The sequence below is a fragment of the Anoplopoma fimbria genome, chromosome 17 (assembly GCF_027596085.1).
Source record: "Anoplopoma fimbria isolate UVic2021 breed Golden Eagle Sablefish chromosome 17, Afim_UVic_2022, whole genome shotgun sequence".
NCBI lineage: Eukaryota > Metazoa > Chordata > Actinopteri > Perciformes > Anoplopomatidae > Anoplopoma > Anoplopoma fimbria.
Window position 1 is genome coordinate 19,588,244 of NC_072465.1, and position 112,055 is coordinate 19,700,298.

At 40.0% G+C, this 112,055-nt stretch overlaps 9 protein-coding genes and 1 long non-coding RNA gene across 19 annotated transcripts; 4 read left to right on the forward strand and 6 right to left on the reverse strand.

The window, feature by feature from the left end:
• Positions 1-10,239: 10,239 nt before the first annotated feature.
• On the forward strand, positions 10,240-23,606 carry LOC129106406 (mitogen-activated protein kinase kinase kinase 12-like). The gene is made up of 13 exons (XM_054617797.1): positions 10,240-10,732; positions 13,589-13,772; positions 13,881-14,072; positions 14,543-14,701; positions 16,938-17,096; positions 17,309-17,417; positions 19,195-19,304; positions 19,477-19,593; positions 20,269-20,406; positions 21,096-21,807; positions 22,730-22,797; positions 23,064-23,364; positions 23,520-23,606. Exons 1-13 carry the CDS (start codon positions 10,240-10,242, stop codon positions 23,604-23,606), a joined length of 2,829 nt encoding a protein of 942 aa, XP_054473772.1.
• Positions 23,607-25,876: 2,270 nt separating this feature from the next.
• On the reverse strand, positions 25,877-38,134 carry LOC129106408 (poly(rC)-binding protein 2-like). 2 transcript variants are annotated; one of them, XM_054617801.1, is made up of 14 exons: positions 37,908-38,134; positions 37,032-37,067; positions 36,361-36,483; positions 35,257-35,280; positions 35,121-35,153; positions 34,832-34,948; positions 34,600-34,731; positions 34,309-34,437; positions 32,724-32,798; positions 32,038-32,079; positions 30,794-30,866; positions 29,903-29,955; positions 29,476-29,645; positions 25,877-27,145 (listed from the first exon to the last, which is right to left on the reverse strand). In XM_054617801.1, the coding sequence occupies exons 2-14, from the start codon at positions 37,041-37,043 to the stop codon at positions 27,109-27,111; spliced, it is 1,020 nt and encodes a 339-aa protein (XP_054473776.1). In that variant the 5' UTR covers positions 37,044-37,067; positions 37,908-38,134; the 3' UTR covers positions 25,877-27,108. The 2 variants fall into 2 exon arrangements, with proteins under 2 accessions (XP_054473776.1, XP_054473775.1); XM_054617800.1 differs by having other exon boundaries at positions 30,794-30,893.
• Positions 38,135-38,857: 723 nt separating this feature from the next.
• prr13 (proline rich 13) lies at positions 38,858-42,441 on the reverse strand. The gene is made up of 4 exons (XM_054617802.1): positions 41,964-42,441; positions 40,974-41,011; positions 40,374-40,879; positions 38,858-39,698 (listed from the first exon to the last, which is right to left on the reverse strand). Exons 2-4 carry the CDS (start codon positions 40,987-40,989, stop codon positions 39,651-39,653), a joined length of 570 nt encoding a protein of 189 aa, XP_054473777.1. The 5' UTR covers positions 40,990-41,011; positions 41,964-42,441; the 3' UTR covers positions 38,858-39,650.
• Positions 42,442-43,054: 613 nt separating this feature from the next.
• On the reverse strand, positions 43,055-48,345 carry LOC129106407 (anti-Muellerian hormone type-2 receptor-like). Of its 2 annotated transcripts, none has more exons than XM_054617799.1 (11): positions 48,240-48,345; positions 47,584-47,775; positions 47,140-47,304; positions 46,621-46,731; positions 45,884-45,987; positions 45,563-45,784; positions 44,785-44,899; positions 44,209-44,366; positions 43,912-44,068; positions 43,434-43,570; positions 43,055-43,278 (listed from the first exon to the last, which is right to left on the reverse strand). In XM_054617799.1, the coding sequence occupies exons 1-11, from the start codon at positions 48,274-48,276 to the stop codon at positions 43,162-43,164; spliced, it is 1,515 nt and encodes a 504-aa protein (XP_054473774.1). In that variant the 5' UTR covers positions 48,277-48,345; the 3' UTR covers positions 43,055-43,161. The 2 variants fall into 2 exon arrangements, with proteins under 2 accessions (XP_054473774.1, XP_054473773.1); XM_054617798.1 differs by having other exon boundaries at positions 47,675-47,775; positions 48,240-48,322.
• Positions 44,959-46,731, forward strand: LOC129106411 (uncharacterized). The gene is made up of 3 exons (XR_008531835.1): positions 44,959-45,097; positions 45,709-45,823; positions 46,634-46,731. It is a non-coding gene; the product is annotated as an uncharacterized LOC129106411 (long non-coding RNA).
• A 1,328-nt stretch (positions 48,346-49,673) lies between the features above and the next one.
• On the forward strand, positions 49,674-54,620 carry LOC129106448 (cell division cycle-associated protein 7-like). The gene is made up of 9 exons (XM_054617854.1): positions 49,674-49,773; positions 49,845-49,985; positions 50,270-50,641; positions 51,034-51,129; positions 51,385-51,534; positions 51,891-52,034; positions 52,250-52,399; positions 53,296-53,432; positions 53,563-54,620. The coding sequence occupies exons 1-9, from the start codon at positions 49,771-49,773 to the stop codon at positions 53,606-53,608; spliced, it is 1,239 nt and encodes a 412-aa protein (XP_054473829.1). The 5' UTR covers positions 49,674-49,770; the 3' UTR covers positions 53,609-54,620.
• A 57-nt stretch (positions 54,621-54,677) lies between these two features.
• sp1 (sp1 transcription factor) lies at positions 54,678-61,747 on the reverse strand. The gene is made up of 6 exons (XM_054617843.1): positions 61,671-61,747; positions 61,015-61,088; positions 58,664-60,053; positions 57,411-57,552; positions 56,413-56,603; positions 54,678-55,853 (listed from the first exon to the last, which is right to left on the reverse strand). Exons 1-6 carry the CDS (start codon positions 61,675-61,677, stop codon positions 55,552-55,554), a joined length of 2,106 nt encoding a protein of 701 aa, XP_054473818.1. The 5' UTR covers positions 61,678-61,747; the 3' UTR covers positions 54,678-55,551.
• Positions 61,748-65,416: 3,669 nt separating this feature from the next.
• tespa1 (thymocyte expressed, positive selection associated 1) lies at positions 65,417-74,300 on the forward strand. Of its 2 annotated transcripts, none has more exons than XR_008531836.1 (12): positions 65,417-65,668; positions 66,606-66,793; positions 67,180-67,222; positions 68,146-68,174; positions 68,668-68,721; positions 69,544-69,583; positions 70,119-70,166; positions 70,356-70,451; positions 70,847-71,055; positions 71,183-72,227; positions 73,184-73,271; positions 74,202-74,289. XR_008531836.1 is itself a non-coding variant. In XM_054617844.1 (12 exons), the coding sequence occupies exons 2-12, from the start codon at positions 66,649-66,651 to the stop codon at positions 74,291-74,293; spliced, it is 1,971 nt and encodes a 656-aa protein (XP_054473819.1). In that variant the 5' UTR covers positions 65,417-65,668; positions 66,606-66,648; the 3' UTR covers positions 74,294-74,300. The 2 variants fall into 2 exon arrangements, 1 of the variants encoding a protein (XP_054473819.1); XM_054617844.1 differs by having other exon boundaries at positions 71,183-72,309; positions 74,202-74,300.
• Positions 74,301-76,172: 1,872 nt separating this feature from the next.
• On the reverse strand, positions 76,173-81,636 carry tarbp2 (TAR (HIV) RNA binding protein 2). Of its 6 annotated transcripts, XM_054617852.1 has the most exons (9): positions 80,650-80,683; positions 80,117-80,149; positions 79,908-79,955; positions 79,216-79,554; positions 78,974-79,043; positions 78,756-78,873; positions 78,166-78,317; positions 77,681-77,876; positions 76,173-76,354 (listed from the first exon to the last, which is right to left on the reverse strand). In XM_054617852.1, the coding sequence occupies exons 4-9, from the start codon at positions 79,542-79,544 to the stop codon at positions 76,197-76,199; spliced, it is 1,023 nt and encodes a 340-aa protein (XP_054473827.1). In that variant the 5' UTR covers positions 79,545-79,554; positions 79,908-79,955; positions 80,117-80,149; positions 80,650-80,683; the 3' UTR covers positions 76,173-76,196. The 6 variants fall into 6 exon arrangements, with proteins under 6 accessions (XP_054473827.1, XP_054473826.1, XP_054473825.1 ...); XM_054617851.1 differs by lacking the exons at positions 80,117-80,149; positions 80,650-80,683 and adding an exon at positions 81,435-81,636; XM_054617850.1 differs by lacking the exon at positions 80,117-80,149 and having other exon boundaries at positions 80,650-80,886.
• A 7,469-nt stretch (positions 81,637-89,105) lies between these two features.
• sp7 (Sp7 transcription factor) lies at positions 89,106-92,101 on the reverse strand. Of its 2 annotated transcripts, none has more exons than XM_054617847.1 (2): positions 92,081-92,101; positions 89,106-90,458 (listed from the first exon to the last, which is right to left on the reverse strand). In XM_054617847.1, the coding sequence occupies exons 1-2, from the start codon at positions 92,099-92,101 to the stop codon at positions 89,106-89,108; spliced, it is 1,374 nt and encodes a 457-aa protein (XP_054473822.1). The 2 variants fall into 2 exon arrangements, with proteins under 2 accessions (XP_054473822.1, XP_054473821.1); XM_054617846.1 differs by having other exon boundaries at positions 92,066-92,101.
• Positions 92,102-112,055: the final 19,954 nt, after the last annotated feature.

The following is a 112,055-nucleotide window of genomic DNA, read 5'->3' on the forward strand; positions in this document are numbered from 1 at the left end:
CGTTGACATCTGTTTATTTCAGTTTAATTAAATCGATAAACATTGATTATTTGAGTGAGGCTTCCATTTACCTCAGAGGGTTAGGTTGTCGGGTTTCTCTTGAAAAGACGGTCCAGTTGTTTCAGTTACAGTTTCTCATGCTGAAAAAACAAAAACGTTTATAGAATGAATGTTTGAATCATGAAATAAATCAATGGAGATACTATCACTTTATTGCAGAGTGTGTTCTAAAACGGTTAATTTAGGTCAGAATAAAGATAACGTTTTTTTATTAGTTTCATAATAATTACATTGTAAGATTAAAAACTTACTAAAAACAAACTAAAGTTAAACATTTTATTCAAACCTCCCACTACTTTCAACATCTCATTATTCCCATTCATAGTAACCGGTTAAATGAGTAAATATATCAGTTTTTGCACTTGCCATTAGGCCCTTATAGCCCTGATCAGCACCATGGACAGCGCTCTCCATGAAACAACAGGCTAAGCTCGCCTGGTGATGATGCACTATGGATGTTTTTTGACGTTGGCTACTTGTTTTTTAGACGTCAATAGTCTTTTTACACATGTCATATATAACTTATTCTAAATGCTCTATCACTTCCATCACAGTATTGTAACAAAAGATAATTGACTTCTTTCCTACAGATGAATTAATTACTCCTAATACATGTAATATGTGATCCAGTCAAGAGGTTAATTAGCATAACTTTTTATAATTGGTGACTGGTATTCCTCCAGAGTACAAATTTAGGGAAACAGTGCCACTATCTCTTATTATTTTGAATATATTAGGCAAATGAGAAAAACATCATCTCATTTTTAACAAGAGATGTGTGTTGACAGAACATTACTGGAAATCTACAGCTGCATACACGGTCAAAGACAGAAAAAAAAGTCAAAAACAGACTTAGAATTTAACATCAATAAAAGAAAAGAAAACATTGACTCAAGATCATGATTGCATGGTATGGAGTACAAACAAAATATACAATAGAATCATAACAGAATGATGGCAATATGCAGGAATGAAGTGCAATTTAAGATTACCTAAACAAAGGTAGAACTTTCTTCAAGAAGGCCCCTAATTTACAAATAACTTTTAATTTATCTGACTCATAACAAAATTAATTTAAATATAGATGGACTCTGATAAGTCTTCAGTCGTGTAAAAAATCCTTCAAATAAAATTATCTGAGAAGAAATAATCATATTTTGGTTGGACTGCTCAAAATAATCAGGAGTTATATAGGATTTCATTTGGTTTTTTTCCTTGATGGGTTTGGTACTGTAGCTGCCCCTTTTCCCAAAAATGATATGAGTCATGGTCACAGGCAAACTGAAACAAACAAGACTGAAGATAATGTTGATCCTGACCAGCCAGCACTGTATCAGACAGCTAGCCAGCGTGACCCCCCAGCCCATTGGCTCGTCTCAAACCATGAGATCCAGCTGTGGGTGGTGACCGAGAACACGTCACACTGCCTGTGATCTTCCCTGCTGCTTCCAGTTCTATATGCAGCGATGATGGGAAATGAGCCTGCCCTGGCTTTCCTTAAAAGGAAGAGCAAAGCAGCGCTCAATCAAAAAGTCAATTATTTGCTACGGGGCAAGTGTACGTCACATTCCCCTGAGTTATAACACTGCAGGGGTTGCTTTGAACCGCAGAGGGTATCTTGTCTCGATTGTGAATGTAAAATAGTAAACTGGAAAACAAAAATAGGACAATATATTTCTTTGCGAGGAAACATACAGTATAAAAAAAGTTAAATATATTTTCAAATAATGTTCAAAGCTTCTCATTACTTGTGCTCATTGCTTTTTTTCACCACTGGACATTAATAATGTAAATTATGACACAAATAGAGAAATATTATGTCTTTTTTTATAAAAGTTAAATCAGTTGACATAACCAAGTCTCCCCTAAATAAAGAAAAATGTGTATAGAAACGAGATGATTTAAATTTGTACGCTTCCAAATGACGTTCACAAAATGACATTAATGATTTATGACCATAAAATGAACAAAATGTCTCCTCCTCTGTTCACTTCATCACTTAAGATTCATTTTCATTGCCTTTACATGTTATATCCAGGTATTAGATTAAATACATGATGCATGCATCACATGAATTAAGAGAATCCATAAACATAATTAGTGATTTTACACATTTTGGTTGTCTTATTCTCACCGCTGTTGTAATTAATCGCCTCTTATCAACCCTGAGGCATCACAATTTTTCTTTTAAGGATTCACATTTGTGCGTTTGAGAAAATATCTTGTTAGTGCTTCTGCTTTCTTGTCCCTGAGAGAAAAAGTTCATTATCACGGACTACTTCCTCACAACAGATCTAATGAGAAACAAACTGATCTCCCTGCGGCCAAAAGGAAAGACCCTCAAAACAACAGCCTAAAAAATGGTCTGCATAATTATTAACACTTTCCCAGAAACAGCTGGTGATCCTCTACACTCAAGGGCATTTGGGAAGTGTAGTTAATCCAATGATAATCTTGAGCATGGTTTACACATATTATCGCTTTAATTGCTACGTTTGCCGTGCAATTATGCCGTCACCAATTACATGGCTATAGTTTACTGGTCTGTCTAAGCATTTGGTTCCCTCTAATAGATGCCCTTTATCAACGCATGCAAGTGAAGCCATCAAGGCGAACACTAATGGATCTATCATTGACATAATGAATTAATTATATGTTAAAGTAGAGTGGTGCAGGATAATGCTGGGCGATGCTGTACAGTAGTCGATATGTAGTGTAGAAAAATGGGAGATTCTAACATAAGGGAAGAGACGGTAGGTGATGTAGCCAATGAAGGTGTGTGTGAGTCTGTGTGTGTGTGTGTGTGTGTGTGTGTGTGTGTGAATGTGTGTGTCCAAATGTGGGTCCATCCATTAGAATGCACAGTGCGTCCTCCAGTGTGAGTCACCCCCTCCCCCTCCCCTCCCCTCCCCTCCCCTTCCCCTCCCATCCACCCACCTCACACCACCAGCAGCATCTAACTGCAGTCACCGCCTAATATGACGCCTCTTACTTCACATCGGCCAACTGAGAATTCTGTTTCTACGGCAACACGCTCCAGACCCCTCCTCCGGCTCCACCCTCCTCCGCTCCTCCGCTCCTCCACCCCCGCTTCCCGGCACAACCCACGTGACTGTCAGGAAGGCTTCTCCAACCTCCCCTTTATTGTTATTAACCCTCTCCTGACCGGGCCGCTGCCAGAGGCTCTCCACAGCAGGCTGCCTGGCTGGCTGCTCGCCTCTCAGAGGTTTCAAAGGGAAATCAGATGCATCGCTAATCTCCTTGGAAGATCAAAGCAGCGCTTGATCTAAATGTTGGATTTGCATATTTTAGTGAACGCCGGAATGAGTCAATATGGTTCTTCGGTTGTCTCCGACACATCTTGTAACAGTGAAAAAGACATTGGCAAGCTTCAATAGTCAAGGTTTTCAGATTGACAATGGATCAGATGACTACTTGTTTGTGAAAAGGTTTTGTTCGTAGTGATAAACCAACAACTCCGATGATGTAAAACTCTGACAGTTTTATATCGACCTCCAGCTCTTTTTTTTGTCGAAAAAAATGTACCAGTTTGGTTGACTTTCACAGCTCTCCTCAATGTCATTTTTAGCGGCAGCAGGCAGTTGCTTTCAATGGAAACGCTCTAAAAACCCATTGTACCCATTTTATCTTATTATCAAACAGTGGGACAGACACATTTAGTGACTAATTGATGAACATAGTGGAGCATTTAGCAGAGCCAGATATTTACCTCAGGAGTTGGTGGAGACTAACTTTACGTTTACGCAGAACCATCTGAGATGCCATCATTAGAAACTGTTTTGAAAAGGGCAGTTACTTTTGAAAAATATCTTGCAGATGATTGGATAATCAAACTCTTGCCAAAGCGAAAACATATTTTCCATCGAGAAAAGCCTTCAGTGCCGTTCTTTGCTTTTCTTTCAATGAGGAAATATTCTCCAGTTCTGATATAACTGATTCAGGCTGGCCGGACCCAAACACATTACTTGACATGTGTGATCTGTGATCCTGCGATTCTTGTGTGATTTTTTTTTTTTACACATTGCGAGATTCCAGCTGCCTTGCAATTCAGGTGGCGACCAAAACAGAGCTAAAATGGGAGTGAATATTGGTTTTAGATTAATCAGATTAATGCTAATATTATGCCATGTTTACCAAATCTTGTGGTCGTTGATGTTCTCCGTAGCAACTTAAAAGCTGATGTTCACATTGTTTTGTTATTGTAAATTTAAAATGTTACCACTTATCCAATGTTTTTTTAGGCAGATTTCTATCATGACGACATCTTTCCGCTCCTGAGTATGTGGTGCTGTAATGCAGACAAGGTCGAAGGATTAATAGCCTCAAACATCCTCGATAGAATTTTTGAAACGGAAAAAAGAACCTTGGCGTCCGACAGTGATCTCACCTAAATATTGCTTCATTGGCTCAACTGTTTCCTCAGCATCCTGTTTGGAGATATGTTGTTTGTGTATGTGTGTGTGTGTGTGTGTGTGTGTGTGTGTGTGTGTGTGTGTGTGTGTGTGTGTGTGTGTGTGTGTGTGTGTGTGCACGCGCCTGAACACATGCATGTGTGTGAATGGACAAACTTTATGAATGAAAGCTCTTCCTCATGAGCTGCAGACAGGAGGTGAGATCATCTTGTTGAAATGGAGAATCCCCCACCCACCAACCCCCTTTACCCTCCCACCAATACTGGTTGGCGCCAATCTTAATGAATCCCATCAGTGGGCGAAAACACAAAGTAAAGGCAACCTGATTGATGACAGTACTGTCCAATATCAGCTTCCCCCAACAGACAGGAAGGGATCACTCCATTGTGTATGTTCACACAGACATACGTAAGCACACATAAATATAAAAACACACTTCTGCTGCCTTCATTCATCAGAAATCAGAAAACATGTTTCCGGTATTCTGCTGTTAGTTTACAGTCAATATGTTGTCGGAGCAGAGAGCCAATTATATTTGCTCCTTTTGTTCATGTTCCCTGTACGACCAGAGTTGAGTGGATTTGATGATTGGCCACCTATTCAGCAGTGTGTGAGAGAAAGTGACAATGACTAACACGAGGGGCTCTCGATGAGGATCCATAAATAGGCCCTCCACCGAGCCAGAAGCTGCCCTCCCCCTCTTTCCCTTCACCCAACCTCTCACACACACACACACACACACACCTCTACCTTCCCCCTTAACTGACAATCTGTGACCATTTGGAACCGGGCCTTTTACAACCTACTGTCCACTCACATTCAAAGGCTTGTGTACATACATGCACACACATGGCGTTCCCCTTGACATCCTTCAATGCAGGCTTCTGTTAATTCCCTCCTACAGATTATGAGGCATGTTGCCAAACAATGCAGCATTTTACATCAGCCATTTGGTTGGATACCACAGAACGTTGTACGGTCATTCCTTCAGTAGTCCGATTGAAGCTCTGCAGTTTTAATTGTGAACACTTTTTCTTTGATGGTCTTTGCACGTATGCAGCAGGATATGTAACGAGACGGGAGAACGCACGTAGCTCTTTCTGAATCCACTGTGCAGTCTTTGAAAATAAATGGGAGTCCCACTGAATGAATATATATATATATTTTTTTTTTCAACTGTCACTTTGTAGATTTGAGGTTTTTATCTGATAGGGACTGATACCCTGCAGCGTACATTCTGTTCTCGTTTCTGCTGGAGTTACCACAACAGAAGCAGAAGCTGTGTTGGTGGACATCAGAGGCAGCAGCACAGACCCTCAGAGGACCGAACCTCCCTGACGAGGAGCCGTCCTGCAACGACGAGCACTGATAAATAAATCATGAAGAAAGTTTTAAGAAAAAAGGAAAATAGAACAGAGGATGTGCTGCTCCATTCAGACCGCCTTAAGATAGAATTCTAGATACGGATGGCATAAAATAGCAAGAATGATTAAAGCAGATTTTGGCCCACTCTATTTCATGTGATATTAAAATCAACGTTAAACATTTATAAACCACAGTATGGGCGAGAGTCATCAAGTCTGCTGTCAAATTCTTTTTTAGGAATGCAACAACTCTCTGACAGTTTCCCGCTGAGATGGTTGTTAGAATATGTTGTAAGGAACATTTAATCCATTTCATAAAACAGGCCCATTATTATTTTGCCTTGTTCTTTGTTTCACCTTGTTGGGTATGAAATTGTAGAGTGATGAAAAAAACACAAAGTACTCATAAAATCTTATTTTCATTTGGCAAGGCATCATGTGAAGGCAGAAGGCAGAGAGTGACTCAAAGATGATAAAATAAAAACAGAACCAAACAGTTTTCCTAACTGTAATTTCAGTGGAGGTGTCAAACTCAGCCAGTCCAGTTATTGTTTTTTTCATCAGGATTTCATAAAGATCTGCAGAGAGAAGAAGAGGGTGAGGCTTTTAATACTTGTGTATTGTGCAGGTTTGTTAGTCTCACATGGTCGGTCAGGGTTATGCGCTAGCCAGGGTTTCCCCCCCGCCGTCTGCAAGTAACACGATGAGGTCATCGTTAGGGTTTAAGCCCAACACGAGCTTAATCTGGGAGATAAGGGCTGGATTTGGATTTAGCACTCAAAAAGGGTCACGTAGCTACAACTATTTAGACTGGCACAATAAGTACACAGCTCAGACATGGAATCCCCAACTGTTCCACAAACACATCTTCCTCTGTGTCTGCCAAATAGTTTGACTCTTGGAAGATTCTCCTGTGTTTACAGTGATTTCATGATCTCCCAGTTGGCCTGTACAGTTACACTGGCATCCATTCAAGCAGGATTTCTCTGATTTAATGTGTGAGCTGTGTGATTTGGGAAAAGTGAGTAAGTCCCATTTTCTTATGTACTGTACAAATGGGTGTTCAGTTTTGATGTGTTTAAGGTCACAATTTGTGACCTACAGCCCCTGAAAAGAAGGCAACAATTGTTTATTTACATACATAAAGGTCTTAAAATCTAATTGTGATTTTACTTTTTGTAGGCACGTTTTGTATGAAAATATACAGTTCAAACAGCATTCTGAATCTGGTTATTTGACTTTGTCGAGTCATGTAAGCCTGTGCGCGCATAGTTTTATAAATGCCACAATATTAAAGACTTCCATCTATTCCTATACGATGGCCGGAATGCCAGGCCTAGGAAATAACATCTTGATTAATGAGGAACCCTTGAAGAGGAGACCATTGTGGTATTTTCAAACACGAAATGAGATTTGAGATGACAGTTGTTTAAATGAGTGCGATATTTTATTTCATTCAGGTTAATTAAAGTCGCTGAGGGAAAACAAACCACGCCTGGGGAAAGTCCCATTTAGGGCCTATGTGCTGTCCCGCTCTCCTTATCGCAGAGAAATGGGTCAGTAGAGATTGGAGGAGATAATAATAAAATGTCCCCTCTGTGGCAGACTGGGTTGTGCTCACAGATTATGCACCAATTACACTTAATACAGACGGCGTTAATAGGGTTTGAAGGGATTTACACGGCTCTGTCCAGTCAAATGCAGCATGCTTTGGAGATGACATCATTTTGATCACCTCACACACCGGCTGATCCCCTACCTCCCTGCCTAAGAGTAGCCTCTCTCGCTCGCCATCCCGTTTACCTGCCTCTGTCCCGTCCTGTCTCACCGGACTGAGCGCGTCACAGCCCATTCGTCCTCTGATTGGAGGACACCGACGCCGCATCCCTCCCATCCTCATCCTCCTCCTCTCTCCTCCACGGTCGTGTTTACGAGTATAGGTGAGATATAGGCCGTTAAATTCCTGAGTGTGCGCACATCGCATCCTCTCAGAGGGGAATGGAAAAGAAGAAGGAGGAGGAGGAGGAGGAGGAGGTGTAAGAGCAGGAAAAACAAGTGAACCAAGGGAGCGTATCGTTGTGGCTGTGTTTACTGCTCGCTGGGGGAAACGCAGGAGAAGACGCAGACTTCCAGTCATCCAGGGCGGAGAAACCTCGGTGGATACGGAGAGAGGAGGAGGAGGAGGAGGAGGAGGAGTAGTGAGCGTGGATGCTGATTATACCGACAAACCCAGAAAGGGAGAATTATCAGGCGGTTGTTATTAGAAAATCCTAAACTACAGAGTGGAATAAGCTTTTGCAAGCCAGCAGCGATGGACTTCAGCTGTCGGCATTGAGGTAGGAAACGTTGCTTTTTATTCAAGAGATCGCACGCAGCTAATTTTTTTTTTTTTATCCATAAAAGGCGCACAATCATTGCTTCTATTATTCAAATATAAACTGCAGTAGTGTGTTTGACTGCAACGTGAGTGTTGTCAGTGATGCTCCACTGATGCATCGGGGATCTCAGCCGCAGCAGCAGCAGCAGGAGGTGAGAGGAGACGCAAGAAACCCCTCCGACACATCCACGACGCGCCGGCCTGTAACCGAGCGTACAGCCTGCCTCTGCAGCTGATACCTCGAAATAAATCAAGTGTGAGCCGGAGCAGGACTATTAGCAGCCAGAATCAGTCGGATGTGAATGATTATTCCTGATTTCAGACACCAGATGTGTCTCAGTGGTTTGGTTTCTCTCTGCGCAGAAGATCAGAATGACTTTGAGCTTCATGGTTCTGGTTTGTTTGATGCGTCCTTCAGGCTCTGTCTTATTTTTGGACTAGCTACATGATTTCTCCCTCCATATTTTATGAATAATGGATGGGCATATACAGCTATAGGTCGTGGTATGCGGGCTGATAGATAATACATTACATTTAAGGCACATTACTTGTCATAGTAAGGTAGACGACATAATAGTCTTAGAGCATGTTAATACATTTAGGCTTAGTCATTTGACTCAAATTGACGTAGAATATGTACAGATACCTGAAGTGCCCCTCATAATGACTATAACATGCAAACTGATCCAGCTGCATGTTTGGTATTTTATGGAAGATAACACATTTGTTTTGTGTCATGTGCCGTGCAACAACACGACGATGCTGGGATATTGATTTGTATCATTATTTTACAAAGCAGGTGAAACCAGTCACCTCTTAGTCGTGATAACAGAGAGAGCAGAGGAGGACTGGATCAATTAAAAAGGCCTCTGACAAGAAATCATGCGTTTTCATTCTCCGCCGAGCGTGAATATGCTCTTCTCCTTGGAGAAATGACAAGCTTTGAAGAGGATTGCAGTATTCTCTCGTTATTATACAGCCATCATTTGATCTCTTCCATTCTAATACACCAGTGATGTTGCTCCAGTAGGATGTAAATAACCAGCTGTGGCACCATTCTGCCTACATTGGTTATTGTTATTCATGAACATGAACCATAAACCGAAGCAAGTCAATACTACGTATGTAATATTTCTGTAAGGACAAGATGTAAGATGTAAGGACATTACTTAATTGAGGTACTGCGATGCTGTGGCACCTACGTAAGGTTGCCAAGTTAGCCTTAGAGAGATGGTCTGAGATTATTTGCTGCAGTACTTCAATATGGGTAATCCTGAACTCAGGCTTTCTGTGATTTATGGTCCAGACAGGCCTCTCGTTTGTCCTTTGTCCACACGTCCTGAATCATGTTTCACATTCTAGTATTGATTTCATATCTTCAGATATCAGACATCATGACTCATAAGTTAATGTCATTGCTCTCATCACTAAGCACATGCAGTGCCGACCTCTGTACTCTCATATTCATTTACCTATTCAAATTGCAAGAAACACATTGTTTCTGAGGTTTGGGGAATGCCAGAAATGACCATTTTTTTCTTTTTTTTAATAATATTACTCTTCTATGCTGACCATGAAAAATGTGGCCCCTTGAACAGTCCTTAAAGAGCCTTTTCATAGAAATCTGCAAAGCACTGGGTGAAGCTATGAATGTGCAGTTCTTGGATATTGATCACAGCTTTAGGGAGGTGTGCCCTCTTGTCATCCTGCATTTGCTGATAGTTCAAACAGAAGATTCACTCCACTGAGTTACTCTGACACTGACAATAACTTATAGCTCAAGGTCCTACTTATAGGAGGCCTTAATAATTACCTTCCAGAGGTGACACTCTCCTACAAACTCAATATTCAGCTGAATCAGCCTACGTTGCTCCCAGAGGATGAGAGAATACTTCTAACTTTGATTTGATTTATAACAATTTCCTCTTTTTCTCTCTTTCTCTCACTTTGTTTTGTCCTGTCAAGGCTCCCAGTTCTCTAGATTCTCTGATGACCAAAGGCCCCCATGGCGCTTATTCATGAATCACGTGCCCCCTCACCTTCTCTTTCCGGCTTCAACTCTCCACTCTCTGATCCTCCATCCTTCCGCCGCCTCGATGCCGAAACACCCTGCACCCCCGAAATGGACCTTACCCCGACCCAGTGTGTCCTTCGCAACGTCCTCTCCATAGACACCGGCGGTGCTGTGGAGCCCGGGGGTGGAGGAGGAGGAGGAGGAGATGGGCAGACGGCTGCACACAACCAGACACCTGGCGAGGAACAACAGGAGCACTTTGCCAACAGTATCCTGAAGCTCCATGAGCATGATGGGAGCTCAGGAAGGACGGAGGGAGAGGGGCAGGAGATGGACGGCAACGCGGTCAGGAGCCAAGCGGGTGTCGCCAGGCTACAGTGCCAGTCTACCGGAGGGTTTCTGGAGGGGTTGTTTGGGTGTCTGCGGCCTGTCTGGACTATGATTGGCAAAGCTTACTCCACAGAGCACAAACACGGCCTGGACGGTAAGTCTAGCAGTCAGATCCATTTCAAAAGGAAACACACAAACACATCTACACACACTTGGTTATAGCTTTCCAATAAGCCATCCAATAACCAACTCCCATTTAATTGCAGTGTGAAGCTCTGATATGCTAATCAAATTATCTTATCCTCCAGTTTAATTACATTAAACAGTTGGTAGAAAAATGACTGCCACAAAGGCCACGTTGTAAACAAACACTTTCCTTGACGTGAAAGAGCTGCAGCCAGAGAGAGACTCTATCAAAGCTGCAAAGAGCTTATTTTCCCCTCATATTTTCCTCCCCGATCCCTTTGCCTGCTTGAGCCCACCGCACCTTCTCCCCAGTAACACCCCCTCAATGAAACTAGCTCCCTGTGACGCTGTGTTGTTTATGTCTGTAGCCACTACAATAGCGCAGAACTCCCCCGGGACTCCTCTGCCAAATCTGCTCCATGAATTATGCATGGCCACGCTCCGACCCTGCGCCTCTCATCTCTATTAACGCAAACCTGACACACACGCATATGGGAGCCCAAGGATGGCTGCACACACACATAAACACGTCCACAAATAAAAAACACCTAATATCTAGCACTGACACAAACACATAAAGTAAGATAAGAAACAAACTTGATAGAATAAATACAGCATTGCACATCAGAGCTTGAAGATGGCAGATTTTATATGTCTCCTTGTCTTTATGGCCTTCTGATTTTTTATCACCCGTTTGACTTCCACATCTCCCCTCCGCTCCCCTCCTCCTTCCATCTCTCATTGTCTCCCTTCCTCTCCTTTTCATCCTGTGCTGTTATCACTCCCGGCCCATCTGCACCTCGCTGCTCCCCTCCTCCGTGCAGCATCACAGGGAGTCACACACACTGACGAGAGCAAAAACGGATATTGTAAGAGTGACATAAATAGGGGCACTGGCTCTGGATGTCTATCTACCATATCACAATGCTCCATTCTTAAGATTTGATTGGAAGGCACAATATGGCACAAAAGAAAGCAGGGAAAATTGTCTGTCCTTTATTGATTGTGAAGGACTATGGGGTGCTTGGTGATGCTCTCGATTTCCTCAATTCTTCAGATCAAACAAAGCAGACCTGGCAATATTCTGGCGTGTCAGATGTGGCCTTATGTCTTTACTGTGGGACATTTGAGGGGCTCATTAGCGACAGTGTCCTCAATCTATCAGGAGATCATTAATCATTCATAACGTCCTTATTAATATGATAAATGTGTCTAAATCTTCTTCCAGCGAGTTAAGAACAGCAGCAGAGCAGGCTGTATATTTTCCTCTCTATTAATAATCTGTCTTCCGCCACATGGACCCCTGCCGACCCGAGGGGAATCCCCCTCCCTTCTTGTCTCTTTGCACACACACAAACAGATCTACCACTACTACTACCATCATCCCCCTCCACCTCCCTATTCAACGTACATCCACATTAGGCTCTTAAATCCCCCCCACCCTCTCTTCCTGAGCATTGGACCCCTGTTTCACGTCAGCCCCACAATGGCACTAAGCAGGATTTAGGAGGCTGAGGGAGAATTACCCACAGGAGATTAGAGCTCCCCGTCTATCTGCCTGCACACCCTGAGTCTTAGGTTAAGGTGGGGTTCAACCACCGAAAAAGATTTCAACTTGGGCTATGCGTTGACTGTAAGGGCCAGGGTTTATTGCAGGATTAACTGTTACAGGTCCAACCCATATTTGTAAAATAGCACAGTCTGTTGTGGTGATGTACAGTAAACCTGCTGCTATAACCTTTCAGGGTTTTTGGTATAAAGTGTCTTTTTCTGTCTTGATTTATTGAAAAAAGCATGATTTAAGCTTCAGCTTAGTTTGAGTTTTTAATACAGATTTTGAACGTAACACCTGAACACTAAACATCTGATTTTGTTTTATTTGTGTAACATTTAACCATGTTGACATATTAAAAGAATAGTTCAACATATACAGCAATAAGCTTATTTGCCTACTTGCTGAGAGTGAGATGAAAGGTTGATACCACCTCTCTCCCGTGTCTGTACGGTAAATATGAAGCTAATGCTAAGGGCCAGTTAGCTTAGCACAAAGACTGGAAACAAGGGGAAACTGCTAGCCTTGCTGTCTCTAAAGTTAAAATAAATGTGCCTACCAGCACCTCTAAAGCTCACAGGTTAACACTTTATTTCAACCAAAGTGTAAAAATGAAACCTCATGGTTTAGTGGATTTATGTGCTGCTCTATTTCTTGTTGTTACTAGGCAACCAGTGGAGAATTCAGACAGTTACTTCACTCATAACGTGTCACTTTTTTGCAGATCAAACCATGAAAATATAACATGTTGTTTAATGAGCTTTAGAGGCTTGCACCTTGCACACAGCCGGGTTAGCTGTGTCCTCCTGTTTACAGTCTTTATGCTAAGCTATGCTAGGCTAAAATTAGCTAAGAAAGCATATAAGCTTATTTTCTAAAATGTCAAGCTATTTCTTTGAAGTATCAAGAAACTGACATTAAACCAAGTTAAACACTTAACTGGACCATGGGTGACACATCAGTAATAAAGCAATATGAATCTTCACAACATCAAATCAAAAAAAATATATATATATATATATATATATATATATATATATATATGTATTGCTACAGTATATTGCTCATCCAAGGTGCAGTGATTAATCATTTTCTGGTGTTTGGTTATGTTATGAAACATCAGCCTCACTTAAGAATATGAGTTTGCCTGCCAACATAACCTGTAATCAGTACAGGTTAAGATATAAATCTGCTCTGTATCCATAGATGACCTGTTACTACACCGATAAACTCACCATCTACTTTGCCTCCATCTTTTTTCTCCGACCTCAGAGGCGTGGGAGATCCCATTCGAGGAGATATCTGACCTGCAGTGGGTGGGCAGCGGAGCGCAGGGCGCCGTCTTTCTGGGCAAACTGTATGGACAGGAAGTGGCCGTTAAGAAAGTGCGGAACATCAAAGAGACAGACATCAAGCACCTGCGCAAGCTCAAACACCCAAACATCATCACTTTCAAGTTAGTAGGAATGATCAGTTGGCTTATTAGATCACAAAAGTTTTCCATTCACTCCTGGCATTGTTACAACTCTAATATGTTCTGTCTTGATATCTCTACACTCCACAGAGGTATTTGTACCCAGGCTCCATGTTACTGTATCATCATGGAGTACTGTGCCCAGGGACAGCTGTATGAGGTGCTGAGAGCAGGCAGGAAGATCCATCCGTCCCTACTCATGGACTGGGCCATGGGCATCGCTGGGGGCATGAACTATCTTCACCTCCACAAGATCATCCACAGAGACCTCAAGTCACCAAAGTGAGTTTTGTAGACCTGGTGAAAATGTATTGTGTGGTTAACGCTCTGTAATCCAAATTTAAATGATAATGTTAAAGCAAAGAAGTCACTAAATAGTTACAACTAAAGCTTAGCTCCAATTTATTTAGACCCCTGTAGAGATTTAATTATCCAGAAGAAAAAAAATTCTCCTTCCTCCTCTTAATCATCTCATAAAACCATCAGATTTATCTTTTGGCCTTCAGATTGGAAACCACCACTGGGAACAAAGATACATTTATCGATCAAATTTTAAATTGTAATTGGTCACATTTCTAACTCTGCAAGGGCTTAACTGCCACAGAGTTTCATGTTACTGACTGACCCAATTGTTTTTTTATGGGTTTACGTTTAATAAACATTTTGTTTACAGCCAAATTAACTTTAAGCTGTTTTTGTGTTTGTACACTGATAAACTCAAATATAAATGTGTGTCCACTCTTTCATTCCAGCATGCTGATCACTTACGATGACGCAGTAAAGATTTCTGATTTTGGCACGTCCAAGGAGCTCAGTGACAAGAGCACCAAGATGTCCTTTGCCGGTACGGTGGCCTGGATGGCTCCTGAAGTCATACGCAACGAACCCGTCTCAGAGAAAGTGGATATTTGGTAGGTGTCACAACCCTTTTACACTGTCCTTTTGCACTGGTGAACCTCTGCAATTTCCCCTTATGATTTGTCTTATCTGTCATTGAATCAACATAAAATCTCATTAGTTACAGTCTACTACAGTATGGAGCGCAGGATCCTATTTCCAGAAAATCTATTGAGCATTATGTACAATATCTCATTACATGAAATTCTATAGGGCCTCGGCCATATCTGATGGGTTGCCCTGTGTTAGGCCCCGATCTCCCCCAATACATTCTCCCCTCTCTCTCCCATCCTACATCCCTCCATCACTCTTCCTCTCCATCCTGAAAGGAACGCTGGCTAATTTAATAATTGATTTGCCAGATGCTGCAGTGCTCAGGAGAGGCTGGAATAACCTTCCAAGCCTGCGGATGGTTTGGCCCAGGGCCAACAGTGCATTAGCAGAGAAGTGAAAATGGGATTAAAAAGCTTTTCATGTGGAAAGAAAGCAAAGCTTGGGTGTATACCATGCATTTTTGTCAAAATGTATGTAAACTACGTTGTAGTTCATACCACAAAAAGAGTGAGTCAGAGAAGCATTTAGTGAAGTATTGTGTTGTGTTGACATACTTTAACAGCTGGTACAACACATGTTCCTGTCTGATCTTTTTCTAAGGACTATACTAAGTAAAAGCTATAATTTAACATATACAATTAACCAAACAAAATGTAACCTTTCTTAACTTTACCTTGAATCTATTTTAACAGTATTTGCTACTGCAAGGGCAATTTCCTACAGCGGCCCATCATAAGGTGAACAAATTAACTCACAATAAATAGGAGAAGAAAGAATAAATACTGTTAATCACAAGGCTTAAAAGAAACAATAAAAAGCTGTTAGCTTAAAACTGTATGTGGAAATGGTGATACATCAATATAGGTATAAAACAATCATAAACCAACATAAGAAAATGTTACCTACTGTAACACCAGGGCTTAGGCAGACAACATGGAGCCTATTAATTGACTGGCTTCAGTGTGATGCTGCACTATATTATATACAAATAATGTAAAGCAGCAATAATGTGTTTTACTTGGTTATTAAGCTGCTGGATTCAATTATCAAACAAGATTTGAATTTGGTTAAAAACAACCACAACAAAGTGGTGATTTCCATTTCTCTGTCTTTAAATGAAAATTGCTGCAACAGACGTGCACTGCATCACTTTTATTTGTAATGGCATATTTTTAAATTTTCTTTAGCCACTTTAAGTTAAATGTCACTGAATTGTATTGCCTAATGATATTATGATGTATAGAAATAAACCAATAGCATCAGTATCTCTTCTTATGCATTATATCACAAATCAAAAACAAGTAGATGGAGAGACTCTAAAAAAAAAAAACATGTAAACACATCATCAAACACCTCCTCAATGCTGTGTACGATGCTATTGGCGCCTTGGATACTGTACATGGTCACCATGGCAACCCTGGGAGTCACCAACTAACAACAGACTTTCCTTAGTTACCTTCCCCATGGGCCTGCTCGTCTGCTCTCTCTTACCACACAGAGATGGAGCTCATCAATGAAACACTGAACTGTGGTCAAATTGCATTGTGTATCCTCCGTGTATATAGGATATATATATATATCGTGTTAATGAATGCTGAACAACTATACTCGTAATAGCCAAAATAATGAACAGTATGATGTGGATTCGCTTATGTACATGTAGGTTATATATATATCCTAAAATAGGATATATATATATATATATATCCTAAAACAGGATATATATATATATATATATATCCTAAAATAGGATATATATATATAACCCTATATATCCTAAAATAGGATATATATATATAACCCTATATATCCTAAAATAGGATATATATATATATATAACCCTATATATCCTAAAATAGGATATATATATCTATATATATATATAGATATATATATATATATATATATTCATTAATTGTTCAGCATTCATTACCACGATTCTAACAAAATAAATTTGTTTGCAGTGATATCATTTTTCATACCAAACTGATTAAACCTTGATAATAAGCTACCAAAGAATTAGCATCAAAGGCTTTTTTTACAGTGATAAAGTATCCATCAGATATAAATCAGATAAATCTCAAGATTTTTTTCAGCAAAGTTAAAAGTGTGATATTTAGTCACGCTCCGTTTCATCAGTTCACTTCACATCGTTATCAATGTGTGTGAAAGTAAATACTCTACATCTCTCTGCAGGTCGTTCGGTGTTGTGCTGTGGGAGATGCTGACAGGAGAGGTGCCCTATAAAGATGTGGACTCCTCCGCTATCATCTGGGGGGTGGGCAACAACAGTCTGCATCTGCCTGTACCTGATAGCTGCCCCGAGAGCTTCAAACTGCTCCTGAGGCAATGCTGGTGAGTGGATGGAAGGAAGAAGAATGATATTGAGGCAGCAGCAGGAAGATAATGGAATGAAGTTTGAAGCTTTAGGAAGGCTGAGAGACGTAAAAATAGCTTTTAAAAAGAAACTTTACCCAGAGGGAGCTAAAATAATAAGAGAGAAAAGGTCATTTTTTTTCAATGTTTCTTGCATTTCTGACAACATTATTTATTTAAATTGTGCACAGGAACTGCAAGCCAAGAAACAGGCCTTCCTTCAGACAGATTCTCCTGCATCTTGACATCGCCTCAGCAGATATATTATCGACTCCACAAGAAACCTACTTTCAGACCCAGGTAAGTTTACTTTATCTCTGCCAACAGTCAAGCTTTGAAATTCAAATGACAAGTACAACTTGATTTAATGACACGTTTCGACTATGTGTTTAGACATTACATAGAAAGTAGACAGAGAGGGGTAATCAAGACCAACAGCACTTAATTCTCAATCTTGTTCAGACACTTTATATGTGTAATTAAGGGAAGACATATCTGAGTCTCCCATCTCAAATTAATGTAAATAAATAGACAGATGAGGTACGCGTGAGCTCTATATGTCTCCTAATAGAAAACCTCCTGTCAACAGCAGCCAGTCTGCTGCAGCAACTACAAGCAGTGCAGCTGCACTGGGGGCCCCAAACCCCTCAGGACCCCCAAGTAATAATACCTGTCCTTTCAATCTCAGCATATTATTGTTGGTTCCTTGGGCTTTGTTCCTTGTCACACATTTCAGCCTCCCATCATATCCAAGCGCGATGGTGAAGGTCTATGTGATGGAGAGGGTGTGTCTGTGAAAGGGTGGGGGATGGGATGGCCAATGACAAATATGTTAGACCACTGCGAACCCAAACAGATGAAGGACAGGAGGCAGAAAAGTATAATTATGTGGAAGATGTGTCTTTACTCAGCCATGCAGAACCGCAGATCCATTTATAACTCAAGCATGTATAATCGTAAGACACACTCATGCACACAAACACACAAAATGAGTACGATTGAATTTCCTCCTCGCAGCAACCCACTGCCCCCTCCTTCTTTTATGTCTCATGATGCAAAATACAAACCTCTTTCACTCTCTCCACTTATCCTTGATCCTTTATTTCTCCCCGTTCCCCTTCCCCCGCTGCAACCCTCCCCAGTTTCTCTCCTCTCCGCCCCATAATGGATTTTTCTTGTGACGTTAGAAAGAAGTATTTGCTGCTGGAGTGTATTGATCGCTTTAATGGTAGGGCGCAGGGAGTAAAGAGGAAGAGGAGAAAGAGGGGACTGGAGATATGGTAGAGCGCGCACAAGAGTCCATTAGCTTAATAAGAAGAGCATCACTCATGCGCAGGCAGAAATACACACACATGATGCACGCACATGCATGTACGTGCACACACTCATATATCAGGCTTCCTTTGTCCTTTGATATGACAGGTATCAGATAACAGCTGTCACGCTCCACTGTGTGCAAGAAGATGCTCACGCTGCATCTTTTTTTTGTGTTTGTGTCAAGGCGGTTCATGTTCAGTTTTGCTCTCTGTGGATTGATCATCGTCTGACAGCTTAATGGGTTTTGTTTCAATGATAAAAGTAAATCCTTAATCGCTCTGGAAATTAAGAGCTTTTTTACCAGATCAAGGTGCAATGAAGTTTATTCTCATTATTGATATAGCCTGTTGTAAATATTTTTACTCAAATGAAGTTGAGTCATACTTTATTATCCCAACTGAAAACACAGGAAGGGCAGCATTTGCAAAGTGTACAAATCATAATAATAAAACACAGAATTTAGAAACAGGTGCTTAGAAAGTGTTTTATATTGGAAAGAACAAGCTGCCAAAATATAAAATTCAGAATATATGATGGAACAGGTACCTGCTTGGTCTCCTGTTGTATCTCCTGCTACAGAGATAGTAATTACTACTACACCACTGGGAGTAGAAACATCGACCGTAGTATTGGAAGTAGTAGTAATTTTAGAAGATGAAGAAGACACTACAATGATTCTTGCACCCAAATGGTGAAACATTCAGTTACTGTAACTCGTTAATACCTGCTCTGATGCATTTGTTTTATGTGTGTTCACCAGGTGGAGTGGAGGGATGAGGTGAGGCTACACTTTGAGCAGATCAAGTCCGAGGGGACGTGTATTCACAGGCTGGACGAGGAGCTGATCAAAAGACGCAGAGAAGAACTCAGGTTAGCACAGAAACGGTTACACGGACACACAAAGAGGATGAACTTCCTGAAATACAGATGTGGAGATATATGTATACCACGAAAAAGATATAAGGATAAGCTAACCATTGAAAAACCCATACAATTAGATAAATGTATTTAAGTCCTTCTCCCCATTTATCTCTCCACACAGACATGCACTGGACATCCGGGAGCACTACGAGAGGAAACTGGAGAGAGCCAACAATCTCTACATGGAGCTCAATGCCATCATGCTGCAGCTGGAGATCAAAGAGAAAGAACTGCACAAGTATGAAAACTGCCATTGATTGACAGTACCAATAAATAAAGAAATCACCCCCTTTTGAAGTTTTCATGTTTTATGACATTGAATCAAAGGGAATCCAATGTGGCTTTTGGTGTTGATTAACAGAAAAAGACCCTTTAATGTCAAAGTAAAAACAAGTCTCTAAGATGTACTGTAAATTAAATGGAAAAATGTAATACTTGTATACATAAGTCAATGTTTAGTTGATGCACCTTTGGCAGCATAAACAGCTTTGAGACTGCGTGGATAGGTCTCTAATCAGCTTTGCACATCTGGATATTTTCTGCCCAGAGGTCTGTCAAGTTGCATTGAGAATGTGAGTGAAAAGCAAAGTCCTGCCAAATTTATTGTTAAAAAATAAAGTAGACTAGGGCGGTATACTTTAGTCATTTTTTTAAACGTATTGCACTGTAACGGTTTGAAAACTAGGGTTGTATTAATTCAAAATACTTTAAACCAATAGCTTTATCCATCAGCAGTGGTTAAGCAGTGTGTTTGAAATGAAAGAGCATGTGAAAGGTCATCCGGAGTACAAAGTGAAGGGCCATTACGCGCAGTCACACAGGACCATTGCATGTAACAAAGTGCTCTTTTATTCCATGCTAAGTATTCACTGAGATCCATTAAACAAGTATTGGCCTTGTGTTTTAACATCAGGAGGGAGCAGTCACTGGACAAGAAGTACCCGGGCTGCTTCAAGCACCAAAGCTCCAGACAGTCGGCCTCCTCCAACTCGATGGAGAAGCTCATGAAGAAACGCAACGTACCTCAGAAGCTTCCTTCACACAGCAAGAGGTGGGACAGCGAGGAGTTATTTAAGTTTGCAGCATTTATTTGCGGCTGGTTTGATCAAGTTTCTCTTGAATATTATGTGAACACCAACGCCATGTTAAAGGATACTATCTGGTGATATTATATATTTTTTTAATGTCTACAAATGAGACCAAAACCAACAATTAATGTAATTAAATCCTGCTAACAATTACTGCCAGTCTTAGTTGATTATTGCTAATCCTTTGTGCCATGTTAACCTCCATTGTTATCCGGAAACTATTAAAAACCCCACTGTTGAACAGGGTGACATGCACACTAGTGCACCAAATCCACCGTTATAAATAGTCCTCGAAATACACTATTTACTCCTGTTTGAGTAATGTTTGCTAAAGTTCCCAGTAATTTTAAGAAAAGTATTTAGCCTTTTTGAACACTGAATGTAAATATTTATGACCCCCATTTGAAGACTTACACCTTGAAAAGGAACTAATGGTCGTGGGACCCCAAACAGGATACAAGAGTTGGACAGTATTCATTCAGGGTATTTGTGAACAATAGCAAAAATGTAGAATATTTCCAGCCTTATCCTTCAATATGTATGGGGAAGAATGCACAAGATAAACTTGCACCTAATAAGCAATTATTAGGTGCATTTAAAAGATTATTCTTTCCCGTTCTATTTTTATTAATTATGTCTCTGTCCTTTCCAGGCCAGACTTGCTAAAGTCAGAGGTCATCCTCCCCAAACTGGACTCTTCCATGACCCAGGTAACAATCCCCAACAAGGGCTCTACCTCCCCTGGCCGCTCTCGCCGAGGAAAACCCCGCTACAGGAAGGCCGGTAAAGGCAGCAGTGGGGACTTGGCTCAGCTTAAAGCCACTCTCTCCTCTTCATTAGCCATGGTCAACGCCACCTCATCTGTTCCCAGCAGCAAGCAGCACTTAGACCCAAGTGCAGCCCTCAGAGGCCTGCAGCACGATCTGCTGCTCAAGAAGATGTACTCCTCGAGCCCCGATCTCATTTCCACCACCTTGGAGGCCGAAGGCCGGAGAAAGGGGCAGGTCATGCCGGGTCTGGACAGAGCGGGCAGCCAGAGCGCTTCAGCAGGGCTGGGGGAGAGCAGAGGGACTGGAGGACCCGAGGAGGGGCCAGATGTGAATGTAGGGCCAGATGACCTGGCCGAAACACCTCCACGCAGTGACACGCCCAGTGAGGACGCAGCCTCTATCCCGTTCTCCAGTAGCCCCGACTCACCGTGTGGCAGAGGGGCCGCTGCAGGGAGGGCGTCTGTGCTGGGAAACCCCCGTGTTTCCCACGAGGGCGAGGAGAAGGAGGACGGGGTGGTGATCACACGCTCACCCAGAAGTCAACGCCTCACTCCTGCAGCACTCCTCTACAGGGCAGCTGTCACACGCAGTCAGGTGAGGTCCTTCAACAGCATTGTTTAGTCTAGTTAGACAAAGCATTGTCTAATCGTGGCCCAGTTTCACAAAATCATTTTCACATCTGCTTTATAAGGGTGCAAAGATTAATTAGCATTGAGAGGCTTTAGGGAATAACAACCATTTTGATTTAATTTGTTGCCAGTTAAGCAACACATTTGTCCTGCCTTTATCACTGTATCTGTCTTGAGTCAAACCAAGGTGTTTTTATTTACAATTATAACTGTCTAGGCCAAGGGTATTCGATTAAAATTCAACGAGGTCCAATTAGAGAGAATTTCCTAATGCAAAGGTTTGGAGCATCACAATCATGTCTAACTTGCGCTATAGGCATTCACGAATCTGCATCTGTAGAGGTGTCAAAGATTTGGAAAAAATGCTGTCATGCTTTTAGGATTGTATTGCTTTGCTGTAATAATGACACTTATGAAGTCCAGATAGTCAAAACCTTTTCGAGTCTAATCTGTTGAATATAATAATATAATATCCTCATTTTTTTTATAGATGCCATGCTACAAAAAATGATAACACACAGAAACCACAGTGTGGTGGAAAGACCATATTCAAGTGGTTAGTTAATGCCACCTGTGCATTTGTCAGTAATTAAAGTTGCAACTTCAACTTCCTGTTTAACATGCGTTAGCTGGGGGTATTTGTATGTTCCACAAGCTAGAAAAGTGATGAATATGTATAATTATCAAAAAGCATTGAGGATTCAGTCATCCCAAAATCTCAGTCACTTTGGCTTTCTCAAAGGGACACCGTGAACAGTTTGTACCCAGGTCGTCATCAGTGTCATATATTACCAGACGGCTCAGGGGTCTTGGCAGGAATGAGGGTGAGTAATGTGCAATGAGACGTGGAATCACTTGGGTTTCATACATGCTAATTTCCTCTGCAGAGACGTGGAGTGTCATCAGAGGAAGAGGAAGGAGAGGTGGACAGTGAGGTGGAGTTGCCAAGGAGACGGTAAGAGTTGTTGAATACTTAAATAGAATTATTGAAGGTTTACTCTATTTATATTTCCCTCTGTACATCCACACAGTGTTTGTGAATACTAGCCACAGATTATGCAAGTGTGATCCTTATGTTCAGCCACAATGTAACACCAAATGTAGCCGAAGAGACACAAACGTTGGCGTTAGCTTTCACTTTTTAACTTTAACTTTACATGACTTTGTAACCTGTAAAGTACTTAATGTATCTGTTCTCTTTCCTGTTGCATTCCCACTCAGGCGTCCCGTGAGCATGAGCAAGTGCCAGTCCCTGTCCAACTTCAGCTCAGAGAACTTGTCGGTGTCGGACGGCGAGGAGGGAAACACCACTGACCACTCCCACAGCGGCACACCGGACGTGGTCAGCACCAACACCGACGAGCGCCTCGACGACAAGAGCGACGACCTTCTGTCTCAGGGCTCCGAGATTCCCGCTGACCCGTCTGACTCGACCCAGCTGGGCTCCGACGGGTTGTCCGAGAAGGAAGCTATTCTTCGACAAGTCAAGACACAGCTCGCAAGTAACGATCATAATTATGAGGTAGGCTGAACAGAGAGAAGCAAAGGAGAATGCATAATATAGACTGATATATAACAGAGACTAAAACGCAGATAACAGGTTAGAATCTGCTGTACTTAACATTGGAGTCTGTTGCTGCTCTAACTCAGATAATTCATGTGTTTCCTTCACACCAGGGCCTGTATGATGACTCGGACTGTGACAGTGCAGAGCTGGACCATTCAGGCAGTGCAGAGCCCAGCCAACCTCCAGCCAACTGGTGAAAACCTGACACCTCAACCCACTCAAACTCCTGCAGATCTGGCCTGTGAATGCCTCGTTTACTCTAACAGACCTCCATACACAGAGTCATGATCAGGGACATTTCAGGGAGGCAGGAAGTGAAGGTGTTTCTCCGTCAACACGAGCAGGAAGACCAAACAAACCCTTGGTGAGTGTTCTCAAAAACATGATAGTCTGGGGGGAATAAAAAAAACAGAAAATTCCGTTTCATTTGAGATAAACTGGTCACAGCGATGTGAAACTGAATTGGGGCACTAGTCTAGCTGACAGAGCAGCAGCGTTTATAGCAACTGGCCCAAGATCAGATTTGCAAAAACACCTCAACAACCGAGGCCTCAGTCAAAGAAGCCATCCACACGACTATCTATTAACGTCTCTTTTCATCTTCCATGTCGATTTGTGTTTTTTATCTCCATCATGAAAATGTGTACGTTATTTCACATCATGTCATATGAGAACATGATTTTAAGATCGTATCAGGGTGTCATTATATTCTAATGTTTCTATTGTCAACATCACTGGGACACCTGCTGATGTTGCTGCTTGCACTTAATTTATGAAATGTACTGATTTCCGTCGTGATCATCGTGTCATATTGCATTTCCTCTCAAAACGTTATGCACTGACTAATTCATTGTTATTTTACTGTGAATTCATGGACATTCTAAAAAAAACAAAAAACATGTTTACATTTATCATTTGTATTGTTTACATTTTTTATTTATTTTTGTGTCATGGATTATGTTTCCATTTTCTACTCCTGTGTTTTAATATCTATGTAAATATGTGATGTTGTAAAATGAACAAATTTTTAAAATGTGAGATTGTATAATTTAAAGGTGCTGATGTTTCTAATTAGGGGGGTTTCTCTATTTGAACCTCAAAAAGCTCATGGTAGTAGAATGTACTGTAGCTGCTGTTCATGTCCGAGCATCAAATCACAGATAAAAGAGGAACGTGAACAAAGAAAAAGCAATATGTCTGCTCCTGTCATGTCACGGGTCAAATGAACCACAGCTGAGTTCTATTAGGACAGATGGGCTTTTTTTTTTTTATTAGTATTGCAGTGGGGACTGTATTAAAACGCAATACTAGTTAAAAAAAACCATTTTTGAACATCTAGGGGTGTATATAGCATCAGAAAAGCATGCTTGTGATAAAGTATGGATGGCTTATTGGTCACTAGAATTTTAGATCCATCCACTGAAAAAAAAACAACAAAGACTGCAGACTTAATGACTGAAGGCAAATGGATGACAGGGACACAAAACACCAAAATATATCGCAGAACAACTGCAAAATATCACATTACTTTTTTTTTGTTCTGCTTTCACTTAGGTCTGACTTTGCCAGACGTTTGCAATGTACCAGCACAGTAGAGATGATTTGAGTTTTTCATAATTTTTCGGACACTTAATGTTAAGTTAGCTCATCTGTGGGAGAAAATGAAAGAAATTAGCTTTAGCTTAATCAGTCATGCTAAAAAATATTGAACCCAATTTAGAAGTTTTTCCAGTCCACTCACAAAAAAAAGATGTGCCTATAAATGAGGCCTGTGATATCATGATTTGGCCACTTTGATTTAATGCCTCCAGCCCCCAACATTGCAGATTAATTTAGACGATGCTTTACAAGCCCATAATATGGTTCGTTTTACAGAAAGGTCACTCTGACATTGCCCGACTCCTCACCAGCTGAAATGTTGGCCAACCTATGGTAATTATTTCATTAATGTGCAAAGGCCCCTTCATAAGACAGTGTGATACATAAAACTGTGTATGTACTTGTGTCCCTTGACAAGCCTTCTCGTCTGCATGTGGTTCAATCTGACTGCACAACAGCAAACTGCATCCTGTCCCACTAATTTATGTCTGATCAAGTTCCACTCAATAAGCTACAAATGGCAGCTTTGTTTTTATTTTTTATCTGGTGATACATTTTAAACTTTAAATTTGTAAAACATTTTTAAACAGATTGTGCCCCCAAGATTTAAAGCTAGGAATCCTCCTGCAGGATTGAATGTTGCCAAAATGCAAAACTACTGCCCTCTAGTGTCTCGATTGGGGAGGTACTTGTGTTTTCGATGATGCTGATTGATAAAACCCTGTATGAACCGAAACGTTTGCTTTTTATATTATTGTAACTGTACAATAAATATATATAAGAAACAATTTAAAATAAAATAAAACCTATAAAATCTCCACCTGTGTGTTCAGTATACTTTAGCTGGTGACAAAATCCTCAAGACAAGTTGTGGTTTGAGCATTTCACATCTTTATTTCAGTTTATTTATTTTTTTAAACAATGTTGTGGCACCCAGGTCTACAGTCTCAAAATGTGCACAAAAGTTTTTCTTTCCTGCAAATAAAAAATAAAATAATTTTCCGAGCAAAGCAAAGAGCAGGAAACTAGTGTTAACTCACAACCCTTTCTTTTTTTAGTCTAGTTCCAGAGCTTCAATCATTTCAGTTCTCAGCCTCAATACATCTAATAGACAGATCACTCAGTTTCCAGGAGTTGATCCCCCTTTGGTAGTTTAAAAAAAAATATTTCCTCCTTTTAAAACAAATATTCCAACATTTTTTTTGTATATATCAGTCTTTACAAAAAAAGCGAGGAGAACCCTCTGCTTCCGATTCCTAGAGCCAAGCCCAGATCCCCAAAAAACCTCCCATCCCAGCAAAATATCAACACATGATCTCAGGACTAGGAGAGGGGAAAAACAGGAATGACATGTAGAGAAGGGGAAAAGTGAAATGCGTAGTGGTACACATTTGAAATTATCTGGATAAATTCAATCATGAGTGTTAAAACATTTGTCGTTATAACCAAATATTCCCAGTGACAGTGCGTTGTACAGCTACGGTTTCTCAGTGGCACGAGTGTAATCAATGTTACAAGCACTTCAAATTGAAAAGGTCACAAAGGGGGAGAATGATGTGTATATTTAAAGCAAGTGAGTATGGACATAAAATAGACGGGCTGGCTTTGTGGAACTGGGTGAGAAAAGGGGAGGCGTGTATATATAAACACAGAATAAAAGTCACTCTATTCTTATTTTTGATAATTTTTTATTTTTCCTTTTTTGTCTTTTCCTTTTTAAAGAAAAAAAATGACTGTACAGAACTAAATCTATATGCCTATTCAGAGTTTTCAAACTCTACTCCTCTGTGATGGTAAAGAAAGAAAAAAGGGAAGATAGAGGGGAACCATTGAACAAAAAAAAAAGAAAAAAGTAAATCATTAAAACCTCCAACTTGACTCGAAAAAGGGAATTAAAACCTAATTGTTTGCTTATTTTGACTAAAACCAAAACAAAAGAAATAAATAATGAACTCAGCAGATCAAATCAGTGGGGGTTGACATGATTTCAAATGAGGAAGAGGCAGCATTATATATAAACTCTTAAGTTGGATAGTTGCATTGACTGCTTTATGGTGGCCGATGATATAAAAGTGAGATTTAGTGCAGATGCAGTGTCTATCAGTTGGCTGCCAGTCCTGTGGCCTCAGAGGAAAGCCTGGAGAGACAGAGAGAGAGACACCCGGAGACCAGGGAGGGAGAGAGAATAAGGCATGCAATCAGACAGGCAAGATAAATGTAATTTACAGTACATTACATTATTAGAATAAAATGCTAGATAAGGTTCATCAATACATTGATTTAAGGAAATGTATGTTCCGATATAAAAAGATAATTACTTCTGCTTTGCTGCTCCTCTTTTCAACAGCTGTTAAGAGTCAGGTCTCAAACTGATACTTCATGGTTTTGTGATTTAATGAAGTTGTTTTAAAGTTCAACATCTTGAGAAACATGCTTTCTTGGCAAGAATTAAGTTTCATAGCAACCAGTTAGGTTTGCATAAATAACTGGAAACAGGTAGCTTCACTCTGTCCAAAGACAATAGAATTGGACTAACGGCAACTCTAAAGCGATTGCACACAAAAAAAAGTGTGAAAAAATAAAAATAAAAATCTGCAACTTCCTGAAGTCTCATCTTCTCTGTAAAGTTGCCAGGCAACCAGCAGAGACTCCAGGAAATTGATGCTTCTGGCCAAGAAATACTCTGACACATGACCCAAGTAAAACAAATGTGTTTTTTATTCTATTACTAGTCTTTTGAGGTGCCATTACCTTTGGACAGAGCCAGGATACTTGTTTCCAGTCTTTGTGTCAAGCTAAACAAACCGGCTGCTGTCCTTAGCTACATATTTAGCATATTCCTTTGAAACTAAGCTAAACTGGTTGGATGTTTTTAGTATTTTTCACATTAACAAACTCATCTAATTAAAGGGTGGTTTGTCGCCGTTGATACCTGAGGGCAGATTTACGTGGAATTGAAACTACAATCGCTTCTTATATAAGCAAACATAAAATAAAACCATCATGATACATATACTCTCCAATATAAACAACAATAGTCACTTAAAATTCACTACAAGAAATCTATTCCCATTAATAATCAATAATAATCAATATGACATCTTAAAGAGAGCCGCTACCTGAGCAGAGCTTACACAAAGAGAGAAATGCTTCAGTAAAATCTGTGAATGAATTCACTGTCCATGCTAGGTTCAAAGTCATTTAAAAATATAATGCACTCAACATGTCATATCCTTAAGAGACAGGCCAAATCAAGCTACAGATGTATATTTTATAAATATGGCAGCAGCCATCCGTCTGGCTGTTTAACACTGTGCATTTGTTTTCTGTAGTAAGCGTGGCGAGGCACAGCCAGATACAAAAGCAAGTGCAGGTACAGACAACAGAGCATTGTCAGCACTTTAGTAGAAGATGACTTATGTTTCCTTCATTAGTAAGGGGAAAGCCTTCGCCTTTTAGACTTGGAGCTCAGCTCTGGGGCGATTTTGGGCTCAGCGGGTATTGGGTGTGTGGGGTTACTGGCCCCGCTGACAACATGGAGGGCCAGGAGAGGGAGGGGCTTGAGACTGAGGAGACTTGACACACAGGCAGGAGAGCTGGGGAGCAGGGAATCAGTGGAAGAGGAGGAGGAAGAGGAGGGAGGAGGGGGCCCTGGAGCCAACAAGGACAGAGGGATGGAGGCTGAGGGGGGCACCACACAGGAGGAAGAGGAGGAGGAGGAGGAAGAGATAGCAGCAGAGGAGGTGGTGGTAGTAGTAGTAGTGGTGGTAGTAGTAGTAGTAGAGGTGGAGGGAGAGCACAGGCTGGTCTGTTCAGGGTTCAAGGAGGAGGAGGGAGGAGGTTTAGAGGACTCTACACTGTAGAAAGAGAGACAAGGAGAGAGGGACAACACAGTCGGGATGGTTCACAGGGCAGGCTGGTGAGCAATGGGTGGGAGTGGGAGGAGGGGGGGGGGGGGGGAGGTGTGTGGGGGGGGGATCACTCAGGGATGTGATCAAAACAAGAAAAAAGCTTCATTAGAAACAAATGTGTCAATCCGGAGGAAAAAAAAAAAGCATTAAAAAGATAAATAAAAATAAAAATCACATCTCCAGTGATGGATCGATGTGAAGCCAAGTGAAAGGTAGAATAAAGGATAAAGCAGACTGAGTGAGAGCTAGCAACACCAAAGTGATGATCAACAGTAGCCAAAAAATACCATAAACCAAATCATTTTGAACACAACTCCGAAAAAAAGTCAATGCAGCAGGTAGGCCAGTATATATATATATATATTTGCATATGATATTGGGTACATTAACTATTTTATACTTTAATGGATTACTGTAGTATTATGGCAGAAGAAATCTGATTAGCTAGGCCAAATAAACTTTTTTTTAAATGTATAGGCTACATTTTAAACAAACTGCCTGTGACTGAATGAATCTCCCGTTGAGAGCTGACAGTGTATAGAACCGATTATCTCACCTGGCGTTGATGAGGTACTCAGCCAGACTGATGCTGGCAGGCGAGCCGGTGATGGTGACCTGGCGGTCAGTCGATCCATCCACTGGATTTGCAATCTTGATCTGGGCGCCTGACATTTGCCTGATCTCGTTGATCTTGGCTCCCTGACGGCCAATGATGCATCCAATAAGCTGTAGTGGAGAAGAGCAGGAAAGTTAAGTGATCGGAATGATTGATAGACCCCCCCATTACACAAAGAGCACAGGACTTTAGTAAAGTTAGCAACTCGGAGGTAAAATGCTTAAATAAAGCTTATTAATATAGCATTTCTTTTTTTGGGGGTTTTAATCCCAGTCAAACAGCATAGTTACCATAGATACAGCAGGAAAACATTGACCTAACTTAAACCGTAACAGTGATTAAAAAAAGAACAACGTGAAGCACTTACATCGTTTGGAATGGTCATCTCATGGGAACTGGTTTGAGCAGAAGCATCTATCCCTGAAAAAAGAATTATAGCCAACAATGAATAAATAACCAAGAACTTGAATAAAAGGAACATCAAATGTCATTAGGAACTAATTCAAAAGGACCAATTCCATATGCATCACCTCGCTAGTGATGGTGTAGTTTATGGCATTTGTGTAATAGATTACATGTATTAAATGTCAATGAAAAGTATGAGGAACACCTTTAACTACATTCGTCTGTTTAAGTTCATTCTGATTTCACTGGCCTGACACCCATTAACAAGTTGGTGTCTTTTAACATGTTTTCCTTATTTGCTCAGCGCTCCATTGACTCAATGAGCTTTGGCGCCGCATTTCGAAGCGCTGTCCATTTAAAAAAGGTGCTGAAATTTGAATGTTTCGTGTTGATAAAGTCATTGTTAAGGCTGCTTCAATTGATCAGCCACTGATCGCGATAAGAAGAGTTTTGCTCGCCTGCTCTTTAAATTTGCCAGGAGCAACACAGTTGGACACAAACGCCCCAAAAATACATGTGATGCATTTCTTGAGAGCAGTTTGATGTAAGAACTATTTTTTTCAACTATAGTTTCTACATCAAATTGCTCACAGGTCTGTATCATCTTGAGTAACAGGGTCATGATTTCTGAAAAGGGACATTTCTGTTGAGCTTTTCAAATGTCAATTTTTTGTAGTTTAATTTTGGGTTGAACTGTCCCTTTAATTTATTAAGAGTCAAATCTGAGTTTTCTTTGAATGTGCTTGAGGAACCAAAACAACATAATTATTTTTCTTGCGTCCTATACATTTTGGGGCCGACAAGTTGACAACATGTTGCATTGAAAGCCCGTGGGCCTTGTTGTGCTGCATACCAGTGAATCCCTGGTTGCTTGGTGCAATGGGGAAGGGGCTCTGCTGCATGGCCAGCTGGTGAAGCTTGGTGAGCTGTGGAGAGATAGCAGCAGAGGAAGACTGTGAGAGTGACAGAGAGGGCAGGGAGAGAAATGGAGGAAATGGAAAAACACAGGAAGAGGGAAAAACAGAACAAAACAGATCACAGTCAGTACAGACAGCTACACAAAGAACATCCGCAACAAACAAAAAACATTGAATTTCTCTTATTCTTTCGCAAAATTCTACTCAGGTGTTTGAAAATCGTGTTTTTATGACTTGTCTATGTGGGGTACCCCAAAGGTATTCCTCCAAAGTGCAGGCTGCATCTCTTGGTAATGCTTTCTGGAAGTCTTCAGGGTCAGGGCAAAGTCACAATACACAAGGGAGGGGGCTCTCAATATGGAGGTGATTTCCTAATCATCACTGAGTCAAGACCCAAACATGAACTGAGAAAATCTAAATTTAGTGTCGAACTTTACTAGTCATCACCACTATAGCTGGGAGGGTTGAGCTAAGGAAGAGGTGACAGGTTTCTGTGCAAAGATTCTGGTTTTAATTAACAAAAACTGCTGTCGGCAGTGACATACTGATTACATAAACATAATCAACCTCAACTATATTTATGTTATCTTGTTTTACATTAAAAACTCATCAAAAATCATCTGACTGGTACAGCTTTGTTCTGTTGCCAATATTCAGTGGCATGTATGACTTATAATATGGAGTCTATCACATCCAATGCTCCTCATAGAACATCTAAAGCTCATTAAAAGAGAGACAAGTTGGCAGAGCACAATGTAATAATGAAGGGTTAATGACGGGGGGGACAACGTATTTATCTGGGACAGACTAATGAACGAGACACGATAAACAAGACAGAACAATTAAGTAAAACACAGAAAAAAAGTGAGCAGCAGGGACAGATTATTATTCATGGAACAGTGGAGAATCTGGACAAACACAAACAACAAATGTCGGTTTAATTAACAACTGACTGCCAGTCAAATGACGAACATGAAGTACTAACAGTGCTGCCCTCTAAATGACAAAATAGGATAATAGAAGGTCAAAAATGAAATAATGGGCAAGTTTAGCTACAGTTATAGGCTGTAAAATGAGGCGTGTGTGGGTGGGAGGGAGGGCGTTTGCACATTTTGGAAAAGGACAGTTGTAATTATGGGTGGGAGTGATGGGGGTCATATCAAATTTCTACTGCACTTACATCTGGCTGTGGAATCGCGTGCTGTCCTTGTACAGCATATGCCTGAAACAAATGAAAACAAAGCTTTCATAGGCTTCACATCTGATTTGCGTCAAGTTACCTCTCCAGCTGTCCTAAATCTCTTGAAGACTGAACACATCAAAGCCTATTCTGAACTAACGATAGTAATACTTTTTAAAAAGTTAAAAAATATCAACACATATGTGTTGTCCAAAGTCCCCACATTTCTGTGAAAAGAGAAGTCTTTAGAGACATTATAGTGGAATTAAGGAAACAAAACAAAAAAGGCATTCAGTAAGATTAAAGACCTTGTCATGTTAGGCCAACAAACACCAGAAAGATGTTGGTTCAAACCAACAATACTGAGAAATAGGCCTCCACACTAACAATTAAACAAACAAAGAGACGGTCCTAAAACAAACTCCCTCTGGGGAAAATGTTTTATGGTCATCATACTACTAAGCTGTCTCTTTAAACTTGAAACTGTTTTCCAAACTTAAATTCCTTCCACAGTAACTCATAACTATTGCGGTCTTGCCAAATCATATACATGATTCAAAACTGCAATTATCATTCAAGATGTTTCTTACTTTGAGTGAAATATATTCTGATCTTTTCATCTTTTCATCTCACACTGATATAAGCCAAAATGACAGAAAACTAAAAACAACTTGTGTTGTATGTACCTGTCCGCCTGCGAAGATGACGGGGGATCCTGAGGGCTTGGGTCGGTAGGGGATAGTGACCCCCTTAGGGGGAGACTGTAGAGGAGACAAAGAAGGTGGATGTTATTACATTCATACCCATGTTATCATTTAATTGTAGCAAAATCTACTGTGGAAGTTTTAAAAATTACAAATGTAGTACACCACTGCTTGTATGAACAACAATTATACTTAATAGGCATATAAGCATGAGTACAAACTTTAAACAGCCCTAGCTCTACACTAGGAATGTCTTGATTTAGTTTTGTTGTTTTAATCCTAACCAAACCAAAACCACAACACTTTGAGTGTCTGCCAATATGGAATTTTAATATGATGTTTATATTTTGCTATGGGATACAGCGGCATTTCGCTTTTAAAAAACATTTGTTTTTGTCACATTTTTGCCTTTATCGGTGGGAAGGAGAGTGTAGTGGCAGACTGCAAACTGGGAGAGAGAGTGGGAAGGGTATTACATGCAACAAAGGTCCCACAGTTGTAATCAAACTGGGGACGTTATAGTTTCTTGGCATGCGCAGTAAAAATGAGGCTATCATGGTGCTGCAGATTTTGCTAACTTCACCCTAAGACACGACAATCAAAAATTGGAATTTAAATGAAAATTTGTTCAGAGACCATTTTTTCCTTCCCAGTACCTAAACATGCGTATGTGCTAATAAAGAGCACTGTTTTGCTTTATAAACCAAAAAGTTAAACAGGTCAAAATGTCCCTTCTAATATCTATTTTACGTTGTTGTAAAAACCTCTCCTTTAAATAACTATATATTCCAGTTTCTTACCAGATTGTTAATGTGAAAAGACAACATTTGAACTCATCATGATATACCTTTATCCAATATTCCTTTTTACTGAATAGAGCATAATGTTACTCAATGCCACCTCTGTACGTTAGCGGTTAGATCAATTATTTAGTTAAGGCGCACTCAGCTGCCCTCCGGGTACTAACGTTAACTAGCTCTCCCTCTGCTGAATTCAACACGCATTTGTTTTTCACAATGTAGCATTATCAAGGAAAAAATAGGGTGCACAAGTGTTTAACCACAGATGTGTAGTCTAGTTGTAACATGTGCTGTAACAATCGGGCATGGATCAACATAAGTCTTTATTGTACCTGTGTAGTGCAAGTGAAGAGTAAATTAAAATCATACGATAGTGATATTTGGTTTATGCATAGACTCGCATACTCCCCGATACAACCTATTAGGCTGCATTGGAGGCATTTCCAACACTGGTATCAATGCAACTAAAAAATGCGTGAAGCTATTTAAATACATTTGCCAACACATTAGCTTTGGATTTTGAATATAAAGCCAATTACAGTATAGTCATCCTTCAAAAGGTTACAATAATAATATTATGAATATTGCCCTGTGGTGATTTTACAATAATTGTACAGTTTTAATCCCGTGGATCAGCTCGAGACATCTCTGGTCCAAAGTCAATGCGCAGCAGCCAAAAACCCAGTGATCACACAATTTCACATCATTAATTTAAAGGCCAACAGCTGCCACTGCATTTGCTTCAAAGCTTTCATGAGACTACTTACCTCAAGCATGACCACACAGATCTGCTTCACACACTCAATTATCGACTGGGGGGTACCAGCAATGGTGATTGCTCGCTCTGTGGAGTTGGGGAGCATGTCTCCTGCCACTTGAACCTGAGCACCAGTTGACTGGAACACACAAATGGAGTAAAATGAGATGAAAATGCAAGACCTGCTGTGCATCAGTGTTTGATGTACTAAATTCCAAAGGTAGAAACGGGAACAGACAGCTAATGCTGAAAGGATTCGGGCTTGCATGGTTTTGTATTTAATGCTCTTCTCTATGCATACTTCTCTAATTTCCTTGATCTTGCAGCCACCTTTCCCGATGAGAGAGCCGCACTGGCTGGCAGGCACCACAATGCGTAGGGTCACCGGGGGCTTGCTGGTTGCTGTGCTGTTTGTCATTGAGCTGCTTATGTCCTGGAAAAAAATTACATGAAGACAAAGGTTAATCTAGTTTGTGTTTGGGCTGGTTGCTGCTGACCAGTGAAATCATAAATCAGCATATATTGTGACCTACCTCTTCCAGCTTTTCAATGATCATGGAGAATGCTTTAAAGATGGCAGTCGTTGGACCTGCCAAAGTAATGATCCTCTCCGGGCAATTGCCCTCAGAGATGTTGATGCGAGCCCCGCTCTACAGACAGAGAGAAAAGAATTAAAAGAAGAAATTTGGAAGAAGTTCCCACAGTACAGACAAATCTGTGGCCTCTTATAATAAAAAGAAAAGCAGGACTCTTAGCAATTGCAACATTGTATTGGTTTGTACTTTACAATAACTAGAATAAGGAAATAAGAAAAAACCTCACCTCTTCTCTCATCTTCTTCACAGATTCACCTTTCTATAAGCAGAGAATCAAAGTCAGACTCATAATCACTTAAAAACATAGATCTTCAAATAATCATAGACAATCAAAATACAAGTTATATTCAAAAGCAGCTTACCTTTCCAATTATACTTCCGACTTCCTGAAAAAGGAAAAGAGAACGTTTCATTAGGCTCATTAATCATCTTTTTCCATTAGTCATTGTTTACTGCTTGAGTTGGACACCTCTAAACTCTCTAGCTACAGCTTGTGTAGTTTATAAGGTAATAAAAAAATCTTCAATAAATAAAGCTTTATGGTTTCTGCAACACTTGCAAGAACAGCTGTCACTGTAAACACAAACAGCCTTAATAATCAACTGACTGGATCTCTAGCACAGGCAGTTTTCATTTCTGTCTGAATCACACAGACTCAAGATGCTGTTGTTGACCACGGTGAGATCCAGCATGCAGTCAGCTCACAGTATATGTAGGCTGCTAATGCCTAGTTAGTTCTGGGGGCATTATTTTAGATGCTACGAGCTAGAAGAGCTTTGAGAGGATCATTGTTTGGCTGCACCACAGTGTGGTGTATGAAATGACATGTCAGAGTCAGTTTTTGAACAGCCACTTTTTGCCACTTGGCATCTCAGCATTTGAAACAACAACAACAACAACAACAACAACAACAACAACAACAACAACAACAACAACAACAACAGGCCAATGCAGGACTGAAAGACGCAACAAGTGTGTGGCTACGCTGGTGTAAAAAGTCAGATGTATTTGTGACAACAGCAAATGCAATGTAATGCCTCCTGGTCTTACAGTGTTAGTGTCCAATGTTAATAAGATAATTTAATATTTAAAAGGTGCTCTGTGATCATGCAGAGTGGGACGCAGGGGAGGGTGATGAGTTTAACTCTGCTCACAGTAAAATAGCACCATCATTATTTTTTTAAATAACTAAATAATAGCAAAGAGGACCGTATTCAAGAGAAGTAAGTCCAACTATTTTTGCGATGACGAGGCAAACAAGGTCTATGTAAAAGCACAAACAGAGTAACATGCCAAAACACCACTCCACTTTTCTTTGACATTCAGGATCCCATCACCAAGTCAATACCCTTAGTCATCATACCAATGTCCCTGTCCTTTACACATCCCAGAGGAGCTTCATTTCCATGAATATAATGTCATAGACGTTTAGATTGCCGACACATGCAGCTTATGGGTGACCTCACCTTGCCGTGCATGAGCAGCCTAATGGTAAGGGTGACATTGAGCCCTCCTTCAATCACACCGGAGTCCATAACTGCAACCTGGTCGTCCGTACAGTATTGGGGTCTTTGGTCACCGAGATGGCTCTAAAAGGACATAGCAGAAATGAAATTATGTACCAAGATGATGATATGTTGCTGAATTGCAATGCAGTTAAGAAAATAAAAAACACATAACATGGATGCAGATAAGGGTTAACAAAAGTAAGACATGTGGTGTGCTTCTTATTGAATGTAAACGAGTGATGTGGTCAAGAAAGTGGTAAATACTAAATGTCTCTCTTTTAAATAAAGTTACTGCAATAATCCCACCCACAGTGAGTTAGTAGTACACTACATAGTATTTACATTCTAGCACTGGCCAATGCACAAATATCTGACCTATTAAGTTGTCTTAATGGTTATGCATTGCATGTTGATCTGAGAGACGTCTGTCTTTAGCATACTAGATATTACTTTACGGCCACATATTTATACGTCAGCATACATAAAGTATATTAAGGCCCATTTACATAGCTTAACAATGACCTTATTGTTTCCTAAAACATTCAGTTAAATCACACCAGACCATGTAACATACTTTGACTAAATGTGTAGTGTTGAAGGAGAAATGTGCAAATATATGATGGTCGTACCTGGTTTTCCATTAGACAAATGTATCCTTAATGAACCTATTCAAAAGGGGAATACAACAGATCTGTGTCACAGCTCATGCTAACGTTATTGCTTATGAATCCTGATGCGTACTATGATGAATCCTAACAAACATAAACAGCTTAGGACTTACTTTCACTGTGCCAACTACACGCTGCTAGATTGGAGCATTTATTGACAATACAACACCTGAGTGCTGCTCCAACCCAAGTTATCTGACTCCAAACTAGTAAAGCAGCATGAACCGAGCTCCATGCTAACTGGGACACACATTGCATGCATTTATCAACACATGAACGGACTACTACCCCCCCAAATTATTGGACTTATATTTCCTTAAATGCATCAATATGCATGTCCACTATGTAAAGAGGACACTCAAAAGCTTTCTTCACACGTGTCGGCTATTTAAAAGTAAGTCCATTAACTCTTCTTGTAAGTCGGTTAGCCGTGTAGCATGCTGGCTGCTAAATGAATGGAGCATGCGTGCCGCTACTTAGCTAAGCTAGCTAGTTAGCTTAACTAGCCCACGTTATTAGCAGCGGGACAAATATCGACAGCTTTCGTGGCATTGGAGGCGTGTGCTGGTTTGATAAAGTGCACGCGTTTACAAACACACAGTCGTTTAATTAAAGCAGTATTTAACTCAAACTTCAGTGAGGTTAGCTAAACTAAGCTAGCCGACTCATAGGGGACGCGGAGACTGCGTGCTCATCACCGTGCGGCCTGTTAGCATGCTAGCTGTAGCCGCTAGCTGTTAGCTGCTAGCTGCTAGCCGCTAGGCGCGATTTCTCTCCGCTACTTCTAATCATAACAAACAATATAAGAAAAACACCAGATATGAGAATGAAACTTACCTGATAAATGTGCTGGTAGGAGGCCGGGGGGAGGGTTGGGGTTGTAAGGGTAGAAGGGGAGAGGTTTGGGAGGGTAGAAACCCGGGGGAGAGTTTAGAAAGGACTCGGGGAAGAGGGAAGAGTGATGTGAGATCGAGCTCCACTCCTTTGCACAAAGACAACAAGATGATGACCTCTGAACTTTCGCCTTTCACCCCCCACACAACCCCCCCATCCTGAGGTTTGGTTTGGTCCCACAAGATGCCCTAAAAAAATAAAAGTTATAGTAGCACTTTTTATTTATTATGCAACAAACATAAAAGTGAAATGAAATAATTGTATTAAATAGAAGTTTTTGCGCAAATTATATCAACATTGCTACATTGGTTTAGACTGTCACAGCAGAGAGCATTGTTGTTGGAAATAATGGAGGTCCCACGTGTTTTATGTGCTTTAAAAAAAATATTAGCAAATAGGTGAATGATTAACAAATGTTTCTAGCATGTTTATGTTTAACAATACTTATTTATAGGCACTCTGGTGGGTGTGAATTGTATTGCAACTCCTTTTTAACTTCAATAATGTACCATCCTGGCAACAACAAATTGTTAATCTTTTTATTTAAATATATTTATTAAACGGGTTTACTAGAAATTTAAACTGTCACAGCAGAGATCCTTGTAGTTGAAAATAATGGAGGTCCCACGTGTTTTATATGCATTCAAAACATAATTATCAAATAGGTGAATGCTTTTCTAGCATGTTCATATTTAAAAATACTTATTTATAGGCTCTCTGGTGGGCGTGAATTGTATTGCAACTCCTTTTTAACTTCAAAAATGTACCATCCTGGCAACAACAAATTGTGTTAATCTTTTTATTTAAATATATTTATCAAACAGGTTTACTAGAAATTTAAACTGTCACAACAGAGATCCTTGTTGTTGAAAATAATGGAGGTCCCACGTGTTTTATGTGCTTTAAAAAAATAATTATCAAATAGGTGAATGATTAACAAATGTTTCTAGCATGTTCATGTTTAACAATACTTATTTATAGGCACTCTGGTGGGTGTGAATTGTATTGCAACTCCTTTTTAACTTCAAAAATGTACCATCCTGGCAACAACAAATTGTGTTAATCTTTTTATTTAAATACATTTATTAAACAGGTCACTAGAAGACCCTTTATATACATTTAATAACAATTAATGCAGATCAAAGCAATGTAGAACAATGCATTCAACATTCATGTGTAGCAATGAACCCATATTAGCATTCAAAACGTGTTTTACATGCATTCAACATTCATGTGTAGCAATATTATATATTAGCTTAAATAAAGACAATCCATATCATTTTCCACCTCAAGGTTAAATTTCTAAGAAAAGAGAAAAAAAGCAATTACACATATTTTCTTTAACTAAATCACAATGTTAGATTTTCATATTAAAATTATTTCAATATTTGCACACTAATGTACCTGTAGTGGAACCTTTTACAAAAACACCCAAAACTGGAGACATGATGGAATGCAAACACAGCAAAATGCTGTGGAAAAGTTCACAGCAACAGCTTATGCATTAGTTTATAGTAAAACCCATGCAAAATATGATTAAACCTTTTTTTGTACCTTTATTTAATATTTTTTTCAATTTGTATGTCATTTTTAAAGTGATAGGTATGACTTTAGTGTGTTTATTTTTGATAGTAAGGTTGCACTTTTTTAATGCAACATTTCTGTAAAAGCCTGGTGGACTCAGTCTTAATCACTGCTGCTGCTGCTGCTGCTGCTGCTACTGCTGCTGGAGGACTGTGAAGAAAAAGAGAAAGATCATATATTTTATATATTCATATTTAAATATGGTTTGAAACACAAACAGCAATTGTTTAATTTCATTTAAACTGCATTTTATAAATGCAAAATAAAGAAAGAAGCATTTTGAAGATGTCACCCTTGGCAGAGGGAACTTGTGATGGGCATTTTAAAGTATTTTCGAACATTTTATAGACTAAACAACTAATTGAATATTCAACAAACTATTACACGGATTAATCAACAATAAAATGAATCCACAAATGTTGTAGAGAAAATATAGCTTTACTTTCCATAATTATAATTGAGTGTTTTGCCTCTGCTCATACAAGCCAACAACATGTCTCATAATTCAATTTAGTAACTGGTTAATATTTGTATTGATGTGCCGTGGCAATCCTAACAATAATATATATAAATATATATATATATATATCCCTCTTCAAGTAGAAGGTTAACCATATCTCTTGCTGCACTTTGCACTTGAGTTGTGACTGCATTTCTGTGGTTCTGGTGTTTGCAACACTGACTGACATGAAGTTGGAGGCCTGGAGCTGAGGGGCGTAGGCAGGTTAAAGTTTCATATTGTTATCTAGTATTGGCATAAAAAAAACTTTACCCACAGGAGGAGCCATTTAAGAAAATGTGGGGTATCTTTAAACCTTATCTCACCTTTCCGTGTTTGTGCCCCTTATGTGCTTTCTTCATCTTCTTCACCTTTTTCATCTTTTTGTGGGCGTTATGTCCGCCCACTCCCATTCCCATTCCCATTCCCATTCCAGCCAATCCTCCGGCACATGCTCCACCCATGGGATTTAACCCTCCATGATGATGATGATCTTTGTGGCCTTTGTGGCCTTTGTGGTGACCCCCTTTTGGAGAGTGCGGGTATGGACCTGGGTGAGCACCTGCAGGAGGGACTAGTGGATATCCACCCGGGGCCATAGGATAAGGATGAAGACCCGGGGCACCATGAGGCATACCCCCTGGGGGTACATTTGGGTATTGTCCAGCTGGGTACTGTCCAGCTGGGTACTGCCCAGCTGGGTATTGCCCAGCTGGGTATTGCCCTGGATTCTGAGGTGGGGGGAAGTATCCTGATGCAGGTGCGACAGGATATGCAGGGTTGTAGGCAGGAGGGAAGGCAGGGTTTGGTGGGCCCACTGGAGGCTGAGGACCTGATATAGATAAAAACACACATTATTTTTTAGAACATCAACAGACTTAAGACAAAATTTTGAAATGCTTGTTATGTATCATATGATATCCCACCTTGATTTGGCCACATGGTTGTGATTGAAGTCAAACTCCTGAAGAAACAGTGAGGAAGTTAATGCAGTGAATATTTGATTAAGAAAAATTGCACTTCATGCAAAAAGCAACTATTTATTACGAGTGTAACTTCACAGTATCGTATCATATAATTTAGTATGTGGGTGTTGATTCAATCCAAATCAAACAGGTCATGTTCTATACCAAAGAATATAGTTTCTGACCTGAGATAACATATTTTGTACATCCCCTATATGGTTGTTATATCTGCTATCCATGCTGAATAAAAATGTTAAAAAGAAACTCAAATATTTAAATCAGTTTTCAAGACTTTCCAATACCTTTTGTCAACATGGCTGTACATATTCTGTACTTTATCTTACAGTATCAACCGCCAAGAAGAAACCCTTAAATTGCTTGTTTTGTCCCATTTTTTTTTTCAAAACTCTAAAGACTCTAAAAACTCACAATATAAAATGTAGTAAAGCAGCAAATCTTGCCTCAAACAACAGGTCGATTATCAACATAAATAATATTATATCAATCAGCTGATGAATTGACAGGCTAACTGTTTCAACTTTTCTATTTTGCCATCCGTTTTAGATTAGCATATTATATATATACAAAACAAACGCAGTCAATAAAACAGTCACGCAATGAACGTTAAATTACCTTAATGGAAGTTGAGCTTAGTTTTAAAACTTTATTACAAAGATTAAAATAAAAATACGTATGCAACAAAATATACCCCATGTAAATATTATGTAGTTATTTTCAAAAACATTACATTATGCAACTATTACAACTCATACCGTGTAAACCATAATGTGGTCTAATGACTCAACAACAACTTTCTTCACTTAACTCTAAATCACAGGTGTGACTTGACGGAAATGACAAATGTCTAAATGATCTGATCGCTGTTGTTTCTGGTTGTTTTATTCTGCACATGATATTTATAATCAAAAACAGTCAATGGCATATGTTTACCTTGGAAACTTTCTTGAGGTCCTTTTTTCTCAGTTTTCTCAGGACTTCTGTGTTCCCTGTTTGTCTTCCGCATTGAGCTGCACGGAGACATGCAAGAAGAAGCCACGCCCGTTGTTAAAGGCTACGCACCTTATTTACGTCATGGCAAAAGTCCAGCAAGCTCTGAAAAAAAAAACTTGATCCACGGGTTTCAGTGGTACATAACATGAATGATTATGGTGTCCTCCCAACCGTTGTGAATGATTTATTTCACAGTGAGCAGCCAAGTGGGGTTGGGCCATGACACACAAACGCCTGACTTGAAATGACAAATAAATCCATGACATCATGGATCAAAACAAATGTGACTTAAACATGTATCTAAATAGCTCTACCTGAGGCGCACTTACACAATTAAAACAATCCACGAGCAACATGTTTTTACAAATACCAACAGATTTTTGACAACAGATATTTTGACAGGTAAAGGTAGGAAAAACACAGATGCACATTAATAACAATAATGAAGGCAATGTTCGCTTTAGATGTGTACGATTCAGGGTTCGAGGTAAAAGCAGATAGTAGGAAATGAATAATTGTTTCTAATAGCACCAATGGTTCTGTTCCATTCAAGTATCCCATGACAGAGTGACAGTGAGGCATATTTATTGTGCTTTTTCTACTTTGCTATGTCAAAAATGTTTGCAGAAGGCCTAATCACTGGTGTACTTAAATGTAACAGAGCCATCATTTACAGTATAAGCTCCACCTGTGATTTTTCTGCTATGACAAGTCAAAAAGTCTGGTTTTCTACTTTAAGTGTAAGTAGTAATCATAAGTATCTTTATCTTTTTAATTATTATCTTAATACAACACCATAATCATGTATTTTAGTTACATAACATAGAGGCAAACAAAATAACCTATTGCTGAGAGTACAGGAATAACATTTCTTTTTTTGTTCTTTTTAAAAAACACTAATTCCCATTATACCATTATGGACATGCTAATTATCTTAATTTTGTAAGGAACTAATAGAAGGTAAGAGTAATGGGAACATGTCCAAGTCAAGAATATGAATAAGAGGAAGACATTCTTTAATACAAGGCTACTTTAAAATGTATGAAAATATACTGAGAAGCTTAACAGTTGTGACACAAAGAGAACAGTGCAAATGCTTGATATGTAAATTACAAGTCAAAAATAGAAGAAAAAAAAGTCATGAAGAGTAACAAGACTGAAGACACACTAATCTGTCCACAACACACTGAGCAGTCAGTCGAGCATCCGCATCACAGTCCCAACAATCTGTCAGGAGCTCCTGCAGCACAGATCCCTGAAAGTTGAGATGTGAGAATTGAGTCAACACATTGACAAACTTAACCCAATATCATGAACGTTTTCATTAGCTATCCAGTACGTTTATCTTCATTGCTACCTAGCCAATAAAAAAAAACTATGTTCATCTAAGAAGCACCTGTGTAAGAATACCTGTGGTAGCAGTTCCCAGTGTTTAGGTATGGAGGGTCTCTTGTCCAAGTGAAACACATACTGGATGAGGCTGTCCCGTGTTGCATTGGCTCCCAGCTCAGATTCATAAGGCAACAGATGCTGCGGAGCAACACCACCTGCAGATGGAGACATTTGCATGAATTTGAATATCCATACAGTAGCACGACAAAGGTGAAGTGTATCCAAACAAAGCAGATAGATAAAGTTGATTAACTAGATAATCCTCAAAGGCAAGTTAAGGCAAAACTTGTGACACTCTGACAATATTGATTGATGCAACATTTAAACGTTTTGATAAATCAATATGATGTGTGGCATTCTTCAGCTGAAAAATAAATCTAATTTATCCCTCTCTCTAAAAGTACAATGAGTACAATTTTAAGGGTGGAGACAATTGGACTCCCATCTCAATTACTGATAGATTTTCAAGATTATCTGATCAAGGGAGTTCAAATACCTCCAAATAAATCAGTGCAACGCATCCAGATCTCCCACAGCAGCAGTCCCAGAGCATAGATGTCGCCCTGCATGAGACACCAGCTGCTGCTCAGGTTTACGGAGCCTTCCAGGATCTCAGGGGGCATGTAGCGCAGCGTGCCCAACTGAGCATGACCCTGCAGATGGATGATAATGTGAATTGGTTGTTTCTGCATGTTGTCATTTTCTTCTTGGAGACCACCAAGATGACCGTTCATATTTTTTGTGATTTCACTGTACTGTGAATTAAGAATAAAAAACTCCGCCTAAATCTCACCTCCGTGTTTGTTGTGTGGCTCTGCCAGCTGCAGTGTCCTGAACAAGAACGCAGGATGGTTGAGCATCCAAAATCACACAGGACACAGGTGCCATCTGCTCTCACAAGCACGTTGGAGCTGCTGAAATCTCTGTGGGCCACAGGAGGTTTATGCTCATCTGCAAGAGAAGACACACGTGAGTAATAATAAGATGATTCTGTTTTGATGGATATTTAATTGCAGTGGACTTTAAAGATCAAGAAAGATTCACACTTCATAAATGAACCCTGTTTAACTGCTGCTTCATGTGTATGATTATAGATCCATGTAACACGTGAGCTGTTTTTATGCAGCCGTATGCTTTTTTTTTTTAAATAAATAAAAAAATCACTGTAAAAGTACTCCTATAAAAGTATTCAAATTTTTTAAACAAAAACTGTTTAATAAAATCATCAATTGTTAAACATGTTTGATATTTTAGCGTATGTGCACATAAACCCACATGACAGTACAGAGATATTTTTCTACATTGGTGAACCACAACATGCACACACACACACAACCACATTTCTTCACAGCAATATTCCGGCCAATACCATGTTTGTGAACGTCAGAGTGCAGATAGGAGAGTCCCTGCGATAAAGACTGGCACAACTTCAGTGACAACATCCAGTTGGTGGTGTGTTTACACAGATAGGAGTGGAGAGAACCCTGAAATCAAAGGGACACCAGCTATTCAAGTCAAAGAACATGAACAGTTAAGCGTTTGCTTTTGGCCACATTGGCTTGTGTAAAATAAAGATATGAGTGTGATTATGTATCCGCCTCATCTCACATTTTAGGTTGATATGACAAACTTAAGCAACATTATTGTTGATTTGACGCTGTGTTTGTATCCACCTGATGAATGTAAGTCCAATATTCACTCATTACTTTTGGACTCTACCAACTTCTGAGGGAAATATCTGGTTCTTTAGCTAGTTAATGTGCTCCACTATTTTCACCAGCTAGTCACTAACTGTGTCTGTCTGCTGTTTGAATCTGAGCAGGTAGTGTACACTGGGTTTGTTAGAGCTTTTTAACTGAAAACAACTGCCTCCTGAGGAGAGCTGCAGATTCAGGTGATAAGTCTTCAAAGGTTCATCAATACGACCGACCACTTTCACATTGTCATTTAATTGTTATTATAAAAATGTTGATTATAGCCATTTTAAGGATTCAGCAGTGGTTCCATTTTAATAATTCAGTTGCTTATATGAATTAAATCCGTATGCCTTTTTTGTTGCTTCCTGGCCCTGAATAACCTTTGATCTCTGAGAAAATGTTGAAATGCACATTTAATTTTGAAATTCAAATGACTGGTTTGCCACTCACACATTCAGCGTATTGCAGGACAATGAGCAAACTGCCTCCATCCGGTTTACTCCCAGAGCCCAGGAATTGGACAATCCCAGCGTGATTCATCAATGGTAGCTCATAGACCTCCTTCTCTGCAGTAAAGTTATGTTTCCAACCTACAGGGAAAACTTTCACTGCCACAATGGATCCCTTGTATTTCCCCTGCCAAACAGTTGCAAAATACCCACGGCCCACAATCTGAAGAGGTAGAAGATTCCGGTAAATCAACGGGACATGGTAAGATATATCACCTAAATGAATGATTTTGAACCCTGCCCCTGACTATAATCGGCTTACCTGCTGTAGTTCAATGTCGGCAATGTCAATCTCAGAGGTTTTTGTTGTTTGGCAGGAACACAGTCGTGAGACACTGTAATCATCAAGGGAGGGTGTATTATCCTCTAAAATAACAAAAGTTGACAGGTATTGCAATTAATACACACTCATTGAGGGTAATCTGACAATAAAGCCACTATTAGTTTTAAACTAGCCCAACTGAATAGCCACAGAAATCTGATTGAAGAGTAAAACAAAGGACAGAGGTAAAAGGGAGTGTTATAGCAGAGATAAACACCAAGGTCAGACAATCAGAGAGAATGAAACAGTTACAAGGTCAAACAAAGACATCATGAGAACCAAATGTGACTTTAGAGAATGTGGAAATGTGGCTGAAGAATGTTTTACTCTAATCTTCTGAGAAGCAGAGGGGGTTTTGACACAGAAACAACACTTTTTACCTTTATGCAAAATTCTAAGCCACAGAAAGTGATAATTCGGGGAACTGTATTCTTGAATCCATTTCCCCATAACAAGCAGGAATGTCTGAGCGTTTATAAAAGATGTTTATCTAAACCTGAGGGGTAAAGATAATAAACTCCTCTTGTGTGTGCGCGTTTAGACAATATCTGCAAATATCAATAGGTTTAACCCCCACTTTCTGCCACTGTGTTTAGTAAATCGAATCAACACATTATTAGGAACTACAACACATTTTTTCATTTCTATCTTGATGTTGAAACCAAAAAGTATCTTACTTCTCTTTTTTAGTAGGCGTCTCCATTGGGCGGCAATGATCAGCAGGAGGCAGAGGACGAGCAAAGTCAGAATTAATGCAGCAGCTTTCATGTTTTTATCTAAAAAGAAAACTGAAGGAAAACATTTTTTATGTTATCTGTGAATACTAATTACACCACTTTTGAGTCAATTGATTGTATTTAAAACTTTACATGTTTCATTATTAAGTGAATTAAGCAAAATGAAAAAATGATAAAAACGTATTTAACAGATATTAACTGAAGAAAGGCTAAGCGATCTTCCAAGTGTCAAATTTCTAATGAAAGGGTAGTAGAGGATAGTTTATGGTGGTGGCGTAGATGTTGGTGAAGGTGAATGGGGAGTAAAAAAAATGATGTCTTTCGAAAACAATTATAATATTTGATGTAATGAAAATAAAGCAATACGTCACTCTGTCATGATGTCAGGATATTATTTGATCACTATGTTGGTTGCATGTGATATTCAACGATTAGTTAGAAATCTTATCATGGTCATACCTACAAAATAAGAGTATGTGGGTCGTGGCTCTTCCAACTCTGGGATCCAAGTGATGTTGCTATTGCAGAAGTCTGTGTTGCACACACACACAAGGAGGCGACCGTTGAAGCGTGTTTGTGCCCTGCAGGTCGCATCTGGGCAATACTTTTCAGCAATATCACAAGCTGCAACAGAAAATTCAGTAACTCAATAGATACATGAGAACCAAACTAAGCCTGTAGACTAGTATACATAACAGCAAATAACTAGTCAACATCAGTCTGAGGTTTCATGATATTGTTTTGGTTTGAGGCTTAAAGTTGATTAGATTTTAAATCATTTCATAAACTTTTGAGAGCAGAAATGTGCATTATTCTTATAATGTTACAGAACAGGATCCAGAACATGCAGACTAGTCCAGAGGTTCTGGTCCAGATATCTTGCGTTTTGACATGGTTTCTTACCGAGAACGTCAACCTCTGGCCGGCCATCAATGATTATAAAATAGCCCACGCAGCATTGGGTGTTCTCACAGAGCTGCACCGACCCACTCACATTGCCAGCGGTTGTGTAGTTGTTGTTCTGAGGAGTCACTTGGAATGTACACCGTCTCTTCTGAGGAAAAGACTGGTCGGAGATGCATACAAAGATGCATGCTGGCAGGAGGAAGAAACACAAATAGCTGCTGATTAAATCATCCGTTCTCCTCAAGTGTTTCCCTGATGGTAGTTGATATGATCCACTAAAGAGACATTTTTCCCCGGAACATTTTATCAGCACTGTAGTTACAAGGCATACAGGGAGTGCTTATTGACATATGCAGCATTAAGATTAGGCAAAAACAAGACTCAAAGGTGGTAAACATTCATAAATACATCTCCCTGCTTGATTCAAATCTGGTTTTCTCAGAGGATTAGCACTGTGTCTAATTGAGGGAGATACTAAAAAAATGAATTTCTTAATTTTATAAGATGATCATTGTATTACTAGGGTTAGGAGTTAGAGCAGGCACGTCAATTATTCACTTGGAAAACAAACCAAAAGACAGAAACACAGACACATGCAGATTAGGAGTTTGAAAGAAGGGAGAGGTTGTTTTTTGTAATGCCAGTTTACTCACCCACACCCAAAATCAGCCACCATTGTTGCAGGACCATGGTCACTCTGAGCCAGGACCGGCCAAGCAGGACGGGAGTATTTATCAGTTCTTGGAATGTGAGAGGAGTTTCCCACGTTTCCCAGCATCACTCCCACTGCCACACACCTGCATGTACAACATACAGTGCCTGCCATACAATGGTCTGTGGGAATACAGGACAATTGTCAACATGATCATCTGCCAATCTTAAGGAATTTCATCTGCTCTCTCCAGTGGGGGTGTTGTCCTTGAGCCGCCTCAGTTATGTAGGGCCACAGGTAAACTCAAAAAAGCAAAGACGATTTATACAAATCCACAGGGGCCACAGAAAGAGGCACTCTAACTCAGTAACAACATCAAGTGAGTGTGTCGTTTTTTCTGTGTTATTTTTCTATGGCCCCTAAAAATATAAGGGGCGTGTTATAAAGTTGAATAGAACTGAATAGCTTAAATATTATGAAGATAATATTAGCAATACTCATTGTGTGTAAAAAAAAAAAAGATGAGATTTTATGAAAAAATATTGAATTCAGATACAAAAACAGATATTACTTTTTCAATCAAAGTAATTGTCAAAATGTGTGGTCAGGTCAATCTTTCTTAGGTATAATACTTTGATTCACCTACTTGCAAAACTGATGACATTGCAGCTTGGATACCCCTGTGAATCAATGTGTAGGGAAGAGATGTAAAGACAAGATTTTCCACTACAGGAGCAATGTTTAAGAGCATTGCTGAACATGCCTAACTTTTCCTCTTTCAGCAGCCTCGGAAAACATAACGTTAAATAATGAATTAACTTAACTGACTATTTACTTCCGAAATAATAATTTCCAAGAAACGATAAGTAACTTTGTAAACTAGATTTTGTAAAACAGTCAACATGCAGGTTGCTCTATAATTATTCTGTCTGTATATATAATGTGTTTTTTTTAGTTATTGTGGATTTTTTTTTTTTTACTTATTTAAAATACTTGTTTGTTTTTTTACTATGTACCTTGTTTGCACTATATCTATGCTGCTGTTATCCTGTAAAGTACTAATAAAGGATTATCTTATTTTATGGTAGCTAAAGTAATACTGTTTTGTTGGTATGCCTTATCCCACTTAAGCATGCTTGACCATTTTTGTTGTTGTTGTTAAATGCTAAATGTTCCTGCCTGTGTTAAGTGTTTTTAACCATGCAAAAAAAAAAATTGTATACTAAATGGTTTACTAAAACTTTGCTTCCTGGGTCAATTTGGAATCTGAACATGTTGCCTGTGGCTGGAGGGCGCCATCCTAACAAACTAGGCTTATAGCTAAAAATGAAGCTGGAAGGGCTGCATGTTTTGGTAACCAGTTAACCCCTTGAGGGCGGAGTTAATACACAGCATTGTTACAGGCTCGCTCTGTGCATTCGCGCTGCCCTGAACTACAAAACAAGCACATCGAATATACAATCAGATTAATTGGATAGGGAACGTCCCAGCTAAACCTCAGAAGCTAGTTGATCCCTGTCATCCAGAATACAATGGTAAAAGAACTTAACATTACTTAATTACATGATTATTTTTAAGCTAAGCTTGTTGTTATGTCTCTCTGCAGGCCGGGGTTTTAGGAATGAACGCCATCACAACCAAGCCAACTTTAGCAGATGTTTTTGTGGAGGACTCTGAAAATGAGGGATCATTTTATGGCTTTTCTGACAGTGAGATCAACGACCACTGCCTTAAGGTGAGCAATTTGGTTTGAGATCCTGGATTGGATTGGAAAAATAAACATAACCCTACGTATTGGATCTGGAAAAGGCCCTTGGTTTTGTTGTTTTATGATATAATGCTGTCAAAAATCAGGAATATTGCACTGTACTTGAATGCAGCTGTCTTGTGCTTTTTATATTCTGCTATAACAAGAAGTTTTGACAAACAAATACATTTTACTGTACCTGTAAACTAAGGTTTAAGATATGTATCACTTGCCAAATGAGAACTCATCTTCTTGTGTTTATCAGAATTCAAATTTATGAAGATGAAGATGAAGATGAGGCCCAGCCTGACCTTTCTCCCAAGGAGCAGAAAGCAACATCTAAGCCATCTTTTAGTGCCAAAACATTCAGGCTGAGGGTGGCTCTCCGCTCTACTCTCTCGACCCAGCAGTCCACTGATGATGAAGATGATGAGGAGGAGGAGGAGAAGGAAGAAAAGAGGATAAATAAGAGAGTGGTGAAGTGGGCAGGAAAGACCAGTCAGGCAAAGAAGAAGAGGCGTGTTAAATTTGAAGATGAAGAGACAGCGGTGGCTCGGCCATCTCCTTCCAAAGAGTGTGGATCCGATTCAGCAGAAGATGTACCTGCTTCTTTCCTGACCAAGAGAGAACAGAACATCAAGGCCAACAAAGCAATGGTAACCCAGAAACACAGAACCATATACAGTATTGTACTGTTTGGAAACTGACAGGCTGATGTAACAATGTATTTAAAGCTGCGGTTCCCAAACCAGGGCCTGAGAATAACAAAAATATAAAGTTCACACTCACTTTGTATTCATTGCATGTTACCCCAAAGAGAGAGCTGCTATTATTATTATTATAATCTTTTTTGTATATAGTAGAAAAAATGGCATTTCACAATGAGGGGTGTTGGCGCAGAAAACATGACTTGACTTAAGATTGTGATATAGTGTAATGCAAAAATACTTTTGGTTTCAAGTGCTGAAAAAGTTTCCCTGCTAGACTGACTAGATCTGTCTGTCATTTGCCACATCTCTAATCCTTTTTATCCTCCCTGTTTTAACAGTTGGCTCAGCTAATGGCAGACCTGCAGAAAATGCCAGGAGGGGCAGGGATTCTGAAAAAACAGGCAGGCAAACAGAAGACAAAAGACAGAAATTCTGTGAGTAGAGAATGATTAAAGTCTCTCACACACTAGTGAGTTGTTGCAGTTGTTAATATTTAATATGAGGAATGGTGGACAGAAATGAAGATTCCCCATATTTAGCTAAAAAGTCTAGAGACGTAACCGAATGAGACAACATATTCAGCCAGCTGCCATCCTCTTGTCTACATTCACAATTCAGTTGAGCTCTGACTAATATTATTTCTAAATAGGCTAATGTAATAATGTGATTTTATCCAACATCGCCTGCAGCGTCCACCTCGCTCTGGTGCAGCCGGAGGAGAGACCAGGAAGAACCCAGAACGGGCTTCTCGCAGACAAACGCGCTCAATGGGGGGAAGTGACGATCCCTCAGCCCCTAAGGAGGAAGACCTGGAGCTCAGCCTGGAGGAACTGCTGGAGGTCGTCATTTAATAAGGAACAGTTGAAATTGTTTAGAAATGCATTTTTTCATAGCACTGTATAACATGCAGTAATATTGTGGGTTTGTGCAAAACTACTTTCTGGCTGTTTTATTACCTCAGGAACCCTATTCAAGCATTTACTAAATCTGAGTGAGATAAATGATGACAGTTCAAACTGGAGTCTTTTTAAATTCTTGTGTGTTTTTTAACCTCTATTTTCTAAATCCGTTTTATGTTTCTTATATGTGCTGTATAATGGTTAGAGGTGACCATGTATTCGTCTTTGTTTAGCTCTGTGTTCAGCTAACATAATCTCTATCTTTTTCACTATAATCAATCATCTTTGTGCTCCAGGTACGCAGATCCCCACAGCGCCGGGGCGCCCCACGGCCCAAGCAGTGCAAACCGCATTGTATCCGTCCTGTGGAGGACATCACAGAGGACGAGATTCAGCTGGTCGCAGACAACATGACGGAAAAGGTCTATAACAGAGTCACGGTGAGTTCCCAGCTGGACTTTGACCTACAGCTCTATTTTCAGTGAGGTATATTAGAATGATGCAATATACTGAAAGATTAGTGCCAACAACTGGTCACTACCAGGTGGCAATCTCTCCATTACTGAAGCGAATAGATTGTGGTCAACCTCTGTAAAAACAGATTATGAAATGATATTGTGGTTACTGTTGTTGAGGTTTTTTTTGTATTTTTTAGGGCTCCACTTGTCATCAGTGCCGTCAGAAAACGGTCGACACTAAGACGTGCTGCCGCAGTGAGGACTGTCGCGGGATCCAGGGCCAGTTCTGTGGACCGTGTTTGAGGAACAGATATGGAGAGGAGGTCAAGAAGGCGCTACTTGATCCGGTCAGACTGCTGACACACCAGCACACACTCTACACCTGTGTAGATGCACAAATGTTAATTTTGCCAACATGGTTTCAGTATTTACTGGCAGTAAGTGTTCAGGGATGGAGAAAGATTTGATATAACAGAGATGTATAGAGAGATTTAAGAGAGGGTTTAACAACTTGTTTCAAAATGTCTGCCATCAGTTCCTTGATTGATCAGATAGATCAAGTCCAAATTGACAGTACTATTTCACATTGACATTTGATTTGAAGGTTTGATCGTATAGGTCACAAGTCTGTATTTTACATTCAGGCCTAGAAATGCATTTACTGTGATTTCATGTATTTTCATCAGTAGAAGCATAACTTGTTCATGCTTTCCATCCAATTCTTCAGCTTTCATTGGTTGCATGATTAACATGGCAAAACTTTTGCACACTATTTTTATTTGTCTTTTTTGCTGAGCTGCAGTAATGGTAGAGTTTCTACCTGGGATTAATAAAGTACTCTGTTGAAACTGAGCTTACACTTCGGTAACTGGTGCACAATGTGAGCCTGACAACTTCTTTTGACTTTTTGAGTTCTCTGTTGTTCAGACAGTGTTTCTTATTTGGACATTTTTTTTGTTAGTGAAGGTCACCGCCAACTTGCGTGCCCCGTGGTAGCTCAACTCTTCAATAAGTGGCAAGACAAACAGTGATCTTTCGAACAAGACTTTTCAATAGATCGAGTTAAACACAGCCTTTGTCTCTCTGTGCTGTTTATATTTGCATTTTTGGCTAAGCAGCCCTCCTGGAATTAATCTAAAAGTAGTTTTACAATTATTTTTTGCTTATGTTCTATGTTTATGTACTTTTGTCTTTCTCTTATTCCAGTCATTTCAGTGTTTGAATCTTTTGGTTATCTCCTCAGGAGTGGAAGTGTCCTCCCTGTCGTGGTATTTGCAACTGCAGCTTCTGCCGCCAGCGTGATGGCCGCTGCCCGACTGGCATCCTGTTCCCTCTGGCTCAGTACCACGGCTTCTCTGACGTCCACTCCTACCTCAGCAGGTGGGGAACTACATCGCCTGATTTAATTAGATAAATTGGTGTTCTCATATGCTGCTAATCCACCTTTATGAGTGAATGTAAGTGTTTGAACTAACAGAACATCTGCAATGTCTTATTTCTCTCCTTACAGCCTCCGTAAAAAACTGAAGAGTGAGGACAACGACGTAGAGATGTGATATTAACATATGGTGGTGCAATTGTTCAAGTTGGTTTTATTTCCCCCTATAAGTTTTGAGTTGTTTTAAAACCTCGTAAAACATCCACAACCTGTGGTTTTAAATGAATAAAGTTTATTTTTTTTAATCATCTGATTGTTTGAGACACAAGTTTGCAAAGAAGCGACCAGTATATTCAGAATTTTAATCCAGCTGTTGGCATTTGCAGTAGTTGTATACACACACAATATAAAATCCCTTATTTAAAACGGGGCAAAAAAAATAAGAGCACTTGTTGTCTGATGAACTTAGTCTATAGAGTTTCAAAGGAGAGCTTTTAAACATACATTTCTGTCATACAAGTTACAAATATCTTTCAAATAAAGCAGAATTCTGGAGCCATGAAACAATGTCAACAGTGGTGAGAAGCATCTTTCAGAAAGAAAAAAACAAAAACCATTGACGATACATTTAGCAACTTATTTATTTGGACAACAAAGGGATGTGTGTCCGGTGCCTGCCTCGAGCTGGATCGTTTCCAGTTAGAACTTTAACATATGCATTACACAAGTAAAAATTAATAGAAAGTTTATGGACCAAAGAAAGACTTCCTAGTTTTGCTTATAAAATGAGTATGAACCTTTGGTTTTGAGCTTGCATATTTATGCTTTCATAACATTATTACAAAATACTTCTCTGACCCGATTTAACTGAAAGGAAAAAAAAAAAAAAAAAAAAAAGATTTCCACCAAAAGAAAACGGAAACTGACATAACTGCAAGGCAAAGATGATAAGTATACCACAGGAAAGAAAGTACTGGGAAGATCTGGACTGTATAGAACACATTATTCTATGACAGAAAGGCTCTTAAATTTAAACATTTAAATCTACATATATATATAGATATATATATATATATAAAAGTAATAACATAAGATTAAGATTGATTGTGCATGAGAGGTTCATACAACTTAAAGGCGATCTCTTGCAATCATGTAAGATGATCCTGCCTAAGCTAAGAATTTCTGTAGCCTTTACATTACCAAAAAAATATATATATACATAAAAAAAAAAAAAAAAAAAAAAAATCAAAATGTTTTGCTATGATAAACCTATCAAAGCATGATGGCTTGAATGTGTGTACCTACTCAAGAGGTTAAAGAGTTATTCTCAGGATTTCAGTGCCCTGACACACCGTCGTCCTCACACTGATTAGTGCTTTTGGCTCTGACCTGGTCGTGACCTTTTGTATTCCAGCCCTCCTCTCAAACGCTTCACCCTAAAACACTTTCATATTATTCCTATGATACTGGGGTTGTTAAATAGAAACGTGAGAAACAATACAAATTTTTTTTTTTTTCCAACAGAAGATTGTTATACCTCTAGTTTTAGGGGTTAAATTAGCATTAAGGGCCAGTTATCCTGAGGGGCAAGGCTGATACAGCAGCCCAGTCTAGGAGGGCCGGTAATACCTGAGGTGAAGAGGGACACGGAGCAAACAGCCTTGGAAAACAAGGGTGAGAGTTTGACTTAGTAGTGTCATCTCATTTTCTAAAGAAGCTTGAAGACAGGATATTACTAGCTACCAATTCAGCATCAAGGGTGCCGGTCTGTGGGTGTGTTATTGCAATCCCACTATCGGGTAAGATAGAGTGTTTGAGTGGGACAGATGTTGTTGTAGTGCCATTTCCATTCAGGGGAAATTAGATTTCATGATGGTGTCTCTAGTCTAACAATTTCCTCCAACTCTGACCCGTCAATACCACAGATATCTAAATACAAGATGGAGATCCATGTTCCTGCCTCAGTTCTCAAATTCGATAGTGTCCGTTGTGTTGCGTCTGCGAGCGTCCCTCCTGTCCGTTTGAGAGGTTCTGTGTCTGCGGTCAGGCATGCCCTTTTTAACCCCAAATGTCCTAAAGCGACATCCACCAAAGCCAGTCTTCTCGCTCCTCCACCCGTCCTTAGTAGCTGTTGCCGTTCATTTGCTGAAGGTCCACTTGCATCATGTTGATCCCGCTGCTGGCTAACCGAGCTATGCTCTCTGCAGATAAGGTTTCCATGGTGACAATGGTGTGCTGGTCGCCGGCCGACACTGCTCCTGTGCCGACTTTTGTTCCTGCTGAAGGGGAGGCCGCGTCGGTTGAGACCGCGGTGCTGCTGGTGGCGACTACTTTCTTGTTCAGGTGGGTTTTGATGTGCTTGGAGAGGTGATCGCTACGCATGAAGCGTTTAGGACACTCACAACAAGCAAACCTTTTTTCACCTGAAAAGGAGGGAGAAATAAAAAAAAAAAAATCAATATAGAAACAGCTGCACCTGGCATTTGATAATATTTATGAAGGATTAATACACTAGAATACATTTTTTTTATATTTCCGGGGGTAAATCAGTGATCATATGCAAGATCCAAGTGGATAAGTAATCCTAAAGCGGAAAAGACGCTGACAATGATCAATCATTTGGCCTATAAAATGTCAGAACATAGCAGTTTCCTGAAGCCCTGAACATATTCAAACCCAAAGATATTTATTTAAATATGATTAAAGACAAAACAAAAGCATCAAAGTTTTAACACCCCCAAAAAATTGCCTATCGAGATAGTTGCCAAATTGCCGATTAAGTTTCTGGTGATTAATAACTTAATTCTGTTGCAAAAAATTGCTTTCCGGGAAAACCGAGTTGCCGAGAAAAACATATGTTGACGTCTACACAGGCTTAACCTTTACCATTTCTACATCAAAGAAGCATGTCTTTGGACTTTGATGTTTTGCAGTCGTGTGAGATTTAATGTCCTCATAATGTCAAATAAACTAAATCCTCACCTGTGTGCGTCCTCTTATGGCGCTGAAGCTCATCTGAACGGGTAAATCGCTTGCCACAGAAAGACCAGCCGCAGACGAAGGGTCGTTCTCCTGTGTGCCAACGCAAGTGGGCCCTCAGGTGGGATGTCTTGCCGTAGATCTTCCCACAGCCGGAGATGTGACAAATGTGCTGCTTCTTTTTAGTTGGATCCCTGTTTGATGCAAAATAAACGTGAATCGGAGTCAGAAGGCTACTGCTTTTTACTTAGAGGGTAAATGGAATGAGCTGTAATAGAAATGTGTTTCTCTCTGATACTTCTAAGAAAAACAATGGTTTATTACAACTTTTGTAGTCGGGACAACAAAACAGATCTCGGTGGCAGCTACACTTCCAAGGCCAACTCAATAGATATTCCTAGTTGTTTTTTTTCTTTGTTTTCATATTACTATCCTGTTTGTCCTGTATCCCAGTATTATCAGCTGCCTTTCTGTCCTCCTAATCATATCCCTGCCAGTCATACACTAGCTTCCAAGCCACCCCTGCTTTCCATGCCTGTCCCTCATTCCCCCCCTCACCCCAGGCCCCGGACTACATTATCTATTCCTCCCCGCTTTGACCGGATTCCCATCCATCAGCCTCTGGTACAATAAAAACTGTCTTCCTACCACCATCACCCTAAGTCAGTGTCCTGCTTTGGTTCATAACAACATGCATAAATTCAATTATGTTTATTACCATTGTTAAATTTAAATGTGGACTACATTACATTGAAAGGTGTTTCTAATTGGTTGTCCTTCCTATTTACATACATGAGGGGGGCAGAATATAACACATACCTAAATATAATGCAATCCAGTACAAGAAATCGCTGACTAAATTAAAACTTTATATTTTTATACAAAAAAAACTCAACAAAAACTGGACATTTTAGGTATCATAACAATAGACTTTACAGCAGGCAGTTGTATTGGATTGCATTAGACTGTACATGTGTATTTAAAGTGGTTGAATGACATACCGTCCCTCTCCATCCTTGCAGAATGGGCAGGTACAGGCTTCCCTGCGGTTACGTCGTCCTTGAGGTGGTGGGCTTATATCCCCATCATCCATAGCGGTGCTATCATCCAAACTTTCTCCACCTGTCTGTAACCCCTGTTCTCCTGTAGTGATGGAAAAGAAAATACTCATGTGAGATCATTTATAACAAGGGTTTAAGACTTTTGGTTTATACAAACTGCATTAATCAAGTTCAGAACAAACCAACTATCTCATCATAAAGTTTTTCTTTTTTGTAAAAAAAAATCCTAGCAGTGTAAGTCTCAGTAAAACGTGCCATTTGAATATGACTAGTATTATAAGTAACTTGAGAATAAACAGTAAATGACAGACAGCCTGAGCCCTTCAGGCTTTAACCACTGTACTAAAGTAAATGTTTGAAATGTCAGTGCAGACACTGATGTGAAATCAAACTCCACCTTTTAGTGTGAAGCTGACGGGGATAATTTCATAATAAAGATAATAGAGCAAATCACATGCACTAAAAACAGACCCAATCATTCCTCAAAAACATCATAAATGTAGACCAGCAATCATATGAAGACAATGTGAGGGGCCAATAACCAAACCAGAGAAGGGTACAGACATGATAACGGTTACTACAAGATGGGAGGGGTCAAGTTACACCCCTACTAGGTCACGGAAGTTGCGGTCAACCCATGACTACTGTACTGTAATGTGTGACACCACAGAATTTCTTTCAAGAACACAAACACTTGCAGTGCAGTGAAGCAAAGAGCTTGGGGAAACCACTGGGCCGGCTGAACTGGTTAAACCAGTATAGTGCACACACAAAAGAGATAAAATCCTGAGATACAAGATACTTTGCATTTCAGTCTTGGGGGGAGGGCAATGTCAATAAGCAAGTCAACCTAATTTTCTTATTTACTCAGCCCAACTGCCAGTAAGTATTAAAGGTGAACCATTATTGTGTATTAGAATAGTTGGCTGTTATTTTGATTACATCTGAAATAAATGTGAAGAAAAGAAATGGCAAAGTCAAAATGACATAAAGACCAATTCAATTAAGAAACATGTATACAGTCCTGCAAGAAGATTGCATTATTGAGAACAAAGTCCTTCTGAAAACTGTTTAATATACTATTTGTTTATATAGGACACTTTTTCAATATATAAATGCAAAAGTAGGCAAATAGTTTTTTTGTATTTTACACCGATCATCATTTCTTCCTAGAAAACAGGCTACTGACTGACCTGCTGTGCTAGCGATGGTGATGGGAACAGTCTGCAGCTGGTGCATCTGCAGCCCAGCGCCTCCGAGCGCGTTGAGATTTATGGTCTGGATGCCTGGGATCTGCACTGTGTTGACAGATACTCCTCCAGCTCCAGAAGCACTCTGGCCAAGTTGGGGGAGAGATTGCATTGGGGCCAGCGTGATCTGTGGTCCTGCCGGACTCTGGATCTGAATGGTCTGCCAGCTCACCTGGCCATTGGGGCCTACAGTGCGCAGGAGGATGGGGCCTGTATTCGGCATTATTTGAAGATTTTGAAGCCCTTCCTGGCTGAGTGTTGGAGTGGCAAATACCTGAGCCCCAGTGCCAGCTTGGATGGTCTGGAGGGATGTTCCCCCTTGGATAACCTGCTGAGGCTGGATAAGGATTTGTTGTGGCTGCTGCCCGTCTCTGTTGTCTGGCTGTATGGGGACACCCAGAGTAGATGCTGTGTTCTGCTGGAATGTCCCTGTCACCACTCCATTGCTGTTCAGCGTTTGAGTCATTCCATATGAAGAGGCGGCCTGCGTGGTGACGGTGTTCGCACTTGTCATGTAACTTGCCCCACTGGACACTGGAAGTTGCTGTATGAGTTGGTTTCCCCCTGAATCCCCTCCACCATTTGCATCTCCCCCTCCGCTTGTTCCAGTGCTGACGGGCAACAAAGTGATGTTTCCATTTAGTGACAGAGGCATATTTGCCAGGAACTGGTGCTGGTTTTGTAACATGCCATTGCCTAGGTTTATATTTTGAATGGGGATGGCGCCCTGAAGGAGACTGGGCATCGTTATGATGTTTCCTGCAGCTCCAGCTCTGTTGGTGGTAGCTATGATCTGCTGGCCATTAGCAGATGACACTAGCTGAAACTGCTGGCCCTGACCTGCAGCGGCAGATAAACCAGAATCCTGCTGAGTATGTGCCAACTGCAGTGTCTGGCCGTCTACTGTCTGAAACTGGGGAATAACCTGGTACTGAATGTTGGGCATCATACCTGATATGGTGGTAAGCATCTGCTGACCCTGCATCGATGGAGCCTGAGCTACTACATATTGCTGTGGCTGATGCTGCTGCTGTCCCTGAGTACTCACAACAGCTGTGGATGGTGACAGCACCTGTCTGCTCTTTCCTATGTCTGCCGTCATCACCCCTAAGGAGTCGGTGGTGATGGTGCTAGTGCCTGAGGTTGTTTGAATGCTAAGAGGAATAACCTGCCAGCCGTTGGCACTGGAGGTGAAAACACCCTGGTTTAGGTCCAGCTGTTGCTGCTGGTTTTGTTGTTGTTGTTGGTCTGCATGTGAATCGTTCTCTCCTGGGGTGTCGATTCGACTACATGTGGCTGCCAACAAGGCAAGCGGAGATGGCTGCTGGGAGTCCTGGAAAGAGAATACATGAACGTATAAGAGAAGAGAAGGAATTTATTTATTTAACAACAAAAAAAATACATCTTAATATCTCACATTCATGTTAATGCTGCAGCAGTGAGGAAAAGTACATAAATGGGTGTAAAAATGCTCACGCATTAAATCTACTGATGGAGTTAAAATTATTATACTAAAGGAAACATTTATATTAATATAGTAAAGCTAACATTATTTTGTCAGAGCACTTTTATAGGCAACCTTAAGAATGTTTTACAACATAAATAGCAATATTTAACTAGAAAAGATCAAGCAGGATGATTGAGACAAGAAATATAAAACATTAAGTTGGTGGGCTTGAACTTGAATGGCTATAGCACAAATTGAAATTAAAATAAACATTTGAATGGAGTATGAAAAAAAAAAAAAGTATGAAGTTTAGATTTAAATAGAAAACACACACACACACACAAAAAAATACATCTAACCATGCTCTGGTCTCACACACCCAAAAACGCCATTCATAAAAACACCACACTTCACACAGAGAGGGGGCTGAAGCAAGAAGTCCGAGGGGAGGCAGGGGGGAGTAAGGGAGGGTATGGGAGGGACCACATTTTTTTCCAGAGAAGCGGCGGGCTCGGCTTCCCCTCCCCCCAAACCCACCCATCTCCCTCCCACACTGTATTCTTGCCCTATAAACTGACACACTCCTCTAGCCACCCCCCTCAGAGGCCAGCCAAATGGGCCGAGCGAGATGCACATCAAGTGCCGGGGTTTGACGGGAACACCCCGTGTGGGCGAAGTTTACCTGCCCATTCCCCACCCCGGTGACATGTGCTCCGAGGAGAAAATCAACAACCCCAGATGAATGACAAGAGTCGCACTAACACGAGGTTAAGCAGTGGGTATGAGTGGGGTGGGGGGAGACCACAGGGAGTGTGTGGGTGACAGTCATCTGATTGGGTTCACCTACTTGTTGAGTCGTGTTTCGCTTTTGACTGTAGCCTCCGCCGCTCTCCACAGCGGCCATGTCACCCTGCTGCTGATCTGCGGAAGAAGATCACTTCTATTAAAAGTTTGAAAACACACCAATCAAAGTGTTAAAGCTGCGTTCAAAACAAACACAGTGTGGCTTTTAAAAAAAGGAATAGTCAACCTAAAAAAACAAAACAGTGCAGCATGAAACAATTGCAAGAAATTAAAAGGAAACCCAAGCCACAAGTGCAGGTAAGGGCCAGCTAGCCTGTTAGCTTAGCCTCCATGAACTCACCACAACAAGTCATGTTTAGGAAAACTGCAAACGTGTTAACTCGTAAAAAGAGGCTGTCTTGGTCTAGACTGCACTATAAAACACAACCAAGCTAACACGGGTGAATTCATAAAGTTAGATTATTGCGAAATAGTGTTTGAAGTGAGATCACCAGCTCTACTTATTCGGCTAAGTGTTGTTAGCTCAGTTGACTGGCAGAGGAGCGAGTTGGTCACTTCTAAACTAAGCTAGAAAACAACACAGTGTCACGCGTACAGCAGCGACTACACCTCGGATAAAGTACTTTAATTACACAGCTAATTGTTTATTTAAATGCGTGGTTTCACAAGTTGCCCGCTGAGTTTGAAAAGTTCACTTACTGCTCATAATGTGAAGACGGGAGGAGTTTCTCTGCTCTCTTTTTTCGGGTTGACAACTTTTCACAACTTCACACAAACTTGACGCGCTGCCCCTATGAAGGAGACGAGCGGGTGCGTTCGATTTACGGAGCTGCGTAGCCTGCCACCTCGGAGCATAACACCAATCCAGTAGCTTTTACACCTTTTTAATTGTCACACATTGATGGTATAGATTTTCCAAAAATAACATTAACTCAAGGCTCATCTCCTAGACTTTCTCCATATAATTGGAGTTAAAACTAACAATTGGCATTAAGTATCAAGGCCAGAATGCTAACTTCCATCAGGTTTTTTTTGAGGAAAATCGCATTAAAAATCCATACAATTCAACTTTATTTGCTGTACTAAATTCGATTTTTTACACATATTTTTAGTAGCTAACGAGATACTAACGCATAACAGTAGCAAAACCCCGCTTGTCAGAATCGCAAACCCTTATTATTATATGAAAAGACTCCATTTTAATGTATTTTGCACCTGTTTACTGTACTATCGCACCGTCCCGGTACACAAAAGAAGCGCACCTCTCTGGGAGCTGCTTGCGAAAGATCGCTGCTCTCCACCAATGGAAGAGCTCGTTTCTGCCAACGAGGATCAACCACGCAATCTGATTGGCTCAAAGGCGGAGAAATGGGCGGGACCAAGCATGGTAGGTTGCCTCCCTGAGTCTGATTGACGTTGGGTTATCTGTTTTCCGCTTAAATGGCGCCATGAGTTAACATGTGTTTCTAAATATTTATAAATCTCCTCACTCATTGTGTGTTATTGTCTCATCATACAACACTGTACACATCTAATGGTCCCCCTCTTTGCTTTGAACACGGAGGTGTGGAGGGAGAAAGGCCGATTGGGTGTTTAAGTCTTGCCTCCGTGGCCACTGGCCACTCCCTGGTGGCGCCCTGTGGGCTGGGAAACGACGAGGAGGCGGGAGGAGTCCTCCAGGGTGGAGGAGAACGGGCCCTAACGCACGCAAACACTGGCTGTAGCCGCGCTGGGTGGAGAAAATGCATCCCTTGTAGGAGGGTTTCTATCATTGGGATGTGCGAGGGGGCTGTCAGTGAAGCAGCACATGTGCCCATGTAAACAGGACAGAGGGTGGAGTCCATCCTCAGGCCGAGCATGCATCCACCCAGCTGACACACACTGATGCTGCTACAGTTAGTCATAGATGTGACTATTTCTCTATTATTTATTACACTAGCACACACTAACACACCCAATCAGGTCAAGCAATAGGTTATTTAACTATTTACTTATGACACCTTGGAGGAAGTATTTAGATCATTTAGCTACTTAAAAATAAGAATATCACAATGTAAATATGACACCTCGCTTCCAGTGCACTATCAATAAAAACCATTCAGCTGTGGAGGAAGTATTTAGATCATTTAGCTACTTAAAAATAAGAATATCACAATGTAAATATGACACCTTGCTTCCAGTGCACTATCAATAAAAACCATTCAGCTGTGGAGGAAGTATTTAGATCATTTAGCTACTTAAAAATAAGAATATCACAATGTAAATATGACACCTTGCTTCCAGTGCACTATCAATAAAAACCATTCAGCTGTGGAGGAAGTATTTAGATCATTTAGCTACTTAAAAATAAGAATATCACAATGTAAATATGACACCTTGCTTCCAGTGCACTATCAATAAAAACCATTCAGCTGTGGAGGAAGTATTTAGATCATTTAGCTACTTAAAAATAAGAATATCACAATGTAAATACTTCCCTGCAAGGTAAACTGCAATTAAAACTTTACTAAAATAAAAGTATGGTATTATCAGCATAAAGTAAGAATCAAAAGTGTGAGTAGCCACAGGCAGCTATAAGTACAGATAAATAAGAGAATAAATCATTTGAAAATAATAAGTGGTATATACAACTTCAATAGAAGTAAAAATAGAAATTACACAAGAGCAATTTTAGACAAGTTACAAGGTAAAGTGACAATAATAGCAGCGAGTCAGAAAGAATGCCCACTGTGTTATGCATCTATAATTACTGATGCATCATTATGAAACCAGCATACTACTCTTGTATTGAGATAAGGCACATTTTAATTACTTTTTCCATTGTTTGATAGTTTAATCATAACAAATAGTCATATTGTATTAGCGTATCATAGTTTTGTATGTACAGCATGCCTTTTTAACAGCAGATATTTTGAAGTACAGTTGTTAATAACATTAGGAATGGCTTCGTTGTTATAAAATGTCCCAGTATGTCATGGCAGGTTCACAGGGAGGCAGCATGCAGAATATCAGGACCCTGAATCTAAGGCCACTGAATGGAATTCAGCCATCATTCTTTTTCTTATTTACATCTCTGCTTTTCCTACTGTGAAATGTCAAAATGTCAAAAGCCCTACATCCAAGTAATCTCAACTGTCAAATACATTGTGGTCTTAAAAGTAAAATGGGGAAGTAGGAGTATAAAGTATCTTAAAATAGAAAAAGTAGCTAAAAGTACCTCACACTTAATCCTTTATCTTTCTCCTGTAGTAATTAATTTGGGCCAGTAGGAAGTCTACATTATTTATTGTTTTTCTATTTGCATAATAGCTTCCATTAAAAATGCTATAAATAGCTACTGTTGCAAAAGAAAAGTTGATTCTTCCCTTCCGAACCAAGAGAAAACATAAAGAAAGCAATCCAATAGATAAGACTATATGTGTCAAACACATTATATCAGATATAAATGTAACAAATTAAGCATAAAAAAAAAGCTCTTATGGGTTACAGGTAGTTTTGTACATCACAATGTCAAAGAAAGCTAAACCCTCTGGCGCCCAGGGGAGGAAAAGAAAAGAGAAGAGGAGGAAAAACGGGGGAAAGACAGAGGTACAGTAACTTTAATTTGTTTATCTTTAATGTAGGCCTTAATGTGTGGTTTTATTATTTGGTAAATATAAATTTCCGCCGGCGCCAACAGGCCCTGACAATTGCCAAGCAATTTGCCGCCTACATCATCCATAGTAATCCATTCCAAACCTGCCTGTCGCACGTCGAATGACGTGGGAAGGTTCTTGAACATTCGCAAACTCGTTCATTGAGCGCGACAATACAGATAACACTTATTTTACAAATTACATTTATTAGCGTTCCTAACTTTATATCTGTATTGTATTGCATTGTATTTATCTATTTCCCTACACACTTTGAGATTCTTGAATATAAAGTGCACTATAAATAAAATGTATTATTATTATTATTATTATTATTATTATTATTATTATGTTATGGGGATAACGTCAATAATAATAATAAAAAACATTTACCAGTTAGTAAATGCCTGCTCACCTATCTATCCATCTATCCATCCATCCATCCATCCATCCATCTATAATCTATTCTCTAAATTAAAATTAAGGAAATTAAATTAACACAAGTAGCTAGATCTAACAAAAATAAACAAAATAAAAAGCTGCTGAGAATATGTCTTGTATGGACTATACATTCATATTTTTGACAAAGAAAATAAATAAACATGTTGGTGTCATGTGGGAGTTTCTCTGCAATCATGCATATATGTTGAACTACTTTATAATAATGATTGTTATCAATTATGTTGCAGTCAAGTCAACCTTTAGGTACCTCTGACATTTCTAAAAAAAACCCATCTTCCGAGTCTGTGTACTTTAGTTTCTGCAGCTGCGTCCCGCGCTGATCAGACCGATCACTTCCTTCAGTCCGCCTGCTCACACTCCATCATCCTCCTGTAATGATCCGCGACTCACATGCAGAACCTCTGACACGAATCGCAAGAAACGACCCCAAAAAAAACTGTGTCACAGTGAAGCCATCGTTGCAAAAAAAAGAAACTAGAGCAGGCTGGATGCAGTTTGAGAGTTTGCTGAAGATTGCAGATCATTTCCAGATACCTCAGCCCGCGACAACAGGAAACGAGAGAAAGAGCGACGCTGACAGAACTGAAACCTGCGTCCATGAAGGTAAAGCTGCTTTTTATTCACTCGCTATTTTTGTTTAAAATATGTACTTGGAAAACTCTTAGGAGGATTACTTACTTCAGCTCATAACCAGACAACTTTTCCTAGATGATTATGGAGAAATATATCATTTTGTTGATGACATTAGGCCAATAAAATACAGTTATGATCATCACAAAGTGTGGAATATCACTACTTCAAACATCTTTAAAATCCTACTTTCTAGTTTAGATCTATTCATTAGAATTGTATTTATTATAAGCTAACTAGGTGGCTGGTTGGGCTTATTATTGGACTTGAAATTTAGTATTATTTAGCATATTTTGATATAAATGGATTTGGATGGATCTATCTGTCATTGTGTTTATATATCTGGCCTCCTTAACTGTCAAAAGTCATCTTACATCATTTTCTATAGCTACTAAGTATACAGTATACCTTTTTTATATGCACTGTATTTGGACACAAATAGACCTTTTATGATGCTTGGGTCTTCATGCACCTACACACTATACAGATATTATATGTTTATTTGTGTTAATATTTAATTTTACATATTTTTAACAGAAAAGTGACCTTGAACTGGAACTTGATCAATTGTTTAGTACTGTGTTTTGATGGAAAATATTAATTTAATTGCAGTAATGGAGTAATTATTCAACCATAGTGGTGTTGGCTACTAATCCAGGTGAAATACTATATATTAATCCGTCAAAGTTTTAGTATTGCACCATAGTCGGCTGTTTTAGAGGCCTGTCCATCGTGCCAGATAGTACATTTTATGAGAGATCATCCTGTTGATAAGTTCAACTTTACTGATAAAGGATTCTAGCTCAAAACAGTGAATATTACAGACTTCATTGTAAAATCTCTTTAGCCTTTTAAAACAAATATCAGAGGAAAAGCTAAAACACCTTATCCGCTCCTTGTGCCTCCATAGCTGCGACCTCACAATGCTCCCCGGCTGTCTGTGAACTGAGGCGATGGAGAGCCCGTCGTCCACAGTGAGGCGGCGAGCCTGGATCAACAGCAGCCGACATGCACCCACTCTGGAGGAGCTGGAACCTGTCGGCCCGCTTTGCAACCTCCCCTCTGCCTCTATAGCAGATGATGATGTCTTTTCTGACGGTAGGTCCAAACTTAGAAGAGTGTGAAGGATCCGTCCAGTGTTCACAGTTTGTGTAACAACAGGTGAATTGAGCTCAAAGCACACATTTTAGTGGAAGTAGTGGGTGATTTTATGCCCTGTTTATCGTCAAATGGCCCAACTGAAAAGTGGTTCATATATAAAACATGGTTAACTTCTTCTTTCAAAAAATAGATTCAATATTAATTCAATGCAATCACAGGTTACAGTTCTTCATAACAATATGTCCTCAGTCAGAATTTACATAATGCATGTTTTTTAGTTTTTTTTTAAGGCAAATGTGAAACCGAGTAAAAAACTTAAAAAGTTGTTTATTTAATGAAGATTACTCATAAAGCTTAGTGATGTATATGCGTGTTTTCCACAGGATGCTTCACAGGAAAGATTGAGAACTGGCTCCTTGGTTGTGGGTGAGTCAGCTCGCTTTACTACGTTTTTTCTTCTTTGTAAGATGATCTTTTTCTTTGAGCACAGGCTCCGAAGGACAAGGTGTCAGACATTGGAAACTGGTTTAACAAACAGTAAAGTAGAAAAGTGGAAACTCTCTGAGGTCAGGTGTTCCAGGAAGATGGTGTGCTAACGTTGCCACAGTATTGTTCTCACCACAATGGCCTTAGATGAGGTATTTTTAAAGTTAAGCTTGGAAAAAAAAAACTTATTTTAGTTCTTCAAAACCATAATGTTAGAGTGCTTTGAAGTGAGATCTGCCAGTGTTAAATGACGCATCGGATGTCTCTCTAGGCCATGAGAGGATGCAGACAACATTTGACAGCAAAGTTCAGGATAAAGACAAACATTTCAAGAAGCCCTCCAAACTCAAGACTATTTCACCTAGATACCACACAGTTTAAGACCTCTCATTCTTTTTATGTCCCTGTGGTTTATAGTTAGATTATTTTATAACTAGCAGGAAATAACAGTTCCTCTTATTCAACTGGTTATTCAATGTTACATTATTTATTGTCACTTATTTCAGTCACAGAGATAGAGACTGGTAGTCAGTGATGTGCTAAATGCTGCGTGTCAGCATATAAGGAGTGGCCTGATGGTTTATGCCTTCTGGGAACTCAACATGAAAATGACCCGATCGGTTTTTAGAGGTGTTGACCTTCATGCTGCTCAACACGTGAACATTTCCACAAGAGGAAGTTGACAAATACCAGCAGCGCGCTGAGAGCTGATTAGCGAGTCGATCTCACAAGCTTGCTTTGTAGCCATGCTATCGTACAGATGTGGCATATGCAAATGCAATGACTTAGTTATTTAACAAAACTATTATGCAAATAACCCTGTGTGTGTATTCATGCATTCAATATTGGGACATATCTTACAGGTCAGAGAAGAACGGTCAGCTGAGTTTTGGTGAGTAACTGAACTAAAGTCATGAATGTATCAATTACCAAACTGTGATGCATTTAACATTTGAAGTGTTGTATGTGGTAAATGTAAATACATTTAAATGTGTATACTTATAGAGGATCTTAAATCATGTTCATACACACCAGCAGTGGTGGAGGAAGTATCAAAAGTAAAAATATATTATCATTGTAATGCAATTGTACATTATTTCATTGGAGTAGCATTTTACTGTGGTATTTATAGTAGTGCATCATATTTGATAAACTCATTGTGAAGCTAATTAAAGCTTTAGTGGAGTAAAAATTTCCTCCGAATTGTAGTGGAGTAGAATAGAGTAGTATGTAATGGAAAAACAAGTACCTGAAATTCGACACATACAAGCAAGATTTAAAAACAAAAATTTGTCTGTTCTTTGGTTGATAACTTCAGAAAATTAAGATAATGTGCATTCATGTGGTAAATAACTTAAATCATTGAAGTAGTGCCTTTTCTTCAGAGTCTGTGCTGAAAACCAGCACTTTTGAAGATGAGCTCAGTCTTGGCGCTGATGGTAAGTACACACACACACACACACACACACACACACACACACACACACACACACACACACACACACACACACACACACACACACACACACACACACACACACACACACACACACACACACACACACACACACACACACACACAAAGGAAGGTCACAAAGCAGGATATGTCATATAGGCAAATGAGGTTTGCATCATAATGTGCAGCATCTGTTCAAGTTCTCAATTGTTCTGTTTGTAATAGTGGTGGCACTGACCCATCTGTGCAAATCTGTTGTAATGTAAGTCAGAGAAATTTCAAGTGTTACGCAATATTACTGTACCTTTTCCAAGAAGGATGCAGTCTAATGTGGAAAGTACCTATCTCAAAAAGTTAACAATTCATAAAATGTTTTTTGTTTTTTGTATGAAATGTATCCACCCTTATATCTACACATACAGCATTAACATTAGAAAATAAATATAATTTATATTTCAAGGTTAGAACATCATATTATTTCACAAGTTAAGTAGTACGTCTCATATCTTTCGGCACAACGGTCGGGTAAAGAATTACATAATGCATTTCATTTTGTCGCTTAGAGCTTTTTAATTTTAAGATCTGTCTTGTGGGACAAAAACATTTACGTAACATGACATCCTACAGTCTGATGGCGTCACGCTGGTGCAGTGGTTAATACTGTCAATCGTAGCAAGAACGATTTGTGTTCAAACCTGCCGGCCTTAACTCAGTCAACCAACAAATTGTAAATAAACGGCGAAATCCACATTCAGATGCCTAAAATATTGTTTTTTATTCGGGAATGATTTCTTTCTTGTTTCAGCTTCTTTGCTAAATGTTGGAGAGAGTACATCTGAAGCTGGGTGAGTATCAACTGTACTCTGATAGTTGTAGTAATAATAAAACAACAAGAGACAAAGAATATCATGCTTTTGAATTAGTGAATATTAGTTAATATGAATCCATGTTGTTTCATCATTGACTGTGTTTTAAACTCAATTTCTTTTTTTTTTACACAAAAGAACAGAATTAATTTAGAAGGGAGATGAACTGTCACTGTTGATGTTTCTCACATTTCAGTCAGATTTAGAGGCACAGTAGCTACACTTCCAATCCATAATGGAAGAAACATTTTCTCCCCCTCCCCTCCCCTCCACACTAACAACTCTTCACTGATATTTGTCACAATTTTTATGTCATAATGTTTATGTCCCTTCTTACTGCGGTTGTTTCCATTGAATTGATTCAGAGGTGTAAATGAAATAGTGCTAAAATATGACTTGATTATAGGATGGATACTTTTTTTTCGAAAGACTATTTGTTGACTGGACTTTCTGAATTTACCAAATCAATACTAAATACTAATACACTATTCTGTTTTTTCTTCTTCACATGAAGCCTCTCACAGCATCCTTCCCCCAAAAAATGTCCCAGCAGACTCACCAGGTCAGTGGACAACTTCTGTTACCTTAGCTCAAAGAAATACAACAGAAGAAACAACAAAACAACTTAACTTTTACTTAAGGACATTAACAATTCTTACTAAACTATGGGTTTTGCACTATTATTGAGATACTTAAGAGGAACTTGAGATTGTTGTATGTTTCTTCAACTTCTCACCTGTGTTGGTCACAGTACCCCTCGTCAGAAACTATGTCTGCCGGTGCTGAACTTGGGCCACAGCATGGCCTCCAGCTGCTTGTCCTCCTCCACCTTGACAACTACATCAAGGTGAAGCTTTAAACTTTTAAAATCTTTATTATTCTGTAGGACTGATAACAAGGCTCTTTGCTTTTGAATGACCTGCTTGACAATTTACAGGTTTCAGTTTCCTCCTTTTATCTTTTTTCTCTGACTTGTTTATACCTGAATAATATATATTTATCTATTATTCTATTTGAAAGTACTTCATCCTTATTCTTCTTCTTCATTTATTGTTTTCATTTGTATGTATTGGTTTCATTATTCTGTAAAGCACTTAAAAAAGCAACTGTCTTAATAAGCACTACACACGTTGAGTTGTATTTATAAAACAAATCACAAATTTGCCTCAATAGGCTTCACAAAAACACTTTTAACAGGAAAAAACACCTTATCTTTTTTTTGTATTCCCACATGCGCACTAGTGTATTGGATGTCCTGCAGATGTGTTCGGAGGATGCTGAGGAGACGCTATACGAGCTGGGTTTTGGCTGTGATGAGCCGCAGGTCACTGTTCGGATCCCTCCGCGCTTCTTCACCTTCCCTTCTTTGTCTAAGGGCATCAACTTCCGCCTCTTCCTTGACTCACAGCTACGGCGGATACGAGAGGAAGACCCCAGCCTCTCTCTTGCTAGTAAGGCTATGGAGATATTTTTTGAATTGTACATTATTGTTTGTTGTGTGATGAGAAGAAATAACTCTGGTATGTTGCTAATGAGATATATAGTGCCTGATTCTTTTGCATTTTATTCTTTCCACAGGTCGTTTCAGACAAGTGCAAGTGCTCACAGCAATGGCCAACGCTTTCTACTCCCTCTACTCTCACGTGTCCCGCACTCCTCTACAGAAATTGGCCACACCAGAGTTTACCTTCTCCTCGTCTCCCGTGGAGAGGATCGAACGCTTCAGGAGCAGCGTCCGCAGCGAGCCTCGTTCTCCTGTGGAGAGGCTGAAGGACACTGTCTCCAAGATGTGTCTCTACACGGGTTCTCCTCGGGGGTCAGACTCCACGTCTCCACAGCCCTCGCCCAGAAAAACGCCCAGCCTCCCTGATGTTGTTGACATAGTCCTGGAGAGTGTCAAGACTGGGGCCAGCAAGAAACTGGATTTGGGGGTAAAGGACAAGAGTAAATCAGCTGTGGATGTTAGGATGGTCACGATTGGTGAGAAATCTTGTGACGGTGGTAAAGAGGAGCAAACACAGCAGACCGTGGCGGACAAAGACAATCTTCAAAATGGAAATACGGTCCGTATCGAGGAGATTCAGGGCAGCAAACAGACAGATAACGTTGATCCCAATAAAAATAGAGTCAAACCAGGAGACCTTTACGGCAGGACTCACAGTGAAGGAACATCTCTAGCGTCATCATTATCAGGAGAAACCGTTACAGAAACAGATCATCAGTTCATTTCAACTCAAAGTGACACACGGACAGCTGATCCAAAACCAGTTGCCAAGGTTACATATGATCTAATCTGCCCACAGATAGTGGAGAGTGTACACCAGGCACTTTTCTGCTGTCATCACACACGTAGTGCAAAAACAAACACCCTGCCTCCTATCTCCTCTGAGACTGGGAACAGAGATAGATCATGTCCTGGATCACATAAACACGATGCACAAACCACTATCTCTGAGTCTGATGCCGGACAGCTGGATGCATCCAGGTCACTTCCTGGCCTGGCCTCCAATAGTAGCTCCGCCCAGTGCTGCATCACTGTTACTGGCTGGGAGAGGGACGACGACTCTTCTACTGTCCCACCTGTCCAGGCTTGTGAGGAGTCCTTTAACGGGGGGAAAAGCAGGTACCTAAATCCAAAGACGCACCAGGTCCTCAGGCACGACTCCAATAACCTGCAACCGGTTAATTCCTTTGAGCTGGAGGAGGTAATGTGGTAATAGTGTAAAGTTTTTTTTACAGTATAAAATGCGATAATAAACTAGTATTTTGCCTCTGTAGTTTCCTTTGGGAATATTTAATCAGACAAGCCATGATTAGGTTTATTTAGCAGAAATTAGGACAAACATTTTCTGGTTGACTCAACATTGCAATTTAATTAAATGATCACCCATCAGTCCAGGTTAAAGTCTGCGAACATTACGATACAACTAACAAACTTAGAAGGAAATATAAATATTGTTCAGTTTAAACTATCATCCCAGTTATTCTAGCAAAATACGCTCTTTCCTCAGTGGATGGTGTTTGGTTCTGGCTCATCATACACTGCTCTTTGGTGAGGTGTTATGGGTAATGGTGCAATGAATGAATTGAGTTGCCTTGTGTTGTGACATCAGTGGCAAAGCTATCTCCTTACAGCGCCTGTTCTTGCTCTACAACATTTTGATTAAACCCCTTTGTTTCAGACAATTTCTTCCTTCTTCCTGAACTTCCCTAAGTTTGATGAAACAATAGCCTTTTTTATGCCAAACTCTCCACTATAACAATGGTTTTGATTTCTTGTGCAGGCAAAGCGTGCTTGCAAAAACCAGTAAACAAAATGTAATAAGATTGGGCTTAAGGACAAAATATTATTTATCAGATACATTAAACTGTTTGTATATAAGATTAGAAATGAAGGAAGAACAACTTAACTAGTATTCTATCAGAAAATGGGTTCAAATGTTTAAAAGCATACATTTTGATTGGAATGATGAAACAATACTTGAAAATATTGTTCAGCCCTCATGGTGCATAATTTGTTTGGTATTTTTAATGGTAGACAAATGGTATATCATATATTCATACCTGTTGTCTGTACAGGTGCACAGTGCAGGAGAGGAAGATTTTGGACAATTAGAAACTACAAGAACAACAACCTCCCAGTTGTCCGAAAAACATCAATACAAAGGTACATTTACATTTGAATTGTGTAATGACGTTTTTTAAATGACCACAGGTTATAGATGGTAGTTACAACTGCTGCTTTTGTTTCACTTCATATTTTAGAGGAACATGACTTGTGATAATTTTTTACATCAGATTACAGAATCAGCTGTATGTGTGAACATACAAAGAATGTTGTATTAGTTGTTTTTTGTTAGTCTCAATGTGGGTACACATACCTTTTCATAAAGGTAAAACACGGACAACAAAGTTTAACACAAAAACAATAATTATTGGAGGTCGCGGATGCAATTCACTACTAGGGGTGTTGCGATAAATACCGGTATTGACCGTAAAAGGGATCTTTAATTAATGTAATATTGATATCTTGATTATAATACACTTATGATAATATCACAGAAATAATCCAGTGCCAATTAAATCACACTTTTGTACCTTTATGTTTTCAGACTCTCTCCACCTCCCTACACTCTTATGTTGAATAATTAATTTGCCAACAAAGTGGATACAGAATAAACAAAGTTGAAGAGGAATTTGACCAATAGTTTTTACATAATGACTTTACATAAATAGCACATTAACATTGATATCATGTAATCTTTTATTAGTGTGGTGAAAATTTGATCTCACGACAGCTCTATTCACACCGTTTTAAATGTATGAAGTAAAGGGTGTTCTCAGTCAACGGCCGACACACAGAAATGTGTGTGTACAAAACTTCTTGCTCAACTTTAGTATTTCACTTCAGCCCCACTGTTGGTCTCGTAACCAATGTCAGATGTGTGGCCCTGAATAGTTTAGACAAATGTATATAGAAAAGGATGTTTGTGTGAGCATGTGTATTTATCGCTAGAGACATGTGTCTGTTCTGCATGTGTCCAGTGGTGTACAGTGCATGGAGTTGTTGCCTGACTGTGTTTGTGTCCTTGTGTAGGTGAGGTGGTCCGGGGCGACAGCATGCAGTCAGACAGCAGCGGCTACGCAGACGAAGAAGTCAGCCCCTCACTGAACACACAAAGCAGATGACTGAAAACCATGTAAACAACGTTAAAGTAGTGTTATCCTCCAGTGCTAATACTGAATATAGAACATTGTAAATAAGTAATAATATAGTAAAAATGTTAAAGTTGAAATGTCTGGTTGATGAAATACTGTTTGGACCATGCTTTCTTTAAATGGTAATTCAATTTATGAGTCAAACATGTTTCAAGTTATTACAACAACAGTTGGCAGTAAAATGTACAAAAAAGTTTTATTGGAAACAAATTCAATGGAGCTCACATTTCAGTTCATCGTTTCTCTAAAAACAGTTTCTACTACCACGACAAAGAAGTCTCTCTGAAATGTATTAATATCAGCATGGACGTCAATGATGTCAGCAAATAAAACTCACAAAAAAAACCCAGCAAAAGTTCCTTATTTGAATTCTCAAAAAAACAAGATGCAGATCTGCCTTTTCAGAGAATGAGGTTAACATCCAACACACTGGTGGGAGATGTACAGAAACTCTGTCAGTCTGCATTGTGCAAAGGACATTATCTTTAAACATTGAGTGCAAACTGTCCACTATTTTCAATACATATTCCAGCTGAGTGCAAGGTGGGTGGTAATGAATCCTTAAACCAAGACACAGCAAGTAGTTGGAGAAAATAATGTGGAAATTCATGATCATCAGTTTTCAAACATAATAACAGGAATTATAGTCACATTGACAGAAAAAAATCACAAGGGTTTAAATTATAAATGAAACAATACCAGGCATAATGGACAAAAAAACCCAATGAGACTCAACATAGTTAAATGTGGTAGGTTCTTTGTTTGGTCTTTGATATTGAAAGTCAAAAGTAACGAGAATAATGCAGAAGATTCACAGAACTCTTTCTCCCTCATTGTTAACTAATCTTTGTCTTAAACTGAAATGGATTTACACTTTGTGCAAAAACTGTGTGCTCTTATCTTAAAAGGAGAGTTTTTGACAAAATTGTAAATTCAAAACTGTGATAATTTTCTTTTTGCACATTGAGGAGTAACTGGGATTTTTAATTGAATTGTAATGTTATGGAGTATTTTTAAACTATCCTCACGATTAAAAAGACACATAGTATGAGTACTTACTCCATTACTGCTCTGAAAGCCATCAACATGAGCCCAACTCTAACAAGGATGTTTATAAAGGGGCAAAATTGCAAACATTACATGGTCAATTCATCAATCAATATTATTCAGTCATCTGAGTATACTGATTCTTCTCACCAAACACCAAACCTTCAACAAATATGTTGAGTTTTCAGAATTCCCAAATTTATGGCTGAACATTAACAGCACCAAAGAGGCAAACTGTTTTTTAGGGTCCAGATTAATAAACAAAAAAATCATCTGAAAGCAAGGCAGTCTTTAAAATAATTATCCTCTGATATTTATTCAGCAGAGTCCGTTTCTCTCCACGTTGCAGCACATGGCTGGAATTTTTTTCTTCTGTTCATCCTTCATTGATCTGGGATTAAACGAAGCACCAATAATTGTCAATTCCATAGCCCAATTTCTACAAACTCCTTTGGCCCTTTTGTTGCATCAAAAATTTGTCTGCAGTTATTTGGAAACTCACTGCAGGAGCACCATTTATGATTTCAGATAAAGACTTATTTTTAGGAACATCCAGTGCATCCTATGGATACTGAAAATGCCTTTTAAAATAATATGTGACAAATATGCAAAAGGAGAGAGGTAAATGAGTTATTTGGGCAACTAAATCTTCATTGGCAACAATAAGAAATCCATGTGGCTCCGTGGGGTAAATTTGGGGACAGAAAAAGTCTCTATTTCCACATTTGAGGTATTTGCGTTATTTGAACTCGTCAAAAAAGTGCCTCCGTCTTCCAAAGAGGAAATTCATCCTGGCAAAAGAGAGTCTGTGAGGAGGAAGATGACATCACTTCCCCCCAGCCATGATTTTGAGGTACTGCAGTGCATTGTGGGCTGCATTGGCTCGAGCGGCATCTATGCTCGGAGCAAAGCCATGGCACACTGTGATTGGCTGCGTGGACAGCTCCACTAGACACTGGCACAGGCCACTCAGACTGCGCTCCTCTGAAACAAAAACAAGAGTCCTTTTTAATATTGATTTTTATCAGCAAGATTTGAAAAACCCCCGGATATTTCAACCATCAATGCTACTTTGGAAAAGTCCCTGGAAGTCAAAAGACGCTATTTTCACGCTCCACATGCCTGAAAAAAGCACTACAGCACATTTCACTGACAGATATATAGGGCTGCCCCCTCTTATTGAACTAAGACCTCCTTAGTCGTCAACTAGTCGTTCTTTATGCTTTTTTCATGCTTAATGACTTTATTCCAAGAATCTTATCAGCATATCGCTGGTAAACACATGATTTAAAATGGTGCTTTTTTTGTGATTCTTTGTGGAGAAACTAATTTTACAGATCTGCCATAAACCGATATTCAATTAATCAACACAATCTCTAGTTCTAATAGTCTCGTTAGTTGAGTTGACAGTCCTACAGCTATTATTTCCAAAACAAAAGTTATTACGGACTTGACAGTTATGATTCTTTTATCATACTCTCACTTACCATAAATGGGTCAGTGACGACATTTATAATATAATTATAATGTAACCCAGATATCAGTTATACTTCATTTGCTGCTTTATTCTTTTAGTGTTTGAAAATGTATTACTCTGCTGCAATTAAGTATTAGACTGCAACTACTGATTATTTTAATATAAATTGAAATATTATATTCTCTGTAGAAGATAAGGTTATTTAATGTCAATTACCCATTACATGTTTTAATGCTTTAAAACTGAGAAAAACTAGTGAATGTTTTGTAATACTACTCAGTACATTAGAATTTATTGATGCATGTTTTTTTGATAAATTATATGAACACAAGTGTGTTAATCTAGAATTCCCTGACTGCTGGTTCCTTAACAAAATTGTGCACAAATAACAAATAAATATTATTATATATATTAATATTCTAGTCCTTCTGTGAAGTGCCAGATAAAATGGTTCCTCCTCACTAAACTGTGACAGCATGCAGCTGCGTGCTACTTCCTCTATATCTGATAACAGTAATACTACCCACACAGAATTTGTTTGTGGTATGTTGCCAGCAATGTGTACCCGTAATGCTGTTGAAGTCTTAAGTTTGTGCAGATGTGAAAAGTGTGAAAAATATGCACACTAATGGTTTATCATTACACACAGTGAAAGCTCAATCAACTCATTATGTTTACATTCTCCTAACTAAAATGCATATCTTCAAGCATGTAGACACATAACCAGTGATGTCTGTGTTCTTTAACTCCCCTGTAGTCACACTGTGATGCTCGGCAGAAGAGAATGCAATTGTAATTTATTCTAGAGTTCCTGTTTGTGAATGTTAACTCACCCAGATCCAGGTAACTGACGTCAAAGCGCTGCTCCGTGGACAGGTCATTCAGCAAAGAGCAGAAGTTGGAGTCAGTGGGCATGCCCAGAGGGTGGCTGCGGAGCTGCAGGATCTTCTCTCCAGCGGAGTTACGCAGAGAGTCCCAGGTGCAGCTGAAGCCTTTACTTTTCCCCGTCTCAGCTCTGCTCCCCATGTGCTGTGTGTGCAGGGGAGGTGAAGTTCATAGCAGTTAATAAACAATATTAAGATTTATGAGTAAGAAAAGGGGATATGGGGTGTCAGGTGCATAGTTTATGGTATTCTGCAGAACATCTGAAGGACATTGGCAGACATTATTAAGCCCTATGCAATGCAAATACGACATCTGCTTGTTATTCAGTGCTGTGCATTTTTTCCTGTTATGTGCTGAGTAACCTAATATGCATGATTTCTATCAGTATTGTCAACTGGTGCACAGAGTGGGTTCATTTCCGGTTGTGTCTCACCATGTTGAACGTGTCTTCTTCCACGTCAGGTTCGTTGCTAGTCCTCAGGTCGACTGGGACATCGTGTATACGCGATAACATCTTAGCTGCTGCGTTTCTCTTGGCTAGCTTCTTGGAGGTCCCGCTTCCTGGAGAGGATAAAGAAACGATCACTGATTGTTGATTAGACTGATATTCATTCAGTAAGCCAATGAAAAGCTAAACAACCGCAGAGTCACCTGATACATGCTCTATTTTATGTAATCAAGTCCATGTGTTGCTCTTAAATTGTTTATTTTAGAAGCAGTCAATGTTCTTGTAATTCATGTGTTGCCAATGAATGTCAATGAAGATCAGCAATTAATAAGCACCCCTAAAAAAAGGCAGCATATATGAGTTTCTTCAATTTCAGCTGAAATCTATCAGCATTATTTCATTAGTGCCTGAATGTTTAATCACTGACGAACAACTTCAAGGTATTTATTTAGGACAGTGTACGTTTGGAATGTTAACAAAAATCTAAATATTACAGAAAGTGGATTTGATTTATGACAAAGCTTTTAAATACACACAGAACATCTCAAAGAATAAAACATGTATATGAATTTTACCGATTTCCACAAATCTCTCCACTCTGCAGGTCATGGTGAACTCCTTGCGGTGTGCTGGACCAGACTCCTGGGTGACTGTGTACTCTGGCAAACGCCATCCTTTCTGCACCACCAATTCCTGGCAGAGAAGAGATATTTTTAATAACAGTAATGGAAGCATTTATTAGTTGACAGTCAAACAGCAAAATAAAACTGCATGAGTTATCTTGTATATTCACCTGCAGAGCTCCCACAGGGTTGCATTCAGACTGCTGAGAACTGCCTGAGGTCTTCATCTCTGACTGGGAGCTGTACAGGAGATGATGTAAATCAAACTCAGAGCAGGAAGTAATGAAACCACACAGACATTTATCTCACATGTATTAAGTTATTAGATGTACATTGAATACTGAGATGTTATATTGGCTTTAGAGAGAGCGTAGAGACATGAAGAAGAAAAAAAATAAAAAGAATAACTGACCTGTCCCCATCAGTAGACACGTCAACCCCAATAAACCCGTCTACTCCTACTCCAACACCAACACCAACACCAACACCAACTCCGACGGGACCTCCTAGACCTCCCTTGAGCATCTTCAGAGCAGCCTCGGCTGCTTTGTGCTTGGCTGCCTTCTTGCTGGGCCCTTGGCCGGTGCAGCTGATCTCTCCGACGGAGACGCGGAACGTGAAGTTGGGCTGGTGGGCCTGTCCCTCGGCCTTCAGCAGGTCATACACTGGGGTCTTGCCTATCCGCGTTCCATATTCCTGCAGCAGACTGATGGGCGTCTTTCCGGGACTCACAGCCAGCATTTGCTCAATACTAAATGAAAACAGACAGAGCATTAGAAGGACTATTGAGCAACTGTTTATTCATTTACAAAGAGCTTCATCCCTTTCAAGCAACATTTTATAGCATGATTGTTTAATTCAGAAATGTGCTCTCCTTTTTAACCTTTTTTCACAGTCTATTGAATACTTTCATCAGTGCACCGAACGTAAAATTCCCTTCACCAAAATTACAAAAGGTTTTGAGATATCCAAGACACCACCCCAAAATAAGAAAATCCCTTTTCAAAGTGCATTAAGGGTGCAGTCTATCCAGAAACAATGGCCAGAGTATTCAAATCTATAAAACTAATGTGAAAGTAACCATAAACTAAAAATGTCCTTTACCTCCTTCATATTGTGGAAACGGAAATCTCAGCAGCTCAACTCCAAAATCTTAGGCAAATAAATGAGTACAGATTTAAGGTGAAGTCACACTAATAATAGTATTTCAAGCATGATTAATTCATTAATACAAAAAGGCTGAAGAAGATAAGAAAAGATGGTGAAACAATCCTATTAGAAGAAAAAATGGCTAGTCATGCAATTAGTATTACCTTCACGAAGGCAATGTTCAGTTTTTGTTGAACCTGTTTTAGGGAAGTCCTGATTTAACATAGTCATTTTGGAGGCTGCAGTTTGTGGTGCTGCTGAACTGTGTGATGTTTTATATTGACAGATGGTTCTATTCCACTTAACAATGAGGGTAGGCTCATTAACAGAAGCTCTAGCTTTAACTAGGTGAACCTAATCAACTATAATAAGGACAGCTTACTTCTTAAAAAAGGTTGTGCTCGTTCTTTAAGGTGACTGTGTCATATCAAAACAGTGTATTACTGTAGCTGTCATGTTGGGCTATGTGCACTAATAGCATGGTCTGTGGATCTAACCAGCCAATCAGTGCACAGATATCAGCAGTGTTTTTAATTAATGACCAACTGGATCTCTTGTAATCACACATATGACCCCTACTTGTGTAGATAGCTGGGTAAAGTTTGCACAAACAAAACGTCAGTGGTGTGTTAGCCACATTAAAACCCTATGGCTAGCCACTGTGCTATACTAGCTTAGCTTCTGTGCAGCTTCACACCTGGAGCACCCGGAGTTTCTCTTCCAGCTGTCCGATGCTGTCTCGTCGTTCATTCCCTATTTCACGCAGACAGAGCCGATCGGTATCGGATGATTGATCCCCCCAACCAAAAAAAAAAAACCAGACACTTGTTTTCATTACACGGTATTTCCCCCAAAAACAGACACTGAGGCACCGACATGTGAAGAGCAGACGACCCCTCTCCGCTCCGAGAGAATGCAGCGGGGTCCTGTCGGAGCACAGATATGACGTCACAAGGAGTTCCGCCAAACTCGCCCTCTGATTGGTCCGCGGGCAGCTTCGGGTTGGCTCGTTTTAAACACCGGAAAACACCGACGTTTGTTGAACCACGTTACGTCCACGCGAGGCTGTGGTGTGGCAACTCGGTTTTTTTTTTCATCGACAGTGTGCGAGGTTCAGAAACACGTGGAGGATTCAGTTTAAAGATGTAGAAAAAAAACACCAAAAAAAACATTTCATCAAAGATAGAAGTCGTCCGTTTAAAATTAGTAGAACTAAGTGACGTATTAATGCACCTACATACCTAGTGACGTAACAGTTACATTCATTTAATTAACGTAGAGGCAGTAATTTACCATAAGGAAACATATGTTGGCACATTATTAACGTCAGCTGCTGAATTAAAAACACAACAGACCTAACGTTGTTGTTTCTGTTGCAGCTCACTGCCAACCTCACTGAAGCAGCTGTCAGTACAGCTGCACTGGAAGAAGAAGTACCAGGAAATTGGAAGTATTCAAATAAGTTGCTAGTTCCAACTGTACCTTTAGTAAATGTTGGTTGTTTCCCCGTCGCTTTTTTTCTTCTCATTGTCCTAGATTGTGTAATGTTTTCTGCGTGAATAGCCAGTAGCACTGGACGGTTCTCTTAATTATAGGCTGCAGCGATGAAAAAGCATTTGTTGTAACTTCCATTTCATTCTGGCTCTGCAGTGCAATCATTCGTTGTGACTGAAAGGAACCAGAAGAGGGCGACAGTCAGTCACTGATCTATCCGCCTGATCAGCCTCTTTGAAAGGGGGCCTTGGTTTGACTGGCACCTGTCATCTCCACTATGGGCCAACAAGGAAAGTACACTAGTTTGATAGACTGATCATGCTATAGCTTAACACTAGGGTTTGCACCCAGACATATTGGTGTGTCTACTCAAAAAACTATTATCATCTTTATATTAACAACAAATGAATGTATACAGCACCTTTAAAAACAAAGTCACATGGTTTTACACAGGGGGAAAACAATCAAGATTAAGATTATGCAGTTAAATGAAATCACAAGTCAAAGTGCTGCAATGCATTGTAAAAACAAATAAAAAAGACAATGAAATAATACACAGGTAAGAATCTGTTGAATAAAGACAACAGCCCTATATAGCCCATATGGCATGACCAAACTTTCCCCTTTTATGTGTGATTGGTAGGAATGTTGCATTTATTCATAGTATGAATAAAAAAAGATTAAGGACCGACATCTCTGATTTTAAGATGTCTTTGCTTAGTTTGGATCCCTTTGCCTTTGGTGAATACTCAGAGGAGTCGTGCAGACCCTTAAAACCCTTTGGACCCACAAAGAAAGAAACTCAATCCCAACTAATACAGCAGCACTTCCATAAAATATTTCAGTTCATTTTCCACCTTACCATCACTTCCTTTATATCCGTGGCTCGACAATTAATCCCATGATGGTTTGCTCGTAAACCCTTGCTGGCCACCGTTAAAATAAAGCTTGGATCCTGATGGCTTCATTCACTGGCATCAGCGTGTCAGTGTGGATAAGCACATTTTGCCAAATGCAATACAAAGTGAACCAGCCATGACAATGAGTAAAGTTGACTTTCAATTGAACTCTCAAAACTACAATAAAAAAAAAAACACCATGATTTAGCTGTGACCAGAATTTACCCCAACTACTCATTTTTCATAATTTCAGCATTAAAGTCTTGTTCTCCAGGTCTTTATTTGTCAGTTGAGAGGCCGGATTTATTGACCTATAACGTGATAATGTAAGTGTTTTCTATTGAGCTTGTGGTTGAAACACTGACTGAATGAGATATACAGAAATGAATACCATCTTAGCAGCTACAGTACATCCAAAATGTATGCACGCATTGACATACACAAACACACTTTTCCTTTTTCCCTGTCTTGGCCCTGGCGCATTAGTATGTGTGGTTCTTTGGTTGCCAAAATCATCAGTATATATCTTGAAGCATGGAGCTGTATGAATGCTCTTTCCCCCCCTCCTTCCACAATATGATGTGTTTCCTTTTTTGTGTGTGTTTTGATCCTTCTCTTGCAGCCAAGCTGTGCTGTGGTGAGGCGCGGGTTCGAGTGGCGCTCCTGTGTTATTTTTGGCAGCAGCAGTGGTTGGTGGCTGTTGAGGAGAGAGGAGACAGAAGGGGGATAGCATGAAGGCCCAAAAACCTAAAGGCTGTTTAAAGGGATTTTTGTCTGAAGCAATTGCTTTGTAATGATCAGAAACTCATTAAGGATGTGTGCACCCATGTATGAATACACACACACACACACACACACACACACACACACACACACACACACACACACACACACACACACACACAAAATGGCACACACACACACACACACACAGAGAAAATGGCATGCACATTTGATCATTTAGTGCTTCACAAACACCTCATATACGTGTCATCATTCACAGACCACACACTCAGAGTCACTTAATTGCTTAACATGTGAAATGCTTAGTTTTTCTTTTATAGAATCAACACCGTCCATGTTTGATGGAGCAGACATTTGAATCCACCGGCACATTGAGATGTTTGGTTATTTATTTGTCACAGTGACTCTGCTCCTGTCACATGGGAACTATTTCTTGTTTGTCAACCACTTTGGCAACGCTCTCTCTCTCTCTCCTCTGTGGGAGTCAGTCCGAGACATGCCGCCCGCTCAGGCAACATGCAGTGTCAGACATTCACGCTCCTCCCTCTACGCTTCTGAAAACACCATTTGAGAAAAAGAAAAAAAAAAAGATTTTCTCCAACTCCGTTTCTTGGCCGCGGATCAAGAGAACGTTATTGCTCGACTTTATTTATTTATATATTGTGGTGGTAATGTGTGTGAATGTATGCGTGCGTGCATGTGTGTGCGGATGAGTGATGTGTAATTGTGTATGTATGTGTGTTAACCCACAAAGATATTTCAATTTCTTCAGAATATTAAATAAACATGCAGCAGCAGCAGCAGCAGCTTCAGTGAAGCGCTGCCTGCCAGTGGGTTTTGGGTTGGATGGGTGGCGGTGCTGGTGGTGAAGGGGGAGAAGGGGTTTGTGGCCGTGGCTCTGGGGGGGTGAGGCAGCTCATGGTCAGGGCCCCCGCCGGACACACTGGCGCCTCGCGCTGGAGGACTTCTGAACCACCACACTCCTCCACCAAAACCCTGCCAACCCAGGCTCCCTGCTCCTGCTTCCAACCCAAATCACTCAGTTCTCTTTATGCATTTTTACTCTCTTTCTCTCTCTCTCTCTCCCCCTCTCCCTCTGTCTGTATGTCTTACTGTCTCTCTCTCTCTCTCTTCTCCCTCCTTCCTCCCTGACTCTTTTTCCTTCTTCAGTTTCATCATTAAGTTGATCCAAATCCAGATTCATTTGCTATTTGGCCGCGTTCTCTTTTCTCACTTACTGCTGTATTGTAAGTGGCAGGTCTATCCGATTGTGTTTTCTCTACCTTTTCTCCTGAGCGTGTGTTGTGTTTTCACGAAATCCTCAACCCCCTCTTTGCATTGTCTCTCTTCAATCCCTTCACTTAAAATGTACCAAGGAAGTATTTAGTGGGTTGAAAAAACGCAAGCAGGAATGGTTTGGGTTGCATGTCCGTCAGAATACCATCATACCATCAAGATAGTAAGCGTTTTCAAAAGGAAAGAACAGTTTACGGGTGCTTTAGATATTGGTAAGGGTATTAGTTTATAATTGGCCACCAAGTATTTTTCCAACCATCTCCAAGAGATATAAGGCCATTGTTCTTGTGAATAAAAAAACAACAAAAAAACCTTCCATTGTGGTCAAAATCAAAGTGAACCACGAAAGCTTTACTGAATGTGCAAACTGTGTTTGAAAACTGTATGTAAAATAAATTATTTGTCACAATTAGTAAACGTACACTAATCTAACATGATGAGAAAATACTTGTGATCACTGATAGAGCCTAAGCATGCACTTTATTAATGCCTAATGAGCAAATGTGGTTATTAAAAAAAAAATCCTTACTGCACCTACAGCTGCGTAATTGAATTATGGATGTCAAACATCTTGAGTGGAGTGGATATCTCTTTACATGTCACACATGCAGTTTTCTTAACTTCATTTTCCCCTGGAAGCAATTTGTCATCCGGAGGCCATTAAATGGGAAGCATATTATCTTTTTAAAGGGGCACAGAGTCACCCACAACCCTCCCACAGTTCCTATAAACAAAATGGCCTCGTTTAGTGCCGCATTTGGAGCACTGGGCAGCGAGGGAGGACTCCCTTTAAACTTTAAAGGCAGTGCTGGGCTCGAAAGGGCTGTGACATTGTATGATTAGAGTGGGGAATATAAAAAGCACTCCAAGTGTGATGATGCAAGCCACACAGACTGCTGTTTGTTCCGTCAACAGTGAGAGGGTGGTCTAGCCGTCATCATCAATGTAATAATGACTCAGTGAGGAGAGATAGGAAGCAATGCTGCAAGATACAACATTGTTGCATCAGCTGGGCCACTGAGTTCACTGTATATATGAAGAAAAGCATTTAATCAGAGAGGCACATCTAATGTACTTTTCTGTAACATGCTGCTGTTTCCTAACAAATGTAAATGATGGCTTAAGATGATCAGCAAAGTGGAACTTAAAGCACATCTGCATGATAGCCTGACCATTTTACCTCTTGTCCTCTCTTATCAGTGAGGTTTTCCTCTTCAACTCAGTTTTATTTAGCCCGACCTCTCCCTCTCTTCAGGTCACGTTATGGTTCACTCAGGTCAGCTTACCTTTCCCCTTTACAAAAAAAAGCCTTATCTTGTTTTTAGTTATGACTTGACTGCTGAGCCTCGGGGCGTGCTGACATTCTTTTCCCTTTTCTTCCCCCGCTCCGCCACAGAGGTCCAGTCACACCTGCAGACACCTGTGCTTTTGTCCTGCCTCATGCCTCCCACAAAACCCCCCCGCCCTTCACTCCCCGTGCCTGTGGCCATTTCAGAGCACAATCCCATTGTTTTACTTGACCATTCAGTTAGGACCAGATAATAACAGGAAAAGGAGATTCATTTGCATTTTTTTCAACACATCTTGAAATCTCATTTCAAACAGCTGGAACCTCAGAGAGTTAAAACTGGAGTAATTCATTAAGCGCAAGTTTATGTAACTCATCAAGTCTTATGGCTAAACTAAACACTGCTTGAGTGAATGTTTTACAATTGATTCTTCGTGTTAGTTAGGTTGGAAATGGGCTGTGTGATGGCTTTAACTTGTGTGTCTGGGATCCTCTGGAATAACATTTTTAGTTTAAGTAAGTCTGCGTATTGTAGCGAGTTCTGTAAAAGGAGTACAGGGGCACGAGTGGGCAAACCATATGGAACAGATTGTCCAGCTTCTTCTTTTTTGCCCCTGTGTGTCACTGCATGTATATTTTTCTTTTTATGGCCTTATTTGAAGCAACACTTAATGTTTCCTGGCTTCCTAAATAAAAGTAGTAAAAATAAAGTTAAGGCTACAGTATGCCACCACCACCACTTGCTAAGGAAGTGTATTTTAAAAAGGCAGAAAATACCAGTAGCAACAGAGGTTTTTAAAAGCCACTGACCATCTTCTTAACCCCCCCACCCCCAGTCGCTGGCCTGACACACCCTACCCATACCCCAGTCCCCCTGTTTGCCTTTTATGTTGTCGACTCGACCGTGCGCCCACTTCAGACCACCATAAACATGTCGGCCCCTGATGACAGAGTCGGCCCCAGGACGTTTTATATAAATTGACCTCAACTACAGCTCATTAGAAGCCCTAAATTGGAACCATACAGCCTGGGAAGTGTAAATGTTACATCAGGAGAGTCGGTAGCTTCAGGGGGGTTCCAGCTGTACAGGTCCTCACTTCTGTGACGAAACTTTTATATTTAAAAAGAAATGTTATCTTGTTGTTTTTTCTTTTTTTCTTTTAGAAATGGTAAAATCATGTAGTTTAGAAGGATGTCTGGGAGAAGTATTTTCACACATTGCTGACATTGTTTTACCTGCTTAGCATTTATTTCAACCATCACCTGTCAACATCTTTGGTTAGTAACATATAATAAAGAATCTCTCTTTGAGAAATTATTTATATGTGCGCTATAACACATGTGTTGAGGGCTTCATTTAGTATTTTCCTGAGGCTACCGCTCTTTTAATGAAGACTGGGTAGTCTGCAATATAACCTGAATGACCTGACATAAAGACACACGCGTTCCACTTGTCATGACTCTAAGTTGTCATCTGCAGCCTCAAATTGGAGATTTTTGACGGACTAAATACTTGATGGTCAGCTCAGCTTCTCCTCGCATTCATATCTCCACATCACGTCTTTCGTCCTGCATCCTGCCTTAATTGGGGTCCTTTGTTTAACCGCCTCCCTCAATAAACAATACAACCACAACTCCCCTGTCCTAATCCCCTCTTCTCCTCTCTCCTGACTCTGCTGGAGCATCGCTCTCCGTAATTACCCCTCTCAAGCTGGAGAGCGGAGTAATTGTCTTGAGTGTAACTACAGTGGCTCTCTGAAAGGGGGTCATTGTGTGGAGTTAAGACCTCACTTCAGTGGACTGCTTTGTTTGTGCTGCAAAAGATAATGAAAGTATTTGGTTGGCTATGGTGAGTTGGGAATATAGTGAGATATGAAAAGCACGACAGTGAGTGAGGAGAGGATGAGGCCTGGAGCAGTGAGCTTCATTCTCAGAGAGCGACTTCTTCTCATTTTATGAATTTTAAAACACCTTTACAAATACGAAAAAACACCAGCAGAGAACATGCTTTTGAAATGTCTTTACTTTTGAAACCACCAACATTGTCATGATTTCACACTACAACTTTTACAACATGTTTATCTTGTTTATCTTTATGAGTTGTAATGCTTCCTCACTATTAACAGTATTTTATACACTCATTTCACAACAAGTCAGCAAACAGTGGTAATTAGATTCTATGAGCAAAATTATGAACAACAATTCATGCTCTTATGTTTCTTTATACTGATGCAACATAGAGATCTTTTTCATCATGGAAAGTTATGTAAAATATAGAAAATACATAAGAAATGTAGAAAAATAACACACCTTACAATATCTATATATTGTTGTAAATATATAGTATGTACAAACAAGGAGAAGCCCTTATTGATTATTACTTTGCCAGGTGTGGAAGATTTCACAATTAAAAGATTATATAGAAATAGTTTACACGCACATCTAACTTCAAGATCCTTAAATAAATCTTTAAAAACATAGTCCCAAACTCCACGTTATAACTAATAAATAAGAAAAAAAGTCTTAATTTAATGCATTTTATTTTCTTATTGGCCAACTTTAACCATCTTGCGTTAATTCAGGCATTATATTTCCTGCAGGGTGCAAGATAATCTCCCATGTGTATAATTTAAGACATAAATTAGATTATTTATGTAAATAAGAAATTAAATTAGACATCGTAAGAAGCAAACAGCAAACAAAAGTGAAATGCAAAACCCTTTACATCAAAATGTCTTTGGCAACACGAAGCAGTAAGTAAGACTGTCCTTTGATTGTTTCAAGAATAATGCATAAGTATCAAAGTACAGCTGTAAATCAGATTTTTCTCTAGGCATGCAATGATCCATCAACTCCATCATCCTGACCGTAAGTCTCCATCTAAAACTGCTTTCCTTTTGTGGCTTCAGAGCTCTTTTCCTTCTGCTTGCGCAGATTAAATTTCCCCAGTGGTTTGCCTCATTTTAAAGGCAGAAAATGTGTGCATGATTGAGTTTATTTGTACGTATATGTGTATATATGTGTGTGTTTTTATGTATATATGCATTGTATATATGCTTGCACATTGGCACATATTATATCTGTGCTTTTGTATTTGCACATATGCGTGTTATATTTTTTTTCCCATGCTCACCATGGCTTGGGTTTTAATATTTGCGTGTGTATTTATGTCTGTCTGCATACATTTGTGCTTTGGTGCATGTTTGCTGGTTTGCTCATATTTGTGTGTCTAGTCCAGAGAAAATGAAGTGATTGCTACCTGTAACATGCTCAGTCATTTATCATGTCAAGTCTTTTCAAACATGGTCTGATATCCTTTGTATGTCTTGAAACAAAAAACTGTCTTTTTTTTATTCAAAAGGTGAATTTTTCCACCATAAAAACACAAACCCATCATGTCTGCAATGGTACTAGATAGAAGACCTAACGAAGTCAGATCTCCAACAGTCCACTGCTGTTCTCCACTCCATTAGGTGTGCCGGTCTTCTCGTCTCCGTTGGTGATCTGGTCAGCGACAGGATTGGTGGGTACAGCGCTGGCGTTGAGCTCTGTGGTCTCCTCACTCCGAGGATCTGTCTCTCCCTCCACGGCTACAGCTTTACCCTGCATTGCAGAATCTGCATGGGTCTTCTGGTGCTTGGAGAGGTGGTCGCTGCGTGTGAAACGCTTGTTGCACAGTAGACAGGTGAACTTCTTCTCCCGTGTGTGGGTGCGCACGTGCCTCTCCAGTTCGTCCGAGCGGGTGAAACGCTTCCCGCAGAACAGCCAGTTGCAAACAAAGGGTCGCTCGCCAGTGTGCCAGCGCAGGTGGGCTTTGAGGTGGGACGCCTTGCCGTAGACTTTCCCACAGCCTGGGATGTGGCAGCTGTGGACCGGCTTCTTCCTCAGGGATGCAGCCGAGGCCCCGAGCCTCTCCAGCTCCTGGCAGTTGGGGCAGTCACATGAGGACCTGGTGGGCGCGCCCCCTCCGCCGTAGCCCCCTGATCCCCGAGCAGGCTTTAGCCCCATGGGACTCTCAATCAGCCCTGCACTTGGCACAGGCTTGGGCTTGTACATGTCCTGGGGCAGCATGTGCTGAGAGGGCTGGAGGAGGTGTGAGGAGGAGCCCAGCCCCACAGAGGGGTAAGGAGCCGAGTTGAGTTGTGTAAAGTCGGTGCTGTAACTAGGCAACTGTGGGCTAAGGGAGGCCTGTGGTGCCACGGGCTGAAGGGAGGCTTGCAGGCCTCCGTCCGACTGGGGCTGGGTTGATGACAGCCAGTTGGAGTTGGGGTGGACATCCCACCAGGAGGACGTGGCATTAGACGGAGCAGCGGTAATGCCAGGGTGGATACCGGCTTTGTACCAGGAGCCATAGGGGTGCGTCATATCCAGCGAGGTGTAGACGCTGGTGAGGCAGTCAGCTGTAGCGTGGGCCTTGGACACTAAAAGAGACGGGTCCTGGGAGATGGAGGTTTGGAAGGAGTGGGAGAAAGGGTTATATTCTGTAGAGTAGCCTCCGGCCGAAGGAGGGGGGCTTCCAGTGGGGGTAAGCAGCCCGCCACCTCCTCCTCCTCCTCCAGCTGTGGTGAAGGAGCCAGTGTAGGAGTCCGCCATGCCACTGCCGTCTGCGGTCCGTCCGTTCTTATTTGTCTGAAGGTCAGAGGTCATGTTGTAGGGCTTCTTTACTGGAATAGCGCTGCCGATCTTACCGGGTGTAGCCGAATCCCTGACGGGGCTTGTGTTGCCAAATTTGTTACAGGTAGCAGTTAACATAGCCAGAGGACTGGAGCCATAGCGTGCGTCTTCCTGGAGAGGAGGGGACAAGGGAGAAAATGAGAATGTCTGTCTGCAGGAAATGGCTGCTTTCTGGTGCTGCTTCTGTCAGTGTCAACTCTAATAAAAATCGTATGTCAGACGGCCACCGCTGGATTTTCTTGCTCGCCCCGTTTTCAAAAGTGGTCAAAGCAATTTCAAGCAGTGAATGTTTACGCTTGTGTAAGTTCTGCTCTGCTCAGCAAAGGAGGAATTCCCTTAGTCTTTTGTTTCACTTAAACCACAAGCTATTCTTAATTTTGCATACATGTTGGCTTTTAACTATTTCCACCTGTCTTCACGGTCTCCAACATACATAAACATACATTGTAAATTATGTGTAGCTGCTGAGCTGTTAACTCTCACAGTGACTCATTCATAGCAGACACAGTTATCTCTCTTTTCTCTAGTAGTCACTATGGCATTAAAGATTCTCCACAAGCTCATGGTACATTGTGCCACAACGGTCTCACTATTGTGCTGTTTAATTTCCTTACAGATCAAGTTTATTTTACATTTCATGCAACATTCAGAATCTCCATTTTTCCTTTTGAAAAAAAAAAAAATTCCACTTTTCACTACCAAAGGAATTTCACTTTACATACTTATTTTTTTAGTATTTTCCTTTTCCATGTGGCAGGTAACTAAACACCATAGCACAACATATCAGAGGCATTGTGTCTGTCTGTGCTACCACACTCTGTAAACGTGGATATAGCTAATGAAAAATCACTATTATAATCTTATTATATTTCTTTAGAGCTTTACAGTTTTCATTTTGTAATAATTACTTTACTAATGTTATTGTACTTTAATTGTGCATGTAACCTGCTGTGGTATTAATATAAGACTTCTGTGATAATCCTATGTGGAATAAATATGTTGTAACGTTGTCGTTTTCAGTCCAGGCTTACTACATCTCTTTTTACTCCTAGCCTATAACTTTAATTAAGTGTGAAAAGAACATTATTATATCTTTAAGACGTAATCATGGTCTTTCTATACAGACTGACTCTTTTGATTCAGAGGTGATTAGTGGTCATCTCCTTCTCTTCCAAACAGTCCTGGGGTCAGCTCAGTTTTCAACTTAATCATGTTTCATCACAGACTTTTAGGTATTTTACTGCTCCTACAATCCCTGCTGTGCTCTTAACTTCCTGCTCCATCCACTGACATTTGCACTTCCCATGGCCACGTGAGTTTACTCTTAAATAGTAAATTATCTTTATACTTTTCTATTTGCTCATTGTTATAGTAACCTTATGTTCAGAGGAAACATACTTAAAATGTGAGTTGTAAAAGTTTCATGCTACTCAAACTGTCAGCAGCTCTTAAATTGCTTTAAATCCCCCATTAAGAACTAAGATCTTTCTTCATTAATGCACATTAGGATTTTCATTATCTTGTTATGTCACATATTAATTATCAGTGATATATTATTCTTTAGACTTCAAATTCCTTCAAACCAAACCGGGCTTTAGGTTTCCTCACTTCAACTTACAACTGCATGACTTTAATATAAAGTCTAGCTGGAATTTCAACAACATAAAAGTTAAGTTTTCATTGAACGGTAACAAAGAAGAAAAAAAAACTCTACTTACAATTACATTCCCTACCTCCAGAATAGATGCGGCCATCCCTGAGAAACAAAATCCTAAGGAAGCTGAGGGGAGCGGGAGAAGCACAGCTCGGAGTCCCAGGACAGTTTGGAAGAAGTTGGGCACTCACGCGGGGAAGTGTTTTGAGGCACGGGAAGCCCGCCCCCCTAATTACAGGCTCTGGGCTCTTTGAAGAGCACTAAGAGGCAATACAAACCCAGAGATAGAGGAAACTGGAAGGAGATTGGTGGATAGAAAGAGGACATCCCACCTCCCCAAACAGAGGGTGTCGAATCATTTTTCAAGATAAATGCATGAATGGGTTACTCATCAATCACCATGAGGACATTATTTCAGTTTCACTGGCATTATTTTTTCCACTGGGATTAGTCCAGTGGAGTCTGAGGGGAAAGATTCCAGTTTAACATCATCTCACAGAGAATTATCTTGCCGGATGACAGATTTAGACAAGCTGTAAATTGTCTTCATGCTGTTAGACACATTACTAAAGGAGCCCCGTAAATAAGAAGTGAAAAACCAACTAAAGTTATCTCCCGTTGTCCTCCTGAGAGAGGAAGAATAACAAAAGAACAAGTAGCCTTGGCCTGTGCCACATAAATAAAAAAATTAAGCTGACCGAGTCTGTGGTTTCCATCCGAGATTTTATTATTCTGGCTTCAACCCTCTCTCTGTTTCCAATATTCTTAAATGCAGTAAACTGCCTTTATAGACATTAACTGTAATGGTTAAAGAGACTGAACTACAGAGACAAGTAAGGCAGGAAAGGATCAAGTCATTAAATAAAGTAAAGAAGAGATTATCACATCAAATAAAATTAAATCAAAAGGCGAAATTATGAGGGTGGTAAAGACTTGCAAGGATTGTTTCTTAAAGTAAGACATTTGATGAAAAGATGAAGAAAAGAGGGAAAGTTTACATAGTTTGAAAATGTAAAAAATAAAAGGTCTTGCCAAAGACAGCAGCAGGAAGTACAGTTTTACATTTTTCCAAATAATTTAATTCATTTTCGACTCTTGCTTAGAAATATTTCAGAGGATAATATGTATGCCCTTATTTTGGTGACTTACAAATTTTAAATGTATTTTGTCCCCAAACTCCATGTAAGCTAATGTCAGTGGTCTCTGTGCCTGATAAACTAAATGTAAACCGTTTTAAAACTAAGATAACAATCATAACTCCATACTGATTCATTATAAATCTTAAGGTTTATCAAATACTCCAGATAATTATTTATCTTTATATTATTTTAAGATACAATAACAACAATAATCACACAAAGTATTTTTTTATTGTCCGACACATTTAGTTATTGCATAAACTTACATATATCAAATATTCATACACAGTAGAAATAATCAATCACATGTAAAATGTAGTCATCAAAATGCATTCATTTAAAAAAACTTTATTCCAAAAAAAACTTTGTCACAATTAACACACAGGAAAGAAAACATCATTTTTTTTGACAGAAATAAATTATTTAAAATAGAAAATAAATCTGCATGTAGTGAGAAAAAAAGTTATCTTAATTAATATGCTAGTATTATACTGTGTGATGTTTCTGAACTGAAGATACAATAGATTTCAGTTTTTAGAATTTAATTTATTGGTTGAAAAAGTCAAAAACTCAACTCTCAGTCTCGGGTGAGACAGATTCTCAGCGTCTTTTTGTGGGCGTCTCGTTTTCTGAAGGAGAGCACAGAAGATTAAAATTGTTGTCAAAAATAAACATATAATTTCTGTCCTTATTTTCTCCTCAATTACAGGGCATGGTCAGAGCTGGGCTTGTCGTTCTGGAGAGTCTGGCCCTCACATGAACACAGCGGCTATATTTGGCAGTCTGCTCTTCAACTGACCTTCTTCCCTTTATTTTCTTATTTCAGAAGGGGTGTGAGTAGAAGAACAAAGGCTGCTACATGCAGCAGTATTCAATGTCACACACTCTTACACGATTGTGCTCGCAGTCATATAAACCTATAAACCTCACTTCAAACTGAAGGCAAAGTGTCACAGAAGGCCAAATATTACATCTCATGCTATCTATCTTATACCTTTCTGTCCGTCTGTCTGTCTGTCTCTCTGTCTCCATCCAGATACATGTGCTATACGTGGCAGTCTTTTCACACTCTTTTAGACATTTCCCTGCCCTCTCATTTCACACATGGTGTGTTACTGGTGTACATCTTTAAGTGAAGTGTTCCTTTTTTCTTAGCGTTCATTAATGCTTTATGTTTTACACTAAAGTGAAATGAGAGGGGAGGAATAAAAGCTCCTATACTGCCGCAAAAGCTGTCCGCAATGGACCACTTTTCCTCATTTTTATAAGACTTGTAGTAATCTAAAACTTTGGTGTGTTCCCATTTACAGTTCTCTTCAAAAGAGAGCTAGTTAGATCTATAATTAGAGAATGCGTTAAGCTCTTAACAGCCTCTTCAAAAAGCTTTCTCTGCTCTATTTACTATTTTCTGCTCTGTGTGGTTTAGATTTTTTGGGTACGTACAGTAGGCACTGCAGGCTTGATGAACCTCGGGGCGTTGGGTGGGCACGATTATGTTCCCTGGGGCTGATTATATGTTTCGTAAAGTTACTGTCCATATGACAGCTATCAGTTGTATTAGTAGCTCCGGGTGTTTGTAGTGTTGCTGCTCGCTCATTAGCCCGAGCCAGTTTGAATGCAACAAGTGGCATGCGAGTGTTGAATTAACAAAAGTCTTTTTATTCAACCTCTTAGTGGTTTTCTAAACTTTGATGACATACATATAACCCAAGCAAGCATGTTGCACCTTTTTCCTTTCATGTTGCCAGTTGCCCGCAGAGGATTCTGAGTAAAGACCCCAGTGTTAACATCACAGATCTCCAGCAGAACTTTGTTTTTGATTGATCAGTGTTTTTGATATTAAGTATGTGGTCTTAATGGATAACATTGAACTTGTGTTGTTGGTTTCAGCTTCTGAATTATCCCGAATGCCTGCACATTGACCAAAAATTCCTCTGATATGGGACTTTTTTAACCTTGGCTTCACCTGACACCACTTCTTCCGAAGCCTGGATTCAAGAGCACAAACCTTGATCCACCCTTGACAATATGAATAAGCCAATCTTAAGACAATAATCACTTCTTTAGCAAAGTTGTAGTCCTTATTGTGCATTTAGGCTGAATTCCATTTACTAGACTGTCTCCATTTTTCACAGCCATCAACAGCAGACATAGTTTTCTATTTGCTGTATTTAATTGTTCTTGAAAATAAATTATAAAGTATTCCAAAGCCTTGGCATCAATGTCTTGTGCATTTGTCGCTGGCAGAACTTTTAGCCTTTTCTTGTTTTTATAAAATGTTTCACTTTGGCAAAGAGCAGGAAGCAATAAGCCCGTCATGGTCACGAGTGGTCAACTCTTTCGTGCAAACCTTCTGGTTCAGCCGTTTCACGCTGGCAAAGTTTCCTCTTCTGGTTTCTCAGCTCTATAGAAAATGGAACCACTCCCAATTGCAAGTTTGATTGATGTGATGGCAGTGATAGCACAGTTTGTTTTCCCACAGAGGAGATAGACGACTATTCCTTGTCTCATCATAGTTTACCTTTTGCTGTTGGCACCACGAGAAATATAAACTTGGTGTTTAGTTTAAATGGCATAAGTTGTTGTCTTTTGTGCCAAGGACCCTTAAGTGTATGAATAAGAAGACTGAGGTGATGAAGCATTACCCTCCTCTTACTAGGGCTGGGTATCGAACCTTATTTACCCCTTGAGTTACAAACTAAATGAGTCTGTAGATCCTATTATTGATGACTGTCATTAACCCTGGTGATGAATGTTTGGTCTTGTTAAGGTGCTTTTTGATCAGACATTTCCTGATAAAAGCAGAATTTGTTTATTTCAGACGGCATTTAATCAACTTATCATCATACAGTGGTTCGTATAATATCTTACAAAAACATATTTTGTTATTTTCCGTGCTTTTCCTACAATTGTCCAGCAACAACAGTGATCGGTTTGCCTGCGTAAGCCCCTGCAGTGTTTAGGCAACAAAACTACTTGGTTAGATTTAGGAAAGATAGTGATTTGGGTTAAAATAAGTACGGAAAGTGGCATTACTTAAGTTAGGTAACAAACAAATCATGTTTGACATATTATTTCACTCGAGACACAATCAGCAGTCTACTGGGTGAAAGTCCTGTATTTGTTCGTCTCACCCATCCACCTCGACCTCCTTCCTTTGCAGAGTTTGTTGCTATGATATGTTACCTGTCCTGGCTTACAAATATGGGTTATATAAGAATGTGCATTACTCTTCATAGCTATTAGTACAAACAATGAGAACATTTAATTTAATTAAGGTCTATTTTGTTAAATTAAAGTAGAAAACATATTTATAATCTTCAAATTGGTCTTTAAAAATGCATAATATTAGTACAAGTGCCAAAACTCAGATATTACATATCTGAAATTTACTTTGTTTCTCATTTTCTTTTAATTTCAGATGGTCTCACATAACATAATCTAGTTTGAACCTTTTCCTCTTAACCTTTTCTAATTATGGTGTTGTGGTTATTTTAGATATCTACTCATATGCTGGTGAAGACTATGAATACAATGTTATTGACTTATAAAGAAAATTAAATATCAGAGTACTAACTTGAGAAGGAAATTACAGTCGTCTTTCAAGCACTGCAGGCATGCAGTACTCCCAGTAGCTGCGTCATACTTTAGTGCATGCAAGTTCATACATCAGGCACCTTTTTATGAAATAGTAGTGAGAAGTTTGCCATGATAGTTTGTCTTTGAGGTAACACAAAAGCACAGCCGCAGTACAAACTAGCATTGAATAGAGCATTGTGACTCCCTAGATGTTAGGCTGTGTCAATACATCTTCATCACATGCTTGGTTTTTAAAGCATCCTTCTTTTTGGGGGTGAATGGCCTTATGTTTTCTACATTGGTATTAAATTGGCCTCTTGGTATCATTAGGCCATTACAGCAACCAAGTAAGTGTGTAATGGTGGATCAATGGAATATCTAGCCATAATGCATTTCCCTTGACATTCCCCTCTGGGCTGCAACCCTCAGAAAATTAACAATGTTAATAATACTGCGACGGAGGGGGAAAATTGAAATGATTAGATGTGTTTTACTTCGCTGCTGATGGAAATGTGGTGAAAGGGAATCAGGGTCAGGGATAGACTTGCCTTGCAGCATGACTCTGTGCTATTTTTCCAGGCTGTGTGGTCAAAGATTCAGAGAGCTTGTCAACGGAAAATGAGAGAGCGAGAGAAGTGGGGGAGAGGAGAGAAAGAGGGAGACGTATAGACAGAAAGACTCGGAAAGAGAGAGAGAGAGAGGAGAGAGAGAGAGAGAGAGAGAGAGAGAGAGAGAGACAGGGTGGTGGTTTATACAACACGCCATTGAATATCGTGTTCATTTACGCTGCTGTTGATGCTGCTGATTGTGTCACTTATGCCTTTTTGAGTCAGGCATAAAAAGCGACAACATGCTTTTAATAAGATGACCTGCCTGGCTCGAGTGGTCCGTCTCCGCTTTGGGGCATGTTGGTGGTTTTGAGTAACTCAACCACCGACAAGGCTGCATTTCAACCAGTGGACAGAAAATATTCAGTCACCAGACATGGTGGTAATCACATGTAGCAATGAGGAAAAAGTCATCATTTTCCTACATAAATGCAAATAAAAAGGAATCTTTATTTTCCTGCCGTTAGTACTTTGAATATTGTTTCGAATGAGCAACATCATTTCCACCCCCAGCAAAGTACATTCCCGTCTCGCTGTGATGTCTCAGTGACCATACGTCAGAAATAATCCAACATGGCACTGGGGATACGTTCATTTTTTACTGTTCGGAGAATGACAAAGTTATCATCCTACTTTGGAATTACAAATGTTGCTGTACAGAGTATTACATGCAAGTATCAGCTCTAGAAAACACAGAAGTCCATGAACTCCCAAACAAATCTCAGTCCACCGCCTTCTTGCTATATACAAGCCGACATCTGGCCTGTAATCTCCTCGTCTGTCGAGGAGACCTGTGGCCACCTAATGACCCCGACAGGCGTCATGCATGCAATTGCTCGGGATGGTGCAATGACAGTCTCTTTCAATATCTCTTTATACATACTTTGTGAAATGAGAGGGACTTAGAGCAGTATTACGCTTTTTACTGGACACTGCAGGTTGTCTGGGGAGAAACATACATGCAGTGTTTCATTGTTGGACGTTGATCCTTAATATCTATACTGCATCTTAGGAAAACCCTTTTAAACACAATCAACAATCAGATTTCTATTAAGCAGATTTTCATGACTGACTTGAGGAAAATGTGAAATATTGTATTTAATGGCAAAACTGTACACATGACACTCAAACTCAGACTTAAAGGCTTATTTTGGTATTCTTCAACCTGGTCCCTGTTTTACCATTTTTTTGTGTCTAAATGCCTAACAATTATTTTTAATTGGTCCAGTATTGAGGGGGTAAACTACAGCGGGCAGCCCACTTAACAGACTGTAATGTAATCACATCGGGTAATTCCTCATCGTCAAGTTATGTCCACTAAAAATGCTTGTTATTTTAAGTGCCTTGCAACATTATGGAAAGGACCCTAAAGAGAAATAACATGTTAAAATGACCTTCCGCTGTTTGTAATTGTGTCATATGAGCGGTTCTCTGTGTGACATAAACGTTGTCATCTGCCCATGTCTACGAGGATCTACTTGGACTCTATGTGGACCTCCGTGTTCAGCCCAAAATGAGTGACCACGAGGACTGTACGCATAGCAAGTGCTGACTGCGCATGCTACAGTTTCATTCCACACTCCACGGTTGATGCATGTCTATATGGTTTGCCAAAAAGAAGAAGAAGCAAACTAAATGGATGTTAGTTTATAAGATAGGTTGTGTGAGGAAATTCGCTGTTACCTACATTTACATCATTCGATTTTGAAGGAATACAAAGAGAGCCAAATGGCGTTGAACTCCTTGCTGAAAGGTTTACGTCCCGACTTAAAGTGTGAATATTTGAAACAGCTATAAAGAATTTGCTATTAGATGTTCACTTGACTTGAGACTTTATCTGACTGGCTTGAACCATGCCTACAATTAAGATTTAAAAAATCATCCCAACCCCTTGTTAAGATTATTCAGCAAACCAAGTCACACAAGAAAACACCAAATACTAATTTTAGTTGTGTGTGGTTGAGTCTAGGGAGGCAGAAATAACTTGCATGTAAGTTAGAAGTCAATGTTAATATACAAAAGCTTTCACATGTTTCTTCTGAGTTATCAGTCCTCAGCGATTCTGATCAATAAGCCACTTTTTGCCATCGCATGTTAAATAACTTATTTCTTTGAACACTTTTGAGTCGGAAGGTACAGAGCTGCAGCCCACCACCTTCCCCTCTCCCCCCACTGGTTTATACATATTTAGTCAGTGCCCCCAGACCCTGACAGCAGCTGGTGCTGAGGTTTGGGTGGGAGCTCATTACTCCTTGGTGGAGCTCTGCCAAAAGGAGGGGAGGGTTTTTTTAAAGGGAGTAAATTGAGGTTTTCTTTTTTTGGGTTACTTTATTTCGTACGGGTAAATCCGACTCCATCCATGCGACGTGTGATCTGTTCCATGTGTCGTGTGTGTGCCACCAGCAGTCATCTCTGGTCTCCTCGCCCTGGAAATAACTTCCGTCTAACTTTCTAGATTTAATGAACTCCCCTCTTGGATGTGCTTATTTCACTAAAATAACCAGAGTTGTATTCAGTATTTCCAAAAGTGAAGATCCTTTTGACAGTTTTCTGTAGCTAAAACATTACAAGTTTTATGTCGAAATATTTTATGGTTTACTACAAGTATGTCAGCCGACAGTCTCATATAAAACTTTAATATAACTTAAATACTTAAATCAAATAATAATATATTCTCTATAATATTTGCACATTTACTTTTGAGGTACTTGAACTTTACTTTAGTATTTACACATTTTGCTACTTTGTACTCCTTCTTCATGACATTTTTAGAGGCAGATATTTAATTTTTTTACTGTAAAAACATGTATCTGACAGTTACTTAACGCTTTTCAGATTAACATCGTACATAAAAAAAAGATTAAACAGATCTTTTTGACTTTTTAACCCATTCAAAAATATTGGGCTCCCTTCGTTGCGTTTCAGATATTTATAAATTGTTAGCAAATCAACCAAAGTGACATTTCCCATCTTAAATTGTCAGATGGTTTCATTTATTTGAAATGAATAGAAGTGTTGCGTAGTATACTTTTTTTTCCCTTTCATACTCGATTCATTGAATGATCTCACGGCCCCTCAGATTTATCTTGTGACCCATTTAAAGAGCCTGACCCACTAGACTAAACTACCAAACTGTATGTTTAGTAGTTAAAACATAAAATGCTGCTTGAAAGCATCAGTGATAATTATTGATTATTATAAATTATAATAGATCAGTCACAGGGGATACTTTGAGTACATTTTGCTGATAATATTTAAGTACTTTTATTTAAGTAGTATTTGAATGCAGGACTTTTTCTTGTAATGGAGTATTTTTCTGATTATTTAATTAGCATTTTTACTTAAGCAAATGATCTTCCACCACTGCTTATACTTTTACAGGCTTTATTTAAGGAATCTTACCAAGTATAAATATTGTGAGGATATGAAACACAACTATGACTCCATGATCTGCGTCTTACAAGATAAAGACTCCATCTCTCCATCTCTTTTACTTCTAACAGGGGATCGTTCAAAGCTTTACTTTTGATATCTTAGTGCCATAACGATGTGGTCTGGAGGACTGTTTATTTATGAAAGACATTTTGCACTGCAGGACAGGCAGAATATCTTCAAGCGGGTCAAAGGAGCGCGTTCCTCTCTATGTTCTAGACGGGTGACCAAGAGTATCGGATGTCCCCGTCTATTGAGTGATTGTGTGGAACAGAAGTGAAGTGTTCTTGATTTGTGTTTCCTCCACTTGAGAGGAGACTGATGTGGGGACTTCCTGGTGATACTGATCAAGAAGAGAGAGGGGGGATAAAAACAGGGTTAGAAACAGAGGGGTTGCGGATTAAATTAGGGTTCAAAACTGTCAAAAGTGGTGCTTGGTAGATGCAAAAGGTTCAGAGTGAATGTGCAGCAGGCTGGAGCTGGAAAAAGGCTGTAAGAACTCAAAGGAACGGTGAGAGGACTGGGCAGGGCATACAATACAGAAATAGAAGGACATTATAGGTAGGTAAAATAAGCAGGCCGTACCTAAAGGGGACTTTATTACTTATAACCTAAAACCCCTAAAATCAAAACAAAAAGGCCAAGCCGCACCATATGTGTGCAGGAGGAAGCTCATGTCTTCTCTCCTTTAGACCACCCAACGCTTCACCCACACACACTCCTGAAAAACACAGTGAGGCTGTGCAGGACTGAATCTACCAAACGTCATAAAAGATCTTGGATCTAAGTTTAATTCTTTCAGTTCATCTATTCTTTCATGCTTGAGAGACCAAACCACACAACTAAAAAACAGACGGATTAAAGGTACTCGGTTGTCGTTTTTACTTCTCTTGAATGAGAAGTGTACTAAACAAAAAGTTGGGACAAAGCTTTAATCAGGAAGCAAAATGGGAAATTCAAAAGAAGAGATGAACAATTCCTCCACCCTGACTGAGTCTACTGGAGTGCAAATGTAGAAATTCTCCCAAAGCCCTATGGTGCTTTGACTGAAAATAAAGAAGAAACCTTCCTTCCTTCCCCCCACTTGCCTGAAGCCACAGCATGTGGTCTACTCTGTTGCTGCTCTAAAAATGGCAGGCGGGCGGCCTCGGGAGAAGCCCAGAACAGCCTCCACCGTAATGGCCGTGTGGGTGTGGCCCCTCGTAGATGGCTTTTGAGGGGGCCCCTCCCGGACGCCCGCACCCCTTGCCAGCGCCCAAGGGCTCCAGGCTGCCTGACCAGAGACACCGCGATGCGGCCCACGCTGAACCCAGGCCGAGCCGGGCTAGGATGGGCTGGGCCAGGCCGGGGCCAGGACAAGATCCACAGCTGCTTCACGGCAGGTTCCTGCACTCCTGCCCTCTGCTGGGGTCACAGAGAAAGAAGACATCAAGAAAAAATGCGGAAACAAAGAGAATAGTCTGTCAAGTATTTCTGATTGACTGAAGCTTTAGGAAAACCTGACAAACACGGCCTTGTCTTGTGTGTTTGTATTATTTATCTTTTTTCATTTATCTATAAATCTATTCATCTTCATGAAATGACATAGTGATGTTCTTATATCATAAAGATAAAAAAGTAAATTTTTTCAAAGGTTTTACTTATTGTTGTGAAACCTTATCGATGCCATTTGATTGTACAATTGCTACACGATGAAATGTTACTGAATGCGTTTCAAATGTAGTGTACAGTTAGTATATATTTTAGGCACTTTCACTTATATTATTATTATACTATTTCCATTTTATGCTCAGCTCAGTTCAGAGGGAAATATTTTAGCTTTTTACACGTACAGTTACTTTGAAGATTAAGACTTAACATACAAAACATTTGATTGGTCTATGTAATGTCATGCATTGCTATAGGTTAAACTATAGGTTAAATTAATTAGCTCAAAACCTTAGAAACTATTCACACATTGAATCAGTAATGATAATCCAATATATAATAATACGACACTTTCCTATTAACACTGCATTTTTCTGATCTTACTGTACTTTTACTTGAGTAAAACTTCAAAAACAGGAGTTTAACTTATTTGATTATTTTCATACAGTGGTGTCTCTACTTTTAGCAACAATATCTGAATACTTCTTCAACCAATGCAACGTTTAAAGTAAAAACAAACACAGACAGTATGTGCAGTCAGTAGTAGGTCCCCGGCAAAGACTGACGCCAAAAGATGAGAGAATGAAATGAGCTGGTACTCTATGTGCTACCATTTCCACTGTTTTAATGTGGTGAAGAAAAGGCTTTAATCCTTAAAAGGATCCCTGGCAGGTCAAACAAACACAGTACAATTCCATGTACGCATCCTGTAGAGGAGTAGCCTGTCATTGAAAGAAACAAACCCTGTCCATCTGAGCTCTTTTTTCACATCTTACAACCCTGTAATACAAAGAAAAGTCAAGTTTTGAATGAAGCTTCGGCCTTTCTTACTTTGTTTCAACACATTACAGTTCCTCAGTTGCTGCTCGTGTGGATTTTTAACGCCCCGACCTGTACAGTCGATATGCACCAACCATGTGTAATACATCACTGCGCGGGTTGAGTTTTGCATGTAAAAACTGCACATGTGATGGTAATGCCGCCTGAACTGTGATAGTGAGTGATAGGGTGAAGCCAGCCAGTCACCTTCTGGTTTGAATCAGTGGGAAGGGGATCGGAGGGGGTTGCTCTCGGTAGGTTGGCTTTTATTGCTTCTCTCCTTTGGTTTTAAACAGATCTGCCTGTTTGTGGAAGTGTGGCTGGCGGTCGGCTCCTCAGCTGGCAAGGCAGCGGCGTTTAATTGCTCTTTGTTGTGGCGGGTTGGGGGAGAAGGAGGCCCTGTGGTCGCCGCTGCACAATGGTGCTTCGGCTTGCCAGCACACACGCACAAACACACACATTGAGACACACATGGACGTACCTACACACTCACACAAGCACGCCATGCGTACTTGAACACACACAATGATCGCACGCAAAAACAGATGCACATACATGTACCCAAACTATGTATATTTTTGTTAAAATTCACATTGACTAATGGCCTGATATTCTTTATTCTCCTGTCTTTAGCTTTTTGAAAAAAAAGTAGTTACCGCTCAAAAGCCACCATATTATAGTGAACATAGGAAACTGCTTAATGGTGTAACAATGTCGGTTTATAATGGATTAACTCAGTGTTGGAGAAAATAAAAGAGGAATTACAGGGAGAATAAACAGAAGCAGCATGGTTTGTATATTTGGTCTGTACTGTGAATGGGCAAGCATATAATTATCACATTTACAGGGAAGAGCTGCTGAATAATGGGTCACAGTGGGTGTAGCAGTAGGGCAGTGTATCCTCCCTGATTGGCCCCTCCCAGTGTGTGTGTGTGTGTGTGTGTGTGTGTGTGTGTGTGTGTGTGTGTGTGTGTGTGTGTGTGTGTGTGTGTGTGTGTGTGTGTGAGAGAGAGAGAGAGAGAGAAAAACCTGGGGACATTTGATCAACAGTAAGGGCTTAGATATCAACTCACACAATAAGCTAACTTTTGAATAGCTGGCAGCAATGGTACTTTGCTCCAAACCAAATCACATATTGATTCTGTGACCTTGTGGATCACACAACGTGGTTTATTGCAGTTTTTTTACCTCCTTTTCAACTCGACCGTCTCCACCGATGCATTGGTCCCAGCCAAAAACGTCTTAGCCTTGTTTACTTTTCCGGCAGCCCCTGCACGTGTGTTTATCCAAATCTAAAGTATTCTCTGTTTTTCTGCTCCTCCGTCACGGTGGCTTTTTGTGCTCAGCTGTGGTGAGTTTTGTGTATTTTTGTGTAATGTACTCTTACAATTGGACCAATGATGTGCTCTTGTGCTCAGCCCGGCCCCCCCTCCTCCTCTCCCAGAGAGGTTCTTTTCCATTGATGCACTTACTGTAAAGTGTTCCCTCTGCCTCCATTGCTGACCACATCAACTTGGCCAATCACTGATGACTCATTATACACACATAAACAGAACAAAGCACAAACAGTCATCACAGAATTACTGCATACGTTTACACATGCAGCACGGCAGTGTCTCTCATCCCCCCCTCCCCTCTTTATTTCTCTCTTCTCTCTCTCTCTCTCTCTCTCTCTCTCTCTCAAACACACACACACACACAGCATGGATGCGCGCAGAATGAACAGAACGCTACGCCACTGTAATTTTTGGAAATGAAAATGGAAACTGGCACCAATTAGGGGAAACCAATAAAGTAACCTCAGTTCCATACGTCTGCCAAGTGGTAGAGGGGATTCAACTGGAGAGTATAGAGTTACATCCAGCCTTTAGGTTATCATCCAGATAACATCATCCAGTCTTACACATCCCTCTTCTCTGCCTTTACTGAAGCAGGACATCACATACAACCGATTTGGTCACTTACCACTTGGGATGAGCTTGTTCCATTTTGAGTTATTATCTCAGATTTCCTCAACAAGACAATATAATTCAGCCAGTAACAATAGCCTTTCATTAGGTAAGTCAATGTTTACATCCAGCTCACTAACAGTGGATCAGTGAGAGGGACATGTTTTGATTTAGTTAAACACTTACTAATTGTGACCCTCATGGCTGCTGAGATAAATTGGTTCCTGCAGAACGCTGTGTACAAGAGAGGAGAGGGAAGCAGGCAGATGGGGCGGCAAGTTTAATCCTGCCTCTGTAAGGGACGCGGTAATTGGGTAATGATTCTGTGGCCCTCTGGTGCTGATGTGGTGTTGAGAGAGCAAAGGAGAAAGGAAAAGAGAGAGAGACCTGAGCTTCAGGAGAACCACTAAATGCTGCCACATTCATCCACGGCAGTGACGCCACGCCACACGCCAGTCGCACCATCAGCCACACACTCATGTACACATGTGTGCACACACACACACACACACACACACACACACACACACACACACACACACACACACACACACACACACACACACACACACACACACACACACACAATCTCTCTCTTTCTCCTTCTATAAAGCATGCAAGCACATACACACATCAGGTACAGTAGCATATATACAAGCAAATACATAAAACATGATCACCATTTGGAGAAGTAAAATGTTGACAACTTGACAAATTTGACAACACACATGTGGCTTAAAGAAACATGCTGAAATACATAAAACACAAGCAAATATCAAAACATTTACCAAACAACAGAAGATTTGCAAAAGGATCTCTACTCAAGGTCTTCAGCACATGGAGGAGATGATTCATAAATACCACGACGCTGTAATAATAATGATTGGGGCAAATAGGGAAGGTGGTGTTATCATACAGAGACAAAGTCAGCGTCGGGAGGAGATCAGGGTCGATGGATGGGTCAATAAAACATGGCACTAACACGGGAGACTGCAGACTCGGCTCTTTCGGGAGTATTGCTTGAAAAAGACAAGCGCTCAAACAGAGCGTTTCAGATGGAGGATGAATACAGGTATACAGACAGTATAAGAAAAATGTTTTTGAGCATTAAAGTAGAAATGTTCTAGTATGAACCCAAAAATTAGCATGATATGTCTCCTTTAGCACAAAACATGATCTTTACCTCATTCCAACCCATTTTGTTTTTCTGCCTAAACCGAACCAAACCTTAACAATTGGGTTGTCACATCTGATGTGTTTTAAAAACTTGTTGTAAAGTTATACCTAAGGCACAAAAAAACAATGTTGTGTAGCCGATTGGGTTCCGAGGTCATGGACCTCGTTCTAGAGGTCATGGACAAGCGCTGTTCTTTGTTGTTTAATGTGGAGGACTTGTTGAGATAGTTGCTAGTTAGTTGTTCTCATTTTTGTGCAAGACGGCAACGTTTTTGTATTTTCTTTCACATACAGTATGTGTTCTCAAATTGGTTTTATTCATTTGCATTACTTTTCTAGATGCAACATGTGTTGTTACTGTTTTCATAATTTTATTGTGTTTTGTCCACCTTGTTTTCTCAAGTTGCAGTGAATTGAGCTGTCTCGGTTACCACTCACACGTGTATTTCTGCGCATAAAACACAACAAGAGAGAGACTCAAGAAAAGTTTTCCTATACACAGATTTGTTTAAATAAAAGAGTTAAACTTTCATTTAACTCACAGGAAAAGACACAAAGAGATGTGCAAACATCCAGTAAACAGTAATGATGTTCTGGGTTGATTCAAATATGTGTACAGTCACAAACTTCTCAGTGTGTCTGTTTTATGAATCCTCCCTCACAATGACTCATGTATCCACTAAAATATTTTTGTATTATGAAAACAATTTTATTCCGGACAGTGCTTCAAAAGGAAAAGTCCCAAAACCAGTTCTCTGTGGCTCTTTGTGAGCGACCGTTTAGTTATATCCTGACTAATGCTTCCTTTATTGCTCTTTTCTTCCCCTCTGGCTGTCACTCCCCCCCCAGCTCCTCCTGTTCTATACCATCTACCGTTTCCTGTCTCTTTACTCCTTTCCTGTCTTCCATCCCTCCTTCAGTCTCTCTATCTCCCCCCTCTGTCTCCCTCTCCCAGTCTCTCTGGCCTCTCTGTCTCCCTCTCAGTTGGACTCATGTGGGACTGATTGAGCTCGAGGATCTAGCCCTCATCAAAGGCCGCGTGTGGTTGAATGCGAGCGAACCGCCGAGGCTCCAATCTCGCACTGGTTAATGAGCCCCCTCTCCCCCTTCCTCCTCGTCTTCCTCACTCCCCCCCAGCCCCGGCATCCCTCCAGCGGCAAGCTCATACGACACATCCTCCCCCTTCCTTCTCTTTTTTTCTTTTTCCTCCTCCCTCCCCCCCGGCCTCCCCACACTTCAGTATTCTCACCTCTCTCTTCTTTGCTGCTGCCTCTCTCCACTCTTTCAGCTCATTCATTGCTAATAAATCTTTCTCTATCATTCATCTGTGTTTCAGCATTGCATTTCAAATTTTCTCTGTCTTTCCTCTTCTCCCTCTCTCCCTCGTTCCCCAGTCCCTGCACTCTCCATCAGCCACAGTCCCTCCTCAGGCTCAGCTCCAAACCAAGGCTGGCGTCTGTCTCGCTGTGTCCGATCCCCCTCCTCCTCCTCCTCCTCTTCCTCCTCCTCCTCCTCTAACCACCACCACCATCACCGCACTGATGATACAGACTCTCTCTCACTCTCTCGCGGCAGACCTGCCTTTAATCATTGCACGCACTCAAGCCGCACACTTGTGCAAGTGCACAGTGAGCAAACGTATACACATAAGCTTTACACAGGTGGGAAACTTGCAAATTGCTACATTTATGCACACATGCTTGTAAACACATGTTGGCATAATTTTTGCTTAAGCCTGTATGAATAATTTATCATTTCCGCCTTTGGTTCTGTTTTACTGTTGTGAAGCAAGAAAAATGCCACAATAATTTACATGAATGTAGTAAGTCATTGGTACAAAGGAACCACTTTTGATTCTAGTCCAGATGGTAAGTGGGTTTTTGGTCATTAAAATTCAAAAATGACTTCAACAAACTTTGGTACAAAATGGTACAAACTGATGAAATATGAAATCATTATTCAATCTAACTCCCGCAAAAGTAGGAAAACCTTTATAAGTGAATAATGAGAGATACAGTGGTTTGAACATTAAAAGATCAAGCATCAAATACGAAATTCAAGAGAACGGATTTTGGGATGCAAAATACTACATTTCAGTAGAAAGATGTAGCTCAGCAAGCTTTTTAATTACTATAATGAGCCATACATAGTTGTGCTGCATGAATAGTCAACTTTATAACACATCACTGTGAGCGAGTTGTTACTTAAAGCTGGTTAACAAGTCAACTACAGTTTCAAGGTTCAAATACTTTCATGTTTTTCACTCATAATAGTAACATGTGTTCTCTGTTTGTGTATATCCCAGATTGTTATGCATGAATTTAAAACATAATCCGTCTAATATTAGAAGAGCTGCCACAACTGGTTATAATATGTACAAAAGTTTAAAGATAATTGCATAAAAAATTCAACAATACACACAACTGTGAGATGTTTAAACTTGATCTCCAAATGCTGTCACAATTGAATCGATAATAATTATCTTAGACAGAAACACATCTTAGATTTCACAAATATGTGAATTTCAAGTTTTCTAGAGTTTTGGAAACAAAGGCAAATCAAACAGCTCTTCCAGTCTGCTCACTTACCCAAGGCAAAGTTTTCCTCTCACTCCCCGGACCTGCCATCCTCTAACCGTCCACCAGATGCCCTCAGACTCGGTTCTGCTCACCTGACGTCCCCTCCCATCTACACACCTGTTGCCATTTCCCTCATCAGTTCTATAACTTAAACTAGCAACAAGTTGCGTAAGAGTAGAACTTTGTATAGTAAAATATCCATCCATCCATTATCTTTAACCGCTTATCTTGGTCATGGTCGCTTGGGGTCTGGAGCCGATCCCAGCTGACATTGGGCGAAGGCAGGGTACACCCTGGACAGGTCGCCAGACTATCACAGGGCTGACATATATAGACAGGCAACCATTCAGGCTCACATCATCCCCTAAGGGCAATTTAGTCAACTAATTAATCAATTAACCTCAGCTGCATGTCTTTGGACTGTGGGAGGAAGCCAGAGAACCCAATTCCCGTCTAGCTCTGGGAATTGTACCTGGGACCCTCATGCTGTGAGGCGACAGTATAGTAAAATATACACTATACTAATGTACTATAATAAGATGTTCTTTAAAAAGTTAGTATCATATTAGAGAGCAGGATTGGGGCCTTTTTTAGCCCTGTTAGAAAGCAACTTTGCCGATGTCATTCACCATGCTGATACTCAGCCAAATCCCCCTTCACCTCGACCTCACAGTGGAGACCTTCTGACTATCCATCACATTTTATTCATTCGTTTGGTAATCCACAGATTATAAGTAAACTTTAAACTCTTTGTTATTTTCTTTCACCATACGGTTTTTAGTTCTGCCACATGCAAAAACATATTGTTGGAAGGCTGATTTTCTGGCCATCAGTTGACGCTTCTGTTAGCACATGAGTCCAAAGCGTGTCTGCTCTCCCTGGGGGTTTGGAGCAGTTTGGTTTATAGTTCTTACACTGTTACAACTCAACAAAGGCAGACAAAAACAAGACAAAGCATTTTCCTAATTGAAAAAGACTGACTGAGAAGTCACTGAGTGAATGTTTACTCAAGTGGCAGCCAGTCAGAAACTGTTTTGTGCCCAATTCCATATCCCAGTAATTTATGAAAATATAATGATTTTACAAATGTTTTCTGTACAATTAGTGACATTGGGTTTTCAAATGTAATCCGTTAAAGCTAAAAATATCTGAAGAGTCAAAAATGACATTGTTTGCTGCTGTTTCAGACCTTTTCAATTCTGACAGAGCTGACGATTTTAAAATAATTATATGGCATTGTTTAAAGTATATCTATGAGACTATCAGTATCATTTGACTACTACCTAACTAGTTTCTACCTTTCATGTCTAATGCATGTTTACCATATGTTTTGCCTGGAATGATGAGTTGTGATCTAACTGAGTCAAAATGTGATGTGTAATGTCCACGCATAGATGCGGTTGGATTATTGTTGTAGATAAATAACTTTTGACTCACCACTTCAATGGTTTGTTTTTTTGGGACAAGACACAAAGTGCAGTCTGGTGGGTCTTTTTTTAACGAACAATCTCTAGCAGAGGACACAGAAGTGGTAGCGACATCCACATGCAGAGCACATCAGACAAATTACATCTGAGAGCTTCATGTTGTAATTTGACCGACTCACCAAATTAATTAGTGAATCTCTATGGTGATAGATGTCTTAAAGAATATTTTTCATATGGAAATGCACATTATACCGTAGAGGTCTAGTTACTACATGTACAGTTGTTACATTTACAACCTCGGACTCCCTGTTTTTTGTGCAACATACAATTGCCAACAGCCTTTATCTCCTCCATGAAACAGTTTTTTTTCTGTCATTAAATAATACATACATACCACACTTAAAGTCTACACAATGCAAAACCCCAGTTATTACTGTCATATAATACTCATGGTCCATTCCGTCATCTGCATTTGTTCAGCAATTGCTAGTTGGCATCTTTCTTTCATAAAATACTGCCAGTCTGCTTCAAAAACACTGCCCATGTATCATCACCTTTGCACTCAACCTCACACCATTTCTGGCCCGTCTCCCGCCTTTGTTGTGTGTGGTTGTCTGGATGAGGCAGAGGGGGGAAGACCAGCAGTCAGACCACTACAGATGTTTCCAATTCCCCCGTTGCAAACCTTCCCTCTCCTCTCTTGGCTTCCTCCTATCCTCACATCTCTCCTCACATCCCTCCTCTCCGCTCTGTGTGTCTTTCTCTCTCCATGTCCACCAAATTGCCAATTAGACTTTCTATTTCTCTAGCTTTGGACCTATCTGTTTGTGTAGCGGCCAGCTAAAACTATCCTCCAGTTCATGCCAATTACACCATAGGGGAGACCACTTCTAACATTCTATGCTACATGGCGGCTAGAAGCCAACTTCCTATACACGAAAACACATGCATAGAAGAAACTATTTATTTTCATCATACAACATGCTTATGCTTCATTGCATTTTTGTGGTACCAACACATTTCACTCCCAATGATAGAAAAAAAACACGTCTGGTAAATAGATTCTACATTTGGTTGTGTTTAAGGAATAGATGTTAATGGCTATAGCTGATTTGGACAAAATACATTTTACATTTTTAGACAATAAAGCTCCTCCTCTGTCCTGTTTTGGGTTTATGAGTTCATCAAGGAGCTGAACATAAAACCGTTAAAACATAGTTCATAAGCGTAGACATGACATCTGGTTTTACCATCATGTATGTTCTAAATATGTACTCACTGCTTTTCTTTACCTGCTTTTTTTTTTTTTACATCTCTTTAAGAGTGGCCTGCAAAAGGGAAAAGTCCTCTGTTCCAATAAAAACTGACTGATCAACCTCACACATTTCCAGTCACAGACAGAGACAAAAAGAAGTAAAACAATGCGGTCAAATGCTTAGCTAAACATCGTTGTTGCATTCTGTAATAAAGAGAGGAAACCTACAAAACCAAAGGCCCTCCGAGAGAAAGTTATTAATACCCTGCCAGCAGTAAATTAGCCATACGTGAACATGTCCCTGCTCCTTCTCTTTGTTTTGTCTAGCAGTCGTCCTTCCATCAGCACCACTGGCTGAGTGTGTGTCCCCTGAAGCGTGGCGATAAAACTGCAGACAGAACTGGAGAACAAATGGAGCTGAAATACAGAGTGAGTACATGTGTT

Coding starts and splice junctions, on each gene's coding strand:
- LOC129106406 (XM_054617797.1), top strand. CDS start 10,240: ATGGCGCTTATTCATGAATCACGTGCCCCCTCACCTTCTCTTTCCGGC. Junction 19,594..20,268: donor AAAGAGAAAGAACTGCACAA/GTATGAAAACTG, acceptor TTTTAACATCAG/GAGGGAGCAGTCACTGGACA. Junction 22,798..23,063: donor GTGGAGTTGCCAAGGAGACG/GTAAGAGTTGTT, acceptor ATTCCCACTCAG/GCGTCCCGTGAGCATGAGCA.
- prr13 (XM_054617802.1), bottom strand. Junction 39,699..40,373: donor AGGGGCACAAACACGGAAAG/GTGAGATAAGGT, acceptor TTTTCTTCACAG/TCCTCCAGCAGCAGTAGCAG.
- LOC129106407 (XM_054617799.1), bottom strand. CDS start 48,276: ATGGTCCTGCAACAATGGTGGCTGATTTTGGGTGTGG. Junction 46,732..47,139: donor CACATACTCTTATTTTGTAG/GTATGACCATGA, acceptor GTTTTCCTTCAG/TTTTCTTTTTAGATAAAAAC. Junction 44,367..44,784: donor CTCTGACGTTCACAAACATG/GTATTGGCCGGA, acceptor CTTCTCTTGCAG/ATGAGCATAAACCTCCTGTG.
- LOC129106448 (XM_054617854.1), top strand. Junction 49,986..50,269: donor GCCTTAAGGTGAGCAATTTG/GTTTGAGATCCT, acceptor ATTTATGAAGAT/GAAGATGAAGATGAGGCCCA. Junction 53,433..53,562: donor GTCCACTCCTACCTCAGCAG/GTGGGGAACTAC, acceptor CTCTCCTTACAG/CCTCCGTAAAAAACTGAAGA.
- tarbp2 (XM_054617848.1), bottom strand. CDS start 80,702: ATGAACGACGAGACAGCATCGGACAGCTGGAAGAGAAACTCCGGGTGC. Junction 79,555..80,649: donor AGAAACTCCGGGTGCTCCAG/GTGTGAAGCTGC, acceptor GTTTTCATTTAG/TATTGAGCAAATGCTGGCTG. Junction 78,318..78,755: donor GGAGAGATTTGTGGAAATCG/GTAAAATTCATA, acceptor ATCAACAATCAG/TGATCGTTTCTTTATCCTCT.
- tespa1 (XM_054617844.1), top strand. CDS start 66,649: ATGGAGAGCCCGTCGTCCACAGTGAGGCGGCGAGCCTGGATCAACAGC. Junction 68,722..69,543: donor GCTCAGTCTTGGCGCTGATG/GTAAGTACACAC, acceptor TTCTTGTTTCAG/CTTCTTTGCTAAATGTTGGA. Junction 72,310..73,183: donor ATTCCTTTGAGCTGGAGGAG/GTAATGTGGTAA, acceptor TTGTCTGTACAG/GTGCACAGTGCAGGAGAGGA.
- LOC129106408 (XM_054617800.1), bottom strand. Junction 35,154..35,256: donor TCGGAAGTATAATTGGAAAG/GTAAGCTGCTTT, acceptor CTCTGCTTATAG/AAAGGTGAATCTGTGAAGAA. Junction 34,732..34,831: donor TCATTGAAAAGCTGGAAGAG/GTAGGTCACAAT, acceptor ATTTTTTTCCAG/GACATAAGCAGCTCAATGAC.
- sp1 (XM_054617843.1), bottom strand. Junction 56,604..57,410: donor TGCAAGGATGGAGAGGGACG/GTATGTCATTCA, acceptor TGCATCAAACAG/GGATCCAACTAAAAAGAAGC. Junction 55,854..56,412: donor CCATAAGAGGACGCACACAG/GTGAGGATTTAG, acceptor CCTCCTTTTCAG/GTGAAAAAAGGTTTGCTTGT.
- sp7 (XM_054617846.1), bottom strand. CDS start 92,101: ATGGCCGCATCTATTCTGGAGGTAGGGAATGTAATT. Junction 90,459..92,065: donor TGGAGGTAGGGAATGTAATT/GTAAGTAGAGTT, acceptor CCTCCTCTCCAG/GAAGACGCACGCTATGGCTC.